Source organism: Phoenix dactylifera, chromosome 7, assembly GCF_009389715.1.
Source record: "Phoenix dactylifera cultivar Barhee BC4 chromosome 7, palm_55x_up_171113_PBpolish2nd_filt_p, whole genome shotgun sequence".
In the NCBI taxonomy this organism is placed as follows: domain Eukaryota; kingdom Viridiplantae; phylum Streptophyta; class Magnoliopsida; order Arecales; family Arecaceae; genus Phoenix; species Phoenix dactylifera.
Window position 1 is genome coordinate 10,426,404 of NC_052398.1, and position 122,659 is coordinate 10,549,062.

The 122,659-nt window shown below is 39.7% G+C and overlaps 4 protein-coding genes, 1 non-coding gene and 2 pseudogenes across 5 annotated transcripts; 6 read left to right on the forward strand and 1 right to left on the reverse strand.

The window, feature by feature from the left end:
- The first annotated feature begins 8,422 nt into the window (after positions 1–8,422).
- LOC120111403 lies at positions 8,423–23,166 on the forward strand. Its single transcript, XM_039128455.1, has 14 exons — positions 8,423–8,450; positions 8,532–8,707; positions 8,799–8,875; positions 8,975–9,098; positions 9,628–9,735; positions 9,843–10,068; positions 10,659–10,744; positions 14,178–14,390; positions 14,517–15,462; positions 15,640–16,125; positions 16,573–16,831; positions 17,402–17,456; positions 17,836–18,405; positions 23,098–23,166. Exons 1-14 carry the CDS (start codon positions 8,423–8,425, stop codon positions 23,164–23,166), a joined length of 3,423 nt encoding a protein of 1,140 aa, XP_038984383.1.
- LOC120111438 lies at positions 14,011–14,119 on the reverse strand. The gene has a single exon (XR_005512624.1). It is a non-coding gene; the product is annotated as a small nucleolar RNA R71 (small nucleolar RNA).
- Positions 23,167–31,530: 8,364 nt separating the features above from the next.
- On the forward strand, positions 31,531–31,629 carry LOC120111440 (annotated as a pseudogene).
- Positions 31,630–40,600: 8,971 nt separating this feature from the next.
- On the forward strand, positions 40,601–43,754 carry LOC103707793 (probable LRR receptor-like serine/threonine-protein kinase At2g24230). Its single transcript, XM_008792450.4, has one exon. It carries the CDS (start codon positions 40,817–40,819, stop codon positions 43,382–43,384), a length of 2,568 nt encoding a protein of 855 aa, XP_008790672.2. The 5' UTR covers positions 40,601–40,816; the 3' UTR covers positions 43,385–43,754.
- Positions 43,755–48,343: 4,589 nt separating this feature from the next.
- Positions 48,344–58,082, forward strand: LOC103707794 (eukaryotic translation initiation factor 5A-2-like). The gene is made up of 5 exons (XM_008792451.4): positions 48,344–48,564; positions 54,832–54,954; positions 55,045–55,101; positions 55,196–55,270; positions 57,736–58,082. The coding sequence occupies exons 1-5, from the start codon at positions 48,442–48,444 to the stop codon at positions 57,835–57,837; spliced, it is 480 nt and encodes a 159-aa protein (XP_008790673.1). The 5' UTR covers positions 48,344–48,441; the 3' UTR covers positions 57,838–58,082.
- Positions 58,083–61,179: 3,097 nt separating this feature from the next.
- LOC120111404 lies at positions 61,180–64,614 on the forward strand (annotated as a pseudogene).
- Positions 64,615–111,218: 46,604 nt separating this feature from the next.
- LOC103696593 (cytochrome b561, DM13 and DOMON domain-containing protein At5g54830-like) lies at positions 111,219–114,683 on the forward strand. The gene has a single exon (XM_008778269.4). The coding sequence runs from the start codon at positions 111,234–111,236 to the stop codon at positions 114,240–114,242; it is 3,009 nt and encodes a 1,002-aa protein (XP_008776491.2). The 5' UTR covers positions 111,219–111,233; the 3' UTR covers positions 114,243–114,683.
- Positions 114,684–122,659: the final 7,976 nt, after the last annotated feature.

A 122,659-nucleotide genomic window follows, 5' to 3' on the forward strand; every position in this document is an offset into this window, starting at 1 on the left:
GCCCATCCAAGGAGCATGTCCAGCAGACAAAGATGATCCTATATTCATTTGAGCTGTTAATAGGACTAAAGATTAACTTTGACAAAACTAAAGTGTTTGGATTAGGTCTAACTACGACAGAAACTGAGAACTATGCTTTGCTTTGGGCCGTCAAGTAGGAGAATTTCCCTCTCCTTGCCTGGGAATACCGCTTCGCTACTCCCTCTCAAAGTAAAAGATTGGAACTTCCTTTTAGAGAAAGTTGAGAAGAGATTAGATGGATGGAAGAGGAAGACTTTATCTATTGCTGGTTGTCTTACTCTCATCAATTCCGTCTTAAGAGCCATTCCACTGTACTTGATGTCGGTTCTTTCTATTCCAGGAGGCATTATTCGTAAGATTGATAAACTCTGCCGAGCTTTTCTCTGGGGTAATCCTAAATTGGAAGGAAGTGTTAAATATCTTGCGAGTTAGCCCTAGGTTTGCAGGTCGAAAGCTTTGGGAGGCTTTGGCGTAATTAATCTTCACCTTGCTAACAAGGCCTTGCTCCTCAAATGGTGGTTCAAGTTCTTCAATAAACCCGACCGTCCATGGCGAGTACTGGTTCAGAAGCTACATTTCAATGGAAAATCGCCTGGTGCACTATCCACCCACCGGGCTTCTCACGGTTCTCCATTCTGGAAGAGCATAAGTAATCTTCTCCAATTATTCCAGCAATTCTCCTTCTCTGTGATTAGAGACGGTCAACAAACTTACGTTTGGCACGACCACTAGGCTGATCATCATTCACTTACAGTCAAGTTCCCCACCTTATACATACTAGCTAATAATCTATTTGATTCAGTGGCCGAGTTTATGGCATCTCAAAATTGGTCTTCTAAATTCAGGTGGCCACTATCCTCAGCAGCAAGCAGAGAGCTAAACTCTCTGAGATCTTGCCTCGACAACATCCGGCTCTCTGATGGCAATGACAATAGATGTTGGAGATGGCATTCATCTCGAAACTACACTGTTAAATGATGCTACTCCTTCCTCCTGCATGGGGGGATCAAGTCCCACTTCGGCTCTATTATTTGCAGACTACCAATCCCAGAGAAGGTCAAGGTCTTTAATTGGCTCTGCTATCATAACAAAGTTCTTACTGCTGACAACATGGCTAAACGAGGTGTTCTAGGCTGCCCCCTCTACCCATTGTGCTCCTCGCAACCAGAAAACTTGGACCATCTCATGTTAGAATGTGATTTCTCTAAAAACTTCTGGCACCTCCTTCTTCTGGGTCGGGATGGTCCCTAGCTCCTAGATAACTTGTTTGAACTTTGGCATGATTGGAGAGGAGGTATGTCGCGCAACACAACCTCCCTAGCAACTGACGCTCTCCTTTGTGTTGGCTTATGGTGCCTCTGGAAAGAACCCAATAACCGGACATTCAGGTTTGGAGCACTGGTGAGCAGGGAAGTGGCTAAAGAAGGCATAATTCTTATTCCAGGATTGGACCGAGGCTTTCAAAAACAGTATAATCCGGAAGACGGCTAAGAATCTCTGGTCGCACCAAGCACTGCACGACTGATTACCATCCACAAATGCTCCCCCTCGTCTTCTTCGAACAATCCTACTGGCCTCTCATATCAACACGGCATTAGCGACCGCTGAAACTACGACCCATGCAAGAACCGGGGGCCAAGGCTGTGAAGCGATGATATGTAGAGAGGCGATCCCATGCAAACCCTACGATTTTGCATGGGCAATGTAACCAATATCGTTTTAATGTCACACTAGGGTACTTCAATTTGTTTCTTTTGACTCTCTTTCCTCGCAATCAGCAAGCACCAGGAGTGACTCTTTCCATTTCCCATGGTACTTAGCATCTTTGTAACCACTGTTTCCTTTAATAATATTTGTAATGAAGGAAGTGCCTCACTTCAAAAAAAAAAAAAAAAAAACTAAGTTGTATCGTTTGATGGTTAACATGCAAGTGAAGAAACATGCTTGTGTACTAAATCTTTAGAAACCAAGGTACTATCTTTCTCAGTTCTAGTTGTACTAAATCAGGACAAAATAAGTTTAGGTCTATAAAACCACATGGACAACTTATATTCAATTGAATATAAAACCAACGAGGTACCTCTATTGAATATAAAACCACATCCATATGGTCCCCAACGAGGTACCTCTTGATTATGGTTTGTCTAGAACTTATTATTGAGATGTTTTTGACTTTTCAGTTACAGTATACTGGTTATATTCAATTGTGGTTTCCTCTCAATATTTGTGCTAGAAGGATATGCATGCTTCATCAATAGAACTAGTATATTCGTTACTATAGGGACTAATTGTATCTTTTATCATTTTTATTTTTAAGTAAATATAGTTACTTTGCAAATGTTGCATGAATTTCTTTGTGTTTTCGTGGCAATAAATAATGCTATCCAAAGGACATGATGGGAAAACACTGTTTGTTTGACGCATTCTGGGACGTAGTTTTGTTATGGCAAGGTCAGTTGGGTTGATTTACACTAATCTGTTGAAATTTTGAAATCAATTAAAAATTCTAAGGAAAATAATTCAAGTAACAATTTCACTATTATTGCAGTTAGCCTACACAAGCTTAGCCTAGCTGAAGAATAAGTTGGCTTGGCCTATCTAACATTTAGGGCGAGTCAAACAAGCCACAAGCTCTACCAAGCCGGTGTGCATCTTTTTAGAATTGAAAGTATGCTGGAGGATATTGTATCCCCCCTCTTCTTCTTCTTCTTCTTTTTTTCTTTGTTGTCTCTTTTAGAACAATTCTTTTCATTTTTTTTTGTTGTCTCTTATTGACCAATTCTTTTCATTAAAGAACAAAGAAGTCATAATTATTTTTGTCTCCATGTCTTACAACGGATTTATAAGTTTTCTTATCAACATATGTTTTTCTGCATTTTCTGTTAGTTTGGTGCTTAATTTTATCAATCAATGAAATACCTAGTATTTGATATATAATAAATTTGTCATCCTTTTTTATAGATAAACGAATCGATTCAATAATCAATACTCCCTTTTGTATCAATACCGTTAGAGCTAGATCTTTTTGAATTAGCATTACATCCAAATGCATTTCTCCTCTTTGAATTGAGAAAATAGCAATTTTCTTTAGATTTATCAATCTAAGTAGGAGAATTCTTTTATTTTTATGATAAATAATATGATTGTTTCAAGCATCATGTGCTGGTATGGAGGTATTAAGGTTTAAACAGATTATAATCTATTGGCGGGTCAATAGCTAGCAATTCACTTGAAAGTGCGGAAGACAAGAAACGGAACTTGTTGTGTCATAGTTTATTTGTAAACCGGATAAATTATCTTGTCTGCAATTATAAGTTGAATTCCATGGCTTGCCTTCCCGGTAAAAAGCAGTGGATAATTCTAAAAGGAAGTTGATATCTCGGTGAGCTTCAAACAAGCATAATGTCTTAAAATCTGTATGCTTTCGTTTTATTTCCCTCTGTATCGGGTTAGTCTAGGCTAACTGTTTTGTTTTCTTCAATGCTATTAAATTGGGTTTTTAGTAGGTTTGGGCCCCCTTGGCTCTCAGATATATTAAGTTGGGTTTCTTCTAAAGGAGTTCATTGGCTCTACTTTTGCTAAGTGTGTTTCACAAATTTGGATCAATATATATAGGCAGAGTACTGGTGGAGGCCTTGATAACAGTTGCCTTGGAGACTGATGCGCATAATAACATGGGAGAAGCATGAGACTATCTGGGTAACAGTTTCCGCTAAACATATAGGGGTACAATGGCAGGCTGCTGTTTAACTGGATAATTGTATAAGTATTAATTACCCACTGAGTGGTAAAGTTGTTTGTAGTTGTACCCTCTTATTTCGAGCGATAACCATTAAAAATTTCCATCACAATAGAAAGAGAAGAGAAATTTTTCGTCCATTTAAAATTATCCTTAAAATTCTTTATATAGACTCGTGGGCCATCCAAAAAAAGTAACAAGCGCATCAAAAAAAGCAGACGCGGCCCAAAAAAAGCAGAATCTGGCCAAAAAAAGAAGAAAAAGCCTGTTGACCCAGTCTAATCGCGCAAACCGCATGCGGTCGTGCAGACACTGGCCGAACGCGGAAGGAAACAAATTGGAAAAAGAAAAATGGGGATTAAATGCGGCATGGTTTTCAAAAAAAATTAAAATATTTAATTTAATTTAACACATTTATGCTCTTTAACTAGTATTACAGCGTTTAAAATGACCTTAATTAGGAGCGACATATTACAGTTACAAAGTCAATCGATTATTGTATGATATGGCTCTTGGTGGTTATGTAAGGTTTCAATTAGATCGCCTTAAGCAAAGTAGCTTTTCATTATATCCTCCCTTCTGGCTAGAACCTATAGAGCTTCTTTAGCTATTGAGATGCTTTATCAGAACCTAATAAACCTCTCCCCGGGATCCCTCTCTCTCTCTCTCTAAACCTAATAAAATTGTTTATTTATTGAGATTGTCCCTGACAAAACTCAACGAACTTTCTTTAGCTGGTTTTTAATTGACCTGAATCTGATCAATTAAACACTGAGCCATTTCAGGTACAGTAATCACGTCATGGCGTCTAAATAAATGTGGGCACATTCGTTGAAAAAACTTGTCCCTTTTGGCTTTTGTCCTCCCATCCCCCAATACCAGCAACTTCCTTTTGGATAGCAACTTTGCACACAGAAAATGTTAATATTCAGGCATTCAACTGCATATGGTTAATCCAGTTTCAGATGTTCAACTATATCTAGTTAAGCCAATTGTATCTAGTTAAGTCAGTTAATCAGTTATTTAGTTAGTTAACTCTTCTGTTATTCAGTTAAGCAACTACAGGTTTATGTATAAATATGAATTGAGTTTATCAATAGAAAGATAACAAAGAGAGCTGCTTGCTCATTCTTTCATTCATTTCATTTTTCCCTTATCTGAACTTCATCTCTTTTCATCATTGGAATTGTTCAATTCTACTTTACTTTCTTTCCCGTTCCAAATCTTCTTCTTTTTCTTTTCATCGTCTAAAACTCTTCATGGTATCAGAGATGTAAGGCGCTTCCATCATGGTGTCTTCAACCAACACTGCTGCAAGTTCTGCCAATGCCATAGGTGATTATGTTTCTTCTCCAATTCAGAACATGATGGAAGACCCAACAAGCCCCTATTTCCTGCATCATGGCGACAACATAGGTTTACAACTCATTTCATTAATCTTGAATGAAGAAAACTATTCTACTTGGAGCCGATCAATGACGATGGCCTTAAGTGTCAAGAACAAAGAAGGTTTCATCGACGGTAGCATAGTTCAACCCCCAAAAAATCATCCACAACATGCTGCTTGGAGGCGATGCAATATGCTAGTTTCCGCTTGAATCTTGAACTCCATTCCAAAGAAAATGAGCACTAGTGTGATCTACATGAAATCTGCTAGGCAAATCTGGATTGATCTAAAGGAAAGGTTTAGCCAAAGTAATGGCCCCAAGATCTATCAGCTACAGAAAACCATCTCGTCCATTTCTCAGAGCAATGGTTCCATGATCTCATATTTCACAAGGTTGAAGGGGCTTTGGAAAGAGCTAGGGAACTTCAGACCTCGACAAAGTGAGTATCAATCCGAGGAGCAAGTTATGCAGTTCTTGATGGGATTGGACGATTCATACTCAAGCATTTGTGGATGGATCTTGCTCATGGATCATTTACGACCAATCAATAAAGTGTTTGCACTTGTGCTTCAAGAGGAAAGGCAACGAGAGGTGGCTGCTACGACTCAAAACTCTGAAGTTACAGTTGCTGCTTTCACCAGTAAGTCTACCTTTGATTCAAAACCTCTTGGCAATCATTTTTTCCACAATTTGACTGCATTCAATTATCCTTTTCCCCATCAACCTTCAAGAGCCATTCAAAGACAGAGTAATGTAGGCCAAATGCTTAGAAAAATGGGCCTATATGCAACCACTGTGGTAAACCAGGACATACAAGGGATAAATATTATTGCCTTCATGGTTTTACACCTGATTTTAGCTTCACAAAGAGCAAAGAAACAATTCCCACAGTCAACCAGATCTCTAGTACGTCTGCACCAGATCTTGTGCAAGACTTTTCTAATCTCACAATCACTCCAGAACAATGCCAAAGGATTCTTTCCATGCTGAAGCTGCAGTTGCAATCTTACACAACCAATTCTGCTGCAAGTATGCCACCAACTATGCCATCTGCAAATCAAGTTGGAAAATTGAGGATGGAAAGTAATAATCCTCAAATGCCATCAACCTCTGCATTTGCAGGTAACCACATTAATTAGTCTTTTGAGCACTTCTAATCGAAAACGATCTCAGTTTGCATGGTTTATTGATACAGGAGCAACGGATTATATTGTATATTCCAATTTCCAATTTTTTGAAACTCCAACAAAGGTTAATACCATCGTTTAGTTGCCCAATGGTGATCAGTCCCTGTGACACATATAGGGACAATCAAAGTTTCAGAAAAACTAACCTTAACCAATGTGCTTTGTGTACCCTGCTTCTCTTTCAACTTAATTTGAGCAAGCAAGCTTGTAAATGCTTATCATTGTTGCCTAATCTTCCTTTCAAATGCTTGCTTCATACAGAACCTGGTTACTTGGATGATGATTGGAGTGGGGAAGCTTAAAGATGGTCTTTATCATCTTCAATTAAACAAAGGTTCAATTGATTACTCACCCTATTCTGTTGTCCATTCGAATTCTACTGCACATCCTGTTTTTGTGCATTCAGCTGCAGTCCCTGTTTATGTTTCTGTTTTTGATTTATGGCATTGTACACTAGGTCATCCATTTCTTCCTAGGCTTAGTTTACTCAATAAACTTGTACCTGAAATACATGTTGACAAAGAAAGCAAAGAGAAGCCTTGTGGCATTTGTTCACTTGCAAAACAACATAGGCTGCATTTTTCCAATTATGAACATTGCTCTAATTCCATTCTTGAATTAGTTCATTGTGATATTTGGGGGCCTTTCTCTACACCCTCAATTGATGGTTCTAAATATTTTCTTACCGTTGTAGATGATTATAGTATAGCAACTTGGGTTTATTTGATGCATTCTAAATCTCAAACTTAGAAAATTATTCAAACCTTTTAATTCTTTGTTGAAACCCAATTTTCTACCAAAATAACATTACTTAGATCAGACAACGGATTAGAGTTTGGTATGAGAGAATTTTATGCATCGAAAGGAATATTACATCAGTTTAGTCGTGTTGATACACCTTAGCAAAATGGAGTGGTAGAGAGGAAACATCAACACAGCCTTAATGTTGCTAGAGCATTAAGATTTCAAGCTAACCTTTCTTTGAATTTTTGGGAAGAATGTGTTCTTACTACTGTGTATCTTATTAATAGGATACCTACTCCCAAATTCTCTAACAAATCTTCTTATGAAGTGTTATTCTTTTCAAAACCATCCTATTCTCACTTAAGAGTCTTTGGTTGTCTATGTTATGTTTCTACTTTAAAAAGGAATAGGTCAAAATTTGATCCAAGGGCTAGGCAATATATCTTCATTGGTTATCCCCATGGTATGAAGGCTTACAAACTCTATGACATTCAGTCTAAATCCACTTTCATTTCTACGGATGTTGTCTTCTATGAACACAATTTTTCTTTTCAACACACTTCGAACAATTATTCAGTCTCGTATCATGATACGCAGCAATCTGAATTTCAGTACCATGATACTCTTTTCCTTCCATCATCTACTACTTCACATGATGCTAGTTTCTCTTAAAACAATACCAAATCCATTGATGCAGTTGCTGTGCCACCCAATCCCACTGCTACAGCTATTGTGCCATAGAATTCTGATGTGCCACAGAATTTTGTTGATACAACTGCTGAAACATCTTTTTCTGAGACAAACCTCTCCATTCCTGCTTTACCACTTAGAAGTTCTTCTCGAGCTAGGCATCCTCCTACTTATCTTCAAAAGTATCATTGTAACTTAGCTTCAAATGCTTCGAACCCTCAATCAATCATTCAACAATTAGATCAGATGTTCTACACTGGTTACCCAGGTAAGAAGAAGAATCGAAGATTGTGGTGGGCAGTAATTAAGACGAAAGCTAGAGGTAGATTCTCTCCTAGTAGGGCAGAAGTAAATTTTCTTGATTTTTATCAAGAAGAGAACCACAGGATTCCTAACCCAATCTCGATGACAGATGAGCTTGATGATCCAGACATTTTGATTGGTGTTAATAGAGATGCAGAAGAAATTGATGCAGCAGAAATTGAGTTGACAGCTAACCAAATGGAAGATGACTTTGAGGATGAAGAAGAAGATTTTGAAGATGAACAAACCGAGGAAGAGGAGCATGAGGCTGAGGAAGATTAAAATACAACATACATATTTATGAATGCTAATATAACTAATTTTAGACTTATAAATATAATTGTGCAGACATGGAAAAGAGCAAAGGGAAAGCAGCAGGTCCACTGATTGCTCTTTACTTTGATTGAATTTGTTGACATTCATATTGGAAAATAACTATAACTTTTTATTGTTGTGCAGCTATGGCCAAGAGAAAAGAAAAACCAACAGATAATGGAAAAGCAGCTTTAGTACTGGCTGCTAATCAATCTCGGGCTACTACTCAAGTTCCTCCTCAACCTCTTAGGTTGCCTGAGCGTGTCGAGGAATGTCGCGATGATGATGACTACATCCCTGATGAGGACATGGATGAAGAGGTGGATATAGATTAATGGTGCAGTGCAAAATTATGAGGATGTAATGAATGAGGATCAGATGAATGATGAACTTGGGGCTGATCCAAGATAGAACAATGGCCGAGAGCCAATCCTTAAAGCCCCTATTGATACAAATGGAAAAGTGATTGTTAGGTGCACAAGAGGAATGTATGAAAATATCACCTTCTTCCATCACTAACTTGTTTATGTGTTTGTTGCATTTAAAGTATTTAGTTTATTTTCTAATGAATATTTTTTAAATTGCAGGTTTCTTGATTATGAGGTCAGCCACAAAGCTGTTGCTATCATGCGCCAATTTTTCAATGGTCCTTGGTTGTCATGGAGGGAAGTCCCTGCACATGCTAAAGTTGGAATATGGAACAAGTTTGAGGTGATGTAATTAATTTATAATTCTTATCATTAACTTTTGCCCTTATTACACTTGCCAATTAGTAAGTCTGATTGCTTGCGACCTATATATTATTAGGAGATACACACAATTCTTCCAGGTTAATTGCATCGTGTGCATCAAGTTTGGAACAAGCATTGTCAGTGACGATTGACAACCTCATTAGGAAGGGTCAAAAGCCAAAAGCTTCTGGAATCAAAAGGAGATTTAAATAGAGCCCGTGATAAACCCTCTAATTGGATCTCTAGAGAAAATTGGAATAAGCTAATTGACATTTGGATTTTTTCAGAATGGAAGAAGAAATCAGAAGCCAACAAAAAAAATAGAAACACCATGAAGAATGGTAGCATCTCTAAACACTATGGAGAATCAAGCGCATTTGTCAATCATGACAAATGACTGATACACATCTTTATTCAATTAGATTTCTATAATAATTTTCATATTATTGTTCAATCATCTCAAATCAGCCCATTATATGTTAATGATTTTTTTCTTTTCTCTTTTGTAGAAAATAAAGCTCGGTAGGGAGCCAACAATTGTTGAATCTTTTAATCGGACGCATAAGACAAAGCAAGGCATGGAAGGATATGTGGATAAGAGAAATGAAGCTGTCATAGTAAGTATAATTTTTTTTATAATTCATAAATATTATTGAGCTAGCTCATGTTTATCTCTTGTTTGATCCACCATAATGTTTTTCTCTTCTTTCAAATCAACTGGCAGGCAAAGTATTCGGCTGAATACTCCAAAAAATATGGTGATGCCTCCACCTCAGATGCTCCACCACATGATTCTGACTTGTGGTTTGATGCAACTGGTGTCCCAACTCATAGCCATGTCTATAGCTTTAGTCCCCTGAAGGATCTTACTGGAATTATTGGGCAATCATCACCCTCTTCCACCTTTACAAGTCAAGCTCTAGAGCTGTACATGCGTGAAGACCTTCTAGGTATTCTTGAGCACGAAAAGAAAAAATGGCAAGATGAGGTTCTTCAAAAGATGAGAGAAGAGATTGGCTTTGGACCAAGGCATGCAGATCAGGGAAGTAATTGTGATTCTGGTTCTGCTGATCATGCTTCATTATGATTGCTTTTGCTTTAGATGATAGGTGTTTGCATTCGTAGGAGGAATGAAATCTCTGTTGATCTCTATGACATACTTTTGGACTTTGATTTTGATGGATTTAGGCATGTTGATGCCTATTTTGAATGACATGTTAAATGACTTTTGCGTAATGTTAAATACCTTTGCTATTACTGATATTATTATTATTATTATTAGCCAATCAATGTACCAAATGTACCAGGTTATTGGAATGTGATTAGTGACCATATTTGGAAAATGAATTGTTTACCAAGTATTGTGACGAGCAGCCACAAACTTAGTGATAGGATTTTGGTTACTAAAAATTGATTTTGCTCAGTGAGTTGTGACAAATTAGTAACGGTAACCTTGTCACTAGGTCAGTGACAGGATTAATGATAAATTTAGTGACAAAATTTGTGACCATGTCTGTGACGACTAAATCTATCACTGCAGGTTGTGACAGATCAATGACCAAAATTGTGACCGAATTCTGTGACAAATCAGTGACCAAGTTATCTTCGTCACTAACTCAGGGACTCGTTAGTGACGAAAAATATGTAATTTCTTAAATATTTAATTTTTGGATTTGTAACGGCTTAGTGACGGCGGGTCTGTCACGACGTTTAGTGACGGGAATCGCTGCCGTCACCGAGAATTTAGTGACGTTGTAACCAATTCAATGACGGGAGCTCCGGTCACAAATACCGTATTAGTAACAGGAAACACGATATAGTGACAAAAATCTCCGTCACTATATGTGTGTTTTCTGGTATTGAGATTTTTGTGCAAAGCAAGATAAGCTCCATGATATTTCAAACTTTTTGGGCTATGCAAAGATTTCTTTGATGAGAGCACAAAAGTGCGTTATACACGTTGCTTAAATTAATTTTATTGCTAACAAATAATGATAAAAGGGTTGCATTAATTTTATATTTTATTTGGCACAGATTATCGTAAATCAGAGTTTAAATGTGCATTTGGTTGACTTCAAGCCTGATTACACTGGAATAGAATTGAACCTGGTCAAGCACACTTGCACCCGAGGGACACATGGCAGCCATCCGGAGGCAGCACAAGATGGATCCACTAAGGGTCTAATTTCATCATCCGGGAGGATCCAAAAGCCCGCAATGGATCTGCGATTTGATCTCCCGCAACCCTCATCCAGATCCCGCGATCAAGGCCCTCATCTTCCGCCCGTTTAAGGCACTTCCCAGCTTCCTCCTTCCGCTTGCGACCCCGTATCCCAGCGCCCGTGAAGCTTCCCAGCAGCCCTCCACCTCTTCCGTGACCTCCTCCCGCGATCACTCCCCAGCATCCGGACGTTTTCCATTTCCACGGTTGAAGCGCATCCCGACTTCATCCACGCCTCCCAGCAGCCCATGACCAGCTCCCGTGCACAATCCCAGCGGCCGTTCGGAAGAGATCACGCGCCTCCCAGTTTCCTCCTTCCAGCTCCGCATCAGTCCTCCCAAGCATCCGCCTCCTCCACAGCGGTTCACGATCATCTCCCGGACCTCCACAGCTCCCGCGAGCCCGCGATCACCGCCCGGCCGTCCGCCTCCGCCCGCAATCACCTCCACAGCTTCCTCCCGTCAATCCCGTGGCGACCTCCAACGTTCACGGATCTACCTCCCGAGATCCTGCACCCGCTTCCCCTCCACTCCATGCTCCAGCAATCTATAAGAAGGGGTGGAGGAAGAACAAGAGGGGGAGCTCTCATTCGGAAAAAAAAAACAGAGAGGAGCCGGGCTGCTGCAGTAGTAAGAAAAAGAGAAAAAAATAGAAAGAAACAGGGGATGCCCTGTTTCTGTTATTAAAAAAAAAAAAAAGAGTGAGAAAGAGAGAGGAAGATGGAGGGCTGATATCCTAGGTGATGGGTGAAGGGAGATCATTTGGTATACCAAATTCATGATGTAAATTTTAATCCTTTGCTTTATGCGATTTATCTTTTGATTATGCCATGATTCTTATATGTTGAAAATTCTTTTATGATTTATGCTTATTGATACATGTCTTCCTCGATTATTTGATTCATCGTTGACGTTATAAGGCACGTTGAATGCTTAACAAAAGAATTCATGTTATCAAGAACATACTCCATAATTAAATTTTCTGCTTATAATTCTTAAAAAAAAAACAAAAGAATCATAGAATTTATCGCATGAATTTGATATTATCAAAGGAGATTCTGGATCCCTGCACCATCTTAATCTATCCTAACTTTGATTCTCTACTTATTGATTTATTTTCTATTTGCAAAACATCATCTTAATCCACAAGTTTATTGTATTAATTAAATCTGAAATTACGCTAATAATCCATATTTCGTTTCCTGAGGAATCGACCTCGGACTCCCGAGTTATACTGCTTGTTCGATTCTCCTGCACTTGGGAGAACAGTTTTTCAAAAGCACCAAGTTTTTGGCGTCGTTGCCGGGGAACGGCTGAGTTATTAGTATAAATTTAGATTTAATTTTTACTTTAGTAGTTAGTATTTTTCTTTTGAAAAAAAAAAACTTTAAGAAAAGATCAAGGGTGATTATTTAATTAAAAAAAAGAGGGAAAACCTAAAATTTTAAATTTCAAATTTTAGAATTCAAATTTCAAATTTCAGACTTCAACTCATAAAATTTAAAAAAAAAGAAAGAAATAATTTGCTTGATCACCTATTCAATGAAATTTAATGTCATGCCATAAAATATTTAAAAAAAAAAAATCTCTTGATTGTTGCATATAGTGTAAGGCATCAACATAAAATATTCTAAGGGCTGAACCTATTTAAAAAGATAAGGTCGGGATTTCATCACTCGTCCTTAGCCCAAAAATCACCCCAGTGCATAAATGTCCCAAGCTTAACTAAAATCAACTAGACGTTGGCCCCTAAGGACATTCGAGCTCAATAGGACGAAGACCACCGAAAGTTGCACCAATTTCGCTCTGTGGCTTAGTTGATGTCTAGGTAAGCTTTGTCCCTATAAGGGAGACAGTTCATCTGTTCGAGGCAAGTGGGTTTTAAGTGGGACCTTTGCGAATGCATCGTGACCCCTCCACTTACCTGGGAGCTTACCTGGTCAACTAGGTTCATTAGACCGGATTGGAGGCTTAGGTGTCCTCTTCAAACCAGTTAGGAGCTGTCTAGAAATTTAAGAAAAACATTAGAAATTGAGGTGTAATGTTTTGTTGCATGATTGATTGAGAATAGATTTTTGAATTAAGGTGTCGTTTTAGGATATCTTTAGTTGGTACTTATATTTTTTTTAAAAAAAAGAGGGAAATATTTTGCATGCTAAAGTGGAATAGGGACGACACCGGTCGATTAAGTCGTACAACTTTAGATCATCCCTTAGGACATACCCCTGAAATTTCTTCGCAATATCTCACACCTTGTGAGATGGCTGATTTAAATGAAGATGCGGGGAGTCACCACAATCGAGAACGAGAACCCCATGTTATGACTCTAAGACAATACCTACAACCGGCTAGGACTAGTCAGCCTTCATGCATAATTTTTTCTGATAATGTAGGACATTTTGACATCAAACCAGGGATAATCCAATTGCTGCCCAAGTTTCATGGGTTAGAGTCCGAAAGTCCGTATCTTCATTTAAAGGATTTTGAAGAATTGAGCATTACATTTAGAGTGCCAAATGTCATCGAGGATGTCCTCAAGTTGACATTGTTTCCTTTCTCTCTAAAGGATAAGGCCAAAACATGGCTAAACTCTTTGCGACCTAGATCAATAAGAAATTGGCAAGATATGCAGAGAGAATTTTTAAAGAAGTTCTTCCCCACACAAAGGACCAACTTTTTGAAAAGACATATCAGCAATTTCCAACAAAAAGATAATGAAACATTTTATGAATGTTGGAAAAGATTTAAAGACCTTCTTCTCTCATGCCCTCATCACGGGTTCGAAACTTGGAGAACCATTAGCTTCTTTTATGAAGGTTTATCTCCACAGTTGAAACAGTTTGTAGAGACCATGTGCAATGGTAGATTCTTAGAAAAACAACCTGATGAGGCATGGGAGTATTTGGATTCCCTTGCTGAGACTGCCCAACTTTGGGATAACGGGGATAGAAACAACAAGTCTTTGCCTAAGCCTACTAGCTCTGTACAGGGAAGCCTTTACAACCTCAGAATTGAGGATGATCTTCACGCTAAAATGGCAGCCCTCACTAGGAAGGTAGAAGAAATTGAGCTTAGGAAGGTTGAGCCTGTCAAGACTATAGAGCTTAGAAACGAATGTTGTGGTATCTGCGATATGTCGGGTCATACTACTACAGATTGTCCCACCATACCGGCATTCAAAGAAGTCTTGCACGATCAAGCAAATGCTATGAACTCCTACCAAAAGCCTTATAACGATCCATACTCGAATACCTATAACCCTGGTTGGAAGAATCATCCAAACTTTAGGTGGAGAAATGATCATCCTCAACAGTCACACCATTCAGCTCCTTCACCTGCACATCCTACTTTTGCATCACCACCCTCTCAAAAGCCAAATATCGAGGATACCTTGCAATCCATACAAACTTTTCTACAAGGTCAAGCTAATATCAATGCTCAAAATACTCGAAATTTTGAAGACATAAGGAACCAATTGTCAATGTTGACTACCGTCCTAAGTACCCAAGAGAAGGGTAAGCTTCCAGCTCAACCCCAACCTAACCCACAAATGCACGGTAGTAATAATACGGCTCCTTCTAGTTCGCATACAGAGCATGCAAAGAGCATCATGACTTTGCGTAATGGGAAAGTCATTGATCAAACCGTCCAATTGAGACCGCAAGTCACTTCTAATTCTGATGCTCCCAAAGTCGATGAAAGGGATAAAGAAGAAGTTGAGGTCCCAACTTCTACTAAGAAAGTTGAATGTCCTTTTTCTCCACCTTTTCCACAACGGTTAAAGCCGTTGCAAAAGCTCGAACCTAATTCTGAAATTCTTGAGCTTTTTAAACAAGTAATGATCAACATACGTCTTCTTGATGCAATCAAACAAGTACCCTCATATGCCAAATTTTTGAAGAACTTGTGTACTGTCAAACGCCGATTAAATGTTAAGAAGAAGGCATTTTTAACTGAAAATGTGAGTGCTATATTGCAGCACAACATTCTTCCTAAATATAAAGATCCAGGTTGCCCAACCATCTCATGCATCATAGGCAACTTTAGGATAGAGCGAGCATTGTTAGATTTAGGGGCGAGTGTGAATTTGTTGCCATATTCTGTATATGAGCAACTTGGTTTAGGTGAGTTGAAGCCAACCTCCGTCACTTTGCAATTAGCTGACAGGTCAGTTAAAATTCCAAGGGGGATTATCGAGGATGTATTAGTCTAGGTAGATAAGTTCTACTTTTCTGTCGATTTTATTGTATTGGACACACATCCGGCTTCGAACTCACAGTCTCAGATTCCGGTCATTTTAGGACGTCCATTCCTTGCAACTTCTAATGCATTGATTAATTGTAGGAATGGCGTCATGAAGCTTTCTTTTGGTAACATGACCTTAGAATTGAACATTTTTAATGTGTGCAAACAACCCAATGATCCCGAAGAGAGTAAGGAGGTTGATTGGGTTGAAACCATCACAGAAGATTATTTGTTAGCTAAAGAAATTAACGACCCATTCAATGATAGCTTAATTGATTGGTGTCCTAATGGAACCAATGGTGATAATTTGTCAGTCACACCTATTGTGGATAATCTAGATATCAAGATGGTCAATGGGTGGAGACCAAAAGAAGGAGAATTTGAGAGATTGTCGCCTCGAGAGGTGAAAATAGAACCATCCCATGAGCAAGCACCCAAGCTCGAATTGAAACCCTTACCAAAGGAACTTAAGTATGCTTTTCTTGGACCCGAAGATACTTTTTCTGTAATCATCTCGTCTGGACTTGATCATACCCAAGAAAGAAAATTAATTGATGTTTTAAAGAATCATAAAGGAGCCTTAGGATGGTCTATTGCCGATTTGAAGGAAATTAGCCCCTTAATTTGCACGCACCAGATATATTTGGAGGACAATGCCAAAACCACAAGGCAAATGCAACGAAGGTTAAATCCTACAATGAGAGATGTGGTTAAGGCAGAAGTCCTCAAGTTGCTTGACGTGGGTATTATTTACCCAATTTCTGACAGCAAGTGGGTAAGCCCTACTCAAGTCGTTCCTAAGAAATCGGGTTTGACGGTAGTAGAAAATGAACAAGGTGAACTAGTTCCAACTCGTGTCCCGACGAGTTGGCGCATGTGTGTTGACTACCGAAAGCTGAATTTGGTCACACGAAAGGATCACTTTCCTCTACCCTTCCTAGACCAAGTGTTGGAGAGAGTTGCAGGGCATGATTTCTATTGTTTTCTCGATGGCTATTCGGGATATTATCAAATTGAAATTTCACCAGAAGATCAAGAGAAGACTACCTTCACTTGTCCTTTTGGCACATTTGCTTTCCGACGAATGCCATTCGGGTTGTGTAATGCACCTGCAACATTCCAAAGATGCATGCTCAGCATCTTTGAAGACATGAACGAGAAATTTTTGGAAGTGTTCATGGACGACTTCTCCGTTTTTGGCGACACATTTGATGATTGCCTGTCACATTTACAAGCTGTCTTAGCTCGATGTATGGAAAAGAATTTGATACTGAATTGGGAGAAATGCCACTTGATGGTGCCAAAGGGAATTGTCTTAAGACATATTGTTTCATCGAAGGGCATGGAAGTAGATAGAGCTAAGACTGATTTAATTGCTAAGCTACCTGCACCCAAGACGGTTAGAGATGTTAGATCATTCTTGGGTCACGCCGGATTTTATAGGAGGTTCATCAAGGACTTTAGTGTCATAGCTCGACCATTATGTAACCTCCTATCCCTTGATACACCGTTCAATTGGACTGAAACCTGTCAGGAGGCATTCGAAAAGTTGAAGCTATGCTTAGCACTGCACCCATCGTGCGACCACCCGATTGGTCATTACCTTTTGAGATTATGTGCGACGCTAGCGACTATGCAATAGGAGCTGTCCTAGGACAACGCAAGGATAATAAGCCATATGTCATTTACTATGCAAGCAAAAACCTTAAACGATGCTCAAATGAATTACACCACCACCGAGAAGAAATTGCTTGCAGTAGTATTTGCCTTAGATAAATTTCGCTCTTATATCCTTGGTGCTCCTATTGTTATCTTCACGGACCATGCGGCACTAAAATATTTGTTGGATAAGAAAAAGGCCAAATCACGCTTAATACGATGGATACTTCTACTCCAAGAATTTGACATCACTATTAAAGATAAAAAAAGGAGTAGAGAATGTGGCTGCTGACCATTTATCACGATTAGTTTTTCATGATTCAGTGCCACAGTTTTCCATCAAGGACTCATTCCCTGAAGAGCAGTTGTTTGCACTTTCTAGTATACCATGGTATGCAGATATTGTAAATTTTCTTGTTACAAGCCGGATGCCGGAGCATTGGGGGTCGACAGATAGAAAAATTTTCTTGCGCGAAGTAAAGAATTATTACTATGACGAACCCTATTTGTTTAAATATTGCAATGATCAAATCTTTAGACGATGCATACCGGATCGTGATATACAAAGCGTACTTTCTTTCTGCCACACTGATGCTTGCGGTGGACACTTTGCCTCTAAGAAAACTGTTGCAAAAGTTTTGCAATGTGGTTTCTATTGGCCCACTATGTTCAAAGATGCCCACGAGTTCTGCAGGACATGTGATCCATGTCAACGTATTGGAAGTCTAACTCGTAGGCAAATGATGCCTCTTCAACCCTTTACTATTATCGAAATTTTCGATTGTTGGGGCATCGATTTTATGGGCCCATTCCCACCATCTTTTGGATATGAGTACATTTTAGTCGGTGTCGAATATGTGTCCAAATGGGTAGAAGCTGTTGCTTGTAAGACCAATGATCACAAACCCGTTCTGAAGTTTTTAAAAGAAAATATTTTTTCACAATTTGGGATGCCTAAAATCATAATTAGTGACGGTGGAAAACACTTTTGTAATAAGCCTTTCGAAACCTTATTGAAAAAATATGGTGTCACCCATAGAATTGCTACCCCATATCATCCGCAAACCAGTGGCCAGGTAAAGTTAGCCAATCGAGAGATCAAGCGTATTTTAGAGAAAACGGTGAACCCATCACGAAAGGATTGGTCCTTGAAACTATCAGATGCATTATGGGCTTACCGTACTGCATACAAAACCATTCTTGGCATGTCTTCCTACCGGCTAGTCTACGGAAAAGCGTGTCATTTGCCCGTAGAAATAGAACATAAATCGTATTGGGCAATTAGAAAATTGAATTTTGATTTACAAGATGCCGGTCTAGCTAGAAAATTGCAATTAAACGAGCTTAACGAGATTCGCAGAGATGCTTATGATAATGCTAAGATTTGTAAAGAACGAATGAAGATCTTACATGATAAATCAATTTTGAAAAAAACTTTTGAACCTTTGCAAAAAGTACTTTTATACGACTCCCGCTTACATCTGTTTCCTGGTAAGTTACGATCAAGGTGGACAGGTCCTTTCATTGTAAAAACTGTTTTTTCACATGGGGCGATAGAGATTGAGAATCCACGGGATGGTAGAATTTTTAAGATAAATGGACACAGGTTAAAACCTTTTCTTAAGAATTTTTCAGATGAAGAGGACTCCTTTTTCTTAGGGGAGCCTTCTTATGACTAAAGCATGATGGCAAAGGTATGTATATATTATTTAGAATTAAATTTTTTTTTATTTCTATTTTTCTTCTTATTTTGTAGGTCTTATTTTCTAGATATCAACAGCTCAAGGTATTCCTCTTCTCTCCAATATTATTTTCTCTACTGTCTCTCATATATAGTTTTCTTAATCTATTACATTGAGGACAATGCAATGTCTAAGTTGGGGGGAGGAAAATATTTTGCAAAAAAAAAAAAAAATGCTTTTGCATTTAATTTATTCTTTTACTTTCTTTTCTAAGCAAATGCACATGTATGTTCATATTGAGTTTGTGCAACTATTACGGCAAGGAACACATGCATATTATGATTGATCAGAGACCTATTATTAGATCCCCGCACATGTACTTAATGATTATAGGAAGGCTTCAGGAGTTCATATTTGTTTAATGCATTTTTATTAAGCCGTATCTGTAAAAGAAGTACGAGTATCCTTGTCCGTACTATAAGGTTCATGATTTGGTTTTCACATAAAGATAGAGGTTGAATACCCTGGCTAGATCACCTAAGTGCCTTATGTTCCGACCTTGGTTGACCTATAGTCACGATGCAGTCACGTTATATGGTTCAGTTTACCTCCTCTTTTTATCGCAAAAAAAAAAAAAAAGATGACAAGCCTGACCTCGTGGCGTAGTCTGGTTCGAGTAATTAAGCCCGAGGGGTGTTTCACCTAATGCCTTGAGCCAACTGGATCAGGAGTCATTGGCCGAAAACTCGTTACATGGATCTTACTAGAGCCTAAGGGGGTTGGACTATTGTAATCGTCATATTTGTTTAAAAATAAAAATAAGCATGAATAAGGTTGGTTGGACTGAACCCAGTGACATGTGGTAATGGTTGGTTTGACTCCATTAACTTAGAACTCTGTGTAGTTTGGATATTTAGTTGGGATTGATAGCTCCTTCTTTTTATGCGAACCATTCTTGACAATTTTAGACAACATGAGATATTCCGAAAATTTAATGGATCAGGCCCTAATAAACTGTAGTAAACACTTGTGAACTTGAGTAGTACACCTAAAATTCAAGCGGTACCATGTTGTGGTGGAGGTATTAGTACTCTGAGAAAGTCATATTATTTTATGCACACTACACTTTCATATTTCCCCTTGCTTTGATAGTTGCCATGCTTGAAAATATATATTAATTACATGGGTATTAGCTTAGAATTTAGGACCGCATGTCATATCATTCATGATGTTTGTGGGTAACATCCCTGAAAACCCTCACGAGACAACACTCGTCCACTAGGGTAACCTAGGGGTTTAACGGCTTATTGCACATGCTAAGTGCAATCGTGATGCCCTACGAAAGTGGGTACGTATCTTAGTTTTGTGTCTTTAGCTTCAATAAAAAGTCATAGGTTAGACCACATCTTTTGTGTTCTCATTATTGTTTGCTCGTTAATTACTAGAGACTAGCAATAAGCTAGTTGGGGGGTATGATGAGAGCACAAAAGTGCGTTATACACGTTGCTTAAATTAATTTTATTGCTAACAAATAATGATAAAAGGGCTGCATTAATTTTATATTTTATTTGGCACAGATTATCGTAAATCAGAGTTTAAATGTGCATTTGGTTGACTTCAAGCCTGATTACACTGGAATAGAATTGAACCTGGTCAAGCACACTTGCACCCGAGGGACACATGGCAGCCATCCGGAGGCAGCACAAGATGGATCCACTAAGAGTCTAATTTCATCATCCGGGAGGATCCAAAAGCCCGCAATGGATCTGTGATTTGATCTCCCGCAACCCTCATCCAGATCCCGCGATCAAGGCCCTCATCTTCCGCCCGTTTAAGGCGCTTCCCAGCTTCCTCCTTCCGCTTGCGACCCCGTATCCCAGCGCCCGTGAAGCTTCCCAGCAGCCCTCCACCTCTTTCGTGACCTCCTCCCGCGATCACTCCCCAGCATCCGGACGTTTTCCATTTCCACGGTTGAAGCGCATCCCGACTTCATCCATGCCTCCCAGCAGCCCGTGACCAGCTCCCGTGCACAATCCCAGCGGCCGTCCGGAAGAGATCACGCGCCTCCCAGCTTCCTCCTTCCAGCTCCGCATCAGTCCTCCCAAGCATCCGCCTCCTCCACAGCGGTTCACGATCATCTCCCGGACGTCCACAGCTCCCGCGAGCCCGCGATCACCGCCCGGCCGTCCGCCTCCGCCCGCAATCACCTCCACAGCTTCCTCCCGTCAATCCCGTGGCGACCTCCAACGTTCACGGATCTACCTCCCGAGATCCTGCACCCGCTTCCCCTCCACTCCATGCTCCGGCAATCTATAAGAAGGGGTGGAGGAAGAACAAGAGGGGGAGCTCTCATTTGGAAAAAAAAAAAAACAGAGAGGAGCCGGGCTGCTGCAGTAGTAAGAAAAAGAGAAAAAAATAGAAAGAAACAGGGGATGCCCTGTTTCTGTTATTAAAAAAAAAAAAAAAGAGTGAGAAAGAGAGAGGAAGATGGAGGGCTGATATCCTAGGTGATGGGTGAAGGGAGATCATTTGGTATACCAAATTCATGATGTAAATTCTAATCCTTTGCTTTATACGATTTATCTTTTGATTATGCCATGATTCTTATATGTTGAAAATTCTTTTATGATTTATGCTTATTGATACATGTCTTCCTCGATTATTTGATTCATCGTTGACGTTATAAGGCACGTTGAATGCTTAACAAAAGAATTCATGTTATCAAGAACATACTCCATAATTAAATTTTCTGCTTATAATTCTTAAAAAAAAAAAAACAAAAGAATCATAGAATTTATCGCATGAATTTGATATTATCAAAGGAGATTCTGGATCCCTGCACCATCTTAATCTATCCTAACTTCGATTCTCTACTTATTGATTTATTTTCTATTTGCAAAACATCATCTTAATCCACAAGTTTATTGTATTAATTAAATCTGAAATTACGCTAATAATCCATATTTCGTTCCCTGAGGAATCGACCTCGGACTCCCGAGTTATACTGCTTGTGCGATTCTCCTGCACTTGGGAGAACAGTTTTTCAAAAGCACCATTCTCCATCTCACCGAGTCTTTGCCTTATCTATCTCATATTTCACTGAGCCAAAGACCTATGCTGAAGCAGCCAAATTACCTGAATGGTATGCTGCCATGAATGCTGAAATCAAAGCCCTTGTTGGTAATAACACATGGACCATTACCACACTGCTGAAACAAAAACAAGCAGTAGACTGTAAGTGGATTTACAAGCAGAAATTTAAATCAGATGGAGCTGAAGAAAGCAAGAAAGCAAGACTTGTTGCTAAGGGGTATACACAACAAGCTGGGTTGGATTATCATGATACTTTTTTTCTAGTTGTAAAATTAGTGACAATTAAGACTCCTTAAAATAGTTGGTTCTCATATCAACTTGATGTAAATAATGCATTTTTACATGGTGATTTACATGAGGAAGTCTATATGACACAACCAATGAGATACAGGGGGAGAAAGGGGAAAGGTTAGTATGCCGCTTAAATAAATCCATCCATGGTTTGAAGAAGACTTCAAGACAATGGTTTGAAAAGTTGTCATCTTTCATTATTTCTCATGATTTCATTCAATCTAATGCTGATTACACTCTGTTCACAAGGAAAAATGGTTGCTCTTACACAGCTATATTAGTATAAGAAAATGGTTGATGATATAATCATTGCTAGTAATGACATATCTTACATCAATCAATTCAAGAAAACTCTAGATCTGCAATTTAAACTTAAGGATCTAAGAGTTCTCTAGTATTTTCTTAGTCTTGAAGTGGCTAGAAGCTCCAAAAGAATCTCTATTTCTCAATGAAAATATGCTTTAGAGGTATTGAATAATGTTGGATATCTTGGTGCAAAAGCTGCAAAATGTCCAATGGCACAAAATTTGTAACTTAGCAAATATGAAGGAGATCCCATTCCTGATCCTTCAATCTACAGAAGGCTTGTAGGGAGATTACTTTATCTTACTATAACAAGACCTGATCTGACTTATTGTGCACAAGTCTTAAGTTTGTTTCTAGACTCTCCCAAGCAACCACATCTTGATGCAGTTTTTCATGTCTTAAGATATCTAAAGGGCACACCAGTGCAAGGCTTGTTTTTTCCTTCAAATTTTGAGCTACACTTGTAAGCATTTTGTGATGCAGATTGGAGAGCTTGTTCTAACACTTGACGATCTGTCACAGGCTTTTGCATCTGATGCAAAAATAAAATAGTTCTCCCAAGTGCAGGAGAATCGTACAAGTAGTAAATTCTCGGAAGTCCGAGGTCGAATCTTCAAGGAACGAAATGTATATGAGATTATTTAATATAATTTTAGATTAATTAATTTAATAAATTTGTGGATTAAAATTATGTTTTGATTTTCAGAAATTAAAATCGGAGAACAATATAGCAATAAACAAAGTTTAATAAAATAAAGATGGTAGGGATCTGGAATCTCCCTTGACGATATTGCATCCAAGAAATAAACTCTATGGTTCTTGATTAAAAATGAATGGTAGGATAGATCTAATCATGGTATATGTTTCATGAACATATGAACTCAATTTTTAAGCATTCGTCGTGCTTTCTACGTCTACGACGAATCAAATACTAAAGCAATCCATATATCAATAATCATAATCTATTAAAGAGCTATCTACGAAATAACTATGCATGGATCAAAAACATATCAGTAAATATAATTCATTCAAGGCAAAAGTTTAGAGTTTACTTCAAAGAGTAATACATCAAAGGTTCCTCCATCTCCCTCCCTAAGAAATCAGCCCTCCATAATCATAAAAGAAAACTCCCTTTTTTTCTTTTCTTTTTTTTTCTATTCTTTTTTTTCTATTCTTTTTGGAAACAGAGCATGCTCTGTTTCCCTTTCTTCTTTCTTTTCTTTGAATAACAGGACTCTCCTCTGTTTCTTCTTTGAATGGGGACTGCCTTGTTTCATCGAATGAGGATAGAATAAATAATCGCCAACTTCCCAGCCGAGAGGGATATCAAGCTCGCCTTCGATCCACTCCTCGCACGCGATGGAGATCAACGGATGGATGCTAATCCGGAAGAAAAGGATGGACGCGGACGATGCCTCGCTGATGCTGAAATCACGGGATGCCGGGATCTTCGGACGCGGATGTGGTTGGACGTGGCTGTGGCGGATGGGTGCGAGGAGGATCGTTAGGAAGCACGGACGCTGGGAGAAGCTGGGATTTCGGTTGCTGTGAAGCTTGGGATGCGAACGGATGAACTTAGATGCGAAAGAAGCGGACGGAAGCTGGATCTTTGCTGGGATGAGGTGTGCGCTTGTGAGGAGGATGAACCGTGGACGGCTGCGGGATGATCACACGCGCTGGGATGTTAGGGGATCTGATGCACGAGATCATCACGGACGGTTGGCTTGCAGACGCGGCAAAGATCCGTCGCTGGGAGGTGGAACGTGGTCGGATGGAGTTTGCACGCGGACGCGATTGAAGCGGACGGCTGGCTTGCAGACGCGGCAAGGATCCGACGCTGGGAGGTTACACGGACACGGGATGAGGGATTGCAGGAGAATCAGACTCGGATGGGAGCTGGTAGCAGGGCTTGGAACGCGGGGGAATCGCCACGAGATGCGGAAGGGAAGATCTGGACTCTGTTGTGAACTGGGATGCGGGAGATGCACTGGATGGTTGCGGACGCTGGCGAGATCTGATCGCGAACGGAAGGAGGTTTGGAGCTGGGATGCGTGGACTGCGAGGAAGACGGAAGAGCTGGGACGCGTGCGCTGAGATCACGGACGCGGGATGTCTGGGAGAGGCTGGATCGCGGTGGATCTGGGGCGTGAATGTGGCATGCAGGGAAGCTTCACAGAAGCCGGGATCTTCGGCAAAGGAGGAAGGCTGATCGCAGGAGGCAGCTGAGATCCTCTGTGAATGTGGAAGCTTGGGGCTTGAACACTTGGGATCTGATCACACGCGAAGATGCTATGAATTCGGAAACTGGCTGCAGAATTAGATTCGGATGCACTGGATGTGAACGTGGAAATGCTCGGGATGCATTGTGGATGGCTGAATCTGGGCTCTGTTCTGCAGTTAGGAAGATGCATTCTTTTAAGATGAATTTATATAAAATAATGATAAAAATTATAATAAGTGCTAAGGATAAAATATTTAATCATGCAAATGTTAACACCTATTATTTATCATTATTTTGCTAGCATTAAGCTAAGTTAATGGGTATTTAGATCGCACTTTTGTGCTCTCATCACACCCCCCAACTAGCTTATTGCTAGTCTCTAGCAATTTCAGAGTAAACAATAACATGAGAGTACAAAAAGTGTTGGTTGATCCTTTGATATTTTATTAGAACTAATTGCATAAAATTAAGATAAATACTCACTTTTGTAGGAATCACGATTGCACTTAGCATGTGCAACAAGCCGTTAAACCCCTAGGTTACCCTAGTGGACGAGTGTTGTCTCGTGAGGGTTTTCAGGGATGTTACCCACAAACATCATGAATGATATGACATGAGATTCTAATAGAAATATGAAATAAATCTTAAGCTAATACACATGTAATTAATTGATATATATTTTCAAGCATGGCAAATATCAAAGCAAGGAAATATAAAAGTGTAGTGTGCATCAAATCGCATGACTTTCTCAGAGTACTAATACCTCCACCACAACAGGGCACCGCCTGAGTTTTAGGTGCACTACTCAAGTTTACAAGTATTTTCTACAATTTGTTAGAACCTGATCCATCAAATTTTCAGAATATCACATGTTGTCTAAATTTGTCAAGAATGGTTCGCATATAAAGAAAGAGCTATCAATCCCAACTAAACAACCTGGGTACACAGAGGTCCAATACAATGGAGTCAAACCAGCCATTACCACATATCACTGGGTTCAGCCTGACCAACTCATTCATGCTTATTTTTATTTTATTTTTTTTTCAACACATATGACGACTATAGCTGTCCAACCCCATTAGGCTCTAGTAAGGTCTATGTAGCGAGCTTTCAGTCAATGACCCCCGATCCAGTTGGCTCAAGACATTAGGTGAAACACCCCTCGGACTTAATTATTCGAACCAAACCACGCCACGAGGCCAGACTTGTCATCATAAGTATATTTTTTATTTTATTTTATTTTATTTTTTTTGAATAATAATTATGCAAGAAAAAAAATGGTAGACTGAACCATATAAATATTTTTATTATATATGTGACTGCATCGTGACTATAGGTCAACCAAAGTCGGATCATAAGGCACCTAAGTAATCTAGTCGGGATATTCAACCTCTATCTTTATGTGAAAACCAAATCCTGAACCTTATGGTACGAACAAGGATACTCATACTTCTTTTATGGATAAGGCTAACAAAAATATAGTTAACAAATATGAACTCCTGAGGTCTTCCTATTGTCATTAAGTACACGTGTGGGGATCTAATAATAGGTCTCTGATCAGTCATAGTATGCATGTGTTCCTTGCCTTAATAGTTGCACACACTCAATATGAAAATACATGTGCATTTGCTCAGAAAAGAAAGTAATAGAATAAATCAAATGCAAAAACAAGTTTTTTTTTTAATTTTTTTTAATTATTTTTTTTTGATCAAAATATTTCCCTCCCCCCAACTTAAACATTGCATTGTCCTCAATGTAAAAAAATGCAAGAAAATTATATATTAGAGACAATAGAGAAAATAATAGAGAGAAGAAGAATACCTTGAGCCGTTGATTTCTAGAAAAGAAAACCTACAAAATAAGAAGAAAACTAGGAAAAAAAGAAAAAAAAAATAATTCTAACTAATATACACATACCTTGGCCGTCATGCTCAGTCATAAGAAGGCTCCCCCAAGGGAAAGGAGTCCTCTTCATCTGCAAAATTCTCAAGAAAAGGTTTTAATCTGTGTCCATTTACCTTAAAAATTTTACCATCCTGTGGATTCTCAATTTCAACTGCCCCGTGTGGAAAAATAGTTTTTACAATGAAAGAACCTGTCTATCTTGATCGTAACTTTCCAGGAAACAGATGTAAGCGAGAGTCATAACAAAGAACTTTTTGTGCAGGTTCAAAAGATTTTCTTAGAATTGATTTATCATGCCTAATTTTTATTCGTTCTTTGCAAAGTCTAGCATTGTCATACGCATCCCGACGAATTTCATTCAATTCACTTAATTGTAATTTTCTAGCGAAACCAGCATCTGACAGTTCAAAGTTTAATTTTCTAATGGCCCAATACGATTTATGCTCTATTTCAACAGGTAGATGACATACTTTTCCATAGACTAGCCGATACGGGGACATACCAAGAATAGTTTTATAAGCAGTACGGTAAGCCCATAATGCTTCAGAAAGTTTTAAAGACCAGTCTTTGCGTGATGGATTCACCGTTTTCTCTAAAATTCGTTTAATTTCCCGATTGGCTAACTCTACTTGGCCACTAGTTTGCGGGTGATAAGGAGTTGCAATTTTATGAGTGATACCGTACTTTCGCAATAGGATCTCAAAAGGCTTATTACAGAAATGTTTTCCCCCATCACTAATTATAACCTTGGGCATCCCAAATCGTGAAAAAATATTTTCTTTTAGAAATTTCAAAACAGGTTTGTGATTATTAGTTCTACAGGCAACAACTTCTACCCATTTTGACACATACTCAACATCAACTAAAATATACTCATGGCCAAAAGATGGTGGAAACGGACCCATGAAATCAATACCCCACATGTCAAAAATTTCAATAGCAGTAATGGGCTAAAGAGGCATCATTTGCCTACGAGTTAGACTTCCAACACGCTGACATGGGTCACATGTCCTACAGAACTCGTGGGCATCTTTAAATAGTGTAGGCCAATAAAAACCACATTGTAACACCTTAGCTGCTGTTTTCTTAGATGCAAAGTGTCCTCCGCAAGCACTGGCATGACAAAAAGAGAGTACACTTTGTATCTCATGATCCGGAATGCATCTTCTAAAGATTTGATCATTGCAATACTTGAACAAATGGGGGGCATCATAATAATAACTTCTTACTTCACGTAAGAAATTATTCTTATCATTCGATCCCCAATGCTCCGGCATCCGGTTCGTGACAAGAAAGTTTACAATATCAGCAAACCATGGCATAGTAGAAAGTGCAAACAATTGCTCTTCAGGGAACGAGTCCTTGATGGGCAACTGTGGCACCGAATCATTAAAAACTAGCCGTGATAAATGGTCAGCAACTACATTTTCTACTCCCTTTTTATCTTTGATAGTGATGTCAAATTCTTGGAGTAAAAGTATCCATCGTATTAAGCGTGGTTTGGCATCTTTCTTATCCAATAAATATTTTAGCGCTGCATAATCTGTAAAGATAACAATAGGAGCACCAAGGATATAAGAACGAAATTTGTCTAATGCAAATACTACTGCAAGCAATTCCTTCTCGGTGGTGGTGTAATTCATTTGAGCATCATTTAAGGTTTTGCTTGCATAGTAGATGACATATGGCTTATTATCCTTGCGTTGTCCTAGGACAGCTCCTATCGCATAGTCACTAGCATCGCACATGATCTCAAAAGGTAATGACCAATCAGGTGGTCGCACGATGGGTGCAGTGCTAAGCATAGACTTCAACTTTTCGAATGCCTCTTGACATGTTTCGGTCCAATTGGACGGTGTATCAAGGGATAGGAGGTTACATAATGGTCGAGCTATGACACTAAAGTTCTTGATAAACCTCCTATAAAATCCGGTATGACCCAAAAATGATCTAACATCTCTAACCGTCTTGGGTGCAGGTAGCTTGGCGATTAAGTCAATCTTAGCTCTATCAACTTCCATGCCCTTCGATGAAACAATATGTCCTAGGACAATTCCCTTTGGCACCATGAAGTGGCATTTCTCCCAATTTAGTATCAGATTCTTTTCCATGCATCGAGCTAAGACTGCTTGTAAATGTAATAAACAATCATCAAAAGAATCGCCAAAAATAGAGAAATCATCCATAAACACTTCTAAAAATTTCTTATTCATTTCTTCAAAAATGCTGAGCATACACCTTTGGAATGTTGCAGGTGCATTACACAACCCGAATGGCATCCGACGGAAAGCGAATGTGCCAAAAGGACAAGTGAAGGTAGTCTTTTCTTGATCCTCAGGTGAAATTTCGATTTGGTAGTACCCGGAATAGCCTTCGAGAAAACAATAGAATTTGTGTCCTGCAACTCTTTCCAAAACTTGGTCTAGGAAGGGTAGGGGAAAGTGATCTTTCCTAGTGACTAAATTCAATTTTCGGTAGTCAACACACATGCGCCAACTCGTCGGAACACGAGTTGGAAATAGTTCACCCTGATCATTTTTGACTACTGTCAGACCTGCTTTCTTGGGCACGACTTGAGTAGGACTCACCCACTTGCTATCGAAAATTGGGTAAATAATACCCACGTCAAGCAACTTGAGGACTTCTGCTTTAACCACATCTCTCATCGTAGGATTCAACCAGCGTTGCATTTGCCTTGTGGTTTTGGCATTGTCCTCCAAATATATCCGGTGCGTACAAATCAAAGGGTTAATCCCCTTCAAGTCGGCAATAGACCACACTAAAGCTCCTTTATGATTCTTTAGAACACCAAGTAATTTTCTTTCTTGGGCATGATCAAGATCAGATGAGATGATTATAGGGAAAGTGTCCTCAGGTCCAAGAAGGCATACTTGAGTTCCTTCGGTAAAGGTTTCAACTCGAGCTTAGGTGTTTGTTCATGGGATGGTACTATCTTTGCTTCTCGAGATGGCAACTGTTCAAATTCCTCTATTCTCGGTCTCCACCCATTGACCATCATGACATCCGAGTTATCTAAAATAGGTGGGACCACATCATCAGCAGTACCTTCAGAACACCAATCTATCAAACCATTGTCAGCCGATTCAGTAAATATTTCTTTTAACAGATATTCTTCCGCAATGGTTTCAACCCATTCAACTTCTTTACTTTCTTCATGATCACTGGGTTGTTTGCCTATACTAAAGACGTTCAGTTCCAAAGTCATATTGCCAAAAGAAAGCTTCATGACATCATTCCTACAATTGATCAATGCATTAGAAGTTGCAAGGAATGGGCGTCCTAAGATGACCGGAATCTGAGATGGTGAATTGGAAGCCGGATGTGTGTCCAGTACGATAAAGTCAACAGAAAAATAGAACTTGTCTACTTGGACCAACACATCTTCGATAATCCCTCTAGGGACCTTCACTGACCTGTCAGCTAATTGTAAGGTCACAGTTGTTGGCTTCAACTCACCCAAACCGAGTTGCTCATATACCGTATATGGCAACAAGTTCACACTCGCTCCTAAATCTAGCAATGCTCGCTCAATCCTAAAATTGCCGATGATGCACGAGATAGTTGGGCAACCTGGATCCTTATATTTAGGAAGAATGTTATGCTGTAAAATTGCACTCACATTTTCAGCCAGAAATGCCTTCTTTTTGACATTTAAACGACGCTTGATAGTGCACAAATCTTTTAAAAATTTTGCATATGAAGGCACTTGTTTGATTGCATCAAGAAGAGGTACATTGATTTTTACTTGCTTAAAAAGCTCAAGAATTTCAGAGTTTGGTTCAAGCTTTTGCAAGGGCTTTAATCTTTGTGGAAATGGTGCAGGAAAAGGACATTCAATTTTTTCAGTAGATGTTGGTGCTTCAGTTTTTTCATTATCCTTTTCTTTTGTCTTGGGAGGGTCAGAATCAGGTATGACTTGTGTTTGTTCTGGGACTGGTCGGTCAATAATCTTTCCACTTCGCAAAGTTATTATACTCTTTGCTTGTTCTTTATGCGAAGTTGAAGATGATGCATTACTACCGCCATAGACTTGAGGATTAGGTTGTGGTTGAGCTGGTAGCTTACCTTTCTCTTGAGCACTTAAAGCAGTGGTCAGTGTTGTCAGTTGATTTCTTAATTCATCATTGATTTTAGCTTGACCTTGCATGAAAGATTGCAAAGTTTCTTCGAGACTGGATTTTTGAGGGGGTGCGTGTGTGTAATGAGGTTGCGGAGGTGGAGGAGTTAGGTTATATACTTGTTGAGGTTGGTCATTCCTCCACCTGAAATTTGGATGGTTCTTCCATCCATGGTTGTAAGTACCCGAAAAAGGATTATTGAAAGATTTTTGATAGGTATTCATAACATTGGCCTGATCGTGCAAGACTTCTTTGAATGCGGGTATTGTGGGGCAATCAGTGATGAGATGGCTAGGCATCTCGCAAATCCTACAACACTCGCTGTTATGTTCTACGGTCTTGACGGGTTCAATCCTTCTAAGTTCAATTTTCTCTACCTTCCTAGTGAGGGCTGCCATTTTAGCCTGAATATCATCCTGAGTACTAAGGTTGTAAAGGCCCCCGTGTGGAATGCTAATAGGCTTAGGCAAAGGTTTATTCACTCTATCCCCTGTATCCCATAATTGTGCAGTCTCTGTGAGAGAGTCTAAATAGTCCCATGCCTCATCGGGTTGCTTTTCCAGAAATAGACCATTGCACATAGTCTCTATAAATTGTTTCAACTGTGGAGACAACCCTTCGTAAAAGAAACTAATGGTTCTCCATGTTTCAAACCCATGATGAGGACAAGAGAGAAGCAAATCTTTAAATCTCTCCCAGCATTCATAAAATGTTTCATGCCATTTTAAAAAGTTAGTCCTTTGTGCGGGAAAGAATTTTTTCAAGAATTCTCTTTGCATATCATGCCATGTTCCTAGCGATCTAGGTCTTAAGGAATTCAGCCATGTTTTGGCTTTATCCTTTAAGGAAAAAGGAAACAAGGTCAATTTAAGGACGTCTTCCGATACATTTGGCACTCTAAATGTGATGCTAGTTTCCTCAAAATCCTTAAGGTGAAGATAAGGGTTCTCGGATTCCATCCCATGATACTTGGGCAGCAATTGAATTACTCCTGGTTTGATTTCAAAGTGTCCTACGTTTTCAGGAATAATCATGCATGAAGGTTGACTAGTCCTAGTGGGATGTAAGTATTGTCGAAGTGTCATAACTGGGGGGTCTACCTTCATCACCATGGTGACTTCCTACATCATCAGGAAAATTTGCCATCTCACAAGGTGTGAGATACTGCGAAGGAATTTCAAGGATGTGTCCTAAGGGATGATCTAAAGTTGTACGACTTAATCGACCGGTGTCGTCCCTATTCCAACCTAGCATACAAAATTTAATTAATTTTTTTTAAAAAAAATAAATATAAATGTAAGTACCAACTAAAGATACCCTAAAACTACACCCTAAAATAAAAATCTATTCACAATCAAACATGCAACTAAACATTACACCTCAATTTCTAATATTTTTCCTAAATTTCTAGACAGCTCCTAACTGGTTTGAAGAGGGCACCTAAGCCTCCAATCCGGTCTAATGAACCGAGTTGACCAGGTAAGCTCCCAGGTAAGTGGAGGGGTCACGATGCGTTCGCAAAGGTCCCACTTAAAACCCACTTGCCTCGAACAGATGAACTATCTCCCTTATAGGGACAAAGCTTGCCTAGACATCAACTAAGCCACAGAGCGAAATTGGTGCAACTTTCGGTGGTCTTCGTCCTATTGAGCTCGAATGTCCTTAGGGGCCAACGTCTAATTGATTTTAATTAAGCTTAGGATATTTATGCAATGGGGTGATTTTTGGGCTAAGGACGAGTGATGAAATCCCGACCTTATCTTTTTAAATAGGTTCAGCCCTTAGAATATTTTATGCTGATGCCTTATACTATATGCAACAATCAAGAGATTTTTTTTTAATATTTTATGACATGACATTAAATTTCATTGAATAGGTGATCAAGCAAATTATTTATTTTTTTTAAATTTTATGAATTGAAGTTTGAAATTTGAATTTTGAAATTTGAAATTTGAAATTTTAGGTTTTTTTTTTTAATTTTCAATTAGCAACAAGGGTTAATGAGATATGTTAACAATAAAATTCTGATTCAAAACAATGCAGAAAATTCAAAACAGACAGCAGCAAGTTTTCGTATTAATCTGATAGTCTTAAAAGTTTTCGAATGTCAATCAGACCGTTCAGATGAAAGAAACACAGGTCTGCACCTGACGACCAAATTTGAGTTCAATCAGACGGTTAATTTCTTTGATATCAGAGTTTGATGCAGACTGTGCAGGGAATAAAAAAAAACAGCAGTAAAGATTTTTTTTTTCTTCGAAAGAAAAAGACTAACTACTAAAGTACTAATTAAATCTAAAATTATACTAATAACTAAGCCGTTCCCCGGCAACGGCGCCAAAAACTTGATGCAAAAATAAAATTGTTCTCCCAAGTGCAGGAGAATCGCACAAGTAGTAAATTCTCGAGAGTCCGAGGTCGAATCCTCAGGGAACGAAATGTATATGAGATTATTTAATATAATTTTAGATTAATTAATTTAATAAATTTGTGGATTAAAATTATGTTTTGATTTTCAGAAATTAAAATTGGAGAACAATATAGCAATAAACAAAGTTTAATAAAATAAAGATGGTAGGGATCTGGAATCCCCCTTGACGATATTGCATCCAAGAAATAAACTCTATGGTTCTTGATTAAAAATGAATGGTAGGATAGATCTAATCATGGTATATGTTTCATGAACATATGAACTCAATTTTTAAGCATTCGTCGTGCTTTCTACGTCTACGACGAATCAAATACTAAAGCAATCCATATATCAATAATCATAATCCATTAAAGAGCTATCTACGAAATAACTATGCATGGATCAAAAACATATCAGTAAATATAATTCATGCAAGGCAAAAGTTTAGAGTTTACTTCAAAGAGTAATACATCAAAGATTTCTCCATCTCCCTCCCTAAGAAATCAGCCCTCCATAATCATAAAAGAAAACTCCCTTTTTTTTTCTTTTCTTTTTTTTTCTATTCTTTTTTTTCTATTCTTTTTGGAAATAGAGCATGCTCTGTTTCCCTTTCTTCTTTCTTTTCTTTGAATAACAGGACTCTCCTCTGTTTCTTCTTTGAATGGGGACTGCCTTGTTTCACCGAATGAGGATAGAATAAATAATCGCCAACTTCCCAGCCGAGAGGGATATCAAGCTCGCCTTCGATCCACTCCTCGCTCGCGATGGAGATCAACGGATGGATGCTAATCCGGAAGAAAAGGATGGACGCGGACGATGCCTCGCTGATGCTGAAATCACGGGATGCCGGGATCTTCGGACGCGGATGTGGTTGGACGTGGCTGTGGCGGATGGGTGCGAGGAGGATCGTTAGGAAGCACGGACGCTGGGAGAAGCTGGGATTTCGGTTGCTGTGAAGCTTGGGATGCGAACGGATGAACTCAGATGCGAAAGAAGCGGACGGAAGCTGGATCTTTGCTGGGATGAGGTGTGCGCTTGTGAGGAGGATGAACCATGGACGGCTGCGGGATGATCACACGCGCTGGGATGTTAGGGGATCTGAGGCACGAGATCATCACGGACGGTTGGCTTGCAGATGCGGCAAAGATCCGTCGCTGGGAGGTGGAACGTGGACGGATGGAGTTTGCACGCGGACGCGATTGAAGCGGACGGCTGGCTTGCAGACGCGGCAAGGATCCGACGCTGGGAGGTTACACGGACACTGGATGAGGGATCGCAGGAGAATCAGACTCGGATGGGAGCTGGTAGCAGGGCTTGGAACGCGGGGGAATCGCCACGAGATGCGGAAGGGAAGATCTGGACTCTGCTGTGAACTGGGACACGGGAGATGCACTGGATGGTTGCGGACGCTGGCGAGATCTGATCGCGAACGGAAGGAGGTTTGGAGCTGGGATGCGTGGACTGCGAGGAAGACGGAAGAGCTGGGACGCGTGCGCTGAGATCACGGACGCGGGATGTCTGGGAGAGGCTGGATCGCGGTGGATCTGGGGCGTGAATGTGGCATGCAGGGAAGCTTCACAGAAGCCGGGATCTTCGGTAAGGGAGGAAGGCTGATCACAGGAGGCAGCTGAGATCCTCTGTGAACGTGGAAGCTTGGGGCTTGAACACTTGGGATCTGATCACACGCGAAGATGCTATGAATTCGGAAACTGGCTGCAGAATTAGATTCGGATGCACTGGATGCGAACGTGGAAATGCTCGGGATGCATTGTGGATGGCTGAATCTGGGCTCTGTTCTGCAGTTAGGAAGATGCATTCTTTTAAGATGAATTTATATAAAATAATGATAAAAATTATAATAAGTGCTAAGGATAAAATATTTAATCATGCAAATGTTAACACCTGTTATTTATCATTATTTTGCTAGCATTAAGCTAAGTTAATGGGTATTTAGATCGCACTTTTGTGCTCTCATCGGCATCTTTCTTGGGAATTCATTTATATCATGAAAATTCAAGAAATAATATACTGTATCAAGGTCTTCAACAGAAGCTAAATATCGGTCCATGGCATCTACTTGTTGTGAGCTCACTTGGCTGATTAGTCTCCTTCATGATCTCAATGTTTTACACCCAAGAGTAGCTTTGTTATTTTGTGATAATAAGGCAGCCTTACATATTGCTGCTAATTCGATGTTTCATGAAAGGACCAAACACATCGAAATTGATTGTTACATTGTACGAGACAAGATACAATCCGGAGTGGTTCGAACTTTGCATGTTCCTGGTGTTATGCAACTTGCTGACTTATTGACTAAAAGCGTTGGAATTGCTAGATTATATACTTTACTTAGCAAAATGGGTGTTCATAATTTGCACACTCCATCTTGAGGGGGAGTGTTAATATTCAGACATTCAACTGTATATAGTTAATTCAGTTTCAGATGTTCAACTGTATCTAGTTAAGTCAGTTAGTCAGTTATTTAGTTAGTTAACTCTTTTGTTATTCAGTTAAGCAGCTACAGTTTTATGTATAAATATGAGTTGAGTTTATCAATGGAAAGATAACAAAGAGAGCTGCTTGCTCATTCTTTCATTCATTTCATTTTCTCATGATCTGAACTTACTTCATCTCTTTTCATCATTGGAATTGTTCAATTCTGTTTTACTTTCTTTTTCCTGTTCCAAATCTTCTTCTTTTTCTTTTCATCGTCTAAAACTCTTCAAAAAATATGAATGCCACCACCTGCACACAGAAAAGCCTAATTCATTCCATTACTCTTGGATGGCAACTTTGACATACCTTTCCATGGATTTATCCTAATGCATGCTTCTGTTGTTGATGAACCAACATGCATGGTTTTTATCAAGGGTATTATGTAGTGAAGAATGTATTTTTCTTGAAAACCATGATCCTTTCCCCACAGTGGAAGAAAATCGAGAAAAAAATCCTACAAAACAATGAACAAGGTGATAGAAACACAGATCTCACCACTAACAACCCAAGCGTGTTGCCTTCCAAGAGAACTACGCTCACTGCCTCTTCCTAGGTTTTTATGGTTCTCGCAATTTTTGCATGACTTCTTATAGTTCTGATGGCCAACTCTGGCTATTTATAGCCACCACATAAAATTCTGGGCAATGATATGCGTGGGATCCTTAGGGATCTTTATTCTCGACCGTAGGATTACTGAAAAACAAATTTTTACAAAACCCCTTATATTTTTTTAATTCCAAATTTTAGGTTTCTACAAATTGCAAAAAATATTCATCAACACTTTGTGATTGATCCTCGAGAAAGAAGATTAATTTCGTGAAATTTTTTTTTGCTTACAATTTTGTTTATTATTCTTTCACTACACTATATTCCATATAAGCCAATAGGATCGAAAAAATATCACTGATTAAATCCCTTGCTTATATAATTCTTAATTCTTATTCTGTAATTCAATTGGACCCAAAAATTGTTTCTAAAACAATTTCATAAATAAATATTTTATTTATAATAATAATAAAATATAATGAAAACAATTTTCATAAATCTCACTTGCTAGTTTTTTCTTTTGATCCAACCTCATACATATATACTGAATATACTACCTCAAATTAAGGCTGATGAATTTCTTATTAAGCATCTATACAATTTTATCTAATGCACTCAAGACCCAACTTTGTCCGTATATTTGATCTTGAGAAGACCATCAATAATTAACTCAATCAAAGCACAAGAACACATCAAATATATCTGCATAGACCTCTCAGGTCAAAGGACATATAAACTAATTGTGCTGAATACTCTTCTCAATATCAGTGATCACTTCCAAAAGATATTTATATTTGGATCTCGTTCAGTGCATGTACTCTTACAGTGCACCCACTCGTCTGCTTAAGATCTCTACCTTAATAACGGAGCCTATCATCCTATTTATCTAGTGGCACAACGAGTGTAGGCCTAAAATATGTAACTCGACCTAGAACAATATGAGTTAACAAGAAACCGAAAGACCACCATTAATTCCACGCCTATGATTCATTAATCATCTGTGTGGTCCTTCTACAATGTTACTCAACATATATACCATGTGAACATCTCGTGTTGCAATCAAATACCCAATAAACAAATAAACATAAATGTGAAAAGGAGAAATTAATAATTTAATAATTACCAAAATTGTTTTACAAATTGATTTCTGAGGGCATATATCTAACGTGTAGTTCTACTCGTACCTATAGTCAAATAGGTACGCTAATACTAATGGGTTAGTCCGGATTTTAGAGATGCATCATCTAAGAAACATGACCATCGAGACAAGCGTCAATTGACTGGTTCCAGCGGCCAGGTTAGGTTGGATCTAATAGAATTTAAATTCTCAGACAAGACCTATCCACACTTAAATTCATGGGCTTTGATGCCCCTGCATCATGTTACCCTCATTCTAGTGAGCTGCGCCGTTTAAAGAACCTGAATTTTGAGACTAGAATCGGACGCATACAAATCAAGGTCAGGTCGTAGGAAGGTCTGAGCCCGTAGACCAGTATCCAATATGAAGGGTCCACACATGGCCTAAAACCCTAATATTCGTGCCAAGGGAACAACTCAGCCTGTAGGCCGAGATACCAGACTAACTAGAAATATCAAACACGGAAGGCAAATCTCCCATAAACCTCAATGCATAGAAGAGAAACTGGTGACCAAAGGTTAAAGAAACAATGGCGTAACAATGAGTAACTCTCACAGACAGCCCTTAGGACACAGGATTAGGCTATCAGCCTCAGCTACCCCACTAGGTATTGCTCTCACTATCTCAGACAAAAGAGGAAGAAGACTCTAAATTTGGATTCATTTGTAAGTGTTAGTTGTTACGTCCTATTTTGTCATACCAGAATAAATCTAAATGTTAGCTCTCTATCTGGCTCTAGTAGGTACCCTCGATGGTAGACTTCTGCTGCAAATGGGCCAGAAGAGGCAGCTCAGACATTGACCTTTTCCCTTTAAAGTTTATCTTACACTTACCACTGGTTTGTCTAGAATACTTCTTCTTCCTGCATTAATAATAGCGACTCAGCCACCCTTTCTTTGTTATTCTTCTCATTGCTTTCAATCATTGCTTTAAACAAAAATTGCTATGGTGATAAGAACATACCAGAGTTGCAAGTTTCTGAGTCTAACGGTGTGAATAGTTTAACATGGCTACTTACATACTATTATCTTTTATTAAAAAAATTTATTACTCTTTTGTATTTTCTTTTGGCTTTTTTTTATAAATAGTTTCTGTAAACTTTTTAGGTCAGGTAGCTTTGCCTCCCTCTTCATCAAAAGGCAAAAAAAAAAAAAAAACACAAACTCCATAGACCTTTTGCCAATGCCTTGAAGCTTTAATCGATGAGGTTCTTTTTTAAGTTGCCTTTCTAACAAAAGTTAAAATCCATATCAAGATATACATATGCAGTATATGAAAAAATGGGCTAATAGCTCTATGAAGAAATAGGCAATATTGGAAACTTAGTCAAGCACTTTGGCTCTCTTCTTTTACCAGCCGTACGTTAATTTCCAAGAAAAATAGGGCATGTTGCCTTTGAAAACATTAGTTTCCTTTATGGTTTGGGGTTCCAACTCTTATGAAAATAAATATTAATAATTTCTTTTCGAGTTAGGAAAGAAAAAGTGATTCGCAAGGTATTGAAGAAATATTTCTCAATTCAAAACTCTCTTTTTAGTATAGTGTCAAAATTTTATCATGCTAAAGTTATATCAATAATAAAATCTTATATAAAAATAAAAATACATGAATTGGAGTTTTCAAGACAATCCATGCAAGCTAGGAAGCAGAAAAAAAAAACAGCCCGTAATTATACAAGAGTAAAGCCAAGTTTAACCTAATTGTTACATTGTAAATGAGTTATACTAAAATGGATGATAGTGAAATCTAATTCTGGGAGACTTGTTATGCCAAAAAAAATAATAATAAGGGAACACTTTTTTTGCTAAAATGGGTTTTAAAAATTATCAATTTCTTCAAAATAGGTTTTAACAAAAGCCCGAAACACAAATTCTTGAAACTCACCCGTTTATGTTAAATCGAGTAAATTTCACACTAATACTAATCATGCTCAAACATGCTGCTAGACATGTGTCATGATAGGTAGATGCGTGACCAAAAAAGTAACAGCATGCAAGAAACATCATCCAACATAATAATAAATCATGAGTAAGGTCCATCCTCTTTTTTCTTTAATATCATAAAAATAAATTCCCAAATTTGGACTTCTTAAATTCAGCAAGAAAAACCCGATGAATCCCACCATTGCCGCGCTTCCTTTAATTCCACCCCGGCATTTATTGAGGATAAAGAGAGGTGGAAGGAGGCAAGAGTCTTCGCGCACCCGCCACCACAAGCCAGAGAGCTTCAACGGCTGGGCTGTCCTTGCCGTCTTGGTGAGTTCGCGTTCTCTTGCCCTCCTAAAAAAATTGCGTCTTTCTTTGTTTTGCTAAGCCCAAAGCCTCTCACCCTCCGATTGGGAGTTTTGGGGAGGAAAAAAAAAAAAAACTTTAATGAGGAGGGAAAAGAAAAGGAAGAGATAAAATAGACTTTCCTTCCCTCTTGTTTGGAAGTTTTAGAAGGAAAGAGAAAATACTTTCCTTCTCCTTATTTGGAAGTTTGGAGAGAAAAAAAAAATATACCTTTTTAACACTTTTACTAAAATACCCTTATTATAAAAAAAACATGCTTATGAGTAGAGGTGTAAATAGATCGAATCGGAACGAGTCATGAGTGACCTCGACCCAACCTGAATTCTTGTTCGGGTCCTAATTTTAGACTCAGACCCAACCCACTAGAAAATCAGATCATGTCGGATTAGATCCATGGCTACAATTTTTGACACAAAGAGTCGAAATTTTTAAAGCTTAACAACCGTTGCTCCTCCAAGATAGTGCAGCCGTGGAGATAGAGCTCCGTAGAGATGCAGCAGATGGGTATATGAGATGGAGATGACATATGAAAGATTAAAACAAAAGATGCCTCAGGATATATTTATTATTTTAATTTGGTACTTCTTTAATTTAAAAATAAAATAAGTATTATAAAAAATTTATTAAGTTCCAACTCGTTTCTCTCCAAATCCTTCCACTTATTGAAAAAAAAGAAAGAAGGGTAAAATTGGAGCCCAAAATTTTTCTTCCTAATTTCTTTTTTTTTTATTTTTTTTCGCTAAAAAATTTTCAAACATCAAAATTTTTAACTTTTTTTTTTCGTCCCATTTCTTTTTCCTCATTTTCCAATTTTCAAACGGAGCCTCAGTGGTGGCTCGGGACTCCTCAAGATGTTCTGAAGATGGGAGTCTTTTGATGCCTGAGCTTCCCCTCTCCCCAGATCCTCTCCTCTCCAAGCGAGTCTTTTCGTGTCTGTAGTTTTCTCAGGGGAAAAGGGGACGGAAAGGGAGTACAAAGATCGTTTTCTCGGGGTCACCTCAACCCATCATCCATCTCTTATGATCTCCTTTCCCTTCCTCTAAGGCTTTTCTCCTAATGGGTGTGGGGTTCTTCATTTGCTTCCTTGCTGTGGTGATGTTGTTAAGATGCTCGGCTTCTCCGCAGCTCAATACGGATGAGTTCGTTGTCTCTGATTTTTTTCTGAAGATGCGAGCGGAGGTCTCTTCTCCCGTCTCTGGCTCCTCTTATTCGGTTTGCTCGTGGAAAGGCGTCTCCTGTGACGAAAGGAAGGAGAAAGTCATCGCCTTGGTGGCTTCCGGCCTCGGGCTCTCTGGCCCCATACCGGAGAACACCATTGGAAAGCTCAGCAAGCTTCAAACTTTGGATCTCAGTGCCAATAACATCACTGGGCTTTCTTTGGATATTTGGGGACTGGGTAGCTCTCTCAAGAGCCTCAACCTTTCTTCGAACCAGATTAACGGGTCTCTTCCTGACAACCTTGCGGATTTCGGGGAATTGGAAAGCCTCGACCTTTCTTGCAACGGCTTCTCCGGCGAGATCCCGACAGCGTTGGGCTCCCTCTCGAGATTGAAAGTTCTCAATTTCAGCGGCAATGGGTTCGAGGGGAGCATCCCGGATTCCATTCTCGGCTGTAAGTCCTTGGTTTCCATCGATCTCTCGAGGAACAGACTGAATGGTACCGTGCCGGGTGGCCTCAATGATGCATTCGAAAATTTGATGTTCTTGGATCTTTCTGGAAATGAGATTAATGGGACGCTGCCGGTGTTATCAGGGCTGAACTCCATCACCTATCTCAATCTCTCAGGAAATTTGTTTCAGGGTTCGGTTCTTGGGGTGTTTCAGGAGCCATTGCAGGTCATAGACCTCAGTAACAACCAGTTCCAAGGACACATCTCTCAGGTAAACCTCAGCTCCAGCTACACTTGGTCTTCCTTAGTTTATCTTGACTTGTCTGGGAATGAACTCAACGGAGAATTCTTCGGTGATTTGGGCCGAGCCCGGTCGCTTAAACACCTTAATCTTGCATTCAATAGGTTTTCTCATCAGAATTTCCCTCAGCTGGAGCAGCTTTCTGGTCTGGAATATCTCAATTTGTCGAAAACTAGCCTGAGTGGCCAAATTCCAACTGAATTCTCTAAATTGGTACGCTTGAAGACACTAGACCTTTCGCAGAATCAGATAGCTGGCTATATTCCTGATTTGAGCGTGGTCAATCTACAAGTTCTAGACCTTTCAATGAATAATCTCACAGGTGGAATCCCCGGGCCTCTGCTAAACAAGTTACCCAACATGATAAGGTTCAACTTCTCCTACAACTACCTTAAACTTTGCGCTGCTAGATTGTCACCCGAAACATTCAACACGGCATTTGTCGGATCCCACAATGACTGCCCAATCGCAGTCGACCCAGATGTTATCAGAGAGAAGGGGATGAAGCATAGGGGCCTCAGGTTAGCAGTGGCCGTATCTCTGTCGGTCTTCTTTTTGATAGCAGGATTGGTGTGCCTTGCCTTTAGATTCCGAAAGAGAACTAGATCATGGGCAGTCAAGCAGCTCCCATCCAAGGAGGAACCAAATGTTTCAGGCCCGTTCTCCTTTCAGACGGATTCAAAAACCTGGGTTGCCAATGTCAAGAGTGCTACCTCTGTCCCCGTTGTCATATTCGAGAAGCCATTGCTGAACTTTACCTTTGCCGACCTCTTGACTGCAACTTCACATTTTGATAGGGGAACTTTTTTAGCTGAAGGGAAGTTCGGTCCGGTGTATAGAGGTATTCTACCTGGAGGAATTCATGTGGCCGTGAAGGTTTTGGTTCATGGTTCTGCAGTGACAGACCAGGAAGCGGCCAGAGAGCTTGAGAGACTTGGACGGATCAAGCACATTAATCTAGTCCCTTTGACAGGCTATTGCTTAGCAGGGGATCGGAGGATTGCTATATATGATTACATGGAGAATGGAAATCTACAGAATTTGCTTCATGACCTACCATTAGGAGTGCAGACAACCGAGGATTGGAGTGCTGATACATGGGAAGAAGATGCTGGCATTGTCGAAAACATCACAACTGAAGGGATGACTACTTGGAGATTTAGGCATAAAATTGCACTTGGAGCAGCAAGAGCATTGGCTTTTCTCCACCATGGATGCTACCCTGAGATAGTTCACAGAGATGTGAAGGCAAATAGCATCTATCTTGATTCAGCATTGGAGCCTAGATTATCTGATTTTGGATTGTCAAGGATAGTTGGAGCTAGCTTGGAGGATGAGATCTCTCGGGGATCGCCAGGCTATGCTCCTCCAGAGTTCTCCGAGTCGGAAAATGTCTCAGCAACAACAAGATCTGATGTATATGGCTTTGGGATTGTGCTTTTTGAGCTCATTACGGGGAAGAAACCGCTTGGAGATGACTATACTGACGAGAGGGAGACTACTCTTGTCAGTTGGGCTAGAACATTGGTAAGGAAGAATCAGGGATCGAGAATAATCGACCCTAAGATTCGGGAGACTGGATTGGAGAAACAAATGGAGGAAGCACTAAGGATTGCTTATCTGTGCACTGCTGACCTACCATCAAAGAGGCCTTCCATGCAGCAAATAGTTGGCCTCTTGAAGGACATCGAGCCCATATCCGCTGATCACTGAAATGGAGAAGCATGGGTCAGCTTTTCTTGTCTCTCAATATTGCTGCTCTTCCAGTAGAAGGAGATGTACAGCAGTTCTAAACTACTTCCGCATTGAAGTTCTTGCTTTTTTTCAGATTTTCGTTCAAGTTTCAGAAGAAGATTTACATCAAAGTGACTCCCACAAAATGCTTGAACTATTACATACTCCATTAGTTTCTTTCCTTTTCATGGTTCCTTGCTTCATTGCTTTTGTTTATCACAAAACAGCCATAGTACCCTTTTTTGTGACTTCTGAAGTCCAGTTTCCTGGATGTCAGTAAAGCAAAGTGGCTTTTGATGTTTTTCACTCATTTGGTTCTCAACGGATCGAGGTAACACCTCTTAAAGTACTTCATAAGTTAGCTGCTGGGTTTTGTTTCAAACTAGGATTTTAGCAGGTATACAGAAATCCTTTTAATAGTTATGTACATACTCAAAGTTTACATCAGCTCACCAGCTTCCACCCCTATCAAGATTAAACGACCACAATAGGTTGCCAAAGCTTGATAGTTTAATTGACATCATTGCCAGTGATCATGCAGCTTGTTCATTTCTTAGATATTTGCATACCAACCTCTAAGATGCACTCTGACAAGTCAAAACTTCTCTATTTCTGTTGGGAAAACAATTGCAAGTATGAACTGGGACAGGGTAGATGCTTTCCTCCCACTCCTCCCTGATGTCTGAATTATGATACATTATTATGTTATCCCTTAGAAAATAGATTAGGTGGGGACATTCATGATGGTAACCCCAGTGCTATTATTTATCTGAGTGGCTTGGTTGGCATGCATGTTTGATGTCTTCTGACTCCACTCCTGTATTTTGGAGGTTTCCATTATACTTTCTTAAGAAATGGCAGTGCCTCTGTCACTTGAAAATATTCCCACAAAACTTGAACACCTGCATATGATACACAGTAACACAGACTAGATATAATGGTTCAGATCTACAAATGAATAGCCTTCCATTCTGAATGATATATATTTCTACCTCCATGAGTTGAATCTCTAGTGGCATGAACACTAGAGATAATCACAACGCAAACAAAAAGGGATTCAGAGTACAGCACACCAGTTGATTGACTCTTTGAGTTTTTACTAAAGCATTTTTTGTTGGAGTTGAGAGAATGAGAAGTGATCAACACGAATTAAATTAATAATTCTCCAAGGATTTGGGAAGCATAAGAAAATTTGCTGGGAACCAACCATTGTTGATAAATTGGCGAAGAACAGTAACTCCTGGACCTAGTTTAGTCTATTCCCAGGTGGATACGAGGTAACAAGTCATCTTTTTACCATGTGATGGTGGAATAGAGACCAAATGAGATTCTATTGATCATAGCTGGACTTGCTGATGCTTGAGTAAAAGAAGAGGTCATTTCTTTTATTGGTGAATTTGGTTCCCAAGCACTTAGCAGGCATCTTTTGAGTCCGAATCCTCTGCGATACATCTTTTGCACCACAAAGAGCTATGCATGCTTGGACAGCAATGAAGGGCTCTCGCTCATCATGGAAATGGAGAGCGTAGTGTTAGAATGCCAAACATGCAGAATAGTTGCCAAATAAGCGAGCAAAGAGATTGTGCGAGAGCCCTTCATTTCCGAGATAAGTGACATGGCGGCTATTCGAGCATGCACAGCCCTTTGCAATACAACAGAGGATCTGAAATTGGTATCTTTTATGCCTCTATATGCTAAATGCCAAAATACATATCATGCATTTATGTAGTCTCCATAGTGAGAGAAAATTTTAATCTCATGTTTTCATTTTTTTTTTTTTTTTGCTAAGCATCTGGAAAATTACTTTCAAATATCAAAAGGCAGTTGTAAATTAGCAAGTTTCTTCAAGATAATCTCCGGATTTTCCAATTTAGTCTTGTGTAATTTTAATTCCAAGAGCAGCCAATAAATCTCCTATAAAAAATTAATGCTTAATGCTTTGGCTGCATACATATGGATGTGGTCATATATAATATGGAATTCATGACTCAAGTAAAAACTGGAGTAGAAGGGATTTATTCATCAAAGACAAATGCTAGGCATCTGCAATGTAGGTGAGGGAAAGCATCGATGACTTACAAGATGGTTATCTTGGACTTATTAAAAGTATAACTCAACTTTTCTAGTATGTATTTTTGTCACTGATAAGAGTACTTATCATAGAATGGAAGGAGATATACTGTCAAAGCCCATGTTTTCGGAGTATATCTCCTTCCATCCCTATGATGAGTGCTCTTATCAGTGACAAAATACATACTAGAAAAGTTGAGTCATACTTTTAATAAGTCTAATATAGGAAATATAAAGGGCATTAGGTCACAAATATTTTTGGAGGGCTTACCTATTTGAGAATTGTCGTATATGCCACGATTAGGAGTTTGGGCTAACCCTAATACAATTTTCATAAAAAAATCAAGATACTAAGCGCAAGGTCTTTAAATGAATTGATCAATACTGTATATGTGATAAGTAGAAGTCTGAGTCAAAGGACCTAATTTAAGGTCTAATCCACTATGATTTCTTCAGATAAATACTATCAACACTAATAAAGATTTAAGTTAATGGGACACCTTACCCATTTTACAGTATAAGCTACCCAGATTTTCTTCGATATGTATTTTTTTTATATTTAAATCTTTTGCGAGGGATTATTGGATTTTAACTTAGAAAAAAAAATTAATTTTAAAAAATAAATATACCAACTTTTTTAGATGGTTTACAAACTTTAAAACTCTTATCTTTTTTCAGATGCTTCTTTCAACAGAGTTGCGACTCTTCTGAAAAAAGAATGCTAGTTATGGTTTTCGTAGAAATGAAATGTTTCTGAAACATCGCAGCTTCGAAAACACCACACTGTATCGGTCATGGATAGAGTCTATAAATAAGCTCTCGGTCCAATGTTTTGGATAATTCAACCACATTACTTCTCTATTTCTTGAGACGAAACGGAGAATTCTTCTCTCTTTTTTATTTTTTTCTTCTTGCAAATTCTTTCAAATTTTTCTTTTCATCTCAGCAATTGAAGAAGTCGGTCGGGTCAAACCTCCCTAGCGATCGTGCTCGTTAAAGGAGGATCAGACTGAGCCGGATTCTTGTACCTTAGGAATGAGATTGCTGCAAACTCGCACTTTGAGGGCGAATCACGTTTTTAGTGCAGTGTATATCACACGCTTCGATCTAGGCAAACTATTTCTCAATCTTCTGATTTTTTTAGTAGATTATTTCTTTATAATACTTTTATAAAATAAAGATATAGCAGATTTTAGGCAAAATATTTTCAATAATGAGAACAATATAGGTTTAGGAACCACCAATAAGTGCATTATCCTGCAAGAAGTGCTCCCGGTATGATCAGAGACCAGCTATGCCAAAAGAATTCAAAACAACAATGCCCCATATGCAACCGGCACATAGCAGCACCTATAATATTATACGCCCTATAATATGATACGCATGATCCCCGAACAGACAAAGTTGGCCCTGATAAAAATCATCAGACACCCACCCTGCTCCTAGCAAACAGTGTTCAAACGTATGATACCAAGGACAACTCACCTGAAGGACAGAAAAGATAAACAGAAGAACAACATAGATAATTTAAGCAAGCAGCCACATACATATGCATCATGAGAGTAGTAGTCATCCTCCTGTTCGATTAAAAATGCAGTCCTGCAATCACACTTTTAAGAAAACAGCCAACTGAGGAGGTAAAAGATCAGAAAACTGAAAATCACAATCCCCTGCTAAACCCAAATTTGCCATGAAATCAGCTGCTTGATTATCTTCTCGATAAGTATGAGATACCATACATTGGCACCGAGTTTCGATCCACCTTTGAATGTCATGTTAACAAAGGAATATTATGACGTCTAACAGAACTTCTGCGCCTGAAACTCTGCAATAGCAACATAAAGTCCCAATTAAGCAGCAACTAATTCAGCATACGGCACGATGAAGAAAGTAGCAATTTATCTCCTGCTCCAAGTAAGCGCCCTGTATATGATGGTGATGAATAGAATGGAAAGTGACCAAATAAAACAATAGAAAGTAGAGGGATGGAACCACAGCGCCATGAACGATGGGGCACAGAATCATCCACTGTAAGTCATGCCTAGCATGAACGTAGCAGGCTTTTCTTCACTCATATCACTTTTAACCTGCTTTGAGGACAATGGAAGACTACCCATCATCAAACTAACTCGGAGATATTTAGAGATTTAAAATTATAATTATGTCGACAGTGTTTTAGATTGTTAGTGTTCCTTTGGTCAATGAAAAAAAATTGTTAGTATCTTTTCTTTTCAATTTTTTTCAGAATAACATTTTTAATTGCACAATATACATCTCATCTCATAGTATTATTAAACATTTACCAGTACATCCTTAATGTCAAGATTGGAAGCGTCCATTTAACTATTTATGATTGCCAACCCAACCCGGCATAAGCATATGCAAGTTTGATGTAGCAAAATCAGGTAATAAATAAATTGGCCGATCTAATCCATTTATAATCGGATCTAAGTTCAGCGTCCCAATCTATTTAACATATTTAATTATTAGGTACGGTCGTCATCTTGGTTACCATGTAACTTATTTAAAACTCACAACAGTAATCTGTTCATCAACCCACCGGCTAACCCTATCCCGAATCACACGCAAAAAAAAAAAAATATTATTTTACAACCGAAAGCATTTGATATGTATTAAAAAAATCAAATATACTTATCTTAAGGAGATATTTAATTTAAATAATATATATATTTAATTTACTGATGGAACAAAGAAGAATGGATATAAAATTATTACCACCGATCATATCGAGATGAACGCATCCATCAGACGGTGAAGGTTCTCCACTTTTTGATGGTACATCAGCAGCAAAAACCCTAGCGCGAGTACATGTAAAGAGGTCCGGGTCTTTATCTGGTCCTTCTCGTCGGTGCCCCTTTCCCTTCACAGTCTCCTATATAGAGACCTCGGGAGAGCGAGCCTGAGAGAGAGATAGAGAGAGAGAGAGAGAGGAGGAGGAGGAGGAGATGTCGGACGAGGAGCATCACTTCGAGTCGAAGGCCGATGCCGGCGCGTCGAAGACGTTCCCACAGCAGGCTGGGACTATCAGGAAGAACGGCTACATCGTCATCAAAGGCAGACCCTGCAAGGTGATCGATAGCCCCAACTCTTCTCCCTCACTTTCCCGGATTTTTCCTTGATTTTTCTTCGGGTTTTTTCGTTGAATTTTAAGGTTGTTCTGCCTTCTTGATGCGTGTTCGTGGTGTTTTTCTCTTTTGATGCTGTAAATCTGTGTTTCCTGTTTCTATGGATTAAAATTGTCGTGGTTATGGTTGGATTGTTGACGGGGATTTGGTTTGGAGTTTGTTTCCCTTTTTACTCATTTGGAAATTTGATGAGTTTGATGCGATCCTTCACGGGTTTGATTTGGATTTTGTGCTGTTGTTTTAGTCTGATAATTCCTTTGCAAATTGATGTGATGATCGGGAGAAGGAAAAATTATTAGCATGCATGATCTGGAAGTCAAAGATCAGTAAGTGATTCTTTAGAGGTGATATGTGGGCGGATAAGTCCACAAATGATGGTTTATCAAAAGAAAGTGGTATCAAATGAAGAAACTCATGCATGTTATGCGATTTTGTTGAGCTCTATGGAGCAATCGGTTGTTAAAAAAACCATCACCTTTTTCCTTTTGAAGAAAATTAGAGATTTGATGAATGATAAATTGAACTAGAAGAAGTGTGCTTGTAAAGAAAAAGAAGAAAAAAGGAGTAAAAATACAGTGAAGCAAAATAATTTGCACTGGTATAGCAATGTAGTGAGTAGTAGTGTGTTCATGTTATCCCAGACTGGTCATTCATTTTAATCTTGTTTTGTTGGAGGAAATGATGAAGAGATAAGTTTGGGTCTTTCAATAAAATTGATGTGGGATCTACGAGCTTAAAGTTTAGTTGCATTTTTGCTATGATGTTTTTCATATAAAGATAATTTGTGGGAACTTAAGAAAGCAGGTCCTGGCATATTGTATGGATTGGATTGTTTTGGAATCAAATAATTTTACGCTAGTGGTGATGAAGATGTTGTTATAAATCTATGGAAAACCTAACAGCAAATGTAGAAACTTATATATTTTAGGAAGAAAGGTTAACTTATAACCCAATGATGGTTTGACTAGTTCATTCACATAAAATAAATCCATAAATAGTCTTGATAATTAAATTCTTCATTGCATTTAATAATCATGTTAAATTTCAATCTCCTTGACATGCTGACTTTTGGATATTCATACCTGTAGAAAGCAGGACACCAGAAAAATAGTTGAATAAGATTCTTGTGCAATGCCTATTTGTTGATTATTTGAATAATTGTTACTCGAGGCCCATGCCTAATGCCAATAAGGCATATTATCTGTCTGTTGGGATGAGTGAACCTAAAGCTAGGATTCCTCTCTCGCTCAGCTCAGTCTATCCTTTTTTCCCCTTAATTAGAAGTAGTCTAAACAATGGAGGTATTTATGTGTTCGTCTTCGCTCTAGTCTTTGGTTGCAAAATCCGTGCGAACCACCTATTAGACCAATTCAAAACCAAGCTTTTATGGTTCCCAAGGCCCACAATTTTGGTAACAGGTACCGCACTAGTACCTAGCCTATACGGTACGGTACTAAACTATAGTGTAATGATACTTGGTACACAACTACATATTAGTTCGATACCAGTACAACGTTGTTTTTGGCTTTTTTGTTTTTTTTGTTTATCTTTTCTTTTTTTAAAAAATGAGGATTACTTTTAAATTTTATGGATGTTTAGAATATTATAGCGTACTTTTAATCTGCCCAATCAAGCCTCCATTATTGTTCAAAGTACTCAATTAAGGTTATGGATGTTTAGAGTACCTTTACGTGATAATATTATTTGTTCAGTTTTTGTTCAACTTACAATATGCAAACTAGTCAGGAACATTTATTCATGAATATTTTCCTAGAAGCATATTGAGCAGTTGAAAATATATATTTTGTTACCCTAAGAATTATTCTGGTGATAGTTGCAATATTTAATAATTTTAAGTATTAAGAAAATTTTGCATCACAGAGATATGTAGTTTTTCATTATGAAAATTTTAGTTTCTGTGGATTCATCAAATATAATAGTAAAGTCTTTATAATTGCTTGTTGTTTTTTCTAAATCAATGATCAATTTGAGGTAAGTTCATTAACGAGGTTTCATTTCTTTATGAGGTAGAACTAAAATGCTATGGTGACCATCATCAACATATTTAAACAACTTTCTGACTTTGTTCTTGCTCTCATTTCTGTATGAAGTAGTTTGATGCAGGTCAATCTACGTGGGTGGAGAATTTTTTTTCTAGGACCTGAAGTTCCAAGATAACATTTTTCTTATTGAATCTGAATTTTGTGTCTTGCTTTATGACATAAGTTACATAAAGTTGTTATTAAGAGTTATTTTTATGGTCTATTCTCTCTCAAGGCTCTATAATAATGGATTCCTCCCTTGAGAGAGAAATTATGCATGATCAATAAATATGCTTTCTCCATTTAAGAAAATAAGTTATATATGTTATATATTTGTTTATTTGTGTCTAAATTAAGACCTTATAGGTGTCGACAGAGGGGCAAGTAGACAAATACTATTGGATATAAGAGAGTAAATGCAGGATGGTGGATTGTAACAAATTAAGATTTAGATGAAGCTGCCATGCTGGAAGCTGTTTCTCCTATTGCAAATACTTTTGAAAGAGAACATGTAGCAATTCTATGTGTAATTAATGTTTGATAATGCAGTCTTTTTGACTAAATTATGACATTTTATTTCTGTGTATAAAGTATCCATCCATGCAGCAGAGAAGAAGAGGAAGGAAAGAAAGAAAGGAAAGAAAAAAGAAGAAAAGGAAAGAAGAGGAAATATAGAAAGAAAGGAAAGAAGAAGAAAAAAAGGGAAGACAAAAAATGGAGGGAAGTAATAGAAAAAGGAAAGAAAGGAAGGAAGAAGGAAAGGGAAAGAAAAAAGAGTAAGGGGCTTGAACCACCCCAATTCCTGAGCTGTTCGGGTCGATTCAACGTACCTCAGTGGTTCCTAAATAGAAGCAGTTGGGTTACATTGCAAATCTTGGATTTACTGCATCAAATTTTTAGCAACATGAATTTGTATATTTTCCTTTGCTTTGCAGATTAATAAGATATATGTTGACATTTTGATCATTAGAAGACTTTCAAGCGATTTTAGTTTTTAATAAGCAAAATATTATTTAATTTACAAAGCAATCATGTAATATGAACTTAGAACTAAGATTGTAAAAATTTGTTCTTTTTTCATGGATTTCCTTTTTCTTTCTTTGTGAACTTGATGTTTTGTCAAGATATAGGTGTCAGCTCTTTCTTTGTAGCACTGCTTTGTTTAGTTAATTTTTAGTTTGATTAAATTTCTAAGTTATTCTGCCATTTTAATCTAAGCTGAAGAAAGGATATTGTTCTCACCTATTAGGTTTTCCATATTATTGGCTCGAATTGCATCAGGAGTAACTTATGCAATATATTGTGACTTCATGCTAATTTATGGGCTCAAGTTTTGTTTCTTATTTTTTCTTTTGTATTATGAATAGCATTATAAATGCAACTTTTGATGCAAATTAGGTTAGGAAGTCATAAAGTCATTTGAATTGTTGCTTGAAGTAGTTTTGATGTTTATTTTTATTGGTCATGTGATCCAAAGTTTGGAATTTGTCAGAAAAAGACATCTATTTTGAATGAAACATGCGATTTTATGCTCCTTCTCCGTATTATGATTCTAGAAATTGGAAATTTGAGATTTTACGCCATAAGACTGATTATTAGGTCCAGAGTGATTCTAAGCATTATTGTTTCCTTGCTTTCCCCTCCATTTTATTCTTTTCCAGTTTTTTTTTTTCATTTTATTATTTCTTGTTCTATGATGGTCTTCGTGGTCGCAATTTTATAGAAATATCACCAAACACTAAAATTTAGTTATTCTCTCATTGGGCTCTTTTGGCCTACTATAACCCTAGATTTCAAATCCCTAGGTTAGACCATTTGGTATGCTATCATAAGTTTTTTCATTCTTTTGTATGCTAAACCAAGTCAGTGAAAATGATCTAGTGGTATATCTTAGCAGTTTCTTTTAATTGGGTTCCCACTTTCATTTTTCCAGTTAAGGTGCATTTTTTATTTTTAGATTAAGTTTAGCCTGGATACTGGATTCATGTTGCTGACCATCTTTCTCTGTTCCTGCTGACCAAAATAGATATGGTTTTTATAAGCTGGCTCAATGGTGTATCTTCCGCTTGATTGGGTTCATGAACATGTGGCATGGAGGTTGTTAGGGTGGAATGGTGAATTGACCAGGCATTTATAGAGCTTACTAGCCTGTTGTTCATAATCTGTCTGGAAACAGAATCGGACAAAATTTTGGTTAATGAGTAAATAAAAATGATGGGATGATTTTGTAGGTTATCTAGGAGTTTTTACATTAGGATTTAGAGTTTAAGGTTCAAGGATACAAGGAGGGGATTTTAAAAGTTATATAATGGTTTATTATTCGAAATTTGGGCTATGTGTATATGTAAAGGACTGCAGAAACATTATAATGAAAATCAATGAGAAAAGAGGAGGTTTGAAAACAAAGCTAAGACCTGCAGACAAGATGTTTTCGTAATAGCTTTTGATTATCTTTGATCATTTGCAGCTAGTAGTGCAATTCTTAAGTTCCTTCAATCATCAACTCCTTTAGTAAGAGACATATAACAAATCCATCCTCCCCAAATTTTTGATTTAGTATAACACAATAACCGTGGCTTATATGACCTTAAGACAACTTTAAAAATCTTACACTGAATCCTTTGAGCCATTTTAGAATAATTGCTGCCTCTAGTTGACCACAATATTTTGTAGCAGTTTTGGCTTGTATCTGCTTGACATGATATCTTTATTTCACAAATCCAATTTAAGTTAGTGTATGTGTAACTTGATGGCTTAGGATGATACCTATTAAAGTTTTTAAAGAAAATATGGCTCTCTTTAATGCTCATCCTGGATTTATGTATATTCCTTCCTGCTTATCATTATCAGCATTTATCTGCACATGTTCTCCAGAAGAAATTGTTTTGATTTCTTATCTTATGAACCAACATGTTATATATCTTATGTCCTCTACTGCTTACTGTTTTGACAGATCTTTTACGGTCACAAAACTGACATGACTGTCCTGATGTTTGTTATCTGTGCGTCCTTGTTGGCTTTGGACAAGCTTGCCTTAATATTTTTCTTGTGTAAATGTACTTTATCAAGCTGAAATTTCCTGGTCAACTGAAAATCTCTTTAACCTGTTTCAGCACAGAAGCCAATTGATCTATAGTGACAATGTTGATCTTCTCACGTGTCTGTGGTTGTTATTTCTTAAAAAGACCTTGTCAAACAGTTGGTTCCTTCTTTTAAGTGATATTTTTCAGAATGCTGTCATAGTTTTTTTTTTTAAAAAAAATCATTTTCCATTATCATGCTGATTTTGCAAATTTTAGATGCAGTATATCTGGAAGTTCTTTTTAAATGTAAATCTGGCTTTCCCTCCAGCTTCAAGCTTCATGAGATGTATTCACACTTGTTGAAGCAATAGAGGTGCTAACTTCAATTTGCAATGGTTGAACAATTTCATCTTAAAAAGAGATTATTGAGAAATATGTACTTAGCTAAGCAGAATGAACTCATTGAACGTGGACCATCCCATTTTGTTGAATTAGGATATACCAAATTTCCTAATGAAGCATTGTTTGCTAAGTCTCTCACATATGGATCATCTTTGTATTTTCAAAAATAGTTCTTATTGTTCAGAAGCCAAATCTTTTTGCACTGTTGATCCATATGTGCCTAGACTGATCGCCACTTAGAACATACATTTGGTTATTTGGCCAGTTCCACTTACAGTTAATTCTGTTTGATGTGAATTGTATGCTTCAGTTCGAGCGTGTGTGGTGTATACAATTAACCCATTTTATGATAAGTGTGTTTTCATATTTTAGGGCGATAGCGTATCCATCTCATCAAGTGGATGCTTATTTATTTCATTCATTTCAGGTTGTTTGGAGATCATCTTATGCGATAACACAATCTGTTTGATATTACTATCTATTGATTATTGATTGAAAATAGTGTTTGACTTTCCTACTATCATGCTTGATGTGCTTTTCTTAATTCAGAATATAATTAATTGCGGTGTTTCTTTAATGCTTACATGTTGCTTATGGTAAACACACTTCTTAGCTTACTGAAAAATAAAAAGCTTCCACCCTCACTTCCCCCACAGGACAAGGAAGAAAAAGAAAATTTTTCTTAAACTACTCCAAAATTTCAGGAGTTCTGTTTGATTTTTTTATGGGCTTCACGATTACAGGTTGTTGAGGTTTCAACCTCTAAAACTGGCAAGCATGGTCATGCCAAGTGTCACTTTGTGGGAATTGATGTTTTCACTGCTAAGAAGCTTGAAGATATTGTGCCTTCATCCCATAACTGTGATGTAGGATTCTACTCCTTTGCAGATTATGGATTTTTCTTTTTATATATTTTAGGATTTTGATTATCAGACTAATGTTTTTATATTTTGCAGGTTCCCCATGTTACTCGTACTGACTATCAACTCATTGATATATCTGAAGATGGTTTTGTATGTCCATGTTTTGACTTAGCATCTGTTTTGCTATTTTGATGCTAGAAGCTCTTTTTTCATAATACCAATTTGTTTGAATCTGGTCCTTCAGGTTAGTCTTCTGACTGAGAATGGAAACACGAAAGATGATCTGAGACTCCCCACTGATGAGACTCTGCTTGCCCAGGTTAGTGCTCCACCTTCCACTTTAAATGAATTGCAACTTTTTATGGGAGGTTCAATATTTAACAGGAACTCTGTGTTAATGCAATCTATCTAGTTTGGGAGTTTATGGAAGATCGAAATGGGCCTGTAATGTTTGACCTGACTTGTATTGATGGCTTGGAAGTTTTGAGCCCAAAACCTTGTTCGGTGGTTCTAAATAATTTTGCCAAGCCCATCCGAACTCTGAGTGGAGTTAGAAAGTTGTCGTGCTGGCTCAACCCATCTGGCATCAGTGCCTCTATATATAGTTTGGAACCCCATTGAGATCTCCAGGGGTTCATTTCATTAACTAATTGCCTGTGTATTGTCATTTGTGGCTTAAAAGACTTCTCAAATCTAAGTGTGTTGTTTAAATTATTATGGTTGGTTTGGACCTAGGTCATTCTTTATATGGGAAAGGGAAAGTGCGGGTGTTATTGATGGCATTTTTTACTTGGGAAGAAAAAGGACAAAATAAGTAAAAGATGAAAATTAAAGAGGGGGTTTTTAAATACCATATAGTTTGCCACTTCAAATCTACTTGAGTGACAGCTACAAGCACCCAACTATTCATAAACATTATGCTTACGTACACATATGCAATCAATTTGTTATTTTTTCACATAAAAATAATTTTCTAGCCCTATTACCAGTCGGTGTTTGCTTTCATAGTGGAGGTCCTTTGGGAATGGCCAACTTTTGCACATGCTTGATAAAATTTAGACTAGTTCAGTCTCAAATGTTTTCATTGCTTAGGTATTTGGAAAGAGAGAATTCAAGTGCTTAAGAAGTCTTGAAATCATGATTTTGTGTTGGGTCTCGGGTTGGCAAATATTGAGAAATATATGGGATGACCTTCCAACATTCTGTCTTTCCTGTTGCTTTGCTGTTTTTTATTTCCTTATAGATGAAGTGATATACTCTTTTCTGTAATATTATCTCTTTTTATTGTCCAATCTTTTTGTTGCCACTTGTTAAAATGGTTGGTAATTATTTGTATTCTGGTAGCTATTTGACTTTTCTTGTTTTCATAAATATTTGTTACCAATGACATCTTAAGCTTTGCTAGTGTTGATCATATTCCCCTTAATGCTCATTTACTATTGGATATTCCCCTTAAGAATGATGTACTTGACTGAACTATGTATAGACCAATCTCTTGTAGGTGCTGGCCATATTATTGCTTTAAGAGTGCTTGATGATTTTCTGACTCTAATCATACTAAAATCTTTAGTATGCGGCATGATACTAGTTGGTTTTTGAGACAGGCTCTCTGCCTCCCCCACGCCAAAAAGAAAAGAGAAAAAAGTGCTTGTGGCACACTACATGAGATGTAGAAAATTTTGGCTTATGCCACCTGATCTTTGTAGCAGTGAATGGTCCAACCATTCTGGGATTCAGTTGTCATTTAGGATTTTAATTCATACTTCTTCTATGAACTTCTGAGAGTCTGGTCGGAGGTTGTCCAAAATGTTGTTAGAGAACTGATCTAGGTCTCAAGGTTTAAGTTAGAGGTCTATTAGCTCATATGAATGCGGCAAGCTTTTGTCACAGATGCTTTTAAACTAGCACATCATTGTGGTGATATAGTCTATTATGAATCAAGATCTGCTCGGAAAACTTTAGGATCAGTTGGGATGTTAATGTACTCAAGATATCACAGATGAAACCGCAATTATTTTGCTATAACTTTATGTCATCAACTTATTTTGGTGCATCATCATCATCATCATCAATGATGGGAAAAAGCTTTTTTCTTTTTACGTCAGAATAATTATTGAAATGAAGGACTTATGTGAGGTTCTGATAATCTCTTGTGAGATTAGTGACTTAACAATGTTGAGGGATAGCTATTTTCATGAATGGCTTTTCTGATTCCACTTTTTTTTTTAATAAAGAAATTGATTACTTATCATTTAAGAAATTAGAATGGCTACAATTATGGCAATTCAGTTGGGGACTCAATAACCTGCACTTTGAGACTATGGTACCTGAATTTCGTCTCATTGACCCTAAACTTGGTGTCCATGTTGGTTAGTTACTGCCTTTGTAAAAGTAGACCTGCTGCTAATAGATTTCACCCACCTGACCCATGTCATGTCAGTATGTTGTATTAGCCCAAACCAACCCCTTCCAATATAGAAGTTAACCTGACCTGTGCTGAACTGTTGGCTTAACAGACCAAAGTATGGTTCAGCATTGTAGATTTATAACTGACTTCTGGTTGGATCCAGGTACTGGATGTGTACTTATTTTCTTCAGAATTATGTTTTTGTTTGTATTTTTTTTTTTGGTTTGTATAACCAAAATAAAAATCATGTATGACAAACTGTAGACTAATTGAGACTGGGTTAAGCTGGTTAAGTTTTCTTGAGATGCTTGTGAAACCAGGGAAACTTACCTTGATAACTGCTTTGATTTTAAGCTATTTCATTATTTTTTCTGCAGATTAAAGATGGTTTTGCTGAAGGCAAGGATCTGGTGGTGACTGTCATGTCTGCAATGGGAGAAGAACAGATCTGTGCTTTGAAGGACATTGGTCCCAAATAAGTTTGTTTAGAACACAGGTTCTAGCTATTTGTAACACTACCAATCTTGTTGGTGGTGCCTTTACAAACTAGTAAGAATGAGAGTTTGTATGGTTGAGATGACTGTAAGTTTATTGAACTGAAAAAAATTCCTGCCACACAGGAAGTAAGAAGACTTGGTTCTTCCCTTGACATAGTGTTATCCCTTTTATCTATGTTCCCCCTTCCATTTTCAAATCCATTTGGTTATCACGGAGTTTTTCTTTATTATTAGTTATGAATACTGCATAATCTCTGTATCTTTTTAATCAAACATTTCTGTGAGCATCGTACATGCATGTACGTGAAGCAGCAAACTACGTTTTGCGCATGGCATTCGGTTTATTAGAATATAAAACAAGGGACTTTGAATCATGCTTTGATTGGCATCTTCAGGTATGTTTGGTTACTCATGATGTTAGGTATGTAATAACAAGGCTTGCATTGCATGCCTAAACTGACATTGGTCAATTTCCCAACAGGAGAAATGTGAAGTACTGTTGAAGGACATCTATAGTCCAGTCAAGGAGCTTGTCTTAGGGTTGTGCCCCGTTGATTCCATGCAGTTTCTATTGTTGAATATAAAAAGATCGATCATAGTACCGTGCTTGTCCGACTAGTTTGAGAGATTGTTCTTGTTTGTTTAAAGGTGATATGGTTAATTAGACAGCATTCTTCAGCCAGGGAAGGAAAAGGGAAGGGTGAATAAGAAAGTGCTCGTCTTTAAATGGTAAGGTGAGATGTCATCTAAATGCTGCGGACTGATCATGAATCTCTTCGGTGTAGTTCAAGTTGCGACTAAGCCGAAAAAACTGCTATGTATGAATCAATGGACTGTCCGTTTGTTGAACACGAGGGGGGAATGTAGGAACGAGACCATGGAATCCAAGCTAAACTTAAACCACTTGAACCGAGGTTTCTTTACCTGAGAGGTTTGTGAAATCTGAGATGTGATAATTAGGTCGAGGGTTCACCTAAGATGCAATAACTCATATTACTGCTTTGCGCCTCTCTCTCTCTCTCTCTCTCTCTCTCTCTCTGTGTGTGTGTGTGTGTGTGTGTGTGTGTGTGTGTGTGTGTGTTTTCTTCTGTGCTCTTTATTTTTCCTGGACAACATAAAACATGGCGTTGTTTGTCTGGATGGTATCAGCAATTTATCATCCGGGAAAAAAAATGCATTCTGGTAGGAATTCTTAGTTTATTGAAGAGGATGCAGCTTATGGGGATGGCACTAACATCTACGAGACAAAAAGAATATGGGCATCGTGAGCAAAGAGGGAAAAATACCGGCATGATTGGGTGCAAGGGATGTGGTTGGAGCAGTAGAAGTATGAGATGGAGGAATGCATGATGCAAGGAAAACAAAGACATAAAGCAAGGATAATTTCAATGTGGGCAAGTGTAACGCAAATTGTGGGAACCAAGAGAAGTGTCGGCCTATGTTTGTAGATTCTCTTGTTACATGTTATGCATTGTTTAATCTCTCTTATACTACTACAAAATATATCACTTTCCAATAATCATGCCTAAGATACCTGATGAATCCTATTGTTTGTAGAGTAAACCCTAAAGCTATTTCATATTTTCAGATTTTTTTTTTGATGCACAGCTGCAAATGTTAATCTCCATCATGTTTGCTTATAGCCATTGTCGACCTATATTGAATGGTGGATCGATGGTGCAAAGACAATGCTTGCATAAGTATCAACTTTGCTTAAGAGGAGATTACAACACATAATGTTTAGTAGTTAGATAACCTGTGCAAACAAACCAATTTGCTTGAAATTTTGTCAATCTTAAAGAAATGAAACGAGGTTTTATTTTAACTTCCTCAAGCCAAGCCTTCTATTGTATTGAGGATCAACTTTCATTAAAAAAAAACTTCATGTAATTTTATTACTCAAACAGAAAAAAATATTAGTGTAGAAATTTCATATAATAAATAAATAAAACTTTCTTAGTGATTCTCCTGCCTACCTACTTATAATTGGCACAACTTCATTCCGAACTTAATATAAAAGTTCCAAATTGGCAAGTAACTTATTCCCTAGAGGAGGTTTTGCATGTTTATTTTATATGTGCCACCAAGTGAAGATTTGTCGTATCATTTTTAGAAATTGTATTTTATCTTGAATTATAGAGCCATGAGTATATGATGCATAGTCATCTTGAAAGTGTCTGCATCTTTCTCTCCTCCTACCTTTGTCAAAAGAAAAAGCTAAAGCTCCCATTTCAAATTTATACTTTTGAATAAATATTGACATTGTGCTCGATGAATACCAGGATAGTTAGCCCATATGAGTTTAATCCACCATCTAGCTATGGTGTATTAGGGGGCTGCTTCATGATAGACATTTTCCTCTCAAAAAAGCGAGAAAGAGTGGGGGGCGGTGGGAGTTTGGAGGATTAGGATACCTTTAGCCTTCACATCATGATATATTTATATTATCCTTTAAAACCTTATGAAATATTCCATCAAAGATTCCTCTCGCTTCTCTCATGTTTTTCTTTCTTAACTACAAAAAAAATCCTTCCAAATTAGGTTTACACTATGGCCAGGAGATTTTTTGGTCTTAAGATCTTCAGGCATTAAAAAAGAACCTTGCATCAATTTGGAATAAGTGAAGGATATCTTCTAATAGAGAAGGATATCCTTTCCAATTCACATCAAATACCAAAGAATTAAGACTTATGCTATGGTGAGAGATATCCCCTGCCACATCAAGATATATCTTTTTAGTAAATAATAGAACAAACTTATAGCACAGAATAAACTTATTCATCCAATTCCCTTTAATTACTAATCTATTTTTATTATTTTATAAATGCTCGAAAAAAAAACTAAGAGAGTAGTTTGATCTATGCGATAAAATCTAAATTATCAAGAAACTGAACATGTCTTAAATCCAGCTTATTTCCTCCCATTTTTCACACTTATTTCTCAACCTAACATAAAAACACCTCTATTTGGTGAAATATACTTGTTCCTTGTGTAAGAAAAAACTCTCCTCAAAGTTATTCTGCACCAAAAAAACCATCCAAGAGTGTAAATCATGATCATTTTTTGTACTTTGACGCCAAGCAATGAAAAGCCGACAACCTTCGGACCTGGTAGAGGTGGTCGAAGTTCCGTGAACCAACCATTGCATTCCGTAGCTTGCTTTTCCAACTACCTGTTATCTTCTGCCGTATCCAAGGCGGATCCAGCATCATTAGCTCTCTCAGCAGCCACAATTCCGACAGGATATTAATGACCAATAAGATTCCAAAAAAAAATCTTTCATTAAAGGATTCGACTGACAAAAGCTCATATATAGTACTTATAAACGCTAAACCACCCCCCTTCCGTCCGTCCACCAGTCTCTCTTCTCCTTGTTCGAGTCATACGCTCGTCATTGGATCGCGATGGTACTCCGCAGAGTACTCCAATTGGTTCTCTCTCTCTCTCTCCATGGACTCTTTTGCTCTCCTTCTCTTCTTCACGCGCGCATCTCCTTCCACGTGTTGCAGAGCTTCGGTAGATACCAGCAATTTTTCGAAGGAAATCACTCTGGCATCAGTGAGGAATGCAATAATTAGGCAGGAGTTTCGATCGAGTTCAGTCTGATAGAAAGGGCCAGATTCCCGTACACGGCCCCGGTATACGATCCTTCGTTTCTGGGTTAAGCTTAAGGCCAGTCCCTTGTGGAGTTTTTTGTCCGAGAGTCCGAGGCTCTTCATGCCAAGGTCCGATTTTTACTCTATTTTCTCGTCCTTTTGCCCATTTCCCAACTGGGTTTTGTTTTTTTTTCTTCCTTTTTCCTTTTTCAGTCTGTGCTTAGTTTTGAAAGGATGGAACTATTTGAAGAATTTTGAAGAAGAAAGAAAAGGAGTTAAGTTTGGAATTAGATTGGTCAACTCAGAAAAATATGATGTGTTCAATGCTAGTACTCTTATGAATTTTTAGGGTTTAATTTGAACAGAAACCAAGAAGCCCCTCAAGGATTTTTATTGTATCATTAGGAATATTTCTCTGTTTTCCATTGCTAGATGAAGTTGTCTTCTTTTATCTTTTTTGTTTTTTTTTCAAGTGGTAACCTTCTGTTAATCCTTTCTTTTATGAGCTTATTGGTTGACGAATTCCACCATTTCTGAGTTTTTTTTTTTTTTTTACTTCACCAATCAAGAATTATATTTAGTTGGTCTTTTCATTATTTTCTCTTTTATGACCAGATCTTAACATGTGGGAAATTAAGTTACGTTTCCAGGTCCAAGAGGAGTGCATTTCTGTATTGTTCCAATTTTATCGGATGTCTCTGAATGGTGCCGTTTTGAAGAGCGGCAGGAGAAGAAGTGCTGATTTTGTCATCGGGACCCGAGCTCTAGGATGGTGATTGCCAGATTTTTGATACCTCGGTTTCTGAAAAAGAGTTGCAGACGGTCTGGATCGGATTGTGTCATGCTAAGCGAGCGCTTCGGGCTACCTCGATCATACTGAAGGATGATTCAGCCACTGTAATCAGCTGGGTCCAAAAAAGCTCGTGCGGAGGTGGAGGGGTACACCCTTTGCTTCAAGACATCTGAGTGATGGTGAGTGATAGAGTGGCTTTTCAGGCTAAGTATGTGTACCGAGAGGCCAACGGGGTGGCGGACTGCATGACGGTGTATGTGGCGAGCCACTCAGAAGGCACCTTGTGGGCCGGAGAGGGGGAGTTAACCAGGGCACTTTGTGACTTGTTGTTTGCTGATTCTGCTGGATGTATCCGTATGAAATATCCGCTTGAGCAAAAACAATAAAATAAAATAAAATAAAAATGAGTGCATTTCGATTTCTTTGGAGTAGAACAAAATGATTTATGGTAGGATTTGATCATACTTCTCAACACAACAAGCTTGCGGACTTCAGTCTTTGTGATGTCTTGGTAACCTGTAAGTGTTTAGATCCCTCAAGTATTAGCAACTGTGATCATCCTACCACTAGAGAGGACAATGTTTGACTAGAGTCTAGTTATAAAGGATTGTTCATATGTGCGAAAATGTGACATAATGATAGCACACCTCGAGCATCAACAGTTTCATCCACTGGGAAGCATCAGGCTGGCACGAATTTTACTCGAGAGTAAGCGGGTAGGTTAGAGAGAAAAAATGAGAGAATAGGCATATATAACGCCCCAACCTCGAATACAGTAGATTCACAATGTAAATTCTATACCTGTTTGTATTGATGTTGTAAGGGAGTCTGTCTCTGATGAGATGACTCAAAAGAGACTAAAGCCCCTGGCCTGAGCTTTTAGTGTTTGATGAGATGCTCCAAGCACAAATTTCTTGAAAATGCTTCAAAGCTTATAATTACATCTCTATGCATTTGCTTTGTTTTCTCCATTGCTCTAAAATGGATGATCAGTTGTTCTCAATCTGCTATGCCATCTTGTTTTCCTTCCGACAAGAAGTGTTTTTTTCTTCTATGCAAAAATTTTGACTTTTGCATGTAAAATGGGTATTGCTTATCCACTATGTACAAAAAGGGTTTTATGTCATTTAAAGTCCATGGTTCTAATAGGAAGAGATCCTTGCAGTTTGCAAATGGAGGAGATTTTGAATTCTTATTCATTTCTTTTATATATTTCTTGTAGAACTTACTTCAATAAAAAGATGAGGTTGAATGACTCATCATGCAACAGATGCCAGATTTCATATGTTCTCTGTCGGTTTTAAAATGTAGTGTTATGCCTGCATATTTACACATTCCATAACACCTTCTAGAATCCATCTCTTTCCTGTGGACCTTGGTGTTTACTGGACCATTCATCTAATGAGTATACTAAACCAGCTCAGTGTTGATTTTCTCAATCTTCCCTATATTGAGTCAGTTAATCGATCAAATTGAGATGAACTACTCGCTTTCAATTGATTCGTAGGTTTTTTTTTTTTTTTGCAAGTGATAGAGTCAACAATTGCTGAAGTTGGTGGATTTATCAGCATATACTGTATTGCATGCAATTATTACTCTTTAGGTTTATAAATTATATTGTAGGTATTAAGTTTCATGGCTCTCTGATGTCATAGTCATTGTTGCGTTGCTCTTCATCTTTATCGATTTCAATGATTGCCTATTGCATGAAGTGTCAGGAACATGTTTAACATGTTACAGGCTGGACTATATTCAAACCCAGAAGTGCCCTTCTTCCCCAACAAGTACCCAACTTTCACCTCTCGGGTTTCAGAATCGCCGGCTCTGAAAAGAATGTGTCTATATTTGATGCAAATTTAGGTCTTGCATCTGGCATCTGCATCTGTAAGTGTGAATCAGACCATATGGAACATGTATTTCAATGATTCGCTTCCGCTATTCACTGTGAAGGGAGATGATGGCAACCATGCATCGACAGCAGCAGCAGCAGCAGATCTTGCATGTTTGCAGGTAGTTCAGTCGTGTTCGACTCGTAGTCATTGTGGACCTTACATGGATTATAAATAGTATATATATATATATATATCCTTTTTCCCCCTCTTAGGCTCTCTCTAGAAGAATACATTATGGTAAGTTTGTGGCTGAATTGAAGTTCAGAGATGCTCCACAAGATTACAGTCCAGCAATTCGCACTAAGGTCTTCTCTTTTTCCGTTTTTATATACCGTTTTCATACTAGTGAGCTACTTTTTCATAAATCAAGGGCTACTTTTACTCTCTTTTTTTTTTTTTGCTGCAAAAAAAAAAAGACGGAAGCTTGATGATGCCAAGAAGAAAATAAATACATTGTTTTAAGAATGAGTTCATCCCACGAAGCTTGATGATGCCTTTTTCTTTTTATTCTTTATTTTATTCAGGAAGTTGGACATCTAATGTTCTATTTAGTTTTATTTAAAGACCTTTAAAAACCAGAATTTGATTAGAAACTTGGGTTTCAGCATTGACTAGCTTGCGGTTAGCAACCTATAGCTGAATGTATAATCTGAATTGGCAAATGATAAGAGAGAGAAAATAAGAGAGAGAGAGCGTGGAAAGAGAGAGAAAAAGAGGAGAGAGAATCTAAACTTTCTCTCTCTGTTTTTTTTTCCTTCTTTGGCGAAACAGGGCAAACTCCTCCGTCGGCTCCTCTTATAATGGAGGACCATGAGGCCGGTGGCTGTGGTGGTGATTGCCAATCGGAAGACTGATGGCCGGGACACCATGAATGGCGGCCAACGAGAGCCGGCAGCTAGCGGCTAGTCAATTGAAATAACTCGGCCAAAACAGAGGACATAGTGGGGTTTTCTAACTCCAGTCGCTCGCCGACAGCTGGGTCTCCGATGATGGCCAGATATTGGCGGTAGGGAGAGGCCAAGTGCCTTAGTGACAAACACTGACAACAAGAGCATCCGAAAAGAAAGAGAAATCGGATTAAAACAGACAAACAAGGCATCTTTATCTTGACAAAGATCCGGCGATAGCCGTCTGGAAACTAAGCACCATAGATTGAGGAAGAGGCGTAGGAGGATTTCTTAAGGGATTTTTAGGATCTTACCGGTTTTTCGATGATGTCTGGCCGTGGCGGTGGGGAATGGCGTTCAGCGAAAGCTTCATCGACGAGCTCCAATCCTTGGCCAATACCTTCGATCACGAGGTCGAGGGGTCTTCGACAGTTTAAATAGAGCGGAATCGAGTTCCCGAGCTCTAAGCAGCATCGGATTCCTTCGGTGAAGTATCTGCTCCCTAACGTCTTCACCAGTTGCCTGTCTGATTCCAAATACTGGGCTATGATGACTGCACCAGCAGTTATAATGGCAATAGCATTTATGGAAGAGAGGTTCAATTTGTTCTTCATGATAAAATATCCAAACAGAGAGAAAATACAAGAGAAGACGATGCATGGAGAGAAGAAATTTATGCTAGAAGATATGCATATGGCCGTAAGTGGGTATCCCGCAACTGCTGCCCAGGAAATTATCCATCTGTTCTTGCCACCGTCGGCATGATAGAGCCAAGACAGGAGGCATGAATGAAGCAGGGAAATGCTGCAGGCATTGCACCAGTGCTCAGAACCAATAAAAGCCAATGAGAAAGAGGCTTCTTTTTATATGTTTCCAAAGCCAAGGATGTAAGTTCAGCTATTCTGTTCTCCAGTGAGGAAGTGGAATCCAGCTGCCTCCATTGTTGTTCCTGAGTTGAACCAATGTCAACTCCTTTGAGCAGGGCATAGCATAATCGAAGAGTCGTCAAACATCAGCATAAGCACCCCAGAATGATCTTCCTTCTTGAGCTTAATGAACAATGTGTGCAGTCAATTGCTTGTGTATATAGAATGTAGATGACAAGGCATGTGCATTGTCTGTCATACATGAATCATCTCACCCTAAAATGACACAAATCCACCACATTTCCATGAAATTAGTTTGGTCAGTCTAAGCAACCTCTTATGTGGGGTTTGAGTTAGAGTCTCATGTCAACTCAGAAGGTTGTAATTTTAGAAGATAGTCATTGAAGACTATGCTCCATTAGACATTATTTTATAATAACAAAGTATAAGATGATTGCATCCTACACTTTCATGGGTCCAGTAGGACTAGCTCAACAGGCTCTCATAGTATAGAGAAACAGAGACAATTCTAAACATGTGTCTGCGACCTCCAGGTTGGCTTCGGTTTAACTGCATAGTTATAACGGTTGTAATTGAAGGGAACGAGATAAGTAAATGACAAAACATGAAAAGGGAGAATCATTTAGTCACATCAAAATGGGAAACAACTTAAGGGATCAGATACTTGCATGGGAAACTCCTCTCCACGGGCAAGGTGAAGACAATTAAGAGACCGACCACCATTTCGTTCAAAGAGTTCAATAAGGATACAATCTTATGCCCATTCATAGCCAACTACGAGCATATTGTATATCAAGACAACAATGCTCAAATGAACTAGAGCCTGCTTTGTGCAAAAACAATGAGGACTCGTGCGGACGTATGTTTAATCCCATATTAGTTATTCACTGGGTAGATTTTGGGTATTTATATAGGATCAAGAAACTCAACTAATATCTTCAAGCTAGTCTTTTTGAGTAAAGTTCTGAGTTGTTGAAAATACTATCAAAGTGAACCTGACCTATGATCTATGTGGATTAGGGGACACTACAACATGGGTATATTTGAGCGGACCACGGATTGAATGTGATGTTTGTGATTGGATTTGAATAAATTTATATCTTTAGCCTAGCAGAGATGCTAGGGCTTAAATAGGAGAAAGTATGTGAGAATCCGTGCAGGCATGTGTTTAGTCCTATATCAGTTATTCGCTGGATAGATTTTGGGTACTTATGTTGGAAGTCTCCTTCCTTTAATAGTTTGTAATGTTGAGAGGGATTTTAGTCCCACATTGCTTGTGTAGAGTTTTTTAGATAGCTTTATAAGCATTCATATCCTACACATGTTAAAGTAACTTTTTGGTGGAAAGTTGTGAAGGGAAAGCCAATATTATATTATCAAAGATTAGCACTTGGACATGTGGCACGTGCACATGTAAAATAAATTCATATTGGTAGTTTTTATCCATTTTGCACAAAATAACTGTACTAGTAGTTATGTTTTGAACAGGCACTATTCCAAAAGTTGTGTTGATTCAGAATTTAATTCAGGGTTATAAATTGCCAATATCCTTCACAGATTAACAACTTCTTCTACAAAATCTTTCATTTCGTTGTTCTGGAGAATCCTAGTTTCGCTGGCTAGGATTCTATTTTGGTTTTGTTGTATCCTGGAGCGAATTTGCTGGATCACCAACAGCAACATAGTGGGGCAAAATTCGCTTAAGGACAGTGTTAATTCACGCTTCAAGACCGGTTTCAAATACTAAAGTTTCTCCTGATTCAACAATCTTAAGCAATTTTTTGTTGTATTCTACAATGGAGTCCAAGGTGATTAATCAGGATGTTTACAAGGTGGAAAGGTTTGATGGGACGAACTTTATGCGCTAGAAGGATGAGATGTTCTTTCTCCTCACTGAATTGGCTATAGTGTATGTTTTGAATCAATCACCACTGTCTGAACCACAACCTGATGATTCTGATGAAGTGAAGGCTGCCCGGAAGAAACGTGAAGATGATGAAGTGCGCTGTCGAGGGTACATTCTGAACAATTTGTTAGACCGACTTTACGATCTATTTAGATCTATCCAGTCTCCAAAGAAAATTTGGGCTGCTCTTGAGGACAAGTATACTTCAGAAAAACAAGGTACTGACAAATTTATTTTCTTAAAGTATTTTGAGTTTCAAATGACAGATGATAAATCTGTTATGAATCAAGTTGATGATCTGCAAGTTTTGGTATCCAAACTCAAGGATCTGAAAGTGGAAGTTTCTGAACATCTTCAAGTTGCAGCAATTATTGCAAAATTGCCTCAAACTTGGAATAATTATCGAAAGAAACTATTGCACACTTCAGAGGATTTTACCATTGACCAACTCGTTAAACACATTCGGATTGAAGAAGAAACAAGGATCCGTGAGAATAAGGATGTTAACGAGTTTGAAATTAAGGTGAATAATGTTGAGTCTGGCACCAAGAAAGTCCAAAAGAATTTCGAAAATAAGAGAAAATATCCAGAATCAAGTAAGCCTAATGCAAGTAAGAAAAATAAGACCTGCTTCTTTTATGGAAAGAAAGGGCATTTTAAGAAAGATTGCAGGTTTATGAAGAGGCTGAAAACTGAGAATGATCGTAAGGGTAAGCAAGCCAACATGACTGAACCAGAAACTTATGAAATTGTTGCTATAATTTCTGATCTAAAAATTAGTATGATAACTGAGTTGAACATGGCAACAATGACGAAGTCTTCTGAATGGTGGTATGATTCTGGTGCAACGGTTCATGTGTGCAATGACAAGTCTAAATTCAAAGACTATAAAGATTTGCCACAAGGAGAGAAGCTTCTGATGGGTGATCATGACACTGCAAAGGTCGTTGGAAAAGAAACTGTTGAACTGCAACTTACTTCTTAGAAAAAAAAGATTCTTACTAATGTTCATCATGTTCCGGATATTAGAAAGAATTTAGTTTTTGGAAGTCTTCTCTGCAAGAAGGGTCTCAAAGTTGTAATAGAGGCTGGAAAATTAATTATTTCTAAGAATGGTGTATTTGTTGGACAAGGATATGCTTGTGATGGAATGTTCAAGCTTAGTATTAATAAAGTGAATGTTTCTGCTTATATTGTTGATTCATCATTTTCTTTATGGCATTATCGTTTAGCACATGTGAATTTTAGATCATTAAAGTTCATGTCCAAACATGGTTTGATTTCTTGTTCTGATCATAGTGATAAAAGGTGTGAAACTTTCATTCAAGCAAAAATGGCTAAGAAACCTTTTCCTAAGAATGAAAGAACTACTAATATTCTGGAACTAATTCATTCTGATATTTGTGAATTGAATGGACTTATAACTAGAGGAGGGATAGGTACTTTATCACATTCATAGATGATTATTCTAGGTATACTGTTGTATGTTTAATGAAATCAAAAGATCAAGCTTTTGACATGTTTAAGAGTTATAAGGCTATGGTGGAAAATCAAAAAGAGAAGAAGATTAAAACTCTACGTAGTGATAGAGGTGGGGAATATTTCTCTAATGATTTTTCTGGTTTTTGCGAAGAACATGGTATAGTTCATCAAACTAGTGCACCATACACCTCACAACAAAATGGATTGGCTGAAAGAAAAAATCGAACGCTTGTAGAGATGGTAAATACCATGCTCCTGCATGCCAAGTTGCAAACTAACTTATAGGGAGAGGCTTTATTAACAGCTTGTTATGTGCACAATCGCATTCCCTCAAGAAAAATGAAAGAGTCTCCGTATGAAAGATGGAGAGGAAGGAAGCCTAATTTAGGCTATTTGAGGGTATAGGGCTGCATAGCTTATTACAGAATTCTAGATCCTAAAAGGACAAAGTTAGGTCCTAGAGCTCTCAAAAGTATATTTGTGGGATATGCAGAAAATCCTAAGGCTTATAGATTGTTAGATATAGATTCAAATGTAATTGTTGAGTCTAGAGATGTTGAATTTATTGAAACAAGTTTTCTTAATGATTCAAATGTCAATCCAACACCCATGGTTATACAGAATAGTAATGAGCTTTCAGTACCACAAGATACAAGTTTAGACTCTAGCTCTTCGGTTTACAATAAAAGGAAAGCACTTGACCCTCCTAGTGAACCTAGGAGAAGTCAAAGAGCTAGAAAGAAGAAGAACTTAGGTGATGATTTTATATCTTCACAAGCTATAGTATTTTTAGTCGAAGGGAATAGAGATATCGTGCTTAATAAAATACCAATAATCATGCAAGTTGAGGAAGATCCTAAAACGTAGACGGAAGCTATGGCGTCTAGAGACTCTGTTTTCTGGAAAGAAGCAATCAATGATGAAATGGATTCTTTGTTATCCAACAATACATGGGTGTTAGTGGATTTACCTCCTGGTTTTAAACCCATTGGTTGTAAATGGGTATTTAGACGGAAATACAATACCGATGGATCCTTGCAGACCTTTAAGGCAAGGTTAGTAGCCAAGGGCTTTAAGCAAAAGAAAGGTGTTGATTATTTTGACATATATGCTCCGATGGCAAGAATAACTTCCATAAGAATATTATTTTCTTTAGCATCAATTCATAATTTATATATCCATCAAATGGATGTTAAAATAGCATTTCTAAATGATAATTTAGATGAGGAGGTTTACATAGAGCAACCTGGAGGTTTTGTGTTACCTGGAAATGAGAAAAATGTTTGTAAATTGATTAAATCATTGTATGGTTTGAAACAAGCACCAAAACAGTGGCATAAAAAATTTGATTCAGTAATTCTGTCACATGGTTTTAATCACAATAGTGCAGATAAGTGTGTTTATTCAAAGTTTACTAAAGAATATGGTGTGATTATATGCCTTTATGTTGATGATATGTTAATCATTGGGACCAACATGAAAGGAGTAAATGAAACTAAGAAGTATTTAACTTCTCAATTCAAAATGAAGGAACTTGGAGAAGTTGATACTATCTTGGGAATCAAAGTTAAGAAACATAGTGGGGGTTATGCTTTATGTTAGTCTCATGATGGGGACATCAGAGCCCTTCATCCAGATGATCCTGAGCCTCCGGATTGAATCAGACCCTTTTATTTGCATATTTATTTTATTTTATTTCTGGGTTTATTTGCATTTAGGGATTTATTTGTGGTTTATTTTATTTCTGAGTTTATTTGCATTTTAGGGCTTATTTGTGGTTTACTTGTGTTATTTGTGGGCTTATTAGGATTTATTGTTGTGTAAGGGGGTTTATGCAAATTGTGTATTTGGGCCCTATATAAAAGGGACTATTCTCATGATTAGGGTTAATGAAGAATTAAGAAATTTTCTTCCCACCTATTCTCCTCCTCTCTTCTTCTCTTCTCCCTCTTCTCCTCCTCCTCCTCTTTCTCTTCTCCCTCTTCTTCTGTTCTGATTTAAAATCCCACTGAAGTTTTCCTCCAGATTTGGTGCGGCATCAATCCTTTCTCTTGGTTCTCACGGTGCTTCAAGAAGAACAGGGCCTTTCCTCTTTCTCGGTTTTCACCAGGCCCTCTCTCTCTTTTAGTTTTCACCCCCCCACCCCCTCCCCCCCTCTGTCGGTTTTCACCAAAAAAAAAAAAAAAACTTTCTGTAGCCGAGAGAGAAGAAAGAACAACAGTCCCTGTGCCGGATTCTCCCTGCCCGCCGCCGCACTTGATCCTGCAGCCACTGTCAGCCGGTGGATGGCCGAGCGTCGCCGGATCCCCGGAATTCTGTGGGCGCACGAGTACTACGCCGTACCACGACCTCGGACACCGGAGCGTGTCGAAGCGCCGCGAGCGGTTCCCGTCGTCGGGAAGAAGAAGAGCGTCACCGCCCTCCTTGCAGCCTTGTCCCTTGAACCCGCAATCGCCGCTGCTTGGGCCGCCCCACCTGCAACCGCCGCTGCGCCCTCCGTTCCGGCCGCAGTCACCGCTGCATCTTCCTTCCCGTCTGCAGCCGCCACCAATCAGAGCTCCGCGACCATTGGCTACGCCGCCGGTCCCCTCGGTCGCTCCGCAACGGCCGCCGAGCAGCCCGGGTCACCCTCCCGTTTCGGTCGGGAGGTTCGGGAGGTTGAAGAAGAGTGGTAACGGGTAAGTTCTAAACCCGTTATCCCAAAATCCGATAGCCTGGGTCCACATCCAACAAGTTAAAAAAAAAAAAAAAATTTGGCACGTGATCTGCACGAGCTGAATTTCACCGTTATCGGAGCGGGTCTCATTCCAAACCCAAATCCGGTAACCCGAACCCGTTAAGGTTCAAAAAAAAAAAAAAAAAAATCCCTTCGGGTCACGTGACCTGCACGTGTTTCTTAAAAAAAAAAAAAAAAAACTAACCTTTGTTTCTTTCGACGGGACGACGCCATTGCCGCCGCCTCTGCCGTGCCGTCTCTGCCGCCGACGCCTTCTCCTCCGTCAACCGAGCCCGCGCCGCCCCTGTGCCCATGCCGTCCGTGCCGCTCCGCCTTCGCCGCCGAGAGCTCCTCCGCCCGTGTCGCTCCCCCTTCGCCGCCGAGAACTCCTCCGCCCGTGTCGCTCCGCCTTCGCCGCCTCCACCCGTGCCGCTTCCTGCCGCCGCCGAGATCCGCCATCGCCGAGCCCCACCGTCGCCATCCCAAACCCTCATCACCTTCCGTCGCCCGAGCATTGGAGGGTTTCTTCTTCGGCCATTGCGACTTCACCCCCATCCCACACCCCACGTCATCTAGGCTGCCAACCTTCTCCAGGAGGCCCCACCACCCCTCCCTCATCCCTTTCAAGCCCATCAGGCCGCATCTGAGCCCAACTGGCCCGATCACACTCCACAGGCCGCCAACCCTTCTCTCCACTGCAGGCCAAAGCCCAAGCCCAATCGGCCGCAGGCCCTGTTTCAGGTCCGATCCAGCACATTCTTCAATCTATTTCAGAAGCCCAAGAGCCCCTTGTGCTGCAGATCCAGATCCACAATTCCAGCGAGCTCTCTGCACTGCGCCCATCACCCTCTTCGTGCTCGAGACTCCACAACGGACGCTTCCGGTTGACTGCATCCACCATAGGTAATAGGTTCTTCCTCTTTTGGGGCTTGCTTATCTAATTATGTTCTAGTTCTCTTGCATGATAGTCCTATTTTGAAACTTATTTCCTTGTCAAACTGCAAAACATAGAACATTTACCACTATACCTATGCTACCCACCATTTAAATCTAAATATTAAATTAGCACACCTTAGCGACAGGACAGTTCTCAACATCCATAGATCAGATTACTTTCGGACTTTGAATGACCGTAAAACGTGTTTGCAACCTAATTTCTTATAGTGACTAATTTTCTACTTTAATTCTGAAATAACCAAAGTACAAATTAGTAACATTTAATTTTAAGTTACTTTTGTGAAAATTTTGCTGGTTTCCGAATTCATAATAGATTGCATTAGTAGGTTGTCTTGCATTGCATTTGGTAGATTAGGGTTCAATAGTAGCATTGCATATCATATCACCAACTAGAGTAGTCCCTGCATGCCAACCCGCAATGGTAGAGAGTACCTCCTCACTGATTCTCAGACCTCTTTACCCACCATGGACCCCAGAGTTCTACAAGATATTTTGGAACAATTAGCTACATTACGAGCTGATCAAGACGAATTCAAACGAGAGATCCGTGCTCTAGTGCAACATCCTAGGAATCCTGAACCGTCATCCCCAATCGCAGCTTACCCCGAGCTTGGTTTGGCTACACCACCGGTAGCTTTTCCCCATCCTCCTAGGAACCAACTTCCTCCTGATCACCAGCGCGATCTTGACGAGCGACTACTTCGTACCGTACGAGTAGATGCCCCCACGTTTGCTGGTCAATTAGAGCCGAGCGTGTACCTTGATTGGAGAGCAGCCATGGATAATTATTTTGAGTGGTACGATATGACTGATGATAGAAAAGTACGGTTTGCCAAAATGAAGCTGATTGGGCAAGCTCACTGGTACTGGCATAACGTTGAACATCGGCGTGAGACCCAGAGGCTTCCACGCATCACCACTTGGGAGGATATGAAGGAAAAACTGAATGAGAAGTATCTGCCATTCTCTTACCAACAACGCCTTATGGATAGGTGGCAGAAACTAATTCAAGAAACTTCAACTGTTGCCGATTACATTGCACGATTTGAGGAGTTTCACATGAGGTGCGGTGTAATCGAAGAGGAGACTGTTACTCTTTCTAGGTTTCGGGCAGGACTCCGCGAGGAGATCCAGAAAGAATTGATCCTCCGAGAGATTACTACCCTTGGCCAGGCATACCAATTGGCTCAAGATGTGGATAGTTTTTTACGAGTCCCTGTAGTGAGACGTACCGACTCTCGGTTCTTACCCTCAGGAGCCCGACCTAATCAAAGCTATCTCCCACAACCTAGACCACCTTCCCACCATCCTTCCCAGCCCGGTTCTAGCCAAACACCGACTAGGACGTTTCCGGTGCCTGCTCAAAGTACATCAACTGATAAAGGAAAAGGCATATTAGGGTCCAACCCGCCCTTAAGAAACCAAATCCAGTGTTTCAGGTGCCAAAAGTTTGGCCATATTGCATCCCAATGTAATGCCAAGACCTATTTAATGACTGAACTGGAAGCAGGAACCCAGGATACTGAATGTGTCGAAGAAGTCTATGAACCAAACATCGAGGATTTTGTAGATGACTTTGGAGACGAAAAGACCGGGTTAGAGTTTGTTCAGACTGAATACCAAAATGAGCCCACTGATAGGAATGACCAAAACCATAGGCTCCATGTGGTTAGGTGCACACTAGCCCAAACAAAGACCGAACAAGACTGGCGTAGAACCTCCCTATTTTATACACTTATTAAGATCAATGGTAAAACATGCAAAATCTTATTTGATAGCGGGAGTTGCATCAATGCCATTGCATCTGGAGTTGTTTCTCGCCTTGGCCTGAAATCTACCCCTCATCCTAATCCATATAAAGTAGCCTGGGTAGATAAGACGTCCATTTCGGTATCAGAAAGATGCCTTGTCCCGATTCAATTCCTATCTTATAAAGACGAGATTTGGTACGACTGCCTTCCAATGGACGTAGGTCAAGTCATTCTAGGAAGACCTTGGTTATACGATAGGGATGTCACACTTCATGGTCGGTCAAATTCGTGTAGCTTTATGTTCCAGGGTCGGAAAATTATACTGAATTCATTGCCTCCTAGAGAGTCCGGTCCTGAGAAGAAGGGTGCTACACCACGAAAAGATGAGTCACTTCACATCATTACTTCGAAAGAGGTAATGAAAGATATCGAAAGCCGTTCACCTGTGTTCGCCCTTGTGGCTAGAGTTATCAATGTGGGGTCAAATGCCGAGCATCCGGCCGCTGTAGTTCCTCTGTTGGAGGAGTTTCACTCTGTTTTCCCAACTGATCTTCCAGAGGCACTCCCTCCAATGCATGATATCCAGCACGTAATTGATCTCATTCCAGGAGCATCCTTGCCAAATCTTCCCCACCATAGACTCAACCCAAATGAGCACTGATAAGTGCTGATTAATCTATAATTTAATATTCTTTTTCCAGCACTTATCAATGTTCTTAAACGGATAACTACTTGTTTTACCATGAAATTGAATAAACAATGAAATAAATTTAAAATAAGAGGTAAATAATACTTTTCTTAAAACAGACTCTGAATTTGTCTCTCTTCTGGTTGAGATCTTTCATAAAAACATATAAGGAGGAGATTGTGTTGACCCGAATTATTAACCTGATGGAGTTGCAATCAAGCTAAGGGTATAATTCAATGGGCTTTGGTCCTGGTTAGATTGAAAGTTATAATTATATGGAAAAATATTTGATTAATCCTTTTATTAAGTCACGGTCTGATCTGGTTGAGTTCAATCTGAAGCGGTGTAGTAAGAATTAAATGTCATTGGGCTCGAGAACAAATTCAAGCAAATCAACAATCATGACCCACCTCAAACCCAAAGTCAATTCCCAACCAATGCCTTGCGTGCCTTCATATAAAATTTATAATTTTAAAACAAAAAAATAATAATAATAAATAATAAAATAATAAAATAAATAAAAATAATTTCGGGAAGAATTACTGGGAAACACTGTTCATATAAACAGTATCCCGTGAAAACACTGTTCATATGAACAGTGTTTTTACAAATATATATATATATATTTATGTATATATATAAATCAAATAATAAATAAATTAATAAAGAATATCCACTGTTTATCTTCTTCTTCTTCCCGATATCCCACTGTTTATCTTCTTTTCCCTCCCCGTTACCTATCCTTTTCAGCTTCCTCCCGCTGCCAAACCTTCCCGTGATCCCGCCTCGCTCACAACAACCCGATCCCCCATCATCCGCGTGCCAAATCCAAGAGGGAGATCAGCCGGGCACCTTCCGCATCCAGCCATGGCGTCGTCTTCATTCCCGGATGCTCCGCCGGGGATCACTCCTCTGCTGCAATCAACGAGCCGCTCCAACCGTCGGGAATCAAATGCTCCGCATCAGCCCGTTCCAGCACGAGTTCCACGGGGTGCAGCCAGCGACCGGATTCCCCGCCTCTCCTTCCGATCGTAACGCTTCCAACTCATCATTCGCACAGACACCTACAACATCTTTCCGTCCGGATTCATCCCTAGCACCAAGCCGTGATCGGCTCCCAACCGCCGGAAACCCAGCTCGGCATTCATCTACAGCTCAGTCCTCGGCTTCTCCGAGATCCAGATACTCCGAATCAGCACCTCCCGTCGATCCTGCGGCCGGCTTCATTTCCGTTCATTACAATCAAACGCTCCATGGATCCCTCCCAAGATCCAGCCACGCCATTGACACCATTCATCCACTATAAAAGGAGGCCATCGTTCGGTGGCAAAGGGGGGCTGGGTTGAGAAGAAAGAAACAGGGGAGAGGCTCTGTTTCAGTGAAGAAGAAGAAGCCACCAGCCGAGAGAAAGAAATAAAAAAAAAAGAGGAAAAGAGAGAGGGGAGGAAAGAGAAGAGTTGGTGATATTTTGGGAAGAATGAGAGGTGCTCAATTTCATTTGAAGATGGGAGGTCATCCGGAAGCCATGCTCGGCTAAACATCTAATCTAGGGCTGGATGAAGCCCTAGCAATGTATCAGGGCATTGTAGTTCTTATTTTCTTTATTATTTTGGAGCTTGTTTAAATTCTTATCTTCAATAAAATATCTTTTTATGATGTTTAAACTTTGAGCATGCCATTTACTATTCATGTTTGCTAAAGTAGTCTAAGATGATCCATGCCTAGGAAGATGAGGTGTGCTGCATCCTAGATTAGCATACTTAGGTAGACACTTCATGCTATACCAAAGATGGATTTTCCTAACACTCTTTATGTTTTTATTTTAAAAGGCTTGTAGCCAAAATTGCATGCCTCTCCAAAAGATAAAAATCAAGAACACAATCCTTGATGCAATGCTATGTGGTGGATTCCAAACCCTAGATCTATTTACTTTGATAAATTCCAATCCGTACTCATAGTTTAATTTAGTTAAATCAAGTTAGCAAATTCTTCTTTTTGAGTTATTTTTAAAAGAAAAATAACCTATTCTTCAATCCCTGTGGACCGACACCCGTAATCACTACAGGATACGTGCTATTGCGTGGTTTATTTTTGAAATTGAAAAGAACCAATCAATTTTTGGCGCCGTTGCCGGGGATTGCTAGCATAGTTATTTTTCTTATTAAAAAAAAATATTTAAAAATAAAAAAAAAATTTCTTTAAAAAAAAATTCTATTATTGTTACTTTTCTTATCTTCTTTTTCTTCCTTACTAATTTTTATTTTTTTTTATATATATTATTTGATCAGGAATCGAGAAAAAAAATCTGGGATGATCAAAAGGAGAACTGCCGGAAAAGAAATGCTGTAGAGGTTTGCAAAAAAAAAAAAAAATTGCTGGGGAAATTCCCTTTGGTAACCTCTAAACTTTTCTTATTTAAATTAATTATTGGTTTGAAATTTTGTGGTGATTGTTTGATTTTAATTATAGCAAAATTGTGAATGCATGCTTGATACACATACACAAATCAATTTGCACATAGTAAGGGCAATCACCCCAACAAGATAAGAGCCGGATTTCATCACCGGACTCTTGCCCAACTTAGGTGAACTCAATCTCACATATTGTCATCTTTAATTAAAATTAATTAGACGTTGGCCCCTAGAGACATTCGAGCTCAATAGGACGAAGATCACCGAAGGTTGCACCAATTTCGCTCTGTGGCTTAGTTGATGTCTAGGCAAGCTTTGTCCCTATAAGGGAGACAGTTCATCTGTTCGAGGCAAGTGGGTTTTAAGTGGGACCTTTGCGAACGCATCGTGACCCCTCCACTTACCTGGGAGCTTACCTGGTCAACTCGGTTCATTAGACCGGATTGGAGGCTTAGGTGCCCTCTTCAAACCAGTTAGGAGCTGTCTAGTGATTTTAGGACAAATCAAGGACTGATGTATTTTTCTTTTATTGCATGCTTGACTGATCGAGTACTAATGTATGCAAGGGAGTCGTTCTAGAGTACGTGAGCTATTACCTTTTGATCCTGAAATAGAACGAACCCTTAGGAATATTCGAGCTAAGATCAAAACATTAGAATCATCCCTACCTCCTGAGATGGCTGAAGAACAACCCAAACTCCTGAGGGAGTACTTTACTCCCACCATTTACACTTCCCCATCTTGCATTCGATTACTTGAAGTAGCAGCAGTACAATATGAAATAAAGTCTAGTGTGATCCAAATGCTTCCATCTTTTTATGGGCTCACCAATGAAGACCCATATAAACACCTAGATGAATTTCTTGAGATTTGCACCACTGTCAAGATTCAAAATTTCACTGATGATGCTTTAAAACTTAGATTATTCCCCTTCTCCCTTAAAGATAGAGCTAAGCAATGGCTGAATTCTTTAGAGGCCAATTCGATTCATTCCTGGGGTCAAATGCAACAAGAATTTCTTAAAAAATACTTTCCCATAGGAAGAACGAACCAGTTTAGACGTGCCATTACAAGCTTCTCCCAAACCGAGGGAGAAGAATTTCATGAAACTTGGGAGAGATTTTGTGACCTAATCCGTAAATGCCCACATCATCAAATACCTAAGTGGCAGCTAGTGCAATGCTTCTATGATGGATTGACTGAACGAAACCGTCATATGATTGATGCTGCATGCGGGGGGACTTTCATGCTTCGAAATGAGCATGAAGCATGGCAATTATTTGAAAATCTTAATGAAAACTCCCTCCACCATGCTTCATGTTCTCGTCAAGCATCCCCGAATTTTCAAAGAAAAGGGGCCATTTGTGAAATAAGTCATTCTATGGACCTGTCTAACAAGGTAGATGCATTGTCCCATAAGATTGACCAACTAATGATAGGAGGACATGTCGTTAGCTCTTCCCAAGCACAAGTGTGTGCTATCTGTTCTAGCCCATCGCATCCAATTCATGAGTGCCCCTCAGCACCCCAATATCCCGAACTCGTGCAAGAACACATCAATGCTGCCCAAACACAGCCCAGACCGGGTAATGATCCATTTTCCAATACATATAATCCGGGATGGCGGAATCATCCAAATTTTTCTTGGAGGCAGCAAGCTTCTAATACCTCCCAACCCTTCTCCCAAAATTTTCAAAACCCTCAGAATTTTCATCCCTACCGTCCCTCAACTCAATTTCAGCACCCTCCTCCTCCAACCCAAAGAAATACAGCCTTTGAGGAGAAGGTGTTGACTGCCCTTCAAGGTTTGGAGGCAAACACACAACTATTGCACTCTCACACGCAATCAATTGCTAAGCTAGAATTCCAAATGGGTCAACTAGCTAATGCATTAAACAAGCGAGAGGAAGGTAAGCTTCCAAGTCAACCAATGAGTAATCCTAGGGGACAATACGTGGCTCAAGAAACTCGACTAAATCATGAGCAAGCCAATGCTTTGACTACCCTAAGGAGTGGACGTATAATAGATAATAAGGTTGGGGAGGGTAACAATAAGGAAGGTGAAGAAGAGGAACAGACCATATCACATGAAAATCCAAAACCTTCTTCAACTAGTTCACCATCTGCTACAACCCACATTCCAAAGGCTCCATTCCCTGAAGCACTTAATGCACCCTCTCCATTTGGCAAAAAGGGAACTTCACTAGAAGAGATGATGGAGGTCTTCAAACAAGTTAAAATCAACCTCCCACTCCTTAATGCCATCAAACAAGTTCCCTCCTATGCCAAATTTCTCAAAGACCTTTGCACCCAAAAGCGGAAATCTAGGACACATGTGCCTAAAAAGGTCCTACTTACTGAACAGGTAAGTTCAATTCTCCAACACAACACCCCTCCAAAATTCAAAGATCCTGGCGCTCCCACTATTTCCTGTGTCATAGGAGATAACTCCATTGACCGAGCGCTCTTAGATCTAGGGGCAAGTGTGAATCTTCTACCCTATTCAGTCTATGAGAAATTTGGGTTAGGTGAATTAAAACCTACCTCGGTGTCCTTACAATTGGCTGATCAATCTGTGAAGATACCACGAGGGATGATTGAAGATGTTCTTGTCAAGGTAGACAAATTCTATTTTCCAGTCGATTTTATCGTCCTTGACATGGAACATGTGCCCAACCTAAAAAAACAAATCCCTGTGATTCTTGGTCGTCCCTTTTTAGCGACAGCCAATGCATGCATCAACTGTAGAACTGGGGCAATGGATATATCATTTGGGAACATGAAAATTAAATTGAATGTGTTTCATGCCGCTGACCAACATGTGAGGGAAGACGAGTGTTGCCTAATTGACGAAATGGATGATCTTGTAGAGGAAGCCCTTCCCTATATCTTAGCAGATGACCCCTTAGAGGCATGTCTGGCCCATTTTGACATTGACAACTTTGATATAGACAAGGCTGTGGAGTGATTGATTAAAACTCTATTTGATTTTGATGAGCTCAAAGCATTAGAGTATATATGTTGTTTACTAATGAATTCAATTGAGTGTTTCAGTGAAAATCTTGTCTAAGTGTCTCAAGACTTGGTTCATAATATTTTGGATAAGTTAAGAAGTCAGTTTGAACCAAAGTCTGAGACTCGAGTCGACTCCAGAGTATTACGAGTCGACTCCAAGCGTATCAGGATCACTGGCACGGGCTCGAGTCGACTCCTGACCATTACGAGTCGACTCCAACTGAGAACAGACAGACAAACAGAAAGCATCAACTCAAAATCTGTCAGCGAGTCGACTCCTAAAGTGCGCGAGTCGACTCCGATGTTTACCGAGTCGACTCCGGAGAAGTATGAGTCGACTCCAAGGAGTTACAGGCAGAAAAGTCAGAGAGCGGTTTTCGACCCTGAGATTCGAGTCGACTCCTGTGGAACGCGAGTCGACTCCGATGGTTGGCAGGTCGACTCCAAAGATAGTGAGAGTCGACTCTCAGCAGTACACAAGGCAAAAGTCAGAGAGCGTTTTTCGGACTCTGAGATTCGAGTCGACTCCCGCATTGCACGAGTCGACTCCGAGACACCGCGACCCAAAGAAGACAGAAGACCAATTTGCTGTCTCTGAGATTCGAGTCGACTCCCAGACAGCTCGAGTCGACTCCAAGGCAGCGCTTCATTAAAAACACAGAAGACTAAGTTTCGGAAACTGAGAGCCGAGTCGACTCCGGAATAGTTCGAGTCGACTCCAAGACTGGACGAGCCAAAAGACAGTAGATCGAGAGTTCGGGCTCTGAGCGCCGAGTCGACTCCCAGGATTGTCGAGTCGACTCGAGTGGACCAAGTTCAAAAATAGATCCACGGACTCCATGGAATGAGCCGACTCCGAAAATGCCAAGTCAGCTTCAGAAGTTGGCGAGTCGACTCCGGGTCAAGTCGAGTCGACTCCCAGTCGAAGAGGCGACTTTAATTCAAATCCGGAACAGTTGCCGAGTCGACTCCAGAAAAGCATGAGTCGACTCCCGCTACAGCCGAGTCGACTCCTGATCGCGCGAGTCGACTCCAACCCACTAACGGACATATTGTCAGGCTGTGCAGAGTGTGCAGAACGGGCAAAAAAAGGTCTCTAACGGCTAGTTTCCGTGGGGGATGGCTTAAATAGCCACAGAAGACTGTAGCAAGGAAGAGAACAACCATTCCACTCAAAGTAATCAAGCTTTCAATCTCTGCAACCTGGTTTTCAACAGAAAAGAGGGAAGAGCAACATTAACTACATCCACCTACTTCTTCCCAACATTGAAAGAGATCTCCTCCTGCATTCAAGTCGACCAGACATTCAAGAGGAGACCCGAAGTTCAAGAAGCCCTACTCTACTCCAACTCAAACGTGTTTGAGGGCTTCTAACTTCTCTTTTGTTTATATTGTTATTTATCTGCTTTTGAGAAGCTCTGTTTTTCTGTTACTCCTTTTTACTTCCATCTTGTCTTTGCTTGGTTCAATCGGGGGATTGAATCAAGGGTATTGAGGTTGGTTGGTGAGCCGAGTGTAAAACCAACGTGTAAGGGTTCGATTGTGATCCCGGGAAAACAATCGGGTTGGTTCTAGTCGGTGAGCCTGGAAAAACCGACCGAGTTCGTTGTGAGCTCGTAAAACAACAAGTTTGGTTGTGAGCTTGGAAAACAACCGGCTGTAATCCAAGGGGTTATAGTGAATTCCCAAGTGAGACTTGGGGAGTGGACGTAGGAGCAAGGGTTAGCTCCGAACCACTATAAAACATTGTGTTTGTGATTGTTTGTCTCTCTCTATCTCTCGCATTTCATTCACCGCACATAGAAACTAATTAATCATCTCGCAAAAGCATTAATTAGTTATCTACAAAAGTTTTAATAGCCAAATTATTTTAAAACCCAATTCACCCCCCCCTCTTGGGTTGTCTATCTGGGCAACAAGTGGTATCAGAGCCTAAACTCTTCTACCCTAAGAGTCAAAGATCAAAATGACAACCCCATTTGGATCTTCCCACATTGAGGGTCAGTCCACCCAAAGACCCCCATTCTTTAATGGATCTGACTACTCATATTGGAAGGCTAGGATGAGAATATTCATCCAAGCCCAAGACTATGAGATGTGGACCATTGTAGCAAATGGGCCATACATCCCATCCATTTATGTAGAGGGGGTCACTGTACCCAAACTCGAAAAGGATTGGGATGAACACGACATGAGAAAGGCACAACTCAATTCTAAAGCAATAAATGTGCTTTACTGTGCACTAGATAAGAATGAATTCAATAGAGTCTCTACTTGCAATTCTGCAAAAGAGATTTGGGATAGACTTGAAGTGACCCATGAGGGCACGAATCAAGTCAAAGAATCCAAAATAAATATATTGGTTCATAAGTATGAACTATTTAAAATGGATTCTAATGAAACAATCACTTGCATGTTCACTAGATTCACTGACATTGTCAATGGCCTAAAAAGCCTTGGCAAAAACTATACTAACAGTGAGCTTGTCAGGAAGATTCTTCGATGTCTACCAAGGTCATGGGAAGCCAAGGTGACGGCAATCCAAGAAGCTAAGGACTTGAACAAGCTTCCACTTGAAGAGCTCCTTGGATCCCTAATGACTCACGAGCTAACCATGAAGCAACACAGCGAAGAAGAGTCCTCACATAAGAAAAAGGTAATAGCTCTTAAATCCACATCATCTAACAAAGATTTGTCCTGCAGTAGCAGCAGTGAAGAAGAAGATCATGAGGGAGATGATGATGAGGCTCTTCTTGTGCGCAAGTTCAGAAAATTCATCAACCACAAGAAGTCCTATCATCAAAGGAGAGGCCCCTCAAATTTCTATCGCAAGGATAAAGGTAAGGAAAGGGAAAATAAGGGGATTGGATGCTGTGAGTGCAAGAAGCCGGGACACATCAGAGCTGAGTGTCCCTTACTTAAGAAGGGCAGCAAGTACAAGAAGAAGAAAGCCCTTGTCACCACCTTATCGGACTCCGACGCATCATCTTCATCATCGGATGAGGAACAAGAAGAAAAGGCCAATTTCTGCTTCATGGCCAACGAAAATGAGGAGTGTCTTGCAGCCAAGGTCAACAAAAATTGCTGGTACTTGGATAGTGGCTGCTCAAGACACATGACGGGTGGCAAGGATCAATTCTTCACCCTTGAAGCTAAGAAGGGAGGTGCTGTGACTTTTGGAGACAATAACCAAGGTCACATCATTGGTATAGGTAAAGTTCAAATTACCCCTTCTACTTTTATTGATAATGTTCGATATGTTGATGGTCTTAAGCATAATTTATTAAGCATTAGTCAATTATGTGATAGAGGCTATAATGTTATGTTTAAACCATCACTATGCATCATAACAAACCCAAATGATAATAGTTTAGTTTTTAAAGGAATAAGACGTGGGAATGTGTATGTTGTAGATCTTGAGGATCTTGCCAAACACAACCCATGCTTAGTTGTTAATGAAACTAAGGACAATGATGCTAGTTGGTTATGGCACTGTAAGTTAGGTCATGCAAGCATGGACACAATATCTAAACTAGTTAAAAGAGATTCTGTGATAGGTTTGCCAAAACTAAGATTTGAAAAGAATAAAATATGTGAAGCTTGTCAATATGGCAAACAATCTAGGAACTCCTTTAAATCCATAAAATGTGTCTCTACCTCTAGACCTCTAGAATTATTACACATGGACCTATTCGGACCAACTAGAACAACAAGCCTAGGTGGAAATAAATATGGTCTAGTCATTGTAGATGATTATTCTAGATACACTTGGGTTATGTTCTTAGCACATAAAGATCAAGCTTTTTCAGTATTTAAAAAGTTTCATAAGGAAGTAACCAATGCTAGAGATACTACAGTAATAGCTATTAGAAGTGACCATGGTACCGAATTTGAAAATCATTTATTTGATGAGTTTTGTAGTAAAAAGGAAATAACTCACAATTTTTCTGCACCTAGGACACCACAACAAAATGGAGTTGTGGAGAGGAAAAATAGAACTCTAGAGGAAATGGCTAGAACTATGTTATGTGAAAGTAACCTCCCTAAGTACTTTTGGGGAGAAGCCATTAATACTTCTTGTCATATATTAAATAGAGTTTTATTGAGACCCATTATAAAGAAAACACCTTATGAACTTTGGAAAAACAGAAAACCAAAGGTAAACTACTTTCATGTTTTTGGATGTAGGTGTTTTGTTCATAATAATGGGAAAGATAATCTAGGAAAATTTGACTCAAAATCTGATGAGGCTATATTCTTGGGGTACTCTACAACTAGCAAAGCCTATAGAGTCTTTAATAAAAGAACCCTAGTTATAGAAGAATCTATACATGTTGTAATTGATGATTCTAGTGACATCTCTTCTAGCAAGAGAGTTAATTTTGATGATGATGCTGAAATTCTTGAAGAAAAGATAGATGAGATGACATTACAAGATGATAATCAAAAATTAATTGAAGGTGCATCATCAAGCCAAGAGGCTATTGTGGATCATGGACTAACTAAAGCTTGGAGGTATGCTCACGGGCATCCTAAGGAATTAATTCTAGATGATCCATCTCAACCTATTAGGACTAGGACATCCCTTAGGAACTTAAATAATCATCTAGCCTTTGTTTCTCATTTTGAGCCCAAACACATAGAAGAAGCTGAAAAAGATGTAAATTGGATAAATGCAATGCAAGAAGAATTAAACCAATTTACTAGAAACAAAGTATGGAATCTAGTTGAAAGACCTACTGAATATTCAATTATAGGTACCAAATGGATTTATAAAAATAAACTTGATGAAAATGGTACTGTAATAAAGAATAAGGCTAGATTAGTAGCCAAGGGTTATAATCAAGAAGAAGGTATAGATTTTAATGAAACCTTTGCTCCGGTAGCTAGACTTGAAGCAATTAGACTTTTACTAGCTTTTGCATGCTCTAAGGACTTTAAGTTATTTCAAATGGATGTAAAAAGTGCATTTTTAAATGGGTATATTAATGAGGAGGTATATGTAGAACAACCTCCTGGTTTTGAAAATCATCAATATCCTAATCATGTTTATAAATTGAACAAAGCACTTTATGGTTTAAAACAAGCACCTAGAGCATGGTATGAGAGGCTTAGCAAATTCCTATTAGAACATGAGTTCTCTAGGGGTAATGTAGATACTACATTGTTTCTAAAGAAGAAAAACAAAGATATGTTGTTAGTACAGATTTATGTTGATGATATTATTTTCGGTGCTACTAACAATCGTCTCTGCGAAGAATTTGCTAACTTGATGCAGAGTGAATTTGAGATGAGCATGATGGGAGAGCTGAATTACTTCCTTGGACTTCAAATCAAACAATCTGAAGGAGGCATCTTCATCAATCAAGCCAAATACATCAAGGAGATGCTCAAGAAGTTTGATATGGAGGGAAACAAATCAATCAGCACCCCCATGAGCTCATCATGCAAATTAGACCAAGATGAATCAGGTAAATCTGTAGATCAGAAACTATATAGAGGTATGATAGGATCTTTATTGTATCTTACTGCAAGTAGACCTGATATCATGTTTAGTGTTTGCATGTGTGCTAGATATCAGGCTAATCCTAAGGAATCACATCTAATTGCAGTAAAGAGAATCTTTAAATACCTAATAGGAACAAAGAATATAGGGTTATGGTATTCTAAAGAATCTAGCCTGAACTTAATAGGTTATACAGATTCAGACTTTGCTGGATGTAAACTTGATAGAAAAAGCACCAGCGGGTCATGTCAATTCCTAGGAGAAAACTTAATATCATGGTTTAGCAAGAAACAAAACTCGGTTGCATTATCTACTGCTGAAGCTGAATATGTTGCAGCCGGGAGTTGTTGTGCTCAAATCTTATGGATCAAACAACAATTAGAAGATTATGGCATTAAACAAGATAAAATACCCATTAATTGTGATAATACAAGTGCCATTAATCTAACTAAAAATCCAATTCAGCATTCAAGAACTAAATATATTGAGATAAGACATCACTTCATAAGAGATCATGTACTGAATGGTGATGTGACACTCCAATTTGTTTGTACTGATGATCAATTAGCTGACATTTTTACAAAACCCCTAAGTGAAGAGAGATTTAGTGTGCTTAGGAGGGGATTAGGAGTGATTGATCCATCCTAGTGGTAGTTTCCACTAGATTCATTGATTTTGATGATTAGATTGTGGTTAAAATAGAGTTTCTTTTCAATGATCATCAAATCAGATCATAATTTAGTAATTTTTCCTCATTCGGCACGAACATAGCATGATTTTTAGGTGCGTGCCAAAGTTCGAGACGACTCGAGTAAGTTTCAGCGTCGGCTCGTAAGGGGGAGTCAACTCGCGCTTAGTCGGGAGTCGACTCGAGGTCGATGGCAGCAGAGGTGGAGTCGACTCGCATACATTCGGGAGTCGACTCGCGCATAAGGAGAGTCGGGGTCAATAGGCGCATAAGGAGAGTCGACTCGCGCATACTTTGGAGTCGACTCGAGGTCGAGTCGACTCGCGACTCAGAGGAGTCGACTCGAGGTCGAGTCGACTCGCGACTCAGAGGAGTCGACTCGCAGTCGAGATCCGACTTTTTAAATCGTTTTCAAAACATTTCTATTCTCCGCCGCCACTGTTCACAAGCCCTAGAGCCGACTCCTAGGTCGTCCCCGGTCGTCCCCAAGCTTTTTCCGTCGACTTTTCACCATCCATTAGGGCTTTTCCTCCCATTCTAGGTCACTATGCCTCGTAAAGCCGTCGTCCGGAAGAGGCCCCAACCCGAGGCCGGTCCCGAGAGGCGCTCCAAGGCTCGGCACGATCCCGCGAGGTCACAACCTCCGGCTCGTTCCCCGCCGAGGGCGGTTCCCACGAGGCCGTGCGCCGGGAAGGCGGTCTCCACCGGGAGATACGTCGATTTCGACTATCTCTCCCGGGAGGGCTTCACCATAGGTGAGAGATTGCGTGTCCAGGGCTTAGAGTATTTTCTTACATTAGATCTCCCCACTTACCCTGGATTGTTTAGAGAGTTTTACGGTACCGTCCATCGGGGAGATGGGGGTATCGAGGGCACGGTAGCCGGTGTCTCTCTGTTCGTTACGGAGGATCTTATTGCCCACATCCTCCACCTTCCACAAGTAGGGGTGGCTCCCACACACCCCGAGGACAGGACTGAGGCCCTTACGGCCATACTAGGATATCCTCCTCAGTCCCCTTTAGACGAGGTATCCGCTAGCTCACTTCCTGTTGAGGTGCGGATCCTCCTGAGTATTTTGTCTAGGTCCATTTTCCCGAAGACTGGCCGCTTCGATTTTGTGTCTGAGAGGGACCTCGCCCTTATGTTTTATATTCTTCAGGACACCCCAATCAACTTCCCCAAACTCATTTATAGATATCTGTGTGAGCCCCTAGATAGACCTAGGCTCACCCTCCCCTACGGTATGATGTTCACTCTGTTGTTTAGGGAGTACGAGATTCCCATTCCTGAGGGGGAACCCTCTAAGGCGTTGCGATGGACTGATCGCATGCGTCCGGGGACCCTACACAGGATGAGGTTTCGGAAGGTAGAGGGAACATGGGTTAGGAAGTCATCCACCTCCACACATACCTCCAGACACTCTCCTAGCCCTGAGCCAGATTCTGACTATCCTGACTTTCCCTCCACTTCTGCTCCTACCACCTCAGCCGGACCTTCCTCCTCAGCTCCACCACCTATGGAGGTCTGGATCGCTCCTGAGCAGCTCCTGGAGTTGCGGCAGGAGATTGTTAGAGACCTGCGAGATGAGCTACTTCGGGAGCTCCGAGGTTCAGTGCCAGCTCCCACTCCTGCACCCACATCTTCTGAGTTGGTCCCTTCCTTGACAGCCGTGACTGACATGACGGCCCATGTACGGGAAGAGATCTACAACGTGAGGAGTTTGATTCAGGCTCAGTTCTCCAGTATGAGTGAGGTCACGGGCATCACTCGGAAGATGCGCGATGACATCCGGAAGGACATGAGCACCACTACCCAGGGGGCCGAGCGCTTGTCGAATGTGCTCATCGACAAGCTGGACGCACTGCAGAAGTCGGTCCTCGAGCTCGATACGACACAGAGCAGGGCCATTCAGGCCGTTATCCGACAGCTCGAGAACGTCACCAATGCGGTCCAAGCACTGGTTGAGCGCATGCCTCGGGGAGCCACATCCTCGAGAGGAGGAGATACATCCTCGAAAGGAGGAGATACATCCTCGAGAGGGGGAGCCACATCCTCGAGAGGAGGAGCTACATCCTCGAGGAGACCGTAGCTGCTTTTGTGTTTTATTTTGACATGTACTGTTTTGCTTTACTTATTGTATTCTCAAATGTATTCACATACACATCAATACAATGAGTAGACATCTTATCTTCATTTCTGTGCAATTTGATCTATGATTGATTGTGTGTTCTGCTTACCTCCTTTTTTTTGATACGATGACAAAAAGGGGAAGAAATATTGAATAGATATGTAAATGGAATCAACATAAAAGAAATCAAAATGAGAATCAAAAATTAAAACATAATTTGTTCTTAGTGGATTTGGTACCTCGAGGCTCATTATCTCTCTTTTGGGGCTCCTAATGGAGTAATCTCCAGAATCTATTCAAGGGATATTCGGAGATTAGCTGAATCCAACTCAAGAACAAATTGACAGATTTTTTCTCTAAATACCAAAATTTAAAATTCAAAAACTTCAATATACTAAAAGAAAATTCAGAGAATCAAAACATAGTAGAATGCATATGTTGAGGGGGAGAATCTGAATTTTTAAGAAAGCCAAATCATTAAATATATATAAGCCAAACAATTGATTGCATGATATGAAGGCTTATATAATTCCAAATGAAAGGGGAGCTTTAACTCCAAAATTTATTGTTTCACACCTTTCAAGCTTGGATATATTAAATTACCAGACATATGAATTCATTTATGGATTTTATTTCCTTGTTTATTGAGCAATTCACTTTACATATACTCAAAGTTTTGTCATCATCAAAAAGGAGGAGATTGTGGAGTGATTGATTAAAACCCTATTTGATTTTGATGAGCTCAAAGCATTAGAGTATATATGTTGTTTACTAATGAATTCAATTGAGTGTTTCAGTGAAAATCTTGTCTAAGTGTCTCAAGACTTGGTTCATAATATTTTGGATAAGTTAAGAAGTCAGTTTGAACCAAAGTCTGAGACTCGAGTCGACTCCAGAGTATTACGAGTCGACTCCAAGCGTATCAGGATCACTGGCACGGGCTCGAGTCGACTCCTGACCATTACGAGTCGACTCCAACTGAGAACAGACAGACAAACAGAAAGCATCAACTCAAAATCTGTCAGCGAGTCGACTCCTGAAGTGCGCGAGTCGACTCCGATGTTTACCGAGTCGACTCCGGAGAAGTATGAGTCGACTCCAAGGAGTTACAGGCAGAAAAGTCAGAGAGCGGTTTTCGACCCTGAGATTCGAGTCGACTCCTGTGGAACGCGAGTCGACTCCGATGGTTGGCAGGTCGACTCCAAAGATAGTGAGAGTCGACTCTCAGCAGTACACAAGGCAAAAGTCAGAGAGCGTTTTTCGGACTCTGAGATTCGAGTCGACTCCCGCATTGCACGAGTCGACTCCGAGACACCGCGACCCCAAAGAAGACAGAAGACCAATTTGCTGTCTCTGAGATTCGAGTCGACTCCCAGACAGCTCGAGTCGACTCCAAGGCAGCGCTTCACTAAAAACACAGAAGACTAAGTTTCGGAAACTGAGAGCCGAGTCGACTCCGGAACAGTTCGAGTCGACTCCAAGACTGGACGAGCCAAAAGACAGTAGATCGAGAGTTCGGGCTCTGAGCGCCGAGTCGACTCCAGGATTGTCGAGTCGACTCGAGTGGACCAAGTTCAAAAATAGATCCACGGACTCCATGGGATGAGCCGACTCCGAAAATGCCAAGTCAGCTCCAGAAGTTGGCGAGTCGACTCCGGGTCAAGTCGAGTCGACTCCCAGTCGAAGAGGCGACTTTAATTCAAATCCGGAACAGTTGCCGAGTCGACTCCAGAAAAGCATGAGTTGACTCCCGCTACAGCCGAGTCGACTCCTGATCGCGCGAGTCGACTCCAACCCACCAACGGACATATTGTCAGGCTGTGCAGAGTGTGCAGAACGGGCAGAAAAAGGTCTCTAACGGCTAGTTTCCGTGGGGGATGGCTTAAATAGCCACAGAAGACTGTAGCAAGAAAGAGAACAACCATTCCACTCAAAGTAATCAAGCTTTCAATCTCTGCAACCTGGTTTTCAACGGAAAAGAGGGAAGAGCAACATTAACTGCATCCACCTACTTCTTCCCAATATTGAAAGAGATCTCCTCCTGCATTCAAGTCGACCAGACATTCAAGAGGAGACCCGAAGTTCAAGAAGCCCTACTCTACTCCAACTCAAACGTGTTTGAGGGCTTCTAACTTCTCTTTTGTTTATATTGTTATTTATCTGCTTTTGAGAAGCTCTGTTTTTCTGTTACTCCTTTTTACTTCCATCTTGTCTTTGCTTGGTTCAATCGGGGGATTGAATCAAGGGTATTGAGGTTGGTTGGTGAGCCGAGTGTAAAACCAACGTGTAAGGGTTCGATTGTGATCCCGGGAAAACAATCGGGTTGGTTCTAGTCGGTGAGCCTGGGAAAACCGACCGAGTTCGTTGTGAGCTCGTAAAACAACAAGTTTGGTTGTGAGCTTGGAAAACAACCGGCTGTAATCCAAGGGGTTATAGTGAATTCCCAAGTGAGACTTGGGGAGTGGACGTAGGAGCAAGGGTTAGCTCCGAACCACTATAAAACATTTTGTTTGTGATTGTTTGTCTCTCTCTATCTCTCGCATTTCATTCACCGCACATAGAAACTAATTAATCATCTCGCAAAAGCATTAATTAGTTATCCACAAAAGTTTTAATAGCCAAATTATTTTAAAACCCAATTCACCCCCCCTCTTGGGTTGTCTATCTGGGCAACAAAGGCCATAGAAGAAGTTAACATCTTACTTGACAATCAATCTCCTGTGAGTTCCCTTCCTTGGAAGAGCTGACCTGAACCTCTTCCTCCCATTGCTAGCGCGCCACTTTGTCCTTCCATTGATTCACCACCTAAACTTGAGTTAAAGCCACTTCCAACAAATCTTAAGTATGCCTTTCTAGGACCAGAAGATAGCCTCCCTGTAATCATCGCAGCCAACTTATCTACTGAACAGGAGGGTAAACTTTTGAGAGTGCTAGAAGAGAATAAACATGCCATAGGATGGTCTGTAGCCGATTTGAAAGGGGTTGACCCCTCTGTTTGCATGCATCGAATTCATCTCGAAGATGATGCAAAGCCCACCCGAGAAATGCAAAGAAGACTCAATCCTAACATGAAGGAGGTAGTCAAGAAAGAAGTGGTGAAGTTATTAGATGCCGGAATCATTTATCCAATTTCTGATAGTAAGTGGGTGAGTCCGACACAAGTGGTACCTAAGAAATCAGGTATCACTGTGGTTGAAAATACGGAAGGAGAATTGATACAAACACGCACAACCACGGGTTGGCGCGTGTGTATTGACTACAGAAAACTTAATTCGATGACTAGGAAAGACCATTTCCCTCTACCTTTCATAGATCAAATTTTGGAACGGTTGGCTGGTCAAGGTTTCTACTGCTTCTTAGATGGTTATTCTGGATATAATCAAGTACCTGTCTACCCGGATGATCAAGAGAAAACCACCTTTACTTTCCCATTTGGGACATTTGCATATAGGAGGATGCCTTTTGGACTATGCAATGCACCCGTAACTTTTCAACGATGCATGATGGCCATCTTTTCAGATATGGTGGAAAACTTTCTTGAAGTGTTCATTGATGATTTCTCAGTTTTTGGCCTATCTTTTGATGATTGTCTAGACAATTTGACCTTAGTTTTGAAAAGATGTAAGGAGACCAACCTAGTACTAAGTTGGGAAAAGAGCCATTTTATGGTTCAAGAAGGCATAGTTTTAGGACACGTCGTGTCCAAGAGGGGCATTGAAGTAGATAAAGCCAAAGTCGATCTTATTTCTAATCTTCCTCCACCAAAAACTGTGAAACAAATCCGATCATTCCTTGGCCATGCTGGTTTCTACCGTCGCTTTATTCAGGATTTCAGTAAGATTTCCAAACCCTTGTGCAATCTTCTTGCCAAGGACACTCCCTTTGTCTTTGATAAAACATGCGAGGAGGCATTTGAAAATCTTCGCTCGAAATTGACCACTGCACCTATCATACGGCCCCCTAATTGGACCCTTCCATTTGAACTAATGTGTGATGCATCCGACTATGCTATTGGGGCAGTCTTAGGGCAACGGCTAGATAAAGTACCTCATGTCATTTACTATGCTAATAAAGCACTCTCAGATGCACAATTAAACTACACCACCACTGAGAAAGAATTGCTAGCTGTAGTATTCGCACTAGACAAGTTTCGATCTTACCTATTAGGATCCAAGGTTACCGTATTCACTGATCATGCTGCCCTTCGACACCTTCTTGCAAAGAAGGACACCAAACCCCGTCTGATTCGATGGATTCTTTTACTACAAGAATTTGATCTAGAAATTCGTGACAAGAAAGGAACTGCAAATGTCGTAGCAGACCACTTATCTAGGATTCTTCTTGAACCCTCTAAGAATACCTCACCCTTACATGATGCTTTCCCGGATGAACAATTATTTGGGGTACAAGGAATGAAAATGCCATGGTTTGCAAACATAGTAAATTACCTTGCCATAGGACGAATTTCTGATGATTGGTCAACTCAAGACAAGAACCGATTCTTTTCACAAGTAAAGTTCTATTATTGGGATGATCCTGATTTATTCAAGTATTGTCCCGATCAAGTCATCCGTCGATGTGTCCCTGAATGTGAATTTCAAAGTATTCTTTCATTCTGCCATTCACAAGCTTGTGGGGGACATTTTGGGGGTAGAAAAACTGCAGCAAAAGTTTTACAAAGTGGATTTTATTGGCCCACACTTTTCAAAGATGCCCATAACTTTTGCCAAACTTGTGAAGGTGCCAACGGATGGGTACCATCTCTCGTAGAGATATGATGTCTCTCAATCCTATTTTAATTGTAGAAATCTTTGATGTCTGGGGTATTGACTTCATGGGCCCTTTCCCACCATCCTTTGGTTTCGAATATATTCTGGTAGAGGTTGATTATGTTTCAAAATGGGTAGAAGCTATCGCCACTAAAACTAATGACCACAAGGTTGTGATTAAATTTTTACATGAAAACATCTTTTGTCGTTTTGGTACACCCCGAGCCATTATCAGTGATGGGGGATCTCATTTTTGCAACCGATCTTTCGAGGCTTTGGTTCGCAAATATAACATCACCCACAAAGTTGCCACCCCATACCATCCCCAAACGAGTGGACAAGTCGAGGTGTCCAATAGAGAGTTAAAACACATCTTAGAGAAAACGGTACGTCCCGATAGGAAAGATTGGTCTCAAAGGATAAATGATGCACTCTGGGCTTACCGTACCACCTACAAAACTCCTATTGGCATGTCCCCCTACCGATTAGTTTTTGGTAAAGCTTGTCACTTACCGGTAGAACTTGAACATAGAGCTTTCTGGGCTATAAAAAAATTTAACTTAGACATGGCAGTAGCTGGTCCTCACCGAAAACTCCAACTAAGTGAACTTGAAGAATTGCGTAATGAGGCTTATGAAAATGCTAAAATTTATAAAGCAAGGACTAAGGCTTTTCATGATAAAAATATTAACCGTAAGTCCTTCGAACCTGGTCAAAAGGTTTGGCTGTTCAATTCCAAGTTGCGACTCTTTCCGGGTAAACTTCGCTCTAGGTGGGATGGACCATTCGTAGTGAAAAAGGTTTCTCCTTATGGTGCAGTGGAGATCCAACACCTCAATGGTGGACATATTTTAAAAGTCAATGGTCAAAGGTTAAAACCTTATGTAGACTGTGTTGCCGACGGGCAATTGATCGAATCCCTTAATTTAACGAACCCTGTTTATCAAAATAATTAAGGACCCACTGTGTCTGGCTGAAGACAATAAACTTAGCGCTTCTTGGGAGGCAACCCAATTCTCTTAGATTATTTCTTAACATTGAGGACAATGTTAGGTTTAGGTTTGGGGGTATTCATCTTGATTTTCATCCAAAAAAAATAAAAAAAATAAAAAAATAAAAAATAATAATTAAAAAAATCATTTTTTTAAAAAAAGAAAAAAATAAAAAATAAAAAATAAAAATATTTTTTTAAAAAAAATGTGTTTATTTTTATTTTTTATAAAATAATAAAAAAAAAGTTATTAAAAAAAGTTTTTGTTAAAAAAAAAACCCTAATTTATATACATTTATGCGAGAATGATAAATACACAAGGTATATAAAATCTAAAAAGCCCAATGACTAGTGGGAAGTAATACAAATTTAAGTTCTTTTTATTAAGTCTCTCTTAGGGAGTTGTAAGCTAATTAATACTTTGGAATTTCACTACACACTGGCCGACTCTTCTAAGGTCTAGGCTCGACATTATGTTGAGAGTATGGTAGCAACCTTGGACCCTGATGAATCATACTTATCTAATCCAAAAAAAAAAAAAAATCATCAATAATAATGGATTTAGTCAGGAACATCGAAAAGGGCTACCTATTGTCAAAGGTCAAGTGGGCTTGTGATGAGGACTCCGAGCATAAGTTCGTAGGGGAGTCTTGATGCCCGACACCTTATGCCAACTGGTGTGAGAGTTGTCGACTGATTGCTCGTTACACGGAGAAATCACCACAAGAGTAAAAGTGCACAATTTATATATCTTTCTTAAAAAAAAAGAAAAAAAAAGGAAAAAAATGCTGTATTGACCGAAAAGACAATAGTGTGAAAGCCGTCGTTATAAAAATTCGAGTAAACTGGAATATTACAGATAAAGCCCGTGAGGTACTAAAGTAAATATCCACAACTCTCAAAATTCTGCAGATAAGATGATTTTGAATCAGTGAATAGGTTCCTTCGACCAATCCTTGGAAACTACTGGTATTAGCAATATTTTGGAGATCCGAACTCTTAGCTTGGGTACGGTCCAGATTTCACCGAGCACTCCAGTATAAATAAGTCTTACAACTCCCTAAAAGAAAACTTAATGACTTTAACTTAGATTGCATACTAACCTAGAATTTGGGCTGACTTAGTAAATAAAACCGTGTGTGCTTTGAAATTCTTATCATCTATGTATCTTAGATAATAATAATAATAATAAAAGAGAGTTTTTGAAAATCTTAGGTAGTATGCATTTGGAATTCGATTTTCACTTCATAGATCAATCGATCTAATTAAAAAAAATAAATAATAAAAATAATAATAAAAAATAAAAATAATAATAATAATAAATAATAATAATAAAAATAATTTATTGAAGTTTGTGGGTATCTTCACTGTAAACTCTCACGAGACTATAACTCGTCCACTAGGGTAACCTAGGGGTTTAAAGCCATGTTGCATATGGTAAATGCAATCGCGATGCCTGCGAAAGTGAGTTAGAGTTGTTCTTTTCTAATTTTATTTTGCTCGAGGACTAGCAAAACATAGGTTTGGGGGTGTGATAAGTGCTGATTAATCTATAATTTAATATTCTTTTTCCAGCACTTATCAATGTTCTTAAACGGATAACTACTTGTTTTACCATGAAATTGAATAAACAATGAAATAAATTTAAAGTAAGAGGTAAATAATACTTTTCTTAAAACAGACTCTGAATTTGTCTCTCTTCTGGTTGAGATCTTTCATAAAAACATATAAGGAGGAGATTGTGTTGACCCGAATTATTAACCTGATGGAGTTGCAATCAAGCTAAGGGTATAATTCAATGGGCTTTGGTCCTGGTTAGATTGAAAGTTATAATTATATGGAAAAATATTTGATTAATCCTTTTATTAAGTCACGGTCTGATCTGGTTGAGTTCAATCTGAAGCGGTGTAGTAAGAATTAAATGTCATTGGGCTCGAGAACAAATTCAAGCAAATCAACAATCATGACCCACCTCAAACCCAAAGTCAATTCCCAACCAATGCCTTGCGTGCCTTCATATAAAATTTATAATTTTAAAACAAAAAAATAATAAAATAAATAAAAATAATTTCGGGAAGAATTACTGGGAAACACTGTTCATATAAACAGTATCCCGTGAAAACACTGTTCATATGAACAGTGTTTTTACAAATATATATATATTTATGTATATATATAAATCAAATAATAAATAAATTAATAAAGAATATTCACTGTTTATCTTCTTCTTCTTTCCGATATCCCACTGTTTATCTTCTTTCCCCTCCCCGTTACCTATCCTTTTCAGCTTCCTCTCGCTGCCAAACCTTTCCGTGATCCCGCCTCGCTCACAACAACCCGATCCCCCATCATCCGCGTGCCAAATCCAAGAGGGAGATCAGCCGGGCACCTTCCGCATCCAGCCATGGCGTCGTCTTCATTCCCGGATGCTCCGCCGGCGATCACTCCTCCGCTGCAATCAACGAGCCGCTCCAACCATCGGGAATCAAATGCTCCGCATCAGCCCGTTCCAGCACGAGTTCCACGGGGTGCAGCCAACGACCGGATTCCCCGCCTCTCCTTCCGATTGTAACGCTTCCAACTCATCATTCGCACAGACACCTACAACATCTTTCCGTCCGGATTCATCCCTAGCACCAAGCCGTGATCGGCTCCCAACCGCCGGAAACCCAGCTCGGCATTCATCTACAGCTCAGTCCTCGGCTTCTCCGAGATCCAGATACTCCGAATCAGCACCTCCCGTCGATCCAGCGGCCGGCTTCATTTCCGGCCATTACAATCAAACGCTCCATGGATCCCTCCCAAGATCCAGCCACGCCATTGACACCATTCATCCACTATAAAAGGAGGCCATCGTTCGGTGGCAAAGGGGGGCTGGGTTGAGAAGAAAGAAACAGGGGAGAGGCTCTGTTTCGATGAAGAAGAAGAAGCCACCAGCTGAGAGAAAGAAATAAAAAAAAAAGAGGAAAAGAGAGAGGGGAGGAAAGAGAAGAGTTGGTGATATTTTGGGAAGAATGAGAGGTGCTCAATTTCATTTGAAGATGGGAGGTCATCCGGAAGCCATGCTCGGCTAAACATCTAATCTAGGGCTGGATGAAGCCCTAGCAATGTATCAGAGCATTGTAGTTCTTATTTTCTTTATTATTTTGGAGCTTGTTTAAATTCTTATCTTCAATGAAATATCTTTTTATGATGTTTAAACTTTGAGCATGCCATTTACTATTCATGTTTGCTAAAGTAGTCTAAGATGATCCATGCCTAGGAAGATGAGGTGTGCTGCATCCTAGATTAGCATACTTAGGTAGACACTTCATGCTATACCAAAGATGGATTTTCCTAACACTCTTTATGTTTTTATTTTAAAAGGCTTGTAGCCAAAATTGCATGCCTCTCCAAAAGATAAAAATCAAGAACACAATCCTTGATGCAATGCTATGTGGTGGATTCCAAACCCTAGATCTATTTACTTTGATAAATTCCAATCCGTACTCATAGTTTAATTTAGTTAAATCAAGTTAGCAAATTCTTCTTTTTGAGTTATTTTTAAAAGAAAAATAACCTATTCTTCAATCCCTGTGGACCGACATCCGTAATCACTATCCTACAGGATACGTGCTATTGCGTGGTTTATTTTTGAAATTGAAAAGAACCGATCAAGCACACTGAACTGAAACGCCAAGTTGACGAACTCTTCACTCGAGGGTATATTCGTGAGAGTCTGAGTCCCTGTGCTGTACCTGCACTCCTCACTCCCAAGAAAGATGGCTCTTGGAGGATGTGCGTCGATAGCCGTGCTATCAATAAAATCACGGTTAAGTATCGTTTTCCCATTCCTAGGCTGGACGACCTTTTAGACTATATGTCTGGTGCTACAATTTTTTCCAAGATCGACTTAAAGAGTGGGTACCACCAGATTCGGATTCGCCCTGGGGATGAATGGAAAACTGCATTCAAAACCAAAGATGGACTCTACGAATGGTTAGTAATGCCTTTCGGATTAACAAATGCTCCAAGTACTTTTATGAGGGTGATGACACAGATCTTTCGACCTTTCTTGAACAAATTTGTTGTTGTATATTTTGATGACATCCTCATCTATAGTCAAACTCAAGAGCTCCATCTCTCACACTTAAGGCAGGTTTGTGATGTCCTGCGGAAAGAAAGCTTCTTTGCAAACCCTAAGAAGTGTGCCTTCCTGACTGATCACATCACTTTCTTAGGATTCATAGTGTCTTCCAAAGGTGTCTCCGTTGATCCAGAAAAAGTAAGCGCGATAGTCGATTGGCCTGAGCCCAAGATCCTAGCAGAAGTACGTAGTTTTCATGGTCTGGCTACTTTCTATCGTCGCTTCATTAGAAATTTTAGTTCAATAATGTCTCCCATCACAGATTGCATGAAGAAAGGAGACTTTATCTGGACTAAGTCGGCATCCCAAGCATTTAAAGATATTAAGCATAGGATGACCGAAGCACCTGTCTTGCGCCTCCCCGATTTCACTAAGGCATTCGAGGTCGCATGTGATGCCTCTGGCGTTGGCATAGGTGGTGTGTTAAGCCAAGAAGGTCACCCTGTCGCGTTCTTTAGCGAAAAGTTAAGTGACGGCAGGTTGCGTTATTCCACCTATGATAAGGAATTCTATGCGGTAGTGCAAACTTTGCGACATTGGCGACACTATTTGCTACCGCAAGAATTTGTCCTGTATTCAGACCATGAGGCTTTAAAGTATCTCAATTCTCAAAAGAAACTAAATCTTCGACACGGCCGATGGATTGAGTTTCTACAAGCCTATACTTTTGTGCTGAAACATAAAGCTGGAGTTGAGAACAAGACTGCTGATGCGCTCAGTAGACGGATCTTCCTCCTATCCGTGATAAGCACTGAAGTAATTGGCTTTGACAGGATCAGGGAACAATATACCACCTGTCCCGATTTTAGTGATGTATACTTGACCTTACGAGATGGAGTAGAGAGAGAGCACGATGATTTCTTTTTACAAGATGATTATCTCTTTAACTCCAACCGATTGTGTATTCCTCGAACTTCATTGAGAGATTTTCTAGTATGGGAAGTACATGCTGGAGGACTGTCTGGGCATTTCGGAAGAGACAAAACCATTGAAATGGTGGAAAGACGTTTCTTCTGGCCGAGTCTCAAGAGAGACGTGGCCAAAATCGTCGCTCAGTGTCGCACATGTCAACTAGCCAAACAACGTAAACAGAACACTGGGCTTTACACTCCACTACCTGTTCCTGATTGTCCGTGGCAAGATGTTAGCATGGATTTTGTGTTGGGGCTTCCACGTACCTCGACCAAACACGATTCCATTTTTGTAATGGTAGACCGATTCTCTAAAATGGCTCATTTTCTCCCGTGTTCTAAGACTTCCGATGCTTCTAGGATTGCGAAACTCTATTTTGACGACGTTGTTCGACTACATGGCCTCCCAAAATCTATTGTGTCCGATAGTGATGTTAAATTTATGAGCTATTTTTGAAAAACTCTTTGGCACATGATGGGTACCAAATTAAAATTTTCCTCTGCCTATCATCCCCAAACTGATGGCCAGACCGAAGTTGTCAACCGAAGTCTAGGGAATCTTTTAAGATGTCTGGTAGGTGAGCATGCTAGGACTTGGGATCTCGTATTACCAACTGCCGAGTTTGCATATAATAGTTCGGTCAATAGGACCTTAGGCATGAGTCCTTTTGAAGTGGTGCATGGATATAAACCTAGGCAACCCATAGACTTGATTCCCATGTCTCATCAACATAGAGTCTCTGAGTCTGCACAATCATTTGCTTCACACCTGCATTCATTGCATCAGGAGATCAGCAAACATATTCACTCTAATAACTTAAAATATAAATTTCTTGCTGATTTGCACAGACGTTATAAAGAATTGAATGTAGGCGATTCTGTCATGGTAAGAATTAGACTTGAACGACTCCCTTCGGGGACGTTCAAAAAGTTGCAATCTCGTAGTGCGGGACCGTTCAAAGTACTAAAGAAAATCAGTTCGAATGCGTATGTTGTAGATCTTCCTGATGACTATGGGATTAGTGCGACATTTAATATTGAAGATTTAGTCCCATACAAGAAATCAACATTCATTCCTTCTGACCCTTTTGTTGATACATCCACTGTTGTTGATCACCCTGATCTAGCACCTGCTAGTGAGCCTCCACCTCCACAGTTTCATGCACGCAGAGAACACATAGAACATATATTAGATGAGCAGGTTATATCTACCAGGAGAGGAAGCTACCAACGTTACCTTGTTCGGTGGAAAGGTCGACCCGAATCAGATGTGTCGTGGATTTCGCGAGCTGAGTTACAGCGCCTTGACCCGGATCTTCTGGAGCAGTACGACAGCCGACCCGATATACACTCGACGGGGTCGAGTTTTTCTCACCCGGGAGGAGTTGATGGGGACATCAGCTAGGTCTCCATCTTATTTGCATATTTGTTTATTTTATTTCTGGGTTTATTTGCATTTAGGAATTTATTTGTGGTTTATTTTATTTCTGGGTTCATTTGCATTTTAGGGCTTATTTGTGTTATTTGTGGGCTTATTAGGAGTTATTTTTGTGTAAGGGGGGTTTCATGCAAATTGTGTATTTGGGCCCTATGGGGACATCAGAGCCCTTCATCCAGATGATCCTGAGCCCCCGGATTGAATCAGACCCTTTTATTTGCATATTTATTTTATTTTATTTCTGGGTTTATTTGCATTTAGGGATTTATTTGTGGTTTATTTTATTTCTGGGTTTATTTGCATTTTAGGGCTTATTTGTGGTTTACTTGTGTTATTTGTGGGCTTATTAGGATTTATTGTTGTGTAAGGGGGTTTATGCAAATTGTGTATTTGGGCCCTATATAAAAGGGACTATTCTCATGATTAGGGTTAATGAAGAATTAAGAAATTTTCTCCCCACCTATTCTCCTCCTCTCTTCTTCTCTTCTCCCTCTTCTCCTCCTCCTCCTCTTTCTCTTCTCCCTCTTCTTCTGTTCTGATTTAAAATCCCACTGAAGTTTTCCTCCAGATTTGGTGCGGCATCAACTTGGTATCAGAGCCCCGGCTTTGCCTCCGTTGCCAAAGCCACGATCGAGCATTTTCTCCCTCAACCTCCCACGGTCCACTGCCCTATTTATTCACTCCACCAAAAATCCCACCCGAGACGTCATCTCCGTCTCATACCCTCGGTGCTCACCAGAAGAACACACACACACAAAAAAAACAAAAAAACAAAAAAAGGAAGGTCCCTCTCTCCCTCTCGGCTCTCATCAGAGACAAAAGGGGGAAAACCCCTTTCGTTGGGCCCTTCCCACTGGTCGCCAAGCCCGCGGCCACCACTTCCACCGTTCGCCGCCGGCTGCACCGCACCCTACCGCCGCTCTGTGCCATCCCGGCGCCACCGACCTGCTGTGACCCCTCTCCACCGTTCACGTTTCCGCCTTCACCACCGGAAGACGCTTGCCGGAGCCGTGACCACCTTGCCGTCGGCTCGCCACCGGACGCCGCCGCCTGCCGGTCGCTGCAAACCACGGAACTGCGGCCGAGATCACCGCCCTCCGCCACGGCCATCGAAGCCCCGCCCCGCAGCCGCAGCCGCAAGGGTCGGAGAGACCTCCCGAACTATCGGGAGGTTGAAGCTGCTTAACGGGTAAGCCTCGCACCCGTTAACCCGAAACCCGACAACCCGGGTCCCACAAAAAAAAAGAAAAAAAAAAGACGCACGTGACCGCACGTGCCGCCTAAAAAAACAAAAAAACCTTTGCACGTGACTGCACGTGCGTGCAAAAAAAAAAAAAAAAAAAAAAAAAAAAAAAAAAAACCTACCTGTTCATCTTTCCCGATCGGCTGCCCCTCACCACGTCTCCACCGAGCTGCGCCACCACGCCCGCCGCCGTGCGACGCCTCCTTCGGGCGCCTCTTTCCCGCGGCCGACCGCCGACGATCGAAGCCGACCGTCACCGAGCCCCGACGACGCCCTCCCCGCCGAGCCGCACCACCTGCATACCCTTCGCCGCCTCCGCCCGTGCCGCTTCCGCCCGTGACGCCTCCTGCCGCCGACGAGATCCGCCTCCGCCCGTGCCGTCTCCTGCCGCCGCCTCGCCGTCACCGTCCCCGCCGCTCCCGCGACCGCCCGATTGCCACCACCGCTGCATCCTTCCCCGCGCCCGCGTGCTCCACCACTGCCGCCGTGCGCCGTTGGCCGCTGCCTACTCCGGACGGACCGCTTGCAGCGCCCATCGCCGAGCCTTCGTCCGAGCCGCTCCCATCCAGCTCTCATCCGCGATCAGGGACACCCCTGTGTGCCAGGCTGCCAGCCGAGAGGTGGCATCAGGCCACATCCGAGCCCGACCGGCCTGGCCCAGTTGTCCTCAGCAGGCCGCCAGCCCAGGCCCGTGCACCGTGATTTGAGCGCAGCCCAAGGCCCTTGGCCGCAGGCCCTGTTTCAGGCCCGATCCAGAGTGTTCTTCAGCCCATTTCAACAGCCCAGGAATCCTTGTGCTGTAGATCCAGGTCCACAACTCCAGCTAGCTCTGCCCGGCGCCAACTTCGTGTTCGAGACTCCACAACGGACGCTTCCGGTTGACTGCATCCGTCACAGGTGATAGGTTTCTACTTTTTCTAGCTTGTTCATTTAATTATGTTCTCGTTCTCTTGCATGATAGCCATATTTTGAAAACTTATATTGCTTTCAAAATTCAGAACATTAAACCTTTCACTTTCGAACCCATCCTATTACCCATTAAATCTTGATATTAAATTAGCACACCCTAACAACAGGACGTTTCTCAACATTATTCGCTCAAATTACTTTAGGATCAGAACAACTGAACTACTTGATTGCAATCTAATTTCTTAAATTGAATAATCTTAATCCTTAATTCTGAATAACTAAAGTAAAAATCAGCAACATTTAAATTTTAAGTTATTATTGTGAAGACTTGCTAATTTCTGAAATCATAATAGATTGCATTAGTAGGTTGTCCTGCATCAAATTTGGTCTTGCATCATAATTATTAAGGTTTCATTAGTGACACTGCATTTCACATCATCACCCAGTGTCATCATTGCATGCTAACCTGTAGTGATATGGAGTACTATCTCAATCAACCTAAAACCCCTGTAGCTACCATGAATTCCGACATTTTGAGGTCTATCAAGGAACAGATCGTTGCCATGCGGGCTGGATACAAGGAATTCACACAAGAGATCCGTGAGCTCGTGCAAAATTCTAGGACCCCTACACCGCCAACCCCTGTTGCAGCCCAACCTAAAATCGGTTTGGTTGCACCACCTGTAATCCTTCCCCATTTTCTTGGGCACCAAATCCAATGCTCAAGGTGTCAACAATTCGACCACATAGCATCCCAATGTTTTATTAGGACCTATCTGATTACTGAACCAGAAGCTAGGAGCCAAGAGGTCGAATATGTCGAAGAAGTCTATGAACCAAATATAGAAGACTATGAAGAAGACTTTGAAGACGAACCTATAGAATTAAATTTTGTCCAAAATGATTTCCAAAGGGAGACTATTGATCTAAGTACAACCAAGTCATTTCACATCACTACTGTGGAAGAGATAGTGACAGATATTGAGAGTCAGTCACCTGAATTGGCACTTGTAGCTAAAGATACCCATGTGGAGTCCAATCTTGAATATTCCCCTATAGTAGTTTCCCTTCTATAGGAGTTTAATGATATAGTCCATGATGATCTTCTGGATGCACTTTCTCCGATGTGTGATATCCAACACGCAATTGATCTAGTTTCCGGAGTATTTCTGCCCAACCTTCAACATTATAGGCTCAACCCAAATGCATATGCTAGGACCTGGGATTTAATATTACTGACAGTTGAGTTTGCATATAATAGTTCGGTTCATAAGTCCATAGGCATAAATCCGTTTGAAGTGGTGCATGATTACAAATCTAGGCAACCCATAGACCTATTTTTCATGTCTCATCAGTATAGAGTCTTTGAGTCTGCACAATCAATTGCATCTCATCCACATTCATTGCATTAAGAAATCAGCAATTGCAGTCACTTTAATAACTTAAAATATAAATTCCTTGCTGATTTAACCGGACGTTATAATGAGTTAAGTGAAAGAGATTACGTCATGATAAGAATTAGGTTTGAACGACTTTCTTCGGAAACGTTTAAGAAATTGCAAACTTGTAGTGCAGAACCGTTCAAAATCTTAAAGAAAATCAGTTCGAATGCATATGTTGTGGATCTTCCTGATGACTATGGGATTAGTGCGACATTTAATATTGAAGATTTAGTCCCATACAAAAAGATAATATTCCTGCCTTCTGACCCCTTTATTGATATACCTGCCCATATTGGATACCCTGACCTATTACCTGCTGTTGAGCTACCACCTCCCAAATTTCATGCACGCAGAGAACAAATAGAACATATATTGGATGAGCAGGTTATTTCAAGCAGGAACGGTGGTTACCAATGTTACCTTGTTCGGTGGAAAGGTCGACCAAAGTCTGATGTGACGTGGATTTTTAGAGCACAGTTGCAGCGCCTCGACCCCAATCTTCTGGAGCAGTACGACAGCCGGCCAGACCTGTACTCGACGGGGTCGAGTTTTTATCACCTGGGAGGAGTTGATGGGGACATCAGAGCCCTTCATCCAGATGATCCTGAGCCTCCGGATTGAATCAGACCCTTTTATTTGCATATTTATTTTATTTTATTTCTGGGTTTATTTGCATTTAGGGATTTATTTGTGGTTTATTTTATTTCTGGGTTTATTTGCATTTTGGGGCTTATTTGTGGTTTACTTGTGTTATTTGTGGGCTTATTAGGATTTATTGTTGTGTAAGGGGGTTTATGCAAATTGTGTATTTGGGCCCTATATAAAAGGGACTATTCTCATGATTAGGGTTAATGAAGAATTAAGAAATTTTCTCCCCACCTATTCTCCTCCTCTCTTCTTCTCTTCTCCCTCTTCTCCTCCTCCTCCTCTTTCTCTTCTCCCTCTTCTTCTGTTCTGATTTAAAATCCCACTGAAGTTTTCCTCCAGATTTGGTGCGGCATCATCTCATTACATTGAGAAGTTGCTAACTAAATTTAATCATTTAGGTATAAAAGAATTTAATACACCCCTAGATGTTTCAAACAAGTTGGTTGAGAATTCAGGTAGGTCTATTAGTCAAATTGACTATGCAAGTGCAATTGGCAGCTTAATGTATGCCATGCATTGCACTAGGCCGGATAGTGCTTTTGCGGTTTGCAAACTCTCAAGGTTTACTCACAACCCTAGCACTGGACATTGGAAAGCTATAGAAAGAGTTCTTGGATATCTTAAAAGGACTAAATCCTATGGGTTGTTCTATAATCAGTTTCCAGGGGTGCTAGAGGGTTATACTGATGCTAGTTGGATTACTAACATTAGTGATAACAAATCTACATCTGGTTGGATCTTCACTTTAGGTGGAGGAGCTGTCTCGTGGGCTTCGAAAAAACAAACTTGCATAACTCATTCCACTATGGAATCTGAGTTTATAGCTTTAGCAGAAGCAGGCAAATAAGCGGAATGGCTAAGAAATTTGTTGTTAGATATAAAGTTGTGGCCACAACCGATGCCAGCGATTTCTTTGCATTGTGATAGTGAAGCAACGATGTCTAGAGCTTTTAGCAAGATTTATAACGCCAAGTCTAGACATATTAGTTTAAGACACGAGTACATAAGGCAACTTATATCTGAGGGGATCATAACAGTTGTCTATATAAGATCCAGTAATAATTTGGCTGACCCATTAACCAAAGGACTCTCGAGAGATATGATTAGAAAAACTGCCATAGATATGGGTCTAAAGTCATTTTAAACTTTGTCACCAGTAATGAGAACCCAACCTTTTCTATTCTTTGTTAATATTAAAGGTTTAAAGGGTAATAACAAATTTCTGATTAGCGACGGTTTCAATTATTAGAGGCTAATACTTATTAAAGGAGGGTAGGTATGGATATTGTCTTTAATGAAGTTTGTTTGTTCGGTTTGAACATAGGAGCCATGTACTAAGGCTCAAAGAAACTTTACCTATATGAACATAGAAGTGGTGCCGCTTCTAACAAAAAATTGGATCTTAATTTTTTGTACATGTTCATGAATCCAGGATGTAGCACAAGGCCATATACAGTGCTAAATCTTACGGTATACTTCGGAATGAAAAAAAAGGGTAGAGTTTGTGTGTGTGGTACTTCTAGCTTTGATAATAAGGAATCACGGTTTAAAACTTAAGTTACTGTTGATTTCGTCGAAGTTTTGAAGTGCTTACACTAAGAGGAGGTTTAATTCGAAAGAAACTTTTTCGATGCATTCACTCGAATAATTAGCATTACAAACTAAGTGGGGGATTGTTGGAAGTCTTCTTTCTTTAATAGTTTGTAATATTGAGAGGGGTTTTAGTCCCACATTGCTTGTGTAGAGTTTTTTAGATAGCTTTATAAGCATTCATATCCTACACATGTTAAAGTAACTTTTTGGTGGAAAGTTGTGGAGAGAAAGCCAATATTATATTATCAAAGATTGGCACTTGGACACGTGGCACGTGCACGTGTAAAATAAATTCATATTGGCAGTTTTTATTCGTTTTGCACAAAATAACTGCACTAGCAGTTATGTTTTGAACAGGCACTATTCCAAAGGTTGTGTTGATTCAAAATTAAATTCAGGATAATAAATTGCCAATATCCTTCACAGATTAACAACTTCTTCTATAAAATCTTTCATTTCGTTGTTCTAGGGAATCCTAGTTTTGCTGGCTAGGATTCTATTTTGGTTTTGTTGTATCCTGGAGCGAATTTGCTGGATCACCAACAGCAATATAGTGGGGCAAAATTCGCTTAAGGACAGTGTTAATTCACGCTTCAAGACCGGTTTCAAATACTAAAGTTCCTCCTGATTCAACAACTTATACAAAAACAAGAAAATTCAAATATGACCTTTCAGACAGTCTTTTTGGGGAAGGTTCTAAATTGTTGCAAAGATATAAAGCCACCATTATCATGGAGGCAGACCTCAGAAGGTAGCCTCCCTTGATTCTTGATGTAGAAGATAAGGTGCCAACGATGGTCACTATCATATGCAGCAAACAAACCCTTTTCTTGCTAATCCTTCAGGTTTAAATGCTGTTGAATGAACATATCCTTTCACAGTTTTATGCTGCAGTTAAAATCCCATAAGAATTAGGGAAGACCAAGATATGAAGGTTTAAGAAAGTTTTTAACACTCTCCAAAGAAGCTTTAACTCAACTCCATGTAAAGTCTTCGACACTCCCAATGAATTTCGCCTTTGATAAATGCACTAAACAATCCGTGCCAATTCTTTGCTTTAAGACTACTTAAATTACACTATTTATGTAATTAGGCAAGATGCACAAACCAAAGTCAACTTTAGTTTGGAAATAGTATAAACTCAATTTTTGAGGCTAAATCATCAATTTGATTGTAATTTTGATCAACATTCTGTAATCCAAGTGATCTATAGATTTCAATCCTTTTTTTTTTTTGGTACAACGGCTGATCACCCAACTCTAGAATAGGTGCAGCCAACAGCATCACAAGTGAGACAATAGCACAACGTTGAAGAAGAAACCTCTAATGTGCCCAGAAGATCTCTCTGGAGTGCTGGGCGGCATAGGTAGTAACCCAGTCTACGGCCCTATTTGCCTCTCGGTACACATGCACAGCCTGAAAGACGCTGCACTCCTCCGCCAACCGACAGATATTGCAAAGTAGTGAGGACTCATCTCCCATCCGCCCCTCCCTACATATTCAATCAATCATCGTGGCAGCATCCCCCTCAAGAAGAATCCGCTCCGCCCTCATCACCTGTCTCGCATAGGCGATACCCTCCCAGACTGTCCTGAGCTCCACCTCTATAGCTGTCAATCCAGCAGTACTTTGGCCTTTTGCAGCAATCAACCGTGAGTTGTGACTCCTGATCACGAAACCCACACCTACTCTATCTCCATCTCCTGGGATGCTACCGTCGAAGTTTATCTTAAGGTGGCCAGGGGGTAGGGTCTCCTAAGAAACTAGGACAATCCTGGGCGTTGTAACAGTAGGAGGGTGCCAGATGTCCTTGACTATCCCAAATGAAATCGTCGTGGTAGCTCTGGTGACCTCAGCAGCCTAAAGAAAAGCTCTCTCTACCACACTCCTCAAGGGCGCCCGCCTGTCCGCAAAAACCTGGGCATTCCTTTCAACCTCCTTTTGTATCTTGACTTTGAACCATGAGGTGTAGGGTATGAGAAGCCCATTGTAATTTGGTCCTGCGACATATGCTTCCTCTAGATGGAGATCTTTGCCAATTTGAGTACGTGTTGTATGAACATAGATATCAACCACTGCTACCAGCCTTAAGATGGGAATTTCCCAATGTAAACAAAATGTTGCTTTGGCCATCATCATACAGTATTATTAGATTGAGTGCAAGCTTCTTGTCTCCATGTTCAAAGGTTTACGAATGGTTCTGATTTTATGCTTCACAGTCTTGACACATAAACCAGAATTATCCTGGAAGGATGCTGGAAGTTTCCACAGACATGATGCCACACATTATAGCAAAAAGGTATACTACTTCGCTGGCATAAGGCTTTTTGCCGTTTTCTTAAGCTTCAAATTCCCACCAAATTCATTTCATTAGGCATATGAAACTATAAAAACTCATACAGGTCTGTATTTAATCTCACATCGGCTATGCATTGGACAGATCTTGAGTACTTATACGGGGCCAAGAAACCTAAATAATACCTTCTAACTGGCTTTTTTTGGGTAAAGTTCTAAGTCGTGACAAATGGTATTAGAGCAATCTAGCTCATGACCTATGTAGACTCGAGGACTATAGCACGGGCCTATTAGAACTGACCACGGGCCAATTATGGTGCTTATGAATAGATTTGAATAGATTTGGATTTTTAGTTTAGCGAAAATGTCAAAGCTTAAACAATGAGAGTATGTGAGGATCCGTATTGGTATGTATTTATTCTCACATCGATTATACACTTAATAGATCTTGGGTACTTATACAGGGCCAAAAAACCTAAATAATATCTAAAAAACCTAAATAATACTTTCCAGCTAGCATATTTAGGTAAAGTCCTGAGTTATCCGACCTGAAAACAAAAGTAGAAAAACCGAAGGATTGCTAGAGTTTGTATGGCAGGGAAGCTCCAACGCCTAAGTCAAACAAGAATTTTGGAGAAACAACTGAGATTTGAAAAGGCAAGAATAGAAGAGAGTAGGCGTAAGAATGAATGTACCTAGGATCTCTCGGGCGCCGTTCGTATAGGATGATAGTCGACGTCCGCTCGGATGTGCACCTTAATTGCTTGGCAGCCGCTCAAACATTTCGCACATCGTTGGGTTTAACCGTGTGGGATGTGCGTTCATGGGTCGAGCTAAAACAGCGGCCCATTGGGTGTGCTTTAAATAGCTTTATGGTGTTTTCAATGGACGCCACATGGCGAGCTGCCATTGGTCAGTTAGATAACATCAACCACGGTCGGATTTTAGGTACATAAAAGCATGGTAATCAATACAAACCGCATACCAGCTTCCTCATAATTTGAATGAACCATGGAGAAGAACACCATCATCTTGTAAAGAAACCATTCATAAATCAAGAGAGCCACCGAATGGATAATCATTAAAAGAAACATCAAAATAACAAAAGTATAGACATCGAAGTCCAAGTAGATAACAGGAATGAGGTTCACATGACTCTTTAGTTGGCTTCAATGGACTCCAACATTCTGATTTGCACTTGAAACGCGATCTGATTTGTAGAGCGTGGTCGATCTTATCCAAACGCTCAGCATCCATCGTGGAGAAGCATAGAGTTTGGAATCTAATCCTTTTCCAGATTAATAAAGAAGATTACCATCAGAACGCATTAACCAGTGATACTGGTGTCACCAAAATCTTTTTGGAAAGGATATATGCTTTCTTTGCTGTATGCCACAATCCAACGATTCAAATTTTCCCTGTACAGAATCTTTTAATTTTTTTTTCTGGAATACCTAAATCTGTTCCAAATCATTCTTTCTTACCAACGTCGTCCAACGTTCATATTAACATCCCGTAACGGTCCCGTTTTGGAAACTTCTTGCACCACCTCTTTTCGTCTCTTATTGTAGGTTGACAAGAAATATATAATCATGTATAACACATGAAAAAAAGGAAAAAATAAGTCAAATGAGAGCTCTTGATTTACCCCCCCCAAAAAATAAAATAGAAATAGCAACTTAATCTTCATATGCAAAAAAAGCCAACCCAATGCATTGCCAACGGAGATGGCAAAAGATCCCATCTTTGTCAGATGCATCCAAGCCAACATGTTTTGACTCCATTGCGAAGAACAAGACAGACTTGAGAATTAAAGAACTCACCTCCGGGGAAGCCGCTGTCTCCCACCCCAAAGTCCCCCAATGCCCGCCGTCCCTAACGACTCGTGAGAAGGCCTCCCTTACCCCACCGGAATCCCTAACCCGAACACTAACCCCCCATTCCCGACCGGATCGAGCCTCAGATCTCGGTCGATCTCCTCCCATGGCGGCAAGGCCGCGCCTTTTCCTCCTCCTCCCCCTCCTCGCCCTCCTCCCGTTCCCCTCATCCCTCGCCGCCGCCGCCGGCAGCTGCCGAAAGAACACCACCTTCGCTGGCTTCGAGGCCGAGCTCGCCATGGTCCAGCACCAACTCCGCGGCGTCGTCCGCGTGCTCGACGGCTGCTCCTTCTCCGTCAGCGAGTTCGACATGCTTGCCGGCTCCGCCCAGGTCCGGTGGTGGGGTGCCGCCGGTGACGACTTCCGCAACCTCACCCTCGGATCCCCGATCTCCGACCAGACCCTCAACCGCACCTTCCGCAACGAGTCCTTCACCGTCCGCCTCGCCGAGAACGCCACCTGGGACCAGATCGCCGTATTCGCCGTTTGGGACCCGGTCACTGCCTCCGACTTCGGCCACGTCGTCCTCGGAGCCCCCGGCGCGGACCAGTCAGAGGCCCCGGCCCCCAGCCCCGATCTCTCCCCGGCTCCTTCTCCTTCGTCCAGCTCGGTCAAGCGGCGGAGCAAGCGACGGATCCGCCGCCAGCCCACGATGTTCGACAATTGTCTCACCCTGTCTCCAAGGTATCGCCTTCGATGGACCCTTTACCCTGAATCGGATTCGATTGATATAGGCTTAGAAGCTGCAATTGGATCCCAGAACTACATGGCCTTTGGGTGGGCAGCACCCGGGTCGCCGTCCCCTTCCATGATCCACGCCGATGTGGCCGTGGCTGGGTTCACGGAAGATGCCACTCCCTTCGTGGAGGACTACTTTATCACTGAATACAGTGAGTGCCTGCGGAACAAGGATGGCAAGGTCAAGGGCGTGTGCCCGGATGCTATGTATGAAGACGGGGACCCTGTCGGATTGGTGAACAATACCAAATTGGTGTATGGGCACCGGAAGGATGGGGTCTCCTTTGTCAGGTATACGCGTCCGCTGGTGTCTGTGGACGAGAAGTATGATGTGCCGGTGAGCAAGACTGGCAACATGACGGTGATATGGGCATGGGGTTTGATGCGATCGCCTGATACGCTCCGCCCTCATTACCTCCCTCAGAACCATGGCGGCCCTCGCCTCACAACTTTTGGGTACTTTGACTTCAATGTGTCAAGGAAGGTGAATGATTGCCTTGGGCCGCTGGATGCAGAAGACAAGGAGGATCAGGATCTAATCATTGCCGATGGGAAGAAGCCACTGGTTGTGTCCTCGGGACCAGCATTGCATTACCCGAATCCTCCCAGCCCACCGAAGGTTCTTTATATCAATAAGAAAGAGGCTCCCTTGCTGAGAGTTGAAAGAGGTGTGCCGGTGACATTTTCGGTCCAAGCCGGGCATGATGTGGCACTCTACATCACATCTGATTTTCTTGGTGGGAATGCAACTTCTCGGAATATGACTGAAGTTATCTATGCAGGTGGACCGGAAGCTCAGGGAGTCCCAGCCAGCCCAACAGAATTAGTGTGGTCTGTTGATCGGAATACGCCTGACCTTGTTTATTACCATTCCTTTTATGAACAGAAAATGGGCTGGAAAGTCCAGGTGGTCGATGGTGGTCTCACAGACATGTATAACAATAGCGTTTTCTTGGACGATCAGCAGGTTACCTTGTTGTGGACTTTGTCAGATGGTGCGATTTCAATTGCAGCACGGGGTGAGAAAAAAAGTGGATATCTTGCAATTGGCTTTGGAAGTGGAATGATAGACAGCTTTGCATATGTTGGTTGGGTAGATGATGAAGGGAAAAGTCATGTGAACACATACTGGATAGATGGAAAGGATGCAATGAATGTGCATCCAACATCTGAAAATCTAACCTATGTGAGATGTAGATCAGAAAATGGCATCATTACATTTGAGTTCACTCGTCCTTTATCACCTTCATGTAGTGGAAGGGTAGAGTGCAAGAATATTATTGATCCGACTACACCTTTGAAAGTTGTTTGGGCCATGGGTGCCCAATGGTCAGAAGACCATTTGAGTGAGAGGAACATGCATTCCGTCACAAGCGGTAGGCCTGTCAGAGTACTACTGTTACGAGGATCAGCAGAGGCAGAGCAGGACTTGCGCCCTGTTTTAGCTGTTCATGGGTTTATGATGTTTGTTGCTTGGGGTATATTGCTTCCTGGTGGAATATTGGCTGCGAGGTACTTGAAGCATGTGAAAGGTGATGGTTGGTATCAGTTGCATGTATACCTGCAGTATTCGGGCATAGCTATTGTCTTACTTGGTGTTCTCTTCGCAGCTGCTGAACTCCGAGGTTTCTATATCAGTTCAGTACATGTAAAATTTGGTGTCACAGCCATGATTTTAGCATGTGTCCAGCCAATAAATGCATATGTACGGCCGAAAAGACCAGAGAATGGAGAGGTGGCTTCTTCAAAGAGGATCATTTGGGAGTATATTCATGTTATCATAGGGAGGTCTGCTATTGTGGTTGGAATTGCGGCGCTCTTTAGTGGAATGAAACATTTGGGAGATAGATATGACAGTGAGAATGTTGAAGGGCTTTCTTTGGCCCTAATATTATGGGTTTTGTCTGGTGGACTTTTAGTTTTGTACTTGGAATATAAGCAGTTTAAGCGAAGGGATAGGAGCTCTGTCAGAGGCAGCTGGGTGTTGGGAAACAGTGAGGAAGATGATTCAGTTGATCTGCTACAGCCTGACAGGACAGTTATGAAACCAGAGTCTCATCCATCTGGCATAATGGAATTGCAGCTTGAGCCTCTTAGCAGATAATAAACATTTTTTACTATTATATACCAACACAGACATGTTCTATGCTTTGGTCTTTAAATTTTTTCAGTTATAGAAGAAACTGGAGCCATATAGATTGACTACCTCAGAGGATCCTTGCAGTGCAAAAACTATATCTAGTCACAGAACATGGTGCAGGATATGAAATAATTTGCAACTTTTCTGGTTTACTGCTGTTGAAATATGCACCAAACACATGACTTGTATATGTACAAATTTTTGGCATATGTAAGGATAGAAACCTGCATTTTGGATGATGGGTTCACTATTGTCTCTTATTCCTCAGACAGTGAAAAAAATTCTTGAACTTTGGGTGATGTAGATTGCCATGCATGGAAGCATCAATGCAACTGAGCAGCCATCATTATTGTGTTGTGGCCCTTTAATATTGCTTCTGGGTAAGTGTTATACTCATTTATTCAAGAAATGATGGAAGGCATTTGTTTTTTTAAATTGGAGAACTTAGGTTTTTTATTTTTGGAAAAAAATGTTCGGCAAAAAATTTCTTCTCTTTGCACATATTGGCAATTAGCGTTGTCTCTGTCATATTCCAATACTTACCATCCGGTAGGTGTGGTTTCCCTGGTTGAAAAATTTAAGTATGTTTTTTTGATTAATTTTTTTTATGAACTGCTAATCATTTTATTCATATGGCTCACTTGTTTTAATTGTCGCAGTAACTTCTTCAATGAATGCTAGGATTGGTGTGCTTTTATTAGATTAAGTATTTGTAGCTATTGAGATTTCTTAAAATTAGTGACTAGTTGATATCAACTATGAATATGGTTGATATATCATGATCAGCTAGTCTATTTTGCAGACTTGATAATGCAGTTTATTTCGTTTACAAAAAATTAATACAAAGTCAATAGAGATCTTATTTTGCATTTTGTAGGAAGGGTTTCATGCAGGGTCTGTCGTATCGGCCGGTACGTACCAGTACCATCCTGAATCGGTACCGAATCAGCGTGGAATCCGGTACCGGGTTGGTTTTTTTGGAGAACCAACTGGTACATCTTCTGTACCGGTCGGTACCGACTGGTACCGGCCATGTACCGGTGACGTACTGGTACGTCAGTTTTTCAAATTTTTTTAAACCACAGCGCGGCTCGCTGTAGTTTTTCAAACGAAATAGCTATTGTCGACCACTTCTTTTACTGTGGCCGAAAGGCCACAACATGTTTAAAAAAAAGTGGCTGACAAAGGCCACTTCTTTTTTAAAATTTGGAACGGGAGGAAGTAATAAGATGCATCATCTATCTTCAACCCTAAACCTAAACATAGAAACATCAAAAATCATAAAAAATATCAAACTTTACTTAATTTTACACAATAAGATCTAACAGAGACAAAACTTCAAGAAAAAAACCGCCGAAACCCAAAATCCAGCCATTCAACCGAGACCGGTACGAGACCGGTACGCACTGCTTCGGGCCACCACCGGTACGCTGACCGGCACCAGTACGGTAGACCTTGGTTTCATGTAAATATCTTGATTCATTTGGTAGTTAGCTTGCCAAACAATTATTTCAATGGATTTCATTCTAAGAGTCTCTGCCTAGAGAAATCTCTCTAATCTTCTCCACAATGCTATCAAGACTCTAGTTCCAGTTTTTGGCTATCTATGGTGCCACTGTTTTTGAGTTAATTCTCTCAACTTATAGCAGGCTGTTTAGGAACTTGATTGGTAGTTCTGGCATAGCTTAAAGTGCTACCTTTGTTAATTTGATTGTATGATAACCTTGAATATAGATAGATGACCTTTCTGTCAGCATTTCTGTCCAGGCCATTTTGCAACCTTGGGGGTTTGGTTGGTTCTTGCAATTAATCATATGTGCCATTGTTTACATTGCTTTACCATTCGTCGGTGCTTCTTTTCCCACCTTAGAAGAAAAAAGAATTGAGATTTCTGGTAACACTTTTCTAGAAGGGACATGATTTCTTTTGATTTTGATTATGCTAATTAGTTTTCAGTAGCAAAAGTTTACTTCCTATGTTGACTCTTTGGGTGTTACACTTCATTCAAGGCATGGTTCTTGAATTCTGATTATTCTACTCCCCTTTATACACCAACTTAGGGAGGATTTAGCTAAAAATTAGTCATCCAGTTAGAATGAATTTCATCTATATTTTACCAACAAATGAGGCATGGCATTTTTTCAATTTCTTTAACCAATATACAATACTTGAAACCTTCAAATAATGGAGAAGCCTCTAATTCATTCTTCCGGCAATCTATACAAGCAAACATCAAATCAAGGTTTTGAAGCTGCATGCTGGTGCTTTGCCATGCTAATGCTTGGCATGCACGGGAACATATTTGTATTATTAGCTGTACCGCATGCCATATTGGTAGATCTTGGTGCCCCAATTGTTGCCTCCAAAATTTATGTTTATTATGATGTCGGAGGATCAGAGTATCTGAGATAAAGGAGGTTAGGAACAAGATAAAAATAGAAAAAGTGGTTGGGTCTGATGGAATCCTTATTAAGGTTTAGAAGTGTTTGGGTAATGTGGCAGTAACTTAGTGACTAATTTGTTAAATAAGACTTTAAAGACCAATAAGATGCCTGATGAGTGGGGGAAGGGTACTATAGTATTGATTTATAAGAATAAAGGTGATATGCAAAATTGTTCTAATTATTATGGTATTAAATTCATGAGACATACTACGAAACTTTGGGAGAGGGTGATTGAGCATAGATTGAGGTGTGACACAAAATATCAGAGAATAAATTTGGTTTTATGCCAAGTAGGTCAACTATGGAAACAATTTTTCTCATTCAAATATTAATGAAGAAATATAAAGAAAAGAGACAAAATCTTCATATGATTTTTATTAATTTAGAAAAAGCATATGATAAAGTTTCTAGAGAAGTCCTATGGTGGGTGTTAGAAAAGAAAGGAGTTTTTGTTAGGCATACTAACGTGATTAAGGACATGTATCATAGAGCAGTTACTAGTGTGAGAGATACTAGTGATAATACTAGTGTGTTTCCAATCACATTAGGTTTACACCAATCATCTGCTCCAAATTCTTACCTTTTTGTGCTAATGATGGATGAGCATACTAGGCATATCCAGGATGATATTTCTTGGTGCTTGCTATTTGCCGATGATATAATTTAGTGATGTAAGATAACCTTGATTAGAAAAAATCCAAGGGTTCTTAATGGGTCATTTTGGGCTAAAAGGGCAAGAAAATTGTGTAAGAAGCTAAGGATTATGTTCGTATATGGATGGGGAGCGATTGGATACAAAATAGAGGCAAACAAGATGAAGTTTTGACGGTTTATTGTGAGCTGAAAGTAGAAAAAAGAGAATAAAAAAATTTGTTTGTTTTGTGAAATTGAAGGTTGATTGATGGATAGGTGGCTATAAGTTTTGTTGCTTTTAGTTGCAAGGGTTTAGTGGGGATGAAAACAAATCTGAATTTGGGGTGCATTTGGTTTGCTACCAGAATCAAAATTGAAATTAGAATGGGAATTGAAGTGGTCATATTCTCCGACACGTTTGGTTTGTAATTAGAATCGGAATTGGAATGGGATTTGAATACTAGGTGAGAGTCCGGATTCGATTTTGGGGGATTGGGGCATTCCCATTCTCCCTTAGAATTGGAATTGGAATGGGACGCCCCCTCCCCCCCAACCAAGCAACTAGAATGGGAGTCACTCATTCCTATTCCCATTCCAGAGCCTAACTCCCTCCAACCAAACATGCCCTTGACGTTTTATGGTGCTATAATTAAAGAAAAGAAGAAAAGAGAGGCTTTCTAGGAATCACACTTAGAAGCTCGTAGGTATCAAACTGAGGGTTAGAATTGCATCACACAATTCTAAAAGAAAACATAATTACTTAAAAAAAATCTCTAAAATTTTTTATCGCTCTTCATAATGAGAGATTACAGCCTAACTTATAGAGTTCTAAATACTCCCACTCCTCCTATGACTTCGACTCCAAATAACAAATTTGTAATTTTGGTTAATAAAACTCAACTGAAGACCATAAATAAAGTCTCAAAATATAGATAAACATAACTTACGACCCATAAGCCATATGATAGCTCATGTCCAGAAAATCCAAAAAATTACAAAGATATCGTGACCATAAAAACTTAAAAAATGTTAACAAAACTAAACTAGCATTACAATATTATTGAGAAACATAAAATTAAGATTCTATAATGACTAATTGACCCTAAGCAAGGTCCTAAGAGAGCCCTACATAATCCAACACATTCCAAAATAAGGCTTGAGTGTTAGAACCAGCTTTAGGATATCTTTTGTAGGCCTTTAATGATTGTTGCCCGCATCCTCCATCACTTGGTGGAGGAAATTAAGATAAGAGTTAATTTTAGATTGGGATTATGGAGATGCGTATTAAAATCTAAGAGTTTTAGGTTAAGTAGGGTCAAGATGGAATACATAAAATACAGTTTTAGTAAAATTAGAAATATATATATAGATGAAGTGAAAATTAATGATCATGGAGTTTCTGAGAGTGATCATTTTCGGTATTTAAGATCAATTATTCATAGGTAATGAGGGATTGAAGAGGATGTTAACCATAGGATTGAAGCGGATTGGATGAGATGGAGAAGTGCAACTAGGATATTATGTGATTGTAGGATACTATCAAGTTGAAAGAAAGATTTTATAGGACAACCATACGACTAGCTATGCTTTATGGTACAGAATATTGAGCAGTTAGAAAACAATATGTGCACAAGATGAGTGTGGCTGGAATGGAAATATTGAGATAGATGTGTGGTAATATAAGAAAAGATAGAATAAGAAGTGAAATCATTCATAAAAAGGTAAGATAGCACCACTTGAGGATAAATTGAGAGAATGACGACTTAGATGGTTTGGACATATCCAACTTAGGCCAGATGATGTACAAGTATGAAGGAGTAATTTGATACATTTAGAAGGAAAGAGAGGTAGAAGTAAACCGAAAATCACATGAGTTGAAGTAGTAAAGAAGGACTCAATATCACTGTCTTTCAAAAGAAGTGGTCCTAAATATAGTAGAATAGGGGAAAAATAATTTGTATAGCCAACCCTAACTAGTTTGGGATGAAGACTTAGTTGAATTGAGTTGCGTTGAGTTGAACTGTATGGTGTTGGAGAATGTCATATCTTCTTTGTCTCTATCATCCAACAAAATTTATGTGACTATGGAAGATTCTGATTGTTTGGATATATATACTAACATACCAATCAATATGTGGGTGAAATTAAGTAGAAATAATATTTTAAAGAAATATTGATACTACTACTTAATTTCCAAGTCTTCCTCTTGTGGCTTCTTGTTTTATACATGTATCTAGAAATTTTACGAAGCTCCACACAAATATGTAAGCATATATACATACACGGACTTGTATTTATATAAATATATGTCACATATTTATAAGTTTAGGTCTTCAATTTAACCTTAGACCGTAGCTCTAGGATCCAACAAGGGAATAAGTTACCTTGAAATTCTCGCATGCGTACACACATGCATATACATACTAATTTGCAATATTTATCTTTTTTAATATTTCCTATGTATGTAGGGAAGCCAACCAGCCTGCTGAATGGGTTTCAAAGGCGGTTTGCTTAGTAGTGGGTGAGGTTTTGTGAACCTAGCTATCCTGTACCTCCGAGAGAACTTGTACTTACCAATTGTAGCTCATTTTTGTTTCAAAGGAATATTAATATGACTGCCTTGGCTTTAGCCCTTTCTGGTGAAAAGAGCTATAGGTAGAGTCGTTTCTTTGCATATGTAATTGGTTCAGTAACTTATTTTACCGTGTCTGGCTGCTGTAACTGGCTCAACAAATGCCCATATAATGTAAACTTGAGCCATTACTGCATCCCAGTCCCTGCAGCTTGTCTTGTGGCCAATTTGGCCATAGGACAATTTATTGTAACTGGGACAGCTTGGGCAGGTCTAATTACACACACCATACCTACCAAACTACATCAAACCAAATGGTGTGACTTGGTTGCTGACAGGAACTGGTGCTGCGATGCACGCGGTTACATGTATCCAAACAGGCCTTTTGCATGTAGCTGTCTTCGAACTAGTGAAAAAAAGCCATGTATTGTCCATGGATTCCTATGGAAGAAAGGTACCTTATCTCGTTACTGTATAAGTTACAAGTAAGATAGTGTCATGTGTCGCTTGTTATAAGGAACTTTAGGGAAGAAAGGTTGCTTCTATTAAAGTAGATTTTGTAGAACTAGAATAAGCTTACAACCTAAGGTGGGAACAGCATAAGAGAAATATGTCAAATGAGATAGGAGTTGGAGCTGCAAAAGCAGTAGAAATTCCCCCATGAAGATGTGGAAAAGGGTTTTCTCGCAGAGTCACTGCCTATATTGGGGTGCATCAGAATATGTGAATCGGTTGATCAGTTGGGGTGGTGGAGCTGTTTGATATTAGAGTGGGATGGATAATTACATTAACCAAGAAAGTTTATATAAAACTTTTGGGTTTCAAAGTTAATTGGGAAGTACAGTGTTGTAGAGGTTTTAGTAATAGCGAATAGGGGTCTATGCCAGGCTTTTAGCTGTTCTTAGCTACAATTACAAGGAAGTGGGGAAATACAAGCGTCAACCTATGTTTTCTGAGAAAATCTCTGCAATTATTTTTTCTGAGAAAATCTCTGCAATTATGTGATGAGTCTTGGAAGTGTGATATCTCTGTGTAGTCTTCAGGTGCAATACTAATAGAGGAGTCTGAATAAATCTCTGGGATTTCTTATAGTCTCCTTATCTATGCTGCTACAATATAACAGTAGTTCCAACCAATCTCTCTGTCTCCAAAACTCCTGACTGCCTTTATATTTTCCATCTCCATGACTCCAGAGATATCATGCTTTATTAAGAAAACAAACACCTTGAGCTGATAGTCCATTTAATATTTTTCCAAGTTTCCATGTGATGCTGCAGCCTTCTCTCCCAAAATCATGTGTACTTCTCTCGTTCCTATATCTTTCAGTACTAGATGGGATCATATTCCTCCGCCAGATACTCTTTCCTTCAACATGGATTGCGTATGCTGAGTCCAACTATGCAATAATGCTACAATATCACATAATCATTTGCTCTGCTCTTTTTTGAGATGGAAGTTTTGCATGTTCTGTGCCTCGTCCGTCAAATTGTACTGCTCATAGCAAGGATCTAACAATGTTCTTAGACAACTGTAGCCATGCCATTGTGGAAGCTGAAGATCCATTTCGAAGTTAGCTTCTCAGCACTGAGTAAAACCAATTTGCTAGTTTAGGTAACAGATCCTTCCCTCTGGGAACAATGAAAACAAGCAATGCTCAAGAAAACAGCATCAAAGAGCATTACTTTTGTTATTCCAGTTTTTTTCAGGCTACAGATACAACGTTTTGTAATTTCAGATGCACAGAAAGAAATGGTAAAAGGCAGCTTTTGCGTCATGGTATCGTCCAAATCTCTAGGTAAAGGGATATAGTTGTAATCTATAATTTTCAAAGCTGCTTATTTAAAATATGCACTGTCGATGCAACTTCCACTTGTACCATTTTACACTACTTAATTCTCATTTTTTTCATTTTATGCTTTAAGAATCCAAAATAAACTATGGTCAAATATCTCCAACAAATAGAGTTGTTCAATTTGCTGAGTTTTTTTTTTGATAGAATAAAGGATAAAAATCAATAAAAAGATTTTTAGAATGTATGAATTATATATTGGGCTTCTGTAAATCTCTTAGAAAAGATAGAAAAATCCTAACTAAAAAATAAAAGAAAAGGTGTAAGACCTATCTTGTATGCATATACTAGTTTAAGACATGTTCAAAATTGTAGAAATAGGTGCATCTCATTATGGTTATGGCCGATAATTCTAAAGAATAATTGGTAAGATTTACTTATAGCGTATGGAATGATACTCAAAAATTCTTCTACTATGCAAAAGGAGATTCTTGTCATTGTAAAAGTAATTTGAAATTCTAAAGATATTTGATAGGTTAGCAATTTCTCCTCTTCATTGACTTAAGACAACTAAAGATATTTTACCTAAAGATGTGTAAATTGGGCTTCCAAACAAGTCTTTACTAGAGCTGTACTCTCTATCAGAAACTAACTCGGAGTTTTATGTTTGACAGGAAAATACAGAAAAAAGAAAATCCCTGAGAAAAACCAGTCCAAGAAAATCCTTCTACTAATACTCGAGAGCCATCTCTGGCTCCAAGTCTGAATCTGAGAACTTCTCCTTCCACACTTTTAAATCCTTATACACCAATAATTGGAGAACCATATTTTCCTTATGTATTGAGGGCAAAAGAGAAACTTTTCATCTCGAATTACTTGATCTCAATGCTACAATGAAAGATCTCATGAAATACCTAGAGGAAATTTTTTGATCCCTAAATCA

Excerpts from the sequence above, each read along its gene's own strand:
- LOC120111403 (XM_039128455.1), top strand. The coding sequence starts at position 8,423 with ATGGAAAAGAGCAAAGGGAAAGCAGCAG. Across the intron at positions 8,451-8,531 it reads GAGCAAAGGGAAAGCAGCAG|CTATGGCCAAGAGAAAAGAA; the intron begins GTCCACTGATTG and ends ATTGTTGTGCAG. Across the intron at positions 8,708-8,798 it reads ATGAGGACATGGATGAAGAG|AACAATGGCCGAGAGCCAAT; the intron begins GTGGATATAGAT and ends GATCCAAGATAG.
- LOC103696593 (XM_008778269.4), top strand. The coding sequence starts at position 111,234 with ATGCATTGCCAACGGAGATGGCAAAAGATCCCATCTTTGTCAGATGCA.
- LOC103707793 (XM_008792450.4), top strand. The coding sequence starts at position 40,817 with ATGGGTGTGGGGTTCTTCATTTGCTTCCTTGCTGTGGTGATGTTGTTA.
- LOC103707794 (XM_008792451.4), top strand. The coding sequence starts at position 48,442 with ATGTCGGACGAGGAGCATCACTTCGAGTCGAAGGCCGATGCCGGCGCG. Across the intron at positions 48,565-54,831 it reads TCAAAGGCAGACCCTGCAAG|GTTGTTGAGGTTTCAACCTC; the intron begins GTGATCGATAGC and ends TCACGATTACAG. Across the intron at positions 55,271-57,735 it reads ATGAGACTCTGCTTGCCCAG|ATTAAAGATGGTTTTGCTGA; the intron begins GTTAGTGCTCCA and ends TTTTTTCTGCAG.